The sequence below is a fragment of the Balaenoptera acutorostrata genome, chromosome 20, assembly GCF_949987535.1.
Source record: "Balaenoptera acutorostrata chromosome 20, mBalAcu1.1, whole genome shotgun sequence".
Classification (NCBI taxonomy): Eukaryota; Metazoa; Chordata; class Mammalia; order Artiodactyla; family Balaenopteridae; genus Balaenoptera; species Balaenoptera acutorostrata.
This window is the reverse complement of record NC_080083.1, coordinates 15,226,611-15,355,417: the sequence shown is the minus strand read 5'-3', so window position 1 is coordinate 15,355,417 and position 128,807 is coordinate 15,226,611. Positions and strand designations below refer to the sequence as shown.

The following is a 128,807-nucleotide window of genomic DNA, read 5'->3' as shown; positions in this document are numbered from 1 at the left end:
AGTTTCTGGCTGCAAATAGATAAAGACAGTCCTCCCCATCATTTAAACTGAACACTCAAAGTATATTTTATATAAACTATAGGTGTGACTTAAAAAGGAAGAGAGCATAGGAAAGAGATGAAGAGGCCACCCTTTGTGAGGCACCCCTAGCTCCTTAGCTGTAGACTTTTTCACTCTTCCTGGAGCCCAGCTCTGAGAAACCTTTGGGCAGATTCTAGCTGCCTCCAGCTGTGTCCAGTCCGTCTGTGCCTTGCCTTTCTGCATTCCCATCATGCCTCTGCAAGTCCCACTGAGCCTTAAATGTCACTGCTGCTCACCATTCATTCTTCTTGCCACTCCCCAGCAACTCCTGAGGCTAATCCATTTGTGTTCTGCAACAGTGGGCAGGCAGGGTCACCTCTCATCCACGCTGGAAGAGCCAGAGAGAAGAGCGTGGAGGTTACACATACCAGTGTGACTGGTGTCTCTGTCCCCACATGCCTCAGGGCTGCCGTGCCTTCATGTCACTGCTGTGGGCCAGGGTACAGGGAAGTCAGCTCAACTCCCTGAGATGTCAAACATGGGGTAGAAATCCGAGCCCTTTCGGACTTTAAACCTATGGCCTGTTATAAAGTAGTAAGGAGCCAGGACCTTCCAGCTAACTTCATTCTTCTGGGCTTGAACTTTGTTTCTGCTTAGCTCAAATCACATTATACCTTTCTAGGAAAAGATGTCCAGGGATACTGCTACTGCTATTCATAACTGCAAAGATCTGATACTAATCCTCCAAATCCAACAGTAGGAGGCTGGCTAGGAACTGGTAGCTCATAAAAAATGTGAGTGTATGTCTCCTACCCTGGTGGGGCTTTCGATGACTACAACTTAACTATCCACGTGTGGAAATGTGAGGACAAAAATGTAGTGAGTGAAAAATTAGAACACAAAGTATGTAGATTCACACTGGTGACTATGCACATAAATATTGGCAAGGATCAGAAATGAACACGGGATGCAACTAATTAGAGTTTCATGTTTACTGGGTAGTTTCTTTCTGTAAATTAGAAAATAAACATTTTAAAGGGATTGATTGATGCCAATCCCTTTAAATTGATGCCAAAAATATCACAGCAACAAGAGAGAAACATCTCTATGTAGCGAGGGTGTGTGTGCGCGTGTGTTAACGGGGTGGGGTAGGTGTCCTTGGTTCCACCCTGTCTAACTGGCCCCCTCCCCCGACCCTATCCCGGGTTCAAGGAGGCAAACATGACCCATAGAAGGATATGAATTTCTGACAGAGTGATCTAGATAAAAACCTGTTCTGCTTATCTTTATGCTGCTGTCCAGCCTTCCCTGCCCCCACCTGTTCCCTGAGACCTCAACTAGACTTGGTGGACTTTTTAAATAACCACACATCCTCTCATCCACCATAAGGTGCCATTTACTAGGCTAAGGGATTTTTATTTTAAGGTGTTTCTGTTTTTGTTTTTGAGAGAGATGAGTTGTCAATATATTTAAATACACAGCTAAATTAAACCTGAACTTGGCAGTCTCTGGTTGTGTTGTTTGAAGAAGGCCTCTGTACCTCCCTCCAGCCTATATCAATGGCATGTTTTCCACATTAAACAGTGAAGAACTTGCAGACCAGATGGCAGAAATAGAGCTTTACCACATGTGGATGTCAGACGGCACCCAGCTGACAGACCCTGCCTGTGACCGAGGGCCCCCTTCCCTGGTCTTTCTTTTTCCACCTTCAAAATTTTACCCAAAATTTTCTGTAGGAACATCTTCCCATCTTTAATACTGCAACTTTCCTCTCATTTAAATTGAAGCTCAAAGAGCAACTGTATCACTCACCCCTTCTCTGGCATGTCCACCACAGTCTCTAGAAGGGAAACATCACCCATCTCTGAAGAACACCTTGGCGGGGGAATAAACGTTTAGCCATACAGTGGCTCCGTCACCCTCCTGCTGCAAGAGTCGTGTGAATTTTTCTAGATTTCATTTACTTCCTCCCTTGGGGCACTCTGCAGGAAGTTGGAAAATGTGTGTGGGCTGGTGAACTTTGGTTGGGCAATGTATGTTCTTCAGGGTTCTCAGGGGTTCAGCCCCCAAGGTATTTGATCTTGATTTCTCGGCAATTGTTATAAGCAACTCCTAGAAGAATAATACACCAGACTATTTTTGCTGAGCATTACAAAAGGTCTTGTTTTCTAAAATATCCCTCAGCATTAAAAAAAAAAAAAAAAATTCATCAACAGCTGAAATAGCCCAAGTCATAAGAAAACCTGTTCAGAGGGTCCTTTAGCCCAATCATGACTTCAGGTTGCCTCTCCCCTGAGGCTGGTCTCTCTCCATCCAGCTGTGCTTTCTGGGGTTCTCTTATTGGGCTCCTGCCCCAATCATAGAACCCAGGGTACAAATAGATAAGTTACAGCCACACGAAGCCACCGAACAGGCAGGAGATGCACATCTCCTTTTCTTCAAATCACTCCTCTGCCTTTTAGAAGAAAGCTCCTCCCAAAGACTAATCTGTCATCCAGGAGCAGATGGCCGGGCCTGGGTTCCCTTCTGCCTGCAGGATGCTGCCTGTGGATCCAGACTCCTTTCCCATTTTCCTGATTCTACAGAGCACTGACCAGCTTTTCCTACTGAGACCAGCAGATAGCAATAGTTGAGAGCAAGCTGGCCCAGGAATATAGAAGGAAGAGATGTTAAGAAGGTTGCTTTCTAAGAATGTTGTCTTGAAAGCTTTCTTTTTTAAAAGGTATTTTTATCCTGCTGGGTAGAGAGACTGCAAATGAGTCCAACATTACAGCTGTGTCCTCTTCCATGCAGACTTGAGTTTCTCTGTGGCCAGAAACAGCCCCAGAAGCCTTCCTGTGCACCTTGAATGTATGCCATTTTCCCGGGCTGAGCAGGTGACCAGCTGTGGGTGGGGCCATGCACATCACCCAGCTCCATGGTAGGATGACAGCTTGACACACAGGAGCCTCATCCCCCAGGGGTCCGCACACGAGGGGCCGAGCAGTGATGCACTTGACAGAATGCTCGTATTAGCCCAGGGAGTGGGCTAATTCACTCCATCTCCCCCCACCCCCCAGTAAAAAGGATTGTTTCTACTTAAACTTCTCCTGATCAAATCTCCATTCCTCTTTCCACAAACTTGGTCTCTGTAGCCAGGGGAACCGGTATCTGAACAAGCATGTAATTACAGTGATTAGTCATGAAACCACCCAGCCCTTTGGAAATGCCTGTGACCCTCTTGTCTGTTTGATGCCTCAGCACATCCTAAGCAGAAACACTATAGACATTTTGTACTTTGACTTCATGTGTCCAGATCAAAGTGAGTTCATTTCTCAGGACACTCAATTTTCATTTTCAAAAAAAACCCCACAAAAACCAAAAAAGAAAACCCCCCCCCAAACCAACATGAATTATGGGTTTACCACTGAGATAAGATTAATTATAGGTCATATACCCAAGTGGTAATTGGCACTCTCTATTCAGAGGGAGTCTAAAGTTCCCAAGACACCAAGGATGATAGGAGTTACAGAGTCCTGGTGCCTGTAATGCAGTAAACACTGAACCTGGCCCTCTGCCACGGATTGGCACTAATTCAGCAGACACATACTGTCTGCCTACTATGTGCTAGGCTCTTGCAGACAAGGCAGGCTCAGTCCTGCCTTCATGAAGTTTATGGTACAAGGCCAAAATATGACTGGGAGGAAAACACCAGCATGCAGAACAAGGGAGAGGCTGGTGCTGCTTCCAAGTGCTGCCACACAACCTGTTGTAAACCAAGATTTCCGCTGACTTGACGCAGCATGTTCAGATACCTTGCATTTTTAGCTTCCAAGTTGCCCTTGGGTTTTAAAGGTCTTCCTTTTGTGGCTATTGCACAGCTTCTGTCACAGGACCCTGGATTTTCGCTGCTTCTGGCTCATGTCTTCACAGTGCAAAAATGGTGGCTTGTATTTGTACCTGTTGAAGGGACCATTGAGTTCTCTGAGGGTCATAAGCCATGGGACTCCTACTCGCCTTTCAAACAAAATAGAGACTTCATGATCTGAACAGAGAGAGTAGAGAAAATCTCCTTGTTTTTTGGATGTAAGGGATAGAATTGAACTCCACTATCACAGCCATCTCCTTATCCAAAGAGTGCCTTGTATGAGACAGTTTAATTTTTTGGAGAGGAATTAAATAGGCTATAATCCTCAGGGCCATTTGGGCCAGTTACCATGAGAAAGGAAAAGGGTCTCCATCCAGAACTTTCCCTGGAGGAGGATAGCTTCGAGCTTCTCACCACACAAGGTGTAAAATTTAGAGGATTAGCCATTTGTGCTGGGGTTGAGATCACTCCAGAGGCTGGGCAAAAGTACAATGGATTATTTATTTTGACTTTAATAAAAAGAAGTGGATCTGGCATAGATAGGCATAAATAGCCCTGCTGTAGTGAACACGAACAGGAAAGCCTAGACTAACTACCTTCCTGAGGCATCATTTTCAACAGTCCTTGTGTGTCCACAATCCATGGCTCTCCTGTTGCACAGATCTGCACTGGAATCCCAGACCCATCACTTACTGGCTGTGTGACTTTGGGCAGGTTGCTTAACCTCTCTGAGCTTCCCTTTCCCCATGTGTGAAAGCAGACCCTTAAAATTCCTGCTTCCTAAAGGTTGTTGTGGAAATTAAATAAACGTATGACAAACACTTAACTCATTGTCTAGCACATGGAAAGCATCAATAAATGACAGTGAGTTGATGGCCACTAAGCCACCACATATATGCAACCCATTCTGCTTTTCTACTCCTCACCCCAGTCCGAGAAACTGGGGCCCACAAGGCTAAGTGATTCGTAGCCCACAGCACAAGTGAGTCACTTGAGCCAGAAGCTACAGCCTCCATCCCCTTCCATGGGCCCTCACTGGTTCTTGCTTGTTCCTCTCAATCAGTGGCTTGGAGTCACTGGGAAACTTGCAAACAGCAGATTCCTGGGCTGCTCTCTCAGAGATTCTAATAAAGAGATCCATGTGGGTGCTGCATTGTTAACAAGTACCCCAGGTTACTAGGGGCAGGTGGGCCACTGAACATGCCCAGTGCATCCCCACCCTGCCCCTTCTCTCCCTCTAATCATCCTGCATCCTCCAGGCATGGCTTACGTTTCTATCCACCCCCGCCATGTAGCTTTCTCTCACCACCCCAGCCCAAGATGATCTCTCTCTACTCATTTGTCATTCCTCACTGATTTTCAAATATCATTAGTTATCCTTTTATGTCTAGTTGATTTGCATCCCCCTGGAAGCAGGGGCCATGGCTCATACATTCTGTACTCAAATACTTGCTGACCGGTGTGTGCACTGCACAGCTCCCAGCACAGAGGGTCTATTTCAGGTTTCCTGGGCACGGGACCCAGGGAACCACAGCTGCCATGCTGGCAGGTGTAAGCCTCAGGTGAGGCTCTACTCTTTCTTCCCGGGGTCCCAATCTCAGGGGGCTGCCCCTCCTCCCTCCTCACCCATTAGGAAGATCTGCTGTGCATCTTGGGGGCCGAGGGAGGACTGTCACAACAATAATTTTAATGAACTCTGGATTGGAAAAGACTGACATGTCTAGGATTAAAGTAGAGCCCAGGTTGTGATTTTAGACTTTGAAACAAGTACCAGCAGGCATGCCTGTCAAAGGTCTGTGTTCCAAACATTCATTTGTGAGTTGTTTGTTTGGAACTTGCAATATATTTTCTACCTACAGAAAGAAATGTTGTAAATGGTGGTTAACTTCCTAACCTAGTTTACAAAATCCTAGTTTTACCATAAAATACAAAAACACCTAACATGCAAGCTGTAGAACACAGCATTGTTAAGTACTACAAAAGGCGGTGGGAGGTGACAATTAAACTGATTAGAAGTTGTTTATTTTAACATTCTTCTTGGTTCCTGAGGAAAACTAAATTTAAGGAGAGAAGGATAAGGAGGTAGAGAGGCTTGTGTATAGAATCTGTGGAGGTGCCTTTAGCAGTTGAGGACACAGATCCCTTATTACATTTAACTACACAATTTACAACTTTTTGCAGAAAACAAAACTGCCTTCACTCTGTTTCAACATGGACAAGGCCAGGAAATAGGCTTGGGAAACTCGAACAGGTGATGTGTTAGATTAGGCAGAATGAGGAGTACCGGGCTTCCCTGGTGGTGCAGTGGTTAAGAATCCGCCTGCCAATGCAGGGGACAAGGGTTTGAAACCTGGTCTGGGAAGATACCACATGCCGTGGAGCAACTAAGTCCGTGCACCACAACTACTGAGCCTGCGCTCTAGAGCCGCGAGCCACAACTACTGAGCCCATGTGCCACAACTACTGAAGCCCGTGTGCCTAGAGCCTGTGCTCTGCAACAGGAGAAGCCACCGCAATGAGAAGCCCGCGCACCGCAACGAAGAGTAGAGTTGCCCCTGCTCCCCACAACTAGAGAAAGCCTGCACAGCAACGAAGACCCAACGCAGCCAAAAAATAAATTAAAAAAAAAATCATTAAAAAAAAGTTAGTTTCCTTTAAAAAAAGAAAGAAAAAAAAGAACGAGGAGTATCACTTACACCTTCTAAATACTCTTTTATTGTTATAATGCAATTTATGCAATAAATAGAAATCAAGATTTAAAAAAACATGGGAGCATTTCTAAACACAGATTTTTCTTTTCCTTAACACAGGTATATTACTAAGACTACTTCTGTGTGAAACAGACATGATTAGACCCACAACGGAAGCCAAGAGAGGGAGAGACGGGAGAGAGAGAAAACCAGCCCCAGGGAGAGGGTGTTATGAAATGAGGGCAGATTTACCAGTGGCAGCTGGTGGAAGAGAGAAGGGGAGGAGAAAGGGACTCCAAGTGGAATTAAATACAATGTGAGTGAAGAGGAAAGGAAGGGGGAACCAGGCCCATTTCTCTGGGTGGGGCAGGGAGGGGGAGAACTAAATGAGGGGAGAGATGGGGTCCAGCAGCGGAGTAGGGCGGGGGATGGGGGCCACCTCTGCAGCCACGAGCTGTTTGTGACTTGGGTAACGTTGCTCAAAGGTGCCTATGCTCTTAGGTCAAGTTCTGAAATGTGCTTTACAATGTGTCACACCCACATGGTTCAGGAACATTCATGAAAAATCAGTTCATCATTACACAGAATTGATCTAGTTCTCAGATGCACTGACATGAGGGCACGAGGTAACTTCCCATCCCTAGGATCTGATGGTCTCAAAACGTAACCCTCTGAGCTAAAACGGACATCACTGAGATAGTGAGGGAAATCTGAATATGGGCTGTATATTTTATAAAATATTTTATCAATGTTAAGTTTTCCAAATGTGATAATTATGGGGCTCTGGTCATGTAGGAGGATGTCCCTGTTCTTAGGAGACACGAGCTAAAGTATCCAGGGGTGAAGTATTTGGATATCTGCAAATTCTCACAGGTTCAACAACAAAATTATATATATGTACATATATATAGTATCATTATTACATTAGTTAAATCATATTATACATAATGTATCAAGTTATAGATATGTTAACATGTGTAAAAATTAGATATGTGTCTAATTAGAGAGAAAGCTCAGGCCCAAATGTGGCAAAATGTTAACAACTGGTGAAGCTTCGCTGGGCCACTTCGCCAACTTTTCAGTTGAAATATTTCAAAATTAAAAACTGGGGGGGAAAAAAACACACAAAAAAACCCCAAAAAAAACAAAACCAACCAAACAAACAAAAACCTGGGGGGAGATGGGATCAGGCATGTTCAGGGTGGTATGGTCGAGGGGTGGGATAGGGAGGGTGGGAGGGAGATGCAAGAGGGAGGGGATATGGGGTTATATGTATATATATAGCGATTCACATTGTTACACAGCAGAAACTAATACAACACTGTAAAGCAATTATACTCCAATAAAGATGTTATTAAAAAAAACAAAAACTTATGATTACCAGGGGGTAAAGGAGGGAGGGATAAATTGGGAGATTGGGATTGACATATACACACTACTATATATAAAAGAGATAACTAATAAGGACCTAAGGTAGAGCGCAGGGAACTCTACTCAATACTCTGTAATGGCCTACATGGGAAAAGAATCTAAAAACAAAAGACTGGATATATGTGTATGTATAACTGACTCACTTTGCTGTACACCTGAAACTAACACAACATTGTAAGTCAACTATACTCCAATAAAAATTTTTTTTAAATCATAAAATAAAAATTGGGGGGAGAAAAATAATTCTAGCCCTTGGACGAGCTGGGAAACCCCTCCAGTCAGTCAAACCTCCCTGCTGCCTGGAATAGCATATCTCCTCTCTCCCCCTCTCTTCCCTCCCCTTTCCTTCCTGCCCCAGCTCCTCTCCTCTGAAACAAGGAAAAGAACCAGCTAATTTAGCATTTAAAACAACACACCCAGCGGAGAGAAAAAAACAGATGCGCAGGAGACTCAAGTTCGAGGCCTGGCCTGGAACTCGGGGCCGTGGGCGAACTTCAACAAGCCACGGAGGACTCGGAGCAGCTCCCCAGAGAGGCCCCTTCCAGCTCTGCCCTTCCCTAATTCTAGGGAATCCCTAGAGGGAAAAAAATCAGTTTATCTTATTTTCGTGCAGCAGCTCCATAGCAAAGGAAATACCATCTTCTTTTTCCTTGAATATGCCCCGAAAGACCACACGATAACACGAGAAGGCAAAGGCCCGCTGACTGGCTGCCTGTCACTGAGCCCACCTACCAGGCTCCGGCTCTGGATTCGCCCAGGGCACACAGGTGGCTCTCCCACGTCTCCCACCGGCCTCGTCACAGCCCCTACCTCTTCCCTTCCTACCTCAAATAATGACACGAAGAACTGGACCCCAGGATTCCAGGAGACCTTCCCCATGCCACTTGCCAGTGCCTGGGGACCCTGGCAGTCGAGCTGGCCCTGGGACACCACCTCCGTGTCTCCACGTCGCTGGGGTTCATCCCTCACTCTGCAGTCCAGGAGTTTTGGGGATTAATGGAGAGCTATCCTGTCCTGGCTTTTAGAAAGCCTAGGGCTTACATACCCACTATCAAGTGCCCTTGGTCCCGGGCTGGGGTGGCAGCAAGGGAGCTGCTGCCAGGTTCCAGGGGAGCCAAAGGAAAGAGGAAAATAAGGCAGCCGGACTTCCTCTGCTCGCACAGGCCTTATCTCCACTCGTTTCGTCACCCCATTAGACACCCGGCTGGGAAAACACGTGGTTTACAAAAATGTTGATGTTCAGTAAGTGAGCCTTCATCTTCCCAGGTGCTGACAGCTGACAAAGGTCAGGCAGGAGGAAGTGCCCCCTGCACAGAGCCTTTACTCAGAGATCATTTCTGCATGTGGACCCACGTCAGTTCGCTGAGCTCTGCCTAGAATTGGGGGGCTGTGCTGGCCGACGTTGGGCCTCGTGCCCACCCTAGAAAAGCAGGTCACCCTCTGACCAGGGTAAGTCATTTATGCCAGGGTTCTTTAAAATGCTACGTTTCATCTATTTTCCACCTGGGTCTGTTTTCCATCTTTCCCTCCTAGAAAGATGGCAGTTCCCTTTCCTTAGGGTGCTATTTGGCCCGGTTAAGCCCAGAAATGGGATTCCCCACAGGAGCAGGTGAGTCGGCATCACTTGCCTGAGGAACGGAGAAACGGGACGCTTTATCAGACCTTTGACTCCACTCCCAAGCCTGTCCCGTGGAACACCACCAACCTCAGTGGAGTGCAGCCCACTGGCAACAGCTCAGTGACTGCAAAGAAAACCAGCCCAGCCCAAATCTCTACAGTCTGGGGGCTGCTTCTCCTGCCCCACACCCCGGGCAGTTTGCAAAGGGGATTCGAGGAGTCTAGGAACTCAGGCTCCTGTCAGCTGGACAGGGTTGAGGTGCAGGACTTAACTTGTGCATGTCAGTGCACAAAGCCTCTGCCTTAGAGGGAAAGCCGGGGGTCCCCAGAGGACCCTAATCTGACAGAAACATCTGGGTAGAGAGTCCTGGCCCCCAGGCATTTTGCACCATCATTTCAACTCGTGTTTGCTTAAAGCAGAGAGGCTAGGCTCACAGTCACAGAGTGAGTGGAGGGGACGCGGACATCATGTTAGGCAGGGCCCCCCCCACCCCTCGCTTAGAGCTGAGGACCTCGAGACCCAGAGGAGCTGATCTGTGACGGGGAATAATTAAGGTCTGAGGTACCTTCTTAAACTGACAGAAACATGACTGCATAATTTTCCCTCTGGCCATCCAGGCATCTTTATTTAAAAAGTCAAGTCATGACCATATCCTGTTGATTCATTAAGCCAAATGAAAATAAAACTTCTTCAGGCAACCCTGCCTTTGTTCTCCCAAATTATACCATTCGAGGAGTATGAAGGAGAAGAACTGCCATTTACTGGCTTAATGTCTGGAATTACCTGCATTTCTCTTTGGAGGGGGACACATCCAGGATGTTTCTGCAAGCCTGCCATAAGAGACAACCCCCTCCAGCCAAGCACCCCATTCCACGGTCACCTCACCCATTTGTGACCCTTTGACGTGCCTCTCCGAGTTTCATCAAAATGCTCAGACAACTCTAAGAATTCCCCAGAGAGGAATTTCTGAGGTTTTGCTGATTCCATTAAAACTGCAATGTTATCCCGTCCCCACCGCCCACCCCTAGTATAAATATTTTTAAGCAAGGAGACTAAAAGAGATGGGTTTGAACATCTGTGCTGGTGTCACATCTCTGAAATGTCCTAGATGGATCACCCGAGTGTTGAGGGGACTTTTGATTAATTGTGAAGCAGTTGCAACCTGCTCTTACTCAGGTTCAGTGAAAAAAAAAAGGAGAACCCGTGCCCAAAACAGCTTGCACAAACCCCATAAGAACCTGCATCTCATCCATGCTGGAAGCGGCCACCCCAACCCGAGTCTGCAGTAGGAAAATCTGAACCTTTGAGCACCAGTGGCTTCACACAAAAGCAAGCAACGGGACAGAGTCAAAGCTGTGTGTTTCCCTCCACTCCCAAAACCCAAACAGCCATGTGCCATGGTGCCCTCCACTTCATTAAACACAAATCCCAATGTTGCTTTCTTAGACATTTTTCCTATGTAACTGAAGGCAAAACACATTAAATATTTGATCTTGTCTTACTCTGATGAGAGCTAGCAGGCTCATAAATAATCCATTGACCTGGTTCATTTTTCTGGACAAAATTGATCATAAAAATACATACACACAAGCCTTTGTAATGTCTGACTCTTAGAAATTCCACCCCTCTGAAATTCTTTAGAACCCCAACTGAAAAAGAAATTCATTATGCAGAAGACCCAGGGCAAAAAGAAATGTGCTTCTTAGTGTTCTTTAGCTCCAGAGAGCCTTTTCAAAAGCAAATTTGAATGTACACATTTTTCAAGCAACTGATGGTTACACACTTCAACCATGTAAAACAGCTCGCTGGAGTTTTGGGTTTCACATAAATTCTGAATGACTGAGCATGCATCGGCTCTGCCAGGGAAAACTACCCAAGCGCACGGAGACTCGTCCCACTTAGGTGTCATTCAGAGATTGCTCTAGGTATTTGGGCATTTGCGTCCACCAGGACTCTCCCCCCAGAGACGCCTGCACACAGCCCCCTGCACGCGATGGCCGTCAGTGAAGAGCAAACAGAAGCCATGGGCTGAAAGTAAAGCAACTTTTCCTCCCGACCGCAGGACCGTCCTGAAGGGCTTTCCTGGGCTACTGGGCCACCCGGGCAGCGGGGACGAAGGACCGCTCCAAGCCGGTCGCCCGCCCGCGTCCCCTTGTCCCCGCGGCCGATTCCGCGCGCGCCCACCCTGCCCAGAGCCCCCGCGCCGGTGCCCGGAGAGGCCGGGCGGGATGAAGTTCGGGAGAGAAGTGGGCATTAGAAGCCGTAAGGAAAGCGGACCCACCTGCTGGGAGTTCGCGGAGGCCGGTCCGGGGCTTCCGAGGCGGGCGACCCTCGCGCCCTCGAGGCACCGGGGCGCCGCTGCCTGTGCCGGCGCCCGCGCGGCCGTATTTGTACTCTCGGCCCCTCACATGGTCTGATCTCTAGATATCCGCCGCCAAAGAGCTCTTAAAGAATTTGTGCGTCACTTTTGAGCCGCAGAAACTTTACGTTTCTCCGCGGCTGCGGCTCTGCGTTCCTCCTGGGGAGGGGGAAGGATGGGGGATGGGGGTGTGGGCGCGCTCACCGGGGAGGGGCCGCTGGGGGTGGGAGTGGAGGGGGAGCCGGGGCCCGGGGAGGGGAAGGACCCCTTCGCCCCAACACACACACTGACACACACACACACACACACACACACACACACACACACACGCGCGCACTCACACACTCGCTCCCCGGAAGGGGCAGCGCCCTGGGAAGAGAGGGAGCCGGGAGCGGTGAGGGGCGGGCAGCAGGCCGAGAGGAGCTAAGAATCCTGACCCTCGTGCTCGTTAAGCTTGCGGGGGAGGAGCTGCTCCACAACCCACAGGTGTAGTTCCTCCCCCAGCAAATTGCTCCCAAAATTTTATTTAGTTTTCGGCTCAATGTCACTTTCTCAGAAGGATCTCTCTTGACCACTGACACCTCCCCCCCATCACCCTCACCCCACATCCTGCCCTATTTTCCTTGCTGGGACTTAGCCCCCGGCTCTCCGTCCGGCTCTACCGCTGGGAGGTGAGCTCAGCCAGAAGGGACCTTGTTTAATTCCTCGCCCTCCCCGGTGCCTCCAATAAAGCCCAGCCTAATGGCTCACAGTAAATACTTGCAGAAGGAATGAATGAATGAAGTATTCTTTCCCGTTTTGTTAACCAGCTACAGTTAAAAGCAGTTATCAAAACAGTGGGTGGTGATCTGGAAAACGTAGTATATGCCTGTGGTGCTGCGCGAGTGGGTGAATTGTTAACAATATTTTAATTATCTGAAGAGGGTCAACAGGAGCCTATTGTGTTGAACCATGTGAATACATTGCTTCGATAATTTTTTTAAAATTAAGTTTAAAAGTGAACTTAATGTTATTATATTTTCAGTAAAATTATTTTTTACATTTGAAAAGAACAGATGCAGTACTTGCTCTGGGATGTCCCTGAAGCTGAGATGGGAGGGTGAGGGCTGACCCACCTACTTCTCCCTAGAGGAGGGCAGGGTCCCAGCCAAGTAGAAGGCAGAACAGAAACAACAATTGCAAGTTTGCAGCCCCCTGTACTTGGACGGAACGGAACCCAGAAAGCTGAGCTGGCAGCCAGCTGAGTTGAGCTGTAGTCTGCAGGGACTGAGTTGGAACGACTCCGTTCCCGGGCGTGGGCGGTGCCCCAACCTGGGAGGAATCAGTTTGAGGTTTTGGCGCCACCTAGATGTCAGGGTGGCGATTGCAAGGAAAGCGGGACGGGCTTCAGAGAGCGCCGGGCTGCTCTGGTGAGCTGGCTGGCGATTCCCGGTCAATCTTGCGCATTTCATCCCGTGGCCAAATCCCGGGGTGACAGGGTCCACATTAGGCAGCGCCTCCCTTCAGATGAACACAATGTGTGAGCACTGTGTGAACAGGGACTACACAAGTGTAAGGTGTGGTTCTGAGGAGGGGACTGGGGGCAGTGGGTGACTCCAGCCCTTGGCTAAGGCTCTTGTCTCTCCACCCAGTCTGTCCTCCACGTTGGGTCAACGTGACTTTTTTTTTTAGATTTTTTTTTTGATGTGGACCATTTTTAAAGTCTTTATTGAATTTGTTACAATATTGCTTCTGTTTTACGTTTTGGTTTTTCGGCCATGCAGCATGTGGGATCTTAGCTCCCCGACCAGGGATCGAACCCGCACCCCCTGCAGCGGAAGGCGAAGCCTTAACCACTGGACCGCCAGGGAAGTCCCCTCAACATGACTTTTTAACACCATTCCAGAGTCTCATGAACCTGTTGAACACTCCTGGCCTTCTTTCGAGGACCTAATACCCATTCCTGCCCAGCCACCCCGGCCCCTCTCAGAACTGCTGTTTTGGGGGGGCGGGTGCTGGCCTAGAGAGTGGGACTCCCGCGGACCTGGGTTAAATCCCAGCTCTGCCCCTGTGCTGTCCGTGGGGGTTTGTTCCCACACAAGGTGAATCCCTTCATCTCAGCCAATGCGGCCTTCAGCTCCTTCGTGTGTAAAATAGGGATCACAAGGATGGCGGGCACCGCCCAGCTGCAGGGAGGGAAGGGGCTGGTGTGTGCAGTAACCTCAGGGCCCTCTCCACCCGAGGGAGACCCCACCCACCCTCCCTCCTCGGCCTTGGGCCGCCCCAGGCCAGTCTTCTCCCCACTCGCTCCCTGGCTGAGGGGTGCTATCAGAAAAAGACATGGGGCTTACCCAGACTGGACCTTTCCCTGTTGCTCACCACCTCCCTGGCGCAGTCCACACAGATCTATTGCACACGGTCCATCCTCTCTACACACGTGCTTTCGCTTCTTCTTGTCCCTGTGGGTGTCATCCCACAGAGACCAGTTGGCCTCAGCTGCCCGCCTTCCCCTCAACAAATCCAGCCTCTCTCCTCCCAAAGCGAAGTCTTCCCTGTCTTGCTTCCCATGCTCGTGGCCACATCTGCCCTGTCTTTCTCCAGCATCCGGACTCCCTCCCTGGTGGAGCTCCTTAGTTCCGGCACCTGGTCCCACTGCCGGGGGGTGGGGGCTGCCTTGACCGCCCTTCCTCGCCTCCCGATCGGGGTGAGTGGACAGACATCATCCACCGCCCAAGAGAGGGCAGCCCTGTACCCTTCCCAGCTGTCCGCTTCCATCAAAGCTCCTTCACGACTGAGCACCTGCTCCACGCCAAGTCCTGAGGAGGACACACCCTCTGCCCTTGGGGGTCAGGGAGAAGGGCTGTGCTGAGCATGGAAGGCATTTGGGAGCCCTGAGTGGGAGAGGCGTTGACGAAAGCAATGTTCCCGGGGAGGACTGACATGGCCTAGAGGAAGCAGACGGGTTCCTTAGACCGTGAGTGCAGGTGTGAAGCAGGTGTGAGGCAGGCAGGCCCCAGCACACACAGGGAAGAGACGGGAGTCAGACACCAAAGCAGAACCTGTGGGGCTCGGCGGCTGGTGTCTGGGGAAAACGGTGCATCTGTCAATGATGCCGTGAACCTGGGCGATCATGGTTCAGCAGTACTTTCTCTTTGTTCCACTAGCTCTAGATCAGAAATAGCGGGGCCTCCAGTCTGCTATGAGGCTGCAGAATAAACACAGTCTCGCTTTGACAGGTAAAGAGCACGTTTAAGTATTTCCATCCTCTCCCCAGCTCTCTCTCCCTCACCACACACAGACACCGCCACCAAGGAGACCCACTTCCTGCGCGTCTCAAGGCCCAGCAACTGTTCCCCTGTGGAGCCAGGCTGGGACACACGGTGTAAATCACAATAATGGAAGACAAGGCCCACCCACCCCTTCTTGTGGGCTCTTTCTCAGTACTCCAGTCTTTAGAGTGTCTCACAGGACCCCCTTGTTTCTCCTGGGACGTGGCATAGTTTTGGTGATGGGGTCCACGGTCAACCATGCGAGGGGTACAGCACCTCCAGGGAAGGATTCGCTGCCACTGTGAACCCTGGGCTCATGCCCACAGAGATCTACGTAGGAGCCCCCCGTGGGAGGCTGTCTCTGATCCAGATGAAGCAAGGCCAAGGGGAGGAGATGAAAAGCCCTTTCAGGAGTGCCAGGAACATGACATGCAGGGGGTGTGGGAGAGGAATTGCCCCGAGGAAGGCAGAAAACATTTGGAAGTAGATGACTTGTGTCTTTGGTCACCTTTTCCTGGCCCCCCCTCTCCCATTCCTTATGAGCCTACTGCCTTTGCTAAACAAACCCTGTTCCCCCAGATTTTACAGGTATTGTGACTTCCCCATGCTCTTTCTATGATATATTTTTTTTTTTTTTTTTTTTTTTTATTTATGACTGTGTTGGGTCTCTTAGTTTTCGTGTGAGGGCTTTCTCTAGTTGCGGCAAGTGGGGGCCACTCTTCATCGCGGTGCGGGGGCCGCTCTTCATCGCGGTGCGCGGGCCTTTCACTATCGCGGCCCCTCCCGTTGCGGGGCACAGGCTCCAGACGCGCAGGCTCAGTAGTTGTGGCTCACGGGCCCAGTTGCTCCGTGGCATGTGGGATCTTCCCAGACCAGGGCTCGAACCCGTGTCCCCTGCATTGGCAGGCAGATTCTCAGCCACTGCGCCACCAGGGAAGCCCCTCTATGATATTTTTGAACTAAAGTTTTTGGTTTTTACTTCCTTGCTACAGGATTCCCTCCCCTGACTCTAAACACCTTAGCTAGGGCCACATTCTGGAGGGCAGCTGTTTTTACCTTCCACCTTGGCTGAGAAGTCGCAGCTGGGAGAAGCACAGAGTACCAGGGCGGGACCCCAGCCCTGTGCACGCACAGACCTGTGAGAGCCCTCAGATGTCTCCTAAATGCCCACCTCCTCCGCTAGGCTCTGAGTTCCCAAGGGAAGGGGCTCTGCCTCTCTCCACGTCTCAACACCCAGCACTGTGTCTGCACACAGCAGGCCCCATAAACAAGAACTGGCAATGAACAACTAGGAAAATGCCTTTCACTCTTAGCAGACTTAAAGTGTCCTAAGAACCAGTGCCCTTGGGACTGGTGAGTAAACCGTGGCATATCTGACAATGGAGAAACAGCCAGCAGTAAAAGGAGTGAGGCGGTTTTCTCTGCGTATTGAAATCGCTTTAAGTATGTAGAAGAAACTGGGAATCACAAGTGCCTTGGAGGGAAGGGACATTAAAAGTAGAAGGGAACCCTGCTTTTTCACTGTATTCCCTTCTGTACTACTTAATTATTTGCCATGTGTAGGTAATATTTTTATAAAACCTTTTCAGAAAAGCAACATTTTAAAACATTTATAAAAGTTTAAAGAAAAAAAAAAAGGAAGGAAGGAAGAAAGAAAGAAAAAAAGAGAGGGGAAAGAAAGAACACAGGAAGATGTTGTAAGGGCCCCAAGCTTGTGGCAAAGCAAGGGAAAAGCCTGGAAGATTCTCAGCTCCACTTCACGCAGTGCACACATGTTTCCTTCCTAAACGGGGCCAAATTACTCAGGACCACTGTAATTTTCTTTTGTTCCCTTAGGAAGGAGGCAAATATTTTCTCTAATTTTCTAGCAAGGATGCTGTGAGCCAAGAGGTGACATCCAGGGCTTTGCTCAGGATCCGATCAAGAGGGACAGGGCTATTTTTAGAACCCAAGTCCTCTGCTTCCAGCCCCTGAAGTCATTCCTCTCCCCTCCGCCTCACTCCCTGCTTTCTTGGCCTGCTCAAGATTACAAAACACTCACCCTCTCTTTAGCTCTTCTCCTCCAGGAACTTCAAGATAACTTGGGCCTCTGCATACAGGGAGATTTTCCCTTAGTCTCTTCTTGGAAAACTGATCACCCTCATCCTTGATGTCTGTGGTCACTGTGGTCAGAAGTTAGTTTAAAACCGGTCAGCTTTTCTTTTCCTTCTCCAACTTCAAGCCCTTTCCTAACTATTATGATATTTACTGGAAAACTTCAGACAAGTCATCTACTTTTGCAACCGGCTCGTGTATATACATCTTATTTTCCCAACTACATGGCACGTTTCTGGAGAGCAGGGAATTGCTTTAAGCCCCAGAGGGCCTCACACAACGGACACACTGGAGAAGCTCTGTGAGAACTGGTTATTACCAACGGCTCCCACTCACTGAGCCTCTATCTCCCAGGCACATTATCTGCAGCCTCTTTTGTTCTTTTCCTACCACATATGGGTAATATGCAGTCTTTTCAACCCTTTGGCTATATTTTCCTGTAAGTGTTATTTAAAATATAGTTCTCCTTTTCAAGCTGTGACTTTTCCTATTTAATACATTTCAAAATGCTTTTCAATAAAGATGGTATGGAGACTGAGGCTCAGAGAGGTTTGGTGACTTGTCCCTGCTTACACGGCTCCAAGCAGCTCAGCCAAGCCGTCTGCCTGAGTCCAAAGTTGCTGGGATTCTCACTCTGCTGGGCTGATTTGAAGCAAGAAACGTGCAAGCATGAAAAAAGTGGAGTAAACTTTTAAGGGTTTCCCCCTCTCTTCTACTCCCCTTACGCCAGTCACCAGGAAAGCTAGACCTTTCTGTTAATCACTGAAATATGAAGATCCACGGGGGCTTTGTTCTCATTCTAATTGTCCCTACTCAGCAAGTTATCGGGAAGCCCACTTCGGATCTATGTATAAACTTTTTTTTTTTCCTTTGGCTGCGTTGGTTCTTCGTTGCTACACAAGGGTTTTTCTCTAGTTGCGGTGAGCGGGGGCTACTCTTTGTTGCAGTGCGCAGGCTTCTCACTGCGGTGGCTTCTCTTGTTGCAGAGCATGAGCTCTAGGCACACGGGCTTCAGTAGTTGTGGCACACGGTCTCAGTAGTTGTGGCTCACGGGTTGTAGAGCGCAGGCTCAGTAGTTGTGGCGCACAGGCTTAGTTGCTCTGCGGCATGTGGGATCTTCCCGGACCAGGGCTCGAACCCGTGTCCCCTGCGTTGGCAGGCAGATTCTTAACCACTGCACCACCAGGGAAGTCCCTATGTGTAAACTTTTAATTGAGTATAGCTGTCAGAATTTAGGGCATTTTCAATCAGTCAGCCAACTGTATTTACCATGAACCGGGCTTGTGACGGCAGTGGCAAGCAAGACAAAGGCCCTGCCCTTGGGGAGCTGACAGGGAGTATCATCGACTTTGGGGAAAACGGAAGTAAACATATAAATAAACAAGAATTTCAGAAAGTGCTAGAAGTGAAGGAAATAGATCCCACTTACGGTATAGAGAAAGACAGGTATGGAGGTGGTAGACGCAGTGGGGAGGGGGCAGCTGGCTACTTAGATAAGGTGACCAGGATGGCCTTGACCTTCGAGCCATGACCTGAACCATAAGAGGCCAGTCTTTAGGCTGAGGGAGGAGCTTTAGGAAGAGGGAACAGTTAGGAGGTGGGAAGGAGTTTGGTGTGTCTGAGGGACAAAGCGGGTGGAGGGCGGTTGGTTGGAACAGAAGGGAAGGGAGGCAGCTGAGTCTGGAGAGGCGGGTCAGGGCCACAGGGGAGGAGGCTGTGCGCTCCTGTCACTGAATGTGTTCAAGGAGAATTTAAAGGGTTCCTTATCCATCTTGGGGAAGTGTGGACGAGATAACCTATAAGGGCCCTCCCAGGTGAGAGCACACTCTGGTACTTTCCACCGTGTACCTACCCTGCCTCAGCTGCTCCATTCTTCTGCAAAGCAGATAATTTTAAAAACTAAAACAAAAAACTGTCTTAGGATAGCCTGAGAGATGGTTCCAGAGCCCATTCCATCCACTTCAAAAGGAGCTACTAGAGTTTTTCTACAGGAGTAAGCAAGAGAGAGAGAGCAGGGAGCATTCAAACCGTACCAAGAAAGACGAGTGCAGGAGCTTCCCTGGTGGCGCACTGGTTGAGAATCTGCCTGCCAATGCAGGGGACACGGGTTCGAGCCCTGGTCTGGGAAGATCCCACATGCCGCGGAGCAAATGGGCCCGTGAGCCACAATTACTGAGCCTGCGCGTCTGGAGCCTGTGCTCCACAACAAGAGAGGCCGCGATAGTGAGAGGCCCGTGCACCGCGATGAAGAGTGGCCCCCGCTTGCCACAACTAGAGAAAGCCCTCGCACAGAAACGAAGACCCAACACAGCCATAAATAAATAAATAAATAAATAAATAAATAAATAAATAAATAAATAAAAGACGAGTGCAGAAGGGCTTCCCATCTTCACACAATCCTGTTCCCAAGTAACTGCAGCTTCTATGAATCAGACATTCCCTCCCTCTCTTCCTTTCCCTTTGTGGTAATGTGTAAAGGGCTTGGATTTTGAAAAGGAAAACAAAGCAAAACAAAACAACTCTGGCCAACTGATTCCTAGTTTTCAATCAAATTGTGTCACAGACCCCAAGGAAGAATAGTCATCTTCATGAGAAGCAAGACTGGTTCTGAACAAGTTGTCCTAACTATGGGAATGCTCATCTGATATTACTTAAAAGGAAAAATCCAACTTAACCAATGACTATGGCGTAGTCAGCAACAAGGCTCACCCATGCCACACGGCCGGAGAAATGGGAATTAAAGTGCAAGTGCCCTGGCACTGCCAACAGCAAATAAGAATTCAGCTACCCTTTGATGACGAGCCAGAGCACACAGATGGATCCGGAACCACATCCTGGAGAAATGTCTCATTATCAGGTCCTGGCTTCTTGGATGTGTAGGGTCAGCATGACTCTACATGTCTCAAGAGGAATCCTGGGGCTGGCAAGGAACTTCCAGAGGTGAGAGTGTCATTCAAAGAGTTACAGGGGAAGACAATTCATACCTTCTCCTTTCCGAGCTCACCCAAAAGTTAGAAAGTTCTTCCAATTCAGATGTCTGGCTAAAACTCTGGCCCATTTCCTTTCATCTTCAGCAGAGAAGACATACCCGCCATTCTTTGTTTCTCTACATAGGATCCTAATTTTACTTGGAAAATAGCTTTTATTAAATATTTGGTTATGAAGATTATCTTTTTTATATATTGTTGGATTTGGTTAGTAATATTTGATTAGGAATTTTGCATCTGTTTATGGGGGAGATTTGCACGTATTTTTTTCTTTTACTATCTTTGTCAGGGTTATGGCAGCCTCATAAAATAATTCTTTATGCCATAAAATAGTTCTTTACATCTTTCCTCTTAATCTAATCAAGATTCCCCAGAGAACGCTTCCAATCTCCTGCGCACTAGGGTCCTGGGAGCCTAGTGTGACTGAGGACACAGAACCCCTTAAGGTACTTTCATCCTCAACTCAGTTTCTGACCTCTAGGCCATAAGCTATTTTTCTCTATGGAGAATAAATCTTCAATTGGCTGCTGCTGAGAGGGGGAAGGGCAGTCACCTAGCTACCCAAAGCAGGGAGGGAATCTAACAGACATTCAGTAACCCTCTTTTTACTCCCAATTCCCAGAGTAACGCTCTCTGGTGCTACCATATCTGAGCTTTGGGGGGATTATGCAATTATAGATTGGTTTGCTTATCACTAGCTGTCTCCACCACTGGCTCAGGATTCAACTTTTTCAGTTCCGCTAAATCTTTCAATGTCTCAATCTGCTCTTCAGTTCGTTTCTTCTTTCCCTTCTTCCCGGGGTTTGGGGATTTATGTCTTCCAAACAAATCCTTTTACTGTCACTTTTGACAACATTAAGGGTATCTTCTATTTTTCAAATATCTGCAGTATAATAGTATGCTCCTTTCAATTTCTTTTGTGACTGTGTATGTACTTTTTTGGGATCAGTCTTGCCAAATATGTTAATTTGCTTAATTTTTTTTTTAAGAGAACTACTTCTAATATAAAATGGGAAAAAGACAGTCTCTTCAGCAAGTGGTGCTGGGAAAGTTGGACAGCTGCATGTAAATCAATGAAGTTAGAACACACCCTCACACGATGCACAAAAATGAACTCAAAATGGCTTAAAGACTTAACCATAAGACATGACACCATTAAACTCCTAGAAGAGAGCATAGGCAAAACATTCTCTGACAGGGGGCTTCCCTGGTGGCGCAGTGGTTGAGAATCTGCCTGCCAATGGAGGGGACACGGGTTCGAGCCCTGGTATGGGAAGATCCCACATGCCGCGGAGCAACTAGGCCCGTGAGCCACAACTACTGAGCCTGCGCGTCTGGAGCCTGTGCTCCGCAACAAAAGAGGCCACGACAGTGAAAGGCCCGCGCACTGCGATGAAGAGTGGTCCCCGCTCGCCACAACTAGAGAAAGCCCTCGCGCAGAAACGAAGACCTAAGACAGCCAAAAATAAATAAATAAATAAATTTATAAAAAAAAAAAAAAAACACATTCTCTGACATAAATCGTACCAGTGTTTTAAGTCAGTCTCCCAAGGCAATAGAAATAAAAACAAAAATAAACAAATGGGACCTAATCAAGCTTACAAGCTTTTGCACAGCAAAGGAAACCATAAACAAAATGAAAAGACAACCTACAGAATGGGAGAAAACATTTGCAAATGATGCAACCGACAAGGGCTTAATCTCCGAAATATATAAACAGCTCATACAACTCAACAACAACAACAAAACAACCCAATCGAAAAATGGGCAGAAGACATTTCTCTGAAGAAGACATACAGATGGCCCTAGGCACATGAAAAGGTGCTCAACATCACTAATTATTAGAGAAATGAAAATCAAAACTACAATGAGGTACCACTTCACACCAGTCAGAATGGCCATCATTAAAAAGTCTACAAATAACGAATGCTGGAGAGGGTGTGGAGAAAAGGGAACCCTCCTACACTGTTGGTGGAAATGTAAGTTGGTGCAGCCACTACGGAAAACAGTATGGAGGTTCCTCAGAAAACTGAAAATAGAACTACCATATGATCCAGCAATCCCACTCCTGGGCATATACCCGGACAAAACTATATTCAAAAAGATACATGCACCCCTGTGTTCATAGCAGCACTATTCACAATAGCCAAGACATGGAAACAACCTAAATGTCCAACAGATGAATGAATAAAGAAGATGTGGTACATATATACAATGGCATAGTACTCAGCCATAAAAAAGAATGAAACAATGCCATTTGTAGCAACATGGATGCACCTAGAGATTATCATACTAAGTGAAATAAGTCAGAAAGAGAAAGACAAATATCATATGCTATCACTTATATGTGGAATCTAAAATATGGCACAAATGAACCTATCTACAAAACAAAAACAGACTCACATAGAGAACAGACTTGTGGTTGCCAAGGGGGAGGGGAGAGGGGGAGGGATGGACTGGAAGTTCAGGGTTAGTAGATGCAAACTATTACATTTAGAATGGACAAACAGCAACGTCCTACTGTATAGCATTGGGAACTATATCCAATCTCCTGCGATAAAGCATAATGGAAAAGAATATTAAAAAAGAATGTATATATACATATAACTGAGTCACCTTGCTGTACGGCAGAAATCAGCACAACATTGTAAATCAACTATACTTCAATAAAAAAATAAAATGAAAAAAAGAAAGCCAAAAAATTGAAAGAACCACTTATGGGAATGTTGATCCTATGTTTAATTTCTGCACATATCTTTCCTATTTCCTTCTACTTTCTTCAGGTTTTTTTGTACTTCTGATTTCTTGAAATAGATGCTAAACTCAATTTTTAGCCTTCCTTACATTCTAATAAACTTTTAACTCTATAAAATCTAAGTACTATTTTATCTGTATCTCATTTTGATATGTATTTTTATTATTGTTCAGGTTAAATTTCCTTTTAATTAGTTATTAGTTATCATTTTTTAGTTTTTTTTTAAAATTAATTAATTTATTTTTGCTGTGTTGGGTCTTCGTTTCTGTGCGAGGGCTTTCTCTAGTTGTGGCGAGTGGGGGCCACTCTTCATCGCGGTGCGCGATACCTGCCTGATATATCTCTTCTATCCTTTTTTATCCTAGGTACTGATGTCTCTTATAATCAACTTATGGCTGAATTTCTTTTAAAAATCCCATGTGACAATTTGTCTTTTTTCTGAAACATTTAACCCATTTATAGACATTGTAATTATCGACACATTTAGATTTCTATCTTATTGGGATATGGTATTTGTCCTGTGTTTTCTTTTCTTTCCCCCATCTTGTTTTAAAGTTAATCAATATACTTATCTTCCTCCTCAATGACATGAGGACTTCAGAGTATGTTTATTTTATTCCAATCATCTCCCTCATTATCTATTTTCATGTATTTTGGTTTTATCTTTTTTTGAACCCTGTAAGACTACCCACAGTCACTTCTTGTTTAGATGGTGCACGTGTTTATCACTTTGATTCTACATTCTTTTGTTGAATTTCAGACCTTCTATATTAGATCACTATTGTTCTGCTTGGGCAACAGTTTTTGACTGAAAATGTCTTATTTCACCCTTGTTTCCCCTTTCCCCACCCTTGTTCTTGAAAGACAGTTTCACTCAGTATAGAATTCTAGGTTCATGGTTAATTTCTAATTGTACTTTGAAGGTACCTTTCACTGTCCGCTGTCATATATAGTTGCTGATGAGAAGTTAGCTGTCAATCTAACTGTCTTTTCTTTGGAGGCAATCTGTATTTTCTTCCTGGATGCTTTTAAGATCTGTTCTGGGGTTTCATCATGATATGTCTAGAAATGGATTTATCCTGCTTGCAACAGGATTATTAGAATATTGTAAACACTGATTAATGCTTGAGCCTTTAACTAATGTTATCTTGGAAAGTGCTATGACAAACAATATTCCATGCTAGAACTGAGAAGGTTCTTGGAGAGCCCGAAAGGTAGGGACTCAGGCACTGATGGAAATGTTGATTAGGGTGCTGTATTTATTTGCTTTCAATGAAAGAAAGGCCCAGTCTTAGTAAAATACATACTCTTCAGCCCATTCTAAGGCTGGACCTAGCAGAGCCTTACTTCCCACCCTTGTAGAGACCCTGGATCTTGGTGAAAGAATGGTTAAGTGGCAGGGGCACAAGCCCTCCTAAATATGGTGCCTGGAAGCCTCTGCAGAAGCCAGTGAAGATCAGCACAGGCTGGGAAGGATCATACATCCCACAGAGAAGCTAAAGCAAGGCAGCCCTGAACCATCTTGCTGTTTTTTCACTGTCAAGAACACAAGTCACCTGGTTGCTTTCCTTCGTAGCTAAACAAACACACACTTCTTAGATCAAATAAGCCAACATACTCTCATTTAGCAAAGTGTTTTATTCAAAAGCGTCTCAGCACCATCTAGTTGTCAGAAAGAATGGATATCCCCTTTTTATGCCCACCCAACTACCAAACCCAGAGGCAGAAGTTAAACCATTTGGCGAGAGCTCCCTCTAATGATTATAATTCAGATCATGATAAGGTTTTGGTTGTTCTCTCACCTACTTTCTCCAACCCTCTACTTAACCATGACTCAAGTAGAGCTGTGTTCCCCCACAGTTCAGAACACCAGGAAGGAATCATGTCAGTTTTGATCAACCTCCCAATCCTGGGCTATTAGAGGCACATGAAATTACCTTGAAAAATCCGAATTCAGTGACTGCCACCTAGGAGGGACAGTGTTACTGTCAGGCAGCATGCAGCTTTGAGAGCTCGAGTATCAGGGCGCCCTCCCCCCGCTCTACTCTAGGAACAAGGAGCACTAAGTCCGCTTTCTCTCCACACACCTCAACTGCTCATCCTCTCCTGCCTCATAAAACAGACACTGAACCAGACTGGTGAGACAGACTGAAGACAAACAATTACATCTGATTAAAATGCTAAGAGATCCTGAGCTGCTGGAGATGAGGAGAGTCGATAGTACGAGCTGATCTTTCCCTTTTTTTTCTTTATAGAGAGTATTTTGTTTCAGCATAAAGCACACTTTCCCAAAGAGGTTCCTGGAGGAGAAATCCAAGTCTGACTGTGTCCCGTGGGAACACACAGTCACCTGTGTAACTCTGGCTTCAGTCCCTGGATCTGTCCTTTGCAGCTACTTCAGGTCCCACGGGAGGAGGAAAAGCTGGAGGCAACGTCACTCGGCCAAAGCACCCATGGGGTCCCAGGCTGGCAGGACAATGGGCTCCTGCTCCAGCACAGCCAGCACCCCTTCAGGGATGTGCTTCCTGTCTACCACCACTTCGTAGACGTATTCAGAGAACCACTCATCCGTCATGCACAGGTAGCCTGGAGGAAAGAAGAGAAGCCTCATGAGTCCGGACGGTGAGGGGCAAAGAGCAGAAGCCTTACTGGCACTCTAAGAAAGTCTCTTACAAAACTAACATTTGTACATGTTTTTCAGCTTTCCCATCTATAACCTCACTTAATCTGATTAAGTCTTATTAGCAACCCTGTGAAGCAGACAGGACAGGATGGCTATATTTTTACCAATTAGAAAACTGGGGCTCAGAGTAACTAAGTGATGTACCCAGGTCAGAAGTTCAGGGCTGGGCCTTGGACCTAGGGCTGCTACCAGATCCTGCTATTCCACTGCCCAGGCTGCCTTCCTGAAGGTGAGTCAATGACCCTAAAGGTAGGTGGAAATGTTTCTTGCTCATACAGCCATACATACATAGGGGGTTAATCTCTAGGGTGAGAAGGGCAAGCATACCAGTTCGATTCTTACCCTACCCACCTTCTCAGCATCCGTGGCTGCTGTCTCTCCTTCCTCTCTACCATAAATTCCTACAACAACCAGCTAAGCCATTAGGGGAGTCCTGATGGGGCCTGATCATCATTCCCAGGTAGCCACTTATTTCCAGATGATACTGGGTGAGTTGCTGCTTTCTTAGGAGGATATCTGTGGTGAGGATCAGGCAGAACTGAAGACGAGACAGTTGCTCGATGTATATTCCTCACAAAGGCCCTGGGATTTATGGATCTCTCCAGTGGCAGGACTGTAGAGGGGCTCAGCTGTACTAACACCCCAGGCTGAGAGCTTAGCTGAGAAAAAGTGTGGTGTCATCAGGTACCTATCCTAGACACCTGCCTCTTCCCCTCAGGGAGATTGTATCTCAGGCTCCACTAGGACAACACAAATTCCTCTTCAGGATCACACGGCCAACAAACTGAAACAGGGGGGAAAATGCTTCACCTGAGCCACTGCTAATACAAAGAGCAAAATTAAAGCAAGAGATGAAAGAGTGTGTATTTAAAACAAGGATGGGCCAGGGAAAGAGCACAGAGGACAAAACTGTGTACCTACACAGGGGTACTGTGTGCACCTACACACGCAAGGACTCACAGGAACTAGCAATCTTCCTCTTCATCATCATCATCATCATCATCATCTTATCATATCTGGCACCTGCTGTATACTAGACACTTGAGCAATTTTTCTCTGAAAGTGTCTGTGCAAATCTAGGTCTATGCTATATCATTTCCCACTACACAGGACCAAGAGGAAGGGAGAGGAGGTAAGTATTTCTCCTAAGGTGATCTTCTAGTACGTTAGTTCTCAAAATTCCTGGCCCCAGGATCAAGACTGTACACTTAAAACTATTGAGGACCCTAACAAGTTGTTTATGTGGGTTATACTTACTGATATTTACCATAGTAAAAATTAAAACAGAAAGTTAAAAATATTGGTGCATTTAAAAATAAGAATTAGGGCTTCCCTGGTGGCGCAGTGGTTGAGAATCTGCCTGCCAATGCAGAAGACACGGGTTCGAGCCCTGGTCTGGGAAGATCCCACATGCCGCGGAGCAACTGGGCCCGTGAGCCACAACTACTGAGCCTGCGCGTCTGGAGCCTGTGCTCCTCAACAAGAGAGGCCACGACAGTGAGAGGCCTGCGCACTGCGATGAAGAGTGGCCCCTGCTTGCCGCAACTAGAGAAAGCCCTCGCACAGAAACGAAGACCCAACACAGCCAATAAATAAATAAATAAATAAAATAAATTTAAAAATGTGAGAATATGAGAAAACAAATCATTCTAAAAAAAAAATAAGAATTAAAAAACGTGAATATTAATAATATATTTTTAGGAAAAATAATTATATATTTCAAAACAAAATAAACTTTAGTTAGGAAAGTGGCATTACTTTACAATTCAGAAGATAGCTGAATTCTTGTACCTGCTTCTGTGTGCAATCTGTTGTTTTGGATGAAGTAGATGAAGCAAATCTGGCCTCACACAGATACGCTGTCGGAGAAGGAAGACCTTGTAGATGCCCTAAAAGGGTCCCAGGGACCCGGCAGGGGTCCTCAGACCACACTCTGAGAACTGCTGCTCTAAAAGCAAGACTGATTTAAATAATTAAAAGGCATCATGACGGTTAAGTCTAATTTTGTAAGCTAAATGGTGTGACAGAGGACATTATTTAACTTGAAAACACAGCTGCTCTGGGGAGCTCATCTACGCCCAATCCTGCTCCTGCGGCAGCAGTCAGACAGCTCGTCCTGATGCGGCACTGCACGTTTACCCTCAGCAGAAAATGTCCGGGCAAGTGTGCGAGGGCTCTCATCCCCTCACGATCCAGTGTTCCTTTCTCAACAGGAGACTGAGGGAAGAAGAGCACAGACAAACGCTGTAGCCCGTGCCATTCCAAAGTCCCTGGCCCCTACCATCACCTACATTACTGCCACTAAGTTCTAGCAGCCAAAGCTTGGTCGGCCGAAGGGCCAACCAGTACCATTCCTTGCTGCAAGAAATGTAAGTAAGTGCTTCCTGAGAAAGTCAGCATCTGCCTTGTCTAAGAGTTCTCGTGGGCAGGAGACCAGGCTACTAAACGCTACACCATTTGAGACATTAGGCATCCTTCCCCTCACCCTAATGCACGCTGAATAAATCCTTAGAGGAGCTCGGGGCAGTGAGGCAGGTGAAGGATAGAGGCAGATTCATGTAATAAAGTTCTGTATCCTTATGACAACACTATCATCACACAATCAAATGAGTCTTCAAAGAATGCCCAGAGAAAATGGACAATAAGTACATCTACACCATCTTGTTCCAAAAGCAGGAGATAAGAGTAAGTCCTTACAAATTAAAACTCCTATCAATTGCAATCCACCCTTTCAGTGTCCCTGCCAAGAGGGCCTGCCTTGATTAGTCTCTCTCTTCAGGATATGAGTTCTTTGGGAGCCCACAGAAACCGCACAGTCTAGGTGGCTGTCGAGTACCTGCGCCCTGCGTAGGTAATGAACTTGTGGCCGCTGTAGCTGTTGATACTGCGTGTCTTGGAGTTTGAATGAGAAGATTAGGATCAGTGTGTCTAAAACCCAAGTGAGGGCTGTGCAGAGGAGCAGTAAGGCAGGATGAAAGAGGCCATTTTGAATTGAGGAGAGTTGCAGCTTCTAGCCCTTATGTACTCTGGCCATTAGAAACTGGTGTTCCTCAAAGGAAAAAGGAAAAAAGAAAAAAAAGGAAAACAAAAAATCTGCTCCAAGGATCTCGAGGTTCAGGGAACAAGGCATTCAGGGAAACAGATAAATGGATAAAGAAAGTCAGCTTTAGGAACTAAATTAAATTTTGTTCAAACTTTAATGTCTTGTTTACATGCTATGAGGAAGAAATAAAATAAGTGAACAGTCCCTCAAAGACACTGGCAATGTTTCTGTATTTGTTAAGAGAAAGGGCAGTATCGGCCTGTAAGGGGAAAAAGTGTCTCTGGATACAGCTCTAGGCCGGTTAGGCCAAATTCACTCAGACACAGAAGAGTTTCGGATGGGTTCGTTTAAGGGAAAGAAGAACTTTACCCTAAGAAAACAGTTTTCTGAAATCCTGCTAAAGATCTAAGATTTAAACCTCTCAAACTAAATTAAAGTGATAAATATATTATCATTTACAAATTAGATATATTTTTTGCTTTGTTCTATGAAGTATTTCACCTCACTAACAAACTATTTGTGGTTAAAAAAAAATATATATATATATATATATATTTTTTTTGCTATTTTAAAAAAAGGTATGACAAAATCAAGTTATCAGCTCTGCTGTGATGGATCTGTCTGGCAGCACAGACCTAAGGAAGCCAGACGACTGAAGCCTCATTAAGTCACTGCCAATCTTTCACCTGATGCTGATAACTCAAGGCTGAACAAAGGCTCCCAGAAAGGAAAGCAAAGGCTTTACTGACACTTGTCTCGTATTTCAAACTTCCTAATAAATAGTGAGAAACCACTTCACCCAACATTAATCAGTCATTTAAGATGAAGTTGCAAAGACTACATAGTAACATGTATATAAAACACGGGTATAAAAACAAGTATATAAAAATGGCATATCCTATATAACTATGATTAAAAATCCAGATACACAGGGGGAGAAAACATGAAAAAAAAAAAAGCAAAATGATAGTTTTATATCACTGGGTAGGTGATTTTCCCCTCAAAATTCTGAAATGTTATATTAGTTTTTGATTCCTTAAAGATTACCCATATAATTAATGCCCATTATAAAAAATTCTGGAAACACAGGAGGAGGAGGAAGATGAGAAAAAAGAAGGAAGAGGGGCAGAAGGAAGAGGTGGATGGTAAGAAGATGAATATAAATTTTAAAACTGCCTACAACCCCACCACCTTGGGATAAGCCCTATTCAGATTTATCATCCTCTGATAAAAGTTTCTACATATACTCTGTACATTTAATAAAAATGAGACATCATCGTGCTCTATTACTAGAGTACCACACATGCTGTTTTCCAATATTGCTCTTTTCACATTGATAAAAAAAGACACCTATCTACGTCTTAATTTTTAAGCTGAATTTGTATGAATAAAACCAAAATGTACTTAATCAATCCCCTACTGTTGGAATCTGGATTGTTTTTTTAGGCTTAGAAACAACACTGCTATAAACATTTTTGTAATTAAACCTTTGTGTACATCCTTAATTATCTATCTAATTTCCTTATATCCTCATCAATACTTGGTATATATAATTACAACTTTCTTTTTGGGTCCAATTTGAACTTTTGCCTGTGCGTGCTTGCTATTCACAGTTTTCTTTTATAAAGAGTCTGTTTCAGACCTCTGCCTAATTTTAACTGGTGTGTTTGTCATTTTCACAGTGATCAGTAATAGTGCTCTCTATATTAATATATTATAATGATTGCAAACTTTTTTTTCCTATTATGCAATTTGCCTTCTAATTTAGTTGATGTGTTTTCTAGTATACTAAAATTTTTTTTATTTTATGAAGTCAAATTTATCAATCGTTTCCTTTATGACTTCTAACTTTTTTGTTATGCTTACAAACATTTTCCTGCTACTATATTAAAAAAATAAATAAATAAGAGAGAAAAGTAGGGTTAGTGGTAAGAAAACATAAGAAACACAATCTCAGTGAAAAATCCACCACTCAGTAAGGCCTTGGCACAGTCTAGTCCCCAGCTATGAACATACACAATTTTAACAGGTAATTAAGTAGTGACAATCTGTCAACCACTTCTGTTGGTTGCCCACTGTGTAAACCATGCCTTACATTTGTACAGAGTATGCTGCAAATGTACAAAAAAACACAATCCCTATGGAATGGAATTTGGCAACCTAGAAAAAATTCAAATGCATTTACCCTCTTCACTAAGCAATGCCATTTCTGGAACTTCATCCTACAGACAAAACAGTACTTACATGCAGACAATACATGTTTATTCAGGCACAATAATAGTTAATATTTATTCAGCTCTTACTATTGTCAGGCACTGTTCTAATCATTGTATGATATTAACTCACTGCAATATAGTTTGTAATAGCAAAAGCCTGGAAATGACCCAAGTTCCATTAGTAAGGGAACTGGCTAAATAAAGTATGGTACATCCAGACAATGGAAGATAATGAAGCTGTACTGATGTGAAAACGTACTGACAGGCCTCAAAGACATGCTGTTAAGTGAAGTGAGAGCAAGATGCAGAGTGGGGCATAAGGTATGCTACCTTTGCTGCACTAAAATACACTGGAAGGATACAACAGAAATGGGAAACTGAAAGAAGGGGAGGTGAAAGGAGTAGAGAGTGACAGAGATGGAAACAAGATTCCCCTTTATATACTTTTTTGTATTTTGATTTTGGAACAATGTAATTTTATTATTTATTAAAAGAATTATACCTTAGAAAGCAAAATAAAACAAAACACACACAGGGATCTGTAGGGAGCTTAGACTTCAAAATGCAATTTTACATCCACTATCCTTGTTTTGATTTTAATCCTCACAGCAACACTACGAGGCAGGCGGGGTTGGTATGAGCTGTTTAAAGTCACATAGCCAGTAAGTAAGTAAAGCCCAAACTCAAATCCAGGTCTTAACTTCAAATTCGGTCTTTTCCACGGGGCTCAGCTTCCGCACTCAGGGGGGCAAAGAGAGTGGCAGGCAGTTATGACCTTGGTCAACAGGTAACTGCTTTATCTAGCTCCTCATCTAGGCACTGTGTAGAACCGGGTTCCATCCGCTCACACACCCCACATCCAAAGCCATGAGCCCAGGTTTTGCAGGGTCCATTTATGAGGTATTTTGTATCTTTAAATCAAAGAGATGTCATGTGTTCTAAGTGCATTTATTTAGAAGGCTGGAGAACAGGATGGGCTGGACGTTTTTCAAAAAGAAACAATCCCACTACTTATGAGACAGATATCTGGACACTGATCTGAGGAGAAGCTTCTTTTTCCTCCAGAGTAAAACACAAACGTCTGGTCTGTGGTTCAGGTTCCTGAACCTTTTGCTGATAAGAGAAAGGATACTCTTACAGCTGGATATTACCTGTAGCCTCTTTCAGAAACAAAGGCTACAGAAGATTGTGTTTCCCTGGTAAGAAGGCAGAGTGGAAAATGTGGTTGGGAAAGAGGGTTGTTTTGGATTGTGGGTTGCATTTTTTTAAACCATCAAACCACAACAAAGTTCAGTCTGCAGAAGTGCACACTTCCTGAGGAAGTCCCTCTGCTAAGGAGTCCAGAAGAAGCCTGTTCACCTCTGGGCTGAGGAGAGAAGGCAGCACACCAACCAGTCTGATTTTTTTGTTTCCCTGGACGTAAGCATGATCCAGGCAAGCCCAAGATCACACAAAATCCTGCCAGGATCTCTGATGTTGGACAAGAGGAGGAAACACAACTTTAGGTGTCATCCAAGGGTTTGTTTCCTCACCAAAACTCAATGACTTCTCTCTAACCCCAAACATCATTACTCCTATTTGTTTCAGGCAAAGCCTGCTTTCTGATCATTCCTCAAAAGCTCCACTGATGGCAGGCCACATTATTTCTTGGCCCCAGGCCTCGGACTGGCCTGAAGCATGCTTCACAGGTCAAGAGCTACGCTTCTCAGCTCCCCTTTTCTTGGCCTTCCACTTCGCTTCCCAAAAGAGCCACAACCCTAACGTCTTTCCTAAAACTCTGCTCACCTTTTTTTTTTTTTTAAATATTATTTTTTTGTTTTTGTTTTTTTTAAAGACAGTGAATAGAGAGAAAGTCTTTATTTATTTATTTATTTATTTATGGCTGTGTTGGGTCTTCGTTTCTGTGCGAGGGCTTTCTCCAGTTGTGGCAAGTGGGGGCCACTCTTCATCGCAGTGGGCGGGCCTCTCACTCTCGCGGCCTCTCTTGTTGCGGAGCACAGGCTCTAGAGCACAGGCTCAGTAGTTGTGGCTCACGGGCCCAGTTGCTCCGTGGCATGTGGGATCTTCCCAGACCAGGGCTCGAACCTGCGTCCCCTGCATTGGCAGGCAGATTCTCAACCACTGCGCCACCAGGGAAGCCCTCTGCTCACCTTTGAAGAATCACTAAGGAGCCTTCCCTGTTCCAATCACTCACCATCTCTCTTGTAGTTTACCCCCTTTATTATTTTGCACTTATAATTATAAAAGCAATTTTTTTTGTTGTTTTTTTTTAAAGGGTCTTTAAAAAAAATATTTATTTATTTATTTATTTATTTTTGGTAAAGCAATTTGTTTTTATAATAAATTGCTCTTATAATAAATTGCAAACACCATACAGAACAAGATTTACAGCCTCAATGGTCCCAGCTCAATTCCTGGCCTCCCCACTCCCTGTACCTAGCATTTGAAAGAATCAAGTACAAAATGTTCCTGATGTGGCATTAATAGCACAGTTGGGCTTCTACCCTCACCCCTCCTAAAGTTTCCAAAACCTGCCCTAAAGTCCAATCCCGAAGCCTCTCCCACTGACTCATTTTCTGGCTGCCCTGCTGCAGCACTATTTACCACCAAGTTCTCCCTGACATCACCTAGTTCCATGACTTCTCCCTAACCCCTCACCCATTTCAATAACTTCAGCTTCAATGTCTTTCTATTGTCGCCCCACTGAGGGGGCTCTGCCCGGTTCCTCCACTTCTGCTGTCATCTGCCTTCCTGGAGAAATCATCCCTTCTCCTGCTTTTCTTGGTCTACTTATCCTATATCTTACAGTCTGAGGAGCACACCATGAATGCCACTTTTGTCCCATCACAGCCCTCTTCAAATCCCCTTCCATGTCCCAGGTGAATAAGTATAAATTCCTCTGAGGGTCAGAGACATTCGTTCCACCATGGTCTGCGCACGGTTCCCTGCATCCCATCAATAAATGTGAGGTGATGCTATTGCTAATGGGTTTTTCTGGGCACTAGGTTTATTCGCCTCCACTGCTTTCCTTCATGCAACTAAGCCCGCATGACGAGTCATCCATCCAGTAAACTGGTATGTAGTCCAGTGGTCACACGAGGGTCTTGAATTCTTAGAGACCTGACGCTAGAACCATGGGCAAGTTAAGACAGCCCTCTCCCAGAGGGAAGGATTAAGGAGCCTTATGTTCTCGCTCTCCTGCTCTCACCTGTCTACAGATAACATTAACAACAGTAACAACAATAGCTAATATTTTCATGCACTTCTTATATGCCTGGCACAGTTCTCACAACAACCCTATGAGGTAGGTACAATTATTAACCCCATTTTACAGATCAGAAAACTAAGGCTTATAAAGGTTAAATACCATGACCAAGGCTACACAGCCAATAGGAAGGACTGCCAGGATGTGTTCCCAGGCATCTGGTGCCAGGTTCTGTGCTTAACCTCTATCCTCCTCAAAGCAACGCAAACACACCTGGGACACAATCTGGTGAAAATGACAGATCCTCTCTAGAGGAGAAAGCAAATACACACACACCAATCTATATTAAATGTGAAGAGATTTCTCCCTGAAACCAATGCCTGCTTGCAGGTTAGGAGGAGCCTCTGTTCCATAGCTTGTCCCCCTCTCACAAATGGTAGCCCTCTGCTAGTCACACACTTTGATAAGGAAGCAACGGTCAGTCTTCCTCTGTTCCACTCACATGAACTATTTTTTAGCTTGAGTCATGCAGGCTCATTGGTTAATGAAGATGGAGGATGAGGAGTCCCTCTGAAAGAACTCAGATACCCGAATTTGATAGTAGCAGTGCTTTTCCCAAGCCTGGAGAGACATGAAAACCCCGAGGTGACAAAACAAATTTGTATCTTGCTCTTTTACAGGAAATCAGAAGCATCCACTTTTAGCTCATATAATTTTCTCTTATTTCTGCAAGTTCAGCTCAATATTGTCTATAATTTATATTATCTGTGCTAGAAATCCACTAAATCTCAAACTGATCTGCAAGTAACTGGTTATCTTTCATAGGTAATATACATTTTCAGGGAAGCTGCCTGTGTCACATTAAGAAATCTGAATTCCAATTCTCTCTCTGACACTGTGCAACCTGAACAAGTCAAAACCTCTCAGCATGTTTTCATTTTTTCACATCAAACATGGGTGTTCATATCCTGAGTTACTCTACATGATGCCGTGGGGGAAAAAAATACAAATACATTAGCAAATGTTGAATTCTTATGAAGCAAGATGTTATGAACTCTATGTCCTGAGTACCTCTGACAGAAATATAGACTATTCATTGAACTTTTTAGAGTTATATAACAGTATACAGTTTGATGTCTATATATAAACTATAGGACCTCATAAGGAAGTAGTCATTATCCGTTGTTACTGATAGAGAAATGTGAAACCATAAGGAGACAAATTACTGCCCAGGATCTATAATCAAGAAAGTAGTAACTGTCTCTCTTGGTTCCACCATATAACATTATATGAAGGATATGATGAATTTTGTGCCTAGCTTTGGACATACTGTTTCCAAAATCACATGGTGAGGCAATTTAAAGGCTATACTTTTGGTTTTTAGAAAGCAGCAGAAGTCCAGATGTAATGTGAATCAGCCACATAAATTTCTTTCCAGATTAATCTCTAACATGCCAAAGCCTCTTTAACTGAAATCATTAAGAGACTCCCTTTTATAAGGAAGTCTGGAAATTTTACTAAAATGAAATCAGGAACAGAAAGGCTTATTTGTAAGGAAAGATGAAGAATGTGAGTTAAAAACAACTTCAAAGTTGAAGCTGACAGGCACAAAAGCAATTTGAAAAATGAAAACTAATCTTGGTTCAAAATGAAAATGTAGAGAAACAAATTTTTAAAAGATAAAGATTTTCCTTCAATGACCATTGCAGAGTTAGAAAATAATATTCCTCCTAACCTTACTAAAAAGTTGTATTATTTAGCATATTAAGAAACTAGACTATAAGCATTAAGAACTATGTTATGATAATTCTACCTTCAGAGCTCTGATGTATCAGACTTTAGAACTGGAATATCATCTCATGACTAAGTGAACCAATCATAAAAAGAAGTTCCATAATAAGACTGGTTCATTAGGGAGACCATCCAAGAGTTTAATTTATTGAGTATCAACACTTTTGTTATATGCATGGCAGAATGTTGATCACTATTGAAGCTGGGTTATGGGCACATGGGGACTTCTTAATACTATTCTGTTTATATATGCTTGAAATTGTCCATGATAAAAAGTTAAAAAAAAACAGAAACAAAAACAAAGACCATGTTATAAAGCGGCATGGACAAAATAATCCTGGGAAATTTTTGGTGGTTACATACAGTTTTTCACTTGCCCAACTCACAATGTGCTAACTCTGGACACAAACCACTCACGAGTTGCTCCATCCTCCCCTCCTTATTCAGATTCCCAGACATAAACAGTGCTCTAAGAGCCCTTTCTCCTGACAGCAGACATTTACTCGTCTCCAGATACTTTATACAAGTTTTATGTCCCCGTAGCCACTAGTTTCTGGTCACCAAGATCATAAATTGATCTGGTATGTCCATGAGTAGACTAGATGTTACTAGAACAGAGAAGCTTGGAGGAAGCACAGTTTAGTGGTTAAGAAAACAGGCTCTAATGTCAGACTGAATTATAATTCTGGCTCTACCACTTTTTAGTGAGATGACCTGTAGGTCACTTTGGCTTAAAGATTATGCTCTTCTCAGACGAATTTCTGACCAAGAGTAAGAAGCACCAAAGGTTATCACCCCTATTTTAAATTCTTAAACATTTTATAAACTACTTGATTCTAACAAGCCTATCAGCTTTTCAAAATGAAAGACAATGTAACAAGTCCCAAGGTCTGTTCCCTCATTCAACTATGAAATCCATTTCTAATACGATCCATAAACACACAGTCAAGTACTTCAAGAAGCAGGGGAGAAAAGAAAGCCACGTTGGTTGTACACCATCTTAGATATGTATCCAATTTTCAGTCCATCTGACTAAGAATACCAGAATTCTAGAATACTAGAATACCTCACCAATATGAAGTAACCCAATGGCTTCAATAAGATAAGAATTAATTTCTCCCTTTATGTGTCTCCCTTTATGTGTCTAATATTTGTCCCCTTTGGGAAACAGTCAGGTTATCTGATTTAATTAGTAGTCTCATGACCAATGGGAAAGACCAAAGCCAGAACTGGGCAGAGGGAAAAGGCAGCCTGCCCAGGTATCTCTGCTCTGTTCACCTCCAGCTTGTAGTATTATCAACATTGCTTTTTGAGAAACCATCAATCTTAACAAGCAGAAACCCCACAGAGAACAGTAACAAACTGTTAACAATGTTATCTACAGAAACAAAATCCTAGCAATGCTGTTTAAGGTTGTCCTGTCTCCTGAAAGAGCACAAAAGAGGTTCTGTCTCACACATGGCAGCCAATGCCCACCAGGATGACAGACGGGAGGGCCCTGCTGGGGTAAACACACATCGCCAGCATAATAGCACACTACGTATTCTCCTAAGGTCAGGCCAAGTGTGCCAATTAAATTAGATCATGTTTTCTTTCCTTCCTTCCTGTTAAGTCAGAAAGAACATTACCAAGAAACACATGAGAATAATTTATTTTGGCTTTGAATGAACTATTCGCTACCCCCACTCAGTTCAATTTATCTTTTGGCTCTCTACTGAAATGCTTTACTCTGTATAATCTCAGGCATTTCAGTTATTCGAGAACAACAAAAAAGTTAGTTTAGTCTTAACTAGACAGCTGCAGGTTTCGCTAGGAAGGATTATAGGCAGACCACAGGGATCAAGACCCCAGCTCTTGGGACGAAGTGGGAGTGGCATGGACATCTATACACTACCAAATGCAAAACAGCTAGCTAGTGGGAAGCAGCCGCATAGCACAGGGAGATCAGTTCAGGGCTTTGTGACCACCTAGAGGGGTGGGATAAGGAGGGTGGGAGGGAGACACAAGAGGGAGGAGATATGGGGATATATGTATATGTACAGCTGATTCACTTTGTTATAAAGCAGAAACTAACACACCATTGTAAAGCAATGATACTCCAATAAAAATGTTAAAAAAAAAAAAAAAACCAAGAAGGGAGTATCACTGTCATTAAAGTAAATTTTAAGAAGTAAAATGGTGATATAATGCAAATGTAAAATAAACACGTGTTAAAGATTTTATTCAACTCACTACAAGAGTGAACCAGTAAGATAACACAATCAGTTCAAAGAGCCAAAGGACATTTGAAAATGTGTGTGTGTGATATAATTATGTGTGCTTTACAACATAAATTATAAAATTCATATAATTATGTAAATAATTAAATGTTAGACTTCTGGGTTGGAAGCAAAACTGGTTAATGTGTTATAGTACAATAAGCTATAACCTTTGAACTTAAAAAAAAAAAAGACCCCAGCTCTCTCAACATAATAATAGAATGAATAAGTCAGCAGAAGCAAAACTTTTATTGAGTTAGGAGTAAAGAGGTACAGTTGAATGGAAAAAAATAAATTAGCAAAGTGGCCTAGAATCCTCTTCAAGAGTAGGTATTTAGGTTCAAAGTAAGAAAGACAATAACTCACACTACACAGAACACAGAGCTTTTGCCTGACTTTACAAGTGTTTATCCTCTCTTAAATGGGTATCACTACTATCTACAAACTCAGTGACTGTTATAGATAGAAAAATATCTCAGAAACAAGCCAAGGGGTCCAGGCTGGTCTAAACAAACCATAAATTTAGTCCTTTTCCTAGACACTAATCTTTACAATAACAAACCATTTACGCGGACCAAATAAGACCAAAAATGAAACAGAAGCTACAGAGTTTCATCTGAAACAATAGCTTATGTTTTAAAATGTTACAAATACCAAATCCTTCCAATTCAAGACAAGCTTTTCCTTTGTATCCACTTCTTAACCACCATCAACTTAAGGGATATAACTGAAATCTGAGTTGTTTGTTTTTAATCTTTTTGCTAGTTTCCTTATACCCACCTCTACCTGATCCCAATGTTTTTGTGTCTTAAAATGAATTTATCTTATAAGAAATCACCAATTAAAAAACATGTTGCACTTTAATTCATAATAGTTAATTTAGCAAGTGCCCCCTAATCACAGAACAATAACAGAAATCACAGATGGGGGACATGCAACTACCTGATGATGAGCAGATACGTACCAACAGCACTGATATTCGTTTACATATAATCACTGAGCTGCTGAGTTTCACAGCAGATCCCAGGGATAGTTAGCCAAAATCCACCAATGATCATTTCATGGGGAGATGAAAAGACTTGGAATGACACATTAAATGGCCTCTAGGTGTTGGCCATCACCTACTAGCCTGTGCCACTCAACTGCAGCATACTCAAGTCTTGTCAAGGCTCTTCTAAGACAGTAGTTTTCAAATATAAATGACTGAAGCCCCATCTGCTCACTTCCAAACCTCCACCTTTTACCCTTGGAAATCTTAGAGCTCTAAAGAACTTAGCTGGAAAATCACTTAAACAAAGAGGGAAGCAACAGGTAAAGAGTTGCTGAGATCGCTATTTTCTTTTTCTTTTTTTTTCTTTCATTTTGTTTTACTTTTTTTAAAGAAAATTTCTGGCTGATTGCTGCTTGGGTGAGATAGCTGAAGTTTGATTCCAAGTGTCTGGGTAATCTCACTGGATTCCCTACCTATTTCCTTCCAGTCTTCTAACTAGTCTAGAGAGCTGTGGTTAATGTGTCCTTCCTAGCCAGAATCTACTGGCTAAAAGTAAGAAATACGGACTCTGGGAAACAGCTGCTACAAGATGTGACCAGCACATAACACACACGCAAATACATGCTGACATGCATAATATTCTCTGGTAGTTGCCACTTTTTGGTCTGAAACTCTAAAAATTAAAGCATAACAACACCTTAAAAGGCTTTTATCTACTAAATCTACTATGAAAAACAGTCTTAGGAAATATGGTCTCTAAGATTTGCAAGAATATACCCTAAACAGTTAATCAATGGTGATCGCTGGGTAGCAGGATTATTAGAGATTTTTTCCCCCTCTTTTGGCTTATCTGTAGTTTTTATTTTTCTACAATTCATATATTACCTGTGGTTTTTCTTTAAGCCTAATTACTATAATTTACTTATGACTTCTGCCTGCGTTTAGATTGTCAGAATAAAACCGTCTAAATGGTAACCATGGCATTCTTTTCCTCTTTAGACTTCACAACTTCTCATGAGTCTCCAATACATGCCTAAAGTTTCTTGCCAATCCCATTCTCCCACGAGAAAGCTTCTGATTTTCTAGAGAGTTAGTGCAGTAAACGAAAATGCACCAAACTCCATACAGCAAGTGTCCTGGCAAAGGGCAAACTTCTTACTGGCCAAGTGGTTCTGGTACAAAGAGGTCTACTAGGGTCAGCACGGTTTGGAACAAATGCCAGCACATACTGATCTCAGAGCCAACCAGGGAGTTCAGGCCTACCATGCTGGTCGTAGGGATCCTGGGGGCAAACTAGATCCTCAGATTTTTCTCCAGAATAGTTTAGCTAATAATCTAGCTAATGGGACCAATTACTGAAAAATAAAAATGATCCACACTAGGGCAGCTTTTTCTTCCCATTAGGAGGCAGAGAGTAGAGCAGACCTAGTCACTCTGAGTTAGTATTACCAGATTAAGCTTACCTTTGTGGCCGTGGTCCTCACCCCACGAATTTTCCACTCTCCATTTCACGAAAGCACCCTCCTGATCATCCTGCAAAAGAGTGTATGACAGTGTGTAGTCTGCAACTAGATCCGTCCTGATGAGGTGTCATGTAATTTTAGCTCTTATTCAGCCACTCAGAAGAAAGAGCCTTCGCTATACAGCAATGATATACATGACCAGGGCCGTGTATCTTCCACTATAACCAAAGGGATACTCTAATAGAAGTGGAGTTTGAATCTCTTGGGGTGAAAATGCAATAAACCCAGCAAAGCGATAAATACTATTTTCTCCTTTACATTCTATTGTATACAGAAAATAAGCACATTAAAATGCCTCTTGGCTAAGGAAAACAAAATATTAAATTACTGAAAGCAGTGAACACCATCTGAAGCCAGAGACTCTTGCTTTTAATTAGTCAGCATTCATTGCAAAGGTACCCCACTGTATTTATTTTAGAAATGATTCTAAGACCTAGTCAAGAGTTTAAAAAAGAAAACAAACACATTCTCATCAATACAGCCTACTTTTCTTTCTTAGGGGAACCGAGTAATGACACTCTCCAATGTGTTCTTTTACTGATCCAGTTACACAAATATTGAATTTAATACAATAGAGATTGAATGGCAAACCAAACACTATTTTCACAAAACAAAACCCAGGCAGTTCCGTTCTCCTTCTATCTTCATTAATAAAATAAGCTCAATTTTCATCTTCTTAAAGGGACAACGATACTCATCCTGATAACCTTCATTTACAGTCTTTCTTACAGTGACGCAGAGAGGGATAAGAAGGCTGCACTTGGGAAAAAGACTGTTCTCTCTCATGTTTACCCAGGGCATTAGCTGATGTCAAAACAACTTAAATCTCTGTAGCATGAGAAGAGAGCTGGCTCCTGAATTATCTCCTAATGATTTCATCTGTCAACTCCCACCTGCATAAAACTGCATGAGTCTCATCTACATGGGATTTGATTTTACTCCTGACAGTTTTCTTGAATCTCAGTAATTTTCAGTCTCAGAAATAGCCAACAATCAAACCCACAAGTTTCAAACACCCTTATCTGTACTACCTACCCCTTAATCTTAGCCCCAGGTACCTTTAAAACCACATCAATAAACTATACATTCTGGGGCTAGCTTATTAAATGTTTTGGTTTTCTACTCCCTGCATTATAGTCCATCTTTACTTTCCTTTTAAATATAACTGTTAGAATCTATATCACCTAAAGTCATTTATTATAGTAAGTTTGAAAATGTTTCCTCTTCTTTCCTTTGCCAATGAATTCCTGCATGACCTAGATCAAGCCATGTCATCTACAAATATAGAATAATATCTGGACCTCCCTCAGAGGGATTCCAAGAAACCAGAAACAAGAAAGAATATCCCAGAATACTTACTAGCATTTATCTCTGCATTATCATTCAAATGCAGTGCAAACTAGTTTTGCAGTGGTCAAAAACTCAAAGTGGAAGGAAGAGAAAAATCTCAATATAAAATTCCAGTTATGATAGTATCGATTCTGCTTTATAATATTTACAGGTAATGTAGCTCCATTTCCCAGAGGGGAAAGAAAAGCATATTAATAAACCATGCCAGTGAAAGAATGGAAGTTCCAGAGAAAACGACATGGAGTATGTATGATTTTTATTTCTGAAAAACAGGAATACTCTATAATAGAGATGGAAAATGATAAAACCCAAAACTCTCTTGGAAATTACAAGGTTTTTAGTTTGTTTTCCTTTTTAATAATCCTCTGAATAGTTTAAAAGTTTAACTTTAAGGAGCTTTAGTAATAAATCCACTGAATTTTACAATATAGGAGGTCTAAACATAAATATGAATAACTTAATATTTTATTCTAAGTATTTTATTTTATTTTATTTTTTAAAAATATTTATTTATTTATTTATTTATTTATTTATTTATTTATTTATGGCTGTGTTGGGTCTTCGTTTCTGTGCGAGGGCTTTCTCTAGTTGTGGCAAGCGGGGTCCACTCTTCATCGCGGTGCGCGGGCCTCTCACTATCGTGGCCTCTCTTGTTGCGGAGCACAGGCTCCAGATGCGCAGGCTCAGTAATTGTGGCTCACGGGCCTAGTTGCTCCGTGGCATGTGGGATCCTCCCAGACCAGGGCTCGAACCCGTGTCCCCTGCATTGGCAGGCGGATTCTCAACCACTGCGCCACCAGGGAAGCCCTCTAAGTATTTTAGTAGTATTTTATTCTAGTTTATTTACTATAGAATTTTATTTCATTACTTACAGTATTTTACAAGAAGTTCCTTCTAATATTTTGCTTCTAAGGTCAAGGTAGTTATTCTGTGACTTTCTTTCCAATTAGGCTAGGAAAAGAACACTTTTGCTTGCAGTGGTAAAGAACTAAAGTATTCTGAAGTCTTCTCTTCTTTATGACCCCTGAGCACAGGAGTAAATATCTATTCTACAGCCTAGAAATAAGGAGGCTTATTTGTGAAATAAAACTGCAGTTGTTGTTTCCAACACTGTGTCTTAGAAACAGTGATATTACTAGTCAGAGTATTTCATAGGAAATTCAACATACTTTTTACATTCAATTTCCTGCAGCTCTGCATAAATCCAGCAATGGGCATGGAGTCTACAAATTATTGTTATTGACATTTTACTGCAGAAGAATCTGAATGACAAATGAAAGGAAGGTGAGTCTGAACATAAGTCATCAAGATATGAACACTTTCAGGGCACATTTTAATTCCTTATTAAACTGAAGTTATCCTCTCCCAAGTTCCCTTCCTGACCTCTTTTCACACCAAGAATTTCCAAAGTTACAGAAAAGCAGTTACTTCCTTACTCCCTGCTGACACAAATTCTGCTCCTCATGGAAAGTTTCTATTTTTATTACTTCTGAGCATCCAGCCAAACCCCAAGTGAGGCAGGTACAATGTCTTGCTAACTTTTAACAGAAATCATATACACTATGAAGAAGCTCTGCTGGATTAAATGGTCTGCAGGAGCATGTAGATTCATCTATGCAAACACTGGAGTGGGCACGCTGAGGGTCATACCTTTTCTGAAACAGCAGTGAAGGTCATGGCGTGGGTCATAAGTGACTCACCAAAAGTCAGCCTCTCAGCTTTATTCATGTTCTTCATGGAGACACCAAACACTAACTCATGGTCATAGCTGTAAAAGAGAACAATAGCACAGAATATAGAGAGTACAATCATGGGGGATAATTGGCTTCTGGGTGTAAAAGGATCATAGAAGAACCTGAAGGGGCTTTGCAGCTCCAGATATATCTGGGCTGTAGCTCTTTAGAGAACGTGGTACGTGCAAAATTTAGTCTCTCAATGGGATTCCATTCTCTCTGTGTCACAAGAGTACTCAGAAAAATACAAAGTTATTAAACATAAATTCCCCAAATCAAAAAGCTGACAAGATAAGCTTGCACTGTCATTTTGGCAAGAAAACTTAAAAGTTTCTGAAGTAATTTCTTTCAAAAATGGTCTCTTTTGAGCTGGCAGAAACACTCAGTTTCTGAATTCATTTAGACCACTGCTAACTGTGAAATTTAAATAAATAGTGTCAAAATATTGGAGAATATTTTCAAAGTTTAAAAAACTTCATGAATTCTTTTAGCAGATTTCCTTTCTCCTGTTGTTAACTGTCAAGATATTTTACTCAATTTCCTACAAGCAATAATTACTTACAAGTAATGCTAAAGTGATATATTTTAAGTCAAGGAATTTGAATGATTCAGTTCACAAATGAATCTTCATTGTCATAAACAACCAGGAGGAATGCTTTAAAGTGTGTATGCATATTAGTCCTAGTTGTCATAAAGACAAAATACATAAGGTATCAAAGTAATAGAAGTAGTTAAGAAGGCTCAAATAGCAAACAAGAGATCTGGAAAACCTTTCATTATATCCCCAAACGCACTGAGCAGATTTACACAGTAATCAATTACTATCATTTTTATAACTTTCGTAATCCAACTTTCTTTTTTTTTTTGGCTGCGCTGGGTTTTCATTGCTGCGTGCAGGCTTTGTCTAGTTGCGGCGAGCTGGGGGCTACTCTTCATTGTGGTGCGCGGGCTTTTCATTGCAGTGGCTTCTCGTTGCGGAGCACGGGCTCTAGGCACGTGGGCTTCAGCAGTTGTGGTGCACGGGCTTAGTTGCTCTGTGGCATGTGGGATCTTCCCGGACCAGGGATCGAACCTGTGTACCTGGCATTGGCAGGCAGATTCTTAACCACTGTGCCACTAGGGAAGTCCCAGTAATCCAACTTTTAAGTTGCCTTTTTTTAAAAAAATATTTATTTATTTATTTGGCTGCACCGGGTCTTAGTTGCGGCACACAGGATCTTCATTGCCGCATGCAGGATCTTTAGTTGCAGCATGTGGGATCTTTTAGTTGCATCATGTGAACTCTTAGCTGCAGCATGTGGGATCTAGTTCCCTGACCAGGGATTGAACCCGGGCCCCCTGCATTGGGAGCATGGAGTCTTAGCCACTGGACCACCCATGGAAGTCCCTTAAGTTGTCTTTTAAAAAGTAATTATTGTACAAAAAAAAAAGACAAAAAGTATGTGGTATCTTTGATAAATACTTGGTATGAAATACTTGGCATCACATTGATTATATCTTTTACAATACTACTTTGAGTGTTACATTGTTGTTTTTTTTTTAAATCAAAAAAAATTTTTTTCTAAGTGTCTTTCTCATGTAGGATGACTTTTTAGGAACGTCCAACAATTTCAACTCAGATATGAAGTATGATCTTGACTTCCCAGGTTAGAGCATATAAGTATGTGGAGTTTCTGCTATGAATCCTCAAATTCTACAAAATAGAAAGAAAGAGACCCACCCTCAGGCCAGCCTTAATCTCTGAGTGAACCTGAGCTGAGTCACTTCGTACCAAGAGTGCACTCCAACAGTCACAACCCACAAATGATTTTCTATTTTAAATTTCTTGCACTCACACATTCATGTCACTGAGGCCCAACTTGCCATTGAAGTGCTTTCCAACATCACAGCCAAACCATACAGCCTAGAAATAGAGGAAAGAAGATGAAAGAAGTCAACATAAGTTCTTCCTATTACACCAAAGAAGTGGGAAGAAAAGGTTTTAACCCCTATGCAGAAGACAAAGAAACAATACCAACCTCTCCATCTTTGATGGAGGCAGCAACCACCTTTTTCAATAAGTCAATGGGCTGGTTGTTATATAGAGTTTTCCTCCCTCCAACCATGTTGCTTAAGTAGTCCACCGTGTAAAGTCTGCTGTACTTATGGTGGGGCCGAGGGTCATTCACTAAACAAATCTATTGAGATCAAGAACATGTTGATTAGAACATAAAACCAGGAGTGTCAAGCAAAATACAGACCTCTCCTTTAAGTTCATATATTTGTATCAAGCTTAGCACCTCTGCCTACAAGAACAAGCATTACACATTGTTAAATAACTGAGAAACAAAAGGTGGCAAGGTCATGTGAGAGAGGTCCCTGTATATCCTAATTAGTATAAGGGACACATTTGGGAGTTGCATCAACCTGTTTTTCCTACTGGCGGGAATCACCCCAAAACTAATTCTGCAGAATTGTGTGCACTGAGTATGGCAAGATGGCGATTCACGAGTCCATCACTACAAGACCTCTGCTCTCTAGTTACCAGAAAGGCTCAACATCTGGCAGTACCACAACTGAGTTGGGACTCCATCATAAAAAAACGCCATGTGCTTTTAAGATGGTCAAGATGCCAATGAAGAAGGGGCGCTAGTCATCTTGCTAGGCAGGTGGAGAAGCCCTGAAGTGAGCGGGAAAAACTAGGATGGGACACTGCTCCCTTCCGCAAGAGAGTCCCAAGAGGGGCCCACAGCAGAGTGATGCTCTGAACCCAGGGTAAGAAACACCCAATATACCTTTATTGTCTTCGCACCTGAGAATGACTCAGGGCCCAAATCAGGGGAGCATATGGGAATTAAACTGACTGCTGGCCCATAGTTAGAAAAGTCTCTGAAGAGGAGCACTGGGGATCCTAATATGACCAACTGAATTGGTACATAAAATACCTCAGAGGAAGGAGGAAAAATTTTGTTTAGTGTCTAGTTTGATGAGCATGCATGGTAACCCAGGAATCGTGTATTCTTTCTTGTAGTCAACAGGCATTTGAAAGTAAACAGCCAGTGGCTGCCAGTGCCAGTCTCCAACCTTATCTTCCATATTGAAGAGTGGCTTGACATGTTCCTTGTAAAACTTCAAGGGTGTTATGGGGCCAATCTTCTGATAGTTTTTATCTTTGTCTCGATACTCCCAGGTAAACGTCTCTGGTGGATTACCCAAACAGATACACACCACTCTGAATATCTGGAAAAAAGGAGGACAGATAAGCGATGGCTAGGGGGAAGCAGTATTTTTTACCTCTTCATTTTCTTCTAGCTTGGGAAACACAAGGAATCAGTGGCTAAATTCAAGCCAGAAATTTCACAGGAAATCTAATATTGCTCCAAAAATTGGAAGGTTGATGTCCAGGATTTGATATCAGCCAACTTCTGAGTTCTTAAATAAACACTGTGAACAATACAATTCTGAAATGTTAATATTTAGTGCTTAGTATTTGCCCTGCAAGTTAAACTTCCTTAGCCAAGAAATCACTCACCACTGATACACAACAAGACCTGGGTTGCTGCTCTGCTGATTACATTTCAAGTGACAAATAATTACATACATTTTATAAATGGATTTCCTTCCCTTTATGCTTCTAGGTTTGGCTTTGATTGTGACAGGGGTCTCTACTCACAGAAAAGTAATTAACTTTTTGGTGGAGCTTAGATGACAATGTCTATTAAAATTATTATTAGAACAAGACTAAATTTAGTAGTAAGGTACCATTTTTTGGGTTGTGAGACCTTAACATACTTTCCAATGATGTCATAAAACCTTCAATTAGCATTATTACAATCCAAGGATATTTCAATATTTTATATTATTTTCATCTTATAGAAAGACAAAAATAGAAGTATAGAGACATACCTTCCTCTTCTGTATCAAATTTGTTTTATCTTTTAAAAAATACACACTACAATCCGCTTCTTCTTTCTCCACCCCAGGCACCACCCTAATCCAATCTTATTACCTGTATTATTTGCTCCATACATTTGTATTGATATACTCCAATACAGTCAAAAGAAATGGACCCTGTATTTATTAAGTGTGACTATTTTGTGCTAGATACTATATATCTGCTAGGTTAACTTAATTCTCACAGAACTCTCTCAAGGCACAATTTCCCCTCCTTTTTCTTTTTTTCCCCCCCAAAGAGATTGAGACTCAAAGAAAATAAGTAACCTACTTAAGATCACATAGCTAGTAACTGGCAGAACCATGGTCTAAACTGATGTCACACGCTGTCCAAAAAAAAAAAAAAAGTATTGCTCCATTGGTACAGGGTTTAAAACAAAAAAGGGAACATTTATTGACTGTTTTCTGTGCTGTACTACAATCTTTAAATATCATATCTCTCAATCGTCTCAAAAAAAAATGGTAGGTATTATTCACATTTTACAGATAAGGAAACCAAGGTTCAGGGAAATAAATAGCTTGAATGAAGTCTTAAAGCCAATAAATCACAAAATTAGGATTTGAACCCAGGTCTGACCTCAGCACTATTTCTATAACACCATGAATTAAGCATTTATCGTTTACTGTAACTTTCTGGGTTTCCTATAACCTGTCTCTTACAAAAGGTCATAAACTTCTCAAGGATAAGGACCAGGTCATGGATATTTTGTATCTCCTATAGCATCTAGCACTATATCTGACCTAGATATGATAACTAATGTGAACACTATTCCACTCTCCACCACAGGATGAATAATTTCAGAAGTACCACCCTTTCTTCAAGTCACTTCCTTGTTGAAGATTCAATAATGCTTTCCTATTACCTCCCATAACAAATCTAAACCCCATGACCTGATCTATTTGTCTTCTTTTTTTACTTCGGCATAACACACATTCAAAAGGTATGCAAAGTGGGGGGCTTCCCTGGTGGCGCAGTGGTTGAGAATCTGCCTGCTAATGCAGGGGACACGGGTTCGAGCCCTGGTCTGGGAAGATCCCACATGCCGCGGAGCAGCTGGGCCCGTGACCCACAATTGCTGAGCCTGCGCGTCTGGAGCCTGTGCCCCGCGACGGGAGGGGCCGCGATAGAGAAAGGCCCGCGCACCGCGATGAAGAGCGGTCCCCGCACCGCGATGAAGAGTGGCCCCCGCTTGCCGCAACTGGAGAAAGCCCTCGCACGAACCGAAGACCCAACACAGCCAAAAATAAATAAATAAATAAGAAAATCCAAAAAAAAAAAAAAAAAAAAAAGAAGAAAAGGAATGGCACCCAGTTAGAAAAAAAAAAAAAAAGAAAAGGAATGGCACCCAGTTAGAAAAAAAAAAAAAAAGGGTATGCAAAGTGCACTAATCTTACATATACAGCTCGGTTCAATTTTTTACATAGGTATACACCCATGTAACCACCATTCAAATAAATATACAGAATATTTCCAGGGTTCCAAAGGTTCCCTAGCTCCCTTCCAGTCAATAACCACACCTTCCCCAAGGTAAGCATCATTTTGACTTATATAACCACTGATTAGTTTTGCCTGTTCTTTAATTTCATATAAATGGAATCACACAGCATATACTCTGCTGTGTAGGGCAACCTTTGTTGACATAATGCCTGTAAGATTCACTCATGGTGCTGTGGGTATCACTAATTTGTCTTTACTGCTGTGTAAATATATTATAATTTATTCACTCGTGTTGGTGGACATGTGAGTTGTTTTCAGTGTAGGGTTATTTATAAAGCAGCTAAGGATATTTTTATCCAGACCGTTTTCCAGGGGCTTGAAGGAATTTACATACTCTCCAGCAAAGGAAGAGAGTTCCAGTTGTTCTAACAATACATTCTTGCCAAACCTGGCACTGTATTTTTAATTTTAGCCGTTTTGGTGGGTAAGTAATGGTATCCCCAGTGTGGTTTTAGCTTGCATGTCTCTGATGGACACGGCTGGATTTTAAAGGCTCTCTGTAACCTCACCCAACCTTATTTCCCATCATGGAGGCTGCTCACCCATCAGGCCTGTCTCTGTCTCTCCTTACTGTCCACTCAACGCACTCAGCTCGTTGTCACCTTCATAACTTTACTGTCTCTTCTGTTCCTCAAAACCCAATCCTACTCCCATGCTATAAAACTCAGTGCAGGGAATCCCCTGGCGGTTCAGTGGTTAAGACTCCACACTTTCACTGCCGAGGGCCCGAGTTCAATCCCTGGTCAGAGGACTAAGACCCCGCAAGCCATGTGGCACAGCCAAAAAACTAAAATTAAAAAAAAAACCCAAAACTCAGTGCAGGATGACCCTTTTCCAGAAAGTTTTCACTAATTAAATTTTTATGTCAGAAGTATTCAGAGAAGGGAGAAGTTACTGTGAGCTAGAAAAATTAACATTTGATTCCATAGTGTAAGTTATGTTTCTCTACTGTCTCCCCTGCTAGACTTAATCTACCAGGGACAGAAACTAGACCTTAGACGTATTCCAACAAACACTAGAAGAACCCCATTAAAAACAGTTTTCTTAAATTCAAAGTTCTTCTCCAGTGACTGGTGTAAAACTTAAATTTAGGAGTTCAAACTGGGCAGACCCTAAATGCAGAACAAAAGGGAAGGCTTAGAGAATAAAACAAAGCTATAGCCTCTAAGAAATAAACCTTCCTTCCCCTCCTCTCCTTGGACCCCAACTCTGGAGAACTCTGTTGTCCTTAACCTGATAGACCCCACCCTCTTCCCTCACTTTACCCTACACTCCCTTCAGAAATGTCGGCTCCTGCCTCTGCTCTAGAAAGAATCACCAGAGAATGATCTATGACAGCCTGATTTCTTAATACGCCCAACCCCACCACTTCCAGCCAGAAAGACCACTTAAGGAGCTTAGTTTTTGATACTCCTTAGCTGTACATTAGTAGTTGTTTTGAGCAGCCAGGACTTCTCCAGACTGACCTTTAGGTAAATTCATTAGATACCCCAGTCCCTATCTGGCTTTAGGGAACACACGTCCAAGATCCCCCAATTCTAAGTCGGCATCCATATGTCATCATCAGCCGCTGAAATTGTATTTATTTCTCTTCATCATCTCCAGTGCATTCATTCTAGGCCTCAAAAAGCCCTGAGACAGACTGGAACCTGATACCAAGGCTCAAACTTATTCTCTGAACCAAAGCTAGAAAACTAGACATAGGCCTGCCTATGACATTAGGCCTATAATTAAGGATAAAAAGACTCTTAATTCATGTGTTATTTTGGAAGACAGAGCCTGACTCTACCATCTTAACAGAAACAGATTAACCTACAGATGAAGTTATGTTTGCCTTTCATTTTATATTTTGTTTCCCAAGAGAGAATCTTCCTTTACTAGGATTTACTTTGTGTTTCACGAGCCTGAACAGCTGCTCCTTAAACCACCTCTCCTTTAATGTTGTATCATTCTCAGGTTGGTTTCTAGTACAGAAAAGCAGCAGCAGGGCATCACATCAGCAACTGTAATTGAGCTGATCTAGCCATGGATTAATGAGCTACGTTTGGGATTCATAAGGACCAGAGAGTCATTCTGTATTTGCTCAGCACCAAGGCCACAAACGGCACCTTTCATCACGAGGACACTGCCACTGGTAACTAAAGACAATGACAATGAAAGTATATAATCAGAACACGTTTAAATAAGGAAGGTTTTATAGACTTAAATGATGTGTATTTTTAACTAGTAATCGTTGTCACATGTGTATGAACATTTTATATGGGGTCATTCTGATTACTTCTCAGTCATCCAAGGGTGGTTTATCCAGTTCAGTTAGGCTCTGGCCAAAAAAAATGAGGCTAGGGCTAGGCCTAATGAAGATTTACGACAACTAAGTGAATTTCTGTTTACTTTTAAACACATTCTAAATATAAATGAGTGTTTTACACTATAATTTACATATACCTCATTATGCATTTGACTCCCTATCTAAAGTAAAAAGTGTTAAATCATTCCTTCCTTCTCCCCCAAAATGCATTAAAGGAAACCTACATTTTAGTTATCTAAATGAATTCTATGATTAATCTTTTTGGAATACAAATACTTATGCCCTACTGCATATGATTTATAAATCTAAATTTTTATCAAAGATACACATAAGGCATGAATGAGGATAAGGGTGACATCTCTTTCTCTTGGATTTTAGTAGAACTGTAATTTGAGACATGTTGCTTTGTTTACTATGACTATAATTATCCAAAGCCATTCAGATTCAAGTCAGTTTATAACACTTTGGAAGGAATATTTGGCTGCAAGTCAACTAACAATAGTTAAACAAGCTCTAATTTTTTAAAACTCTCCAAAGTATAGTCTCCAGGGCCCCTGACACTACATTTCTTGATAAGAGACTCTGCTGTTCTGAAATAATATTCCCGGTTCCCAAAGTATAAAGCTGGCAGTGAGCTGTGGATATCTGAGTCTGCTCTCTGGTGAGCAACTTGGGAGTGTCACCTGCTTCTCACAAGATGCACTTGGTATTCAGGACAAAAAAAGATACTGGACACTGAACACAAGTCATTATGCGGCACTGAATACTGGTGAATAACAGAACCAGGAAAGGGAATGGAAAAAAGAAAAAGGACACAGAAAGCATGAAATACAGGACATAGGGAAAGAATGTGGGGACCCCAATTTAAAGACAAATGATGTGGGATGGAGTCAACTCCTATACCCATGGCTAAACTGGGAGACAGACATCAAGTGAGAGGAGGAAGGCAGGATGCAATAGTTGAGCGTCAGTCATGAATACTTAGAAGGGTGAGAGTTGAAAGCCAGCTACAGGCAGACGCAGAATGGAGGAAACTGTAATAATTAGAAATGTTAGAATGGGAAGGTAGTGCAATGGTAACAACCAAGCTACTTGTAATGGAGCAAAACTGGTAAAGCTAAAAGATTTCAGTGCTTGGAACCACTGCAGAAGTGACAGAATATTAGAATCTTCATTTGTATTTGCAATACTGTATTGCCTAGTAAAGTCTAAACCACTGTAGAAATATTACTTCTACTGTTATAAAAACGCAAAGCTACAGTGCCATTAAGAAATCACCTACTCTGACTTTTTAGTTTCACTGATGGAGAAATTAGGCTCATAGGTAAAATGACCTATTGATCACAGAGTAGAATGACCGCAAGGACACAAAAGTGGTCAAAGAATATAGCTGAACTTTGAAGAAAGTTCAGTGCTAAGGGTAAATGAACCAGTTACAAGAGGGAAGGAGCAGAGACCTTAGTGACTGCTGATAATGCAGAGAAAGGAGAGAGAAGACAGCTCTCTACTGCTTTCTGGTGGGGAATGAAAGAAAGGCAAGGATCTGTTTTAAAAACAAAAATCTTACCTGTGCCTGCAAAAGCAGGCAGAGGAGATACTTTCTGGGGGCACCAAATATATTTTCAGGCAGGGAAAGACATAAAAAGGTACACTTAAAGGGCATGTGCCCTTCTGTGATGCTAAGGGAAATGAGGTCATACAGATGATAAATAAGAGTCAAATGATCATCTTGAGACTCCTTCTAGAGTGGTGGTTGAATCAAAGAAATAGTTAGAAATTCGGACTCTCCAGTCCCACCCAGACCTACTGAATCAATCTGCACTTTAACAAGATCCCCAGGGGATTTGACTGTACATTAAAGTTTGAAAGCACTACTTTAGAGCACATTTATTCTTTCTCTCCTCCAAAACCTTGCTTCTTCAATTATTGCTTCTCTCATTCGCATCTGCTATCCCTTACCACACACAGGTTTCCTCATCACTGCCGAAAAGCCCTCTCTCCTACTTGTAACCTCTCCCACTTCAGATACCATACATCACTCCAATTCTTCCCTCTTCCTTGTCCTCCACATCAGCAAGTCCTGACAGCTTCACTTCCAAGACACACCCCCAAATGTATTCATTTCTCTTAACCCTCACTCTCATCAATCTGGTCGGAACCACTATGATAACTCATCTACACAACCACAAGAGCCTCCTAACTGGTCTCCCTACTTCCTCTCCCACTGTTTTACCATCCATTCTCAAAACAGCCAGAGTGGCATATTTTTAAAACAAAAATTAAACCATGTCACTCCTCACCTTAAATTCCCCAGTGCCTAGCTCACTTAGAATAAAATGCAATATCCTTACCATGGCTCACAGGCGCTATATTAGCCGGTTCTCATTTCCTCTGAGATCTATTCCAGCCATTCCCACTCTCTTCCCAAGCTCGAGTCACACTGCCTTCTTTCTGTTCCTCAAAAATACCAAGCTTCCTCCTGTCTTAGGGCTTTTGCACCCACTGTCTCCTCAGCCTGCTATGCTCTATGTCCAGATCTCTGAATGGATGGATTCTTCCTGCTATTCATATCTCAGCTCATATTTGACCTCAGAAAGGCCTTTTTTTTTTTTTTTTTGGCTGTGCCACAGCTTGCAGGATCTTAGTTCCCTGACCAGAGATTGAACCCCGGGGCCACAGCTGTAAAAGCCAAGCCCTAACACTGGACTGCCAGGGAACTCCCTGGAAAGGCCTTTCTTAACCACCCTATCAATCACCGCATTCTATGTTCCTCAGAGTACATATCACATCAGATTGTTTATTTACTTGTGTATCGTCTGTCTCCCTCCACTAGTATGTAAAATCCATGTGAGCAGGGACCAGGTCTGTTTCAGTCATCACTGCACCCACAGTGCTTAGAACATGCTTAATATTTAGTAGTATTCAATAAATACTTATGGAATAAATGCATATCAACTTCTCTCCTCTGCACTGCCGAGCTTCTTGAAACTCCCTTTCTCTCCGTGCCATGGTCTGACTCCTCTCCACCTAGCTCCTTCCCTTCTCCATTCCACACACCCCTACTCAGGAATCGGCAGCCTTTCCTCAGTCCTCAGAGTCTCTGGCCTGTCTGCAGCATCTGACACTGATGACCAGTACCTACATCACACAGTTCTGGCACTCACTTTTACAGAAATAGAAGTTTTATGGAAACATTATTTCCAGAATTCTTTACTCAGACCTATTCTATCCTTCCATTCTCCCTCAGGAATTTCAATAATTCGCAAGGCTTCAGCCACCTGTACTAGCATCACTATCACTTTTCTAGATCATTCTCTTTCCTGAACTTTGGAATGATTTCCATATGCTTGAAACCTATTTCCAACTGGACAGTGCCTTGGGACTAGGCACTCTGAAGTCAATATTTCTCCTCTTCACGGTGGCCTCTGAAAAGAGCTTCTCTTACTGACGTGTGTGACCCATAGCAGCATTCTCCCAGTTGCCAGGCTTAAAACCTTAAAGTTATTTGTAATGATGAATCCTTGGCAGATAAGTTGCCAAGTGCTACAGATTTTTCCTCTGAGATATCTCACATTTCTCTCATTTCCATTTCTATCATCACTATCCTCGTTCAGGCCAAATTAGTACCACCTGGACTGCTGCAGCTTCTAACTGGTCTTCCTACCTCTCTTCCTTCCAGTTTCACCTATTTAACTAACTTAATCTCCTGAAGTGCAGCTTTACTTCAAAAGGGAAATGCAATTTGTGAACATAATCTATTTCCTTCAAGAACCTCAAGGGAAAGGTTAGTCCCCTCTTCAGTGTCAGAAATGTCCTCTACGACTATCAAAATAATAATTCCTTTCCTCTTCCAGAATCCAAAAGAGAAGACCATATTAGAAAATGTTACTTCTTAGCAGCAGTGGCTCTTAAACGAGAATCACCTGAGAAGCTTTTAATGGTATAGATGCCACAACTCAACAAATGCCAAAACAAAATTCACCACGAAAACAATAAGAGAACAATGAGCTGGGGCTAACTCTACAAACACTAAAACACTATAAATAGCTTCAGTAACTAAAATACAGAGTTACTGGCAGATGAATAAACACACTAAAAGAACAGAATTGCATGCCTGGAGACTTTAGAACTGATAGATGGCATCTCAAATTAAGGGGTAGGGAGAGGATGGACTATTTGAAAAGATGTGGGTCAACTGGGCAGCCTTGAGAGGAAAAAAGTTAGATCCATATCTCATACCCTATGCCAGGATAAATTCTAAATGGATCAGAGATTCAAACACAAAAATCAAAACTCTGTAAGTACTGGAAGAAAAATGGAAGAATTCTTTTATAATTCGAGAAAAGCTTTTCTAATTAAAAACCACAAAAAATTTCAAATTTGACTATATATAAGTAAAAAATTCTGCATAGCAAAAAAAAAAAAAGCATATCACAGATAAGCAACAAACTAAGAAAAAAATTTTGCATCTCATATCACAATGGGCTAATTTCTGTAACATGTAAGGAATACCTAGAAATTGATAAAAGACCAAGAAAAAAAACAAGGAAAGGATAAGAATAGACAGTTCACAGAAAAGATGCTTAGCCCCACTCAAAGTAAGAAAATATAAATTAAAACTACAATGAGATAGTTTAACTATCAGACTGTTTACCTGTCAACTGTGTACCTTATCAGATCGGTAAGGATCCGATTGTTTGATAAATGCACTGCCTTGATAAATCTAAAGGGAAACAGGTTCTGTCAGATATTGCTGATGAGAGCGTAAATTGATAGACCCTCCAAAGAGGTTAATTTGGCATTATATATCAAAATTACAAATGTATATTCTCCCTGACTCAAAAATCCTATTTCTATTATGTTTTTTAAAAAAAAATCTCTGGAAGGATGACTAACAGCTAAAACTAATAACAAAAACTAATAAAACTAATTTGGGGGTACATGGTAATTGGAAGGATGGAGAATAGGGTGAGAAGACTTCTCACTGTATATCTTCTTCTATTTTTGATATTTATGCTAAGTGAAATGTCAGACAGAAAAATACTGTATGATATCACTTACATGTGGAATCTAAAAGAAACAACAAACTAGTGAATATAACAAAAAAGAAACAGACTCACAGATACAGAGAACAAACAAGTGGTTACCAGTGTGAAGGGGGAGGGGCAATATAGGGACGGGGGAGTGGGAGGTACAAACTAATGGGTATAAGACAAGCTCAAGGATGTATTGTACAACATGGGGGATATAGCCAATATCTTATAAAAACTGTAAATGGAAAGTAACCTTTAAAAACTGTATTAAAAGAAACTATAGGTTTTAGAGAAAGACAAAGAAAATGAAAAAACCAAGTTATAAAACAGTGTATAGGATCCCTTTTTAAAGCTATTTTTATATGATCTTAAATGAAAAAAATATGGAAGAAAATGCACCAGAGTGTCAGCAGTGATAACCTTTGGCTCACAAGGACTTTCTATGTCATCCTTCCCTGTGTTAGTTAGTATGTAATTTCTCATATTTATAAAGTTTAAAAGCACAAGCATTATTCATGTTCCTGGTGTAACACTCAAAAGCCTCTAATGTGCAACAGGGTAGAATGATTAGCAAATGTAATTCAAATATGTTGTATGTTTCAAACTAAGAAGTTAATTGTTCAGTTGAAAAAATAAAATAAATGGGTATACCTCCCAAAGAAAGATAACTAGGCCCTAATCTCAAGGAAAATGACCTTGACCTTAGGTCTGAAGCAAGCCTAAGCCCATATATTGTTTTTAAGACCTGAGAGCCACTGCTATAGAATTTCCTGAGTAAATCATAATGACTCCCTGTCTCTTCCTATGGCGCTGATAAATATTGTTTCTGGTCTTTGTTTTATGTTTTGTTTTTTAACAGACAGAGTTTTGGTAGAGAATACATTTAATAATCCTAAGGGAATCTGGAGGCTAAAAGAGAGTAGACACACTAAGAAAACACTACAACAGAAGTGACTACACGGTTCCAGATCTGCCTTGTCTGTCATCACAACAAACAAGCTGCCTTTCTCTTCTCTTAGAAAGAATGCCTTTAGCATAAATACATTTCGTTCAAAGCTATCTGAGCTTCATGGCTGATAAGTCATCATTTTGATGTGCCTACAAGGCTAGGCAAAACATAGGTACTAATTTGTGGCTTTAAAACCACAGCTAGACTCTTCATTACATAAGAGTCAGGTTAAATAAAGAGTTATCTAGGGGATTGTAAAAATCTAAAGACCTGTACCACACAGAATTCTGTAGTCAACAGCTTACCTAGAATCATTAAGTAAACAACCCTATTTATAAAACATCCATACTCAGGACTTGGTAAAGTGGCGTTGTACTATTTTTCCAAGGTTAGGAACAGGAGAGAAAAGATATGCGAAACATACCTGCCCTAATTCTTTTTTTTTTTTTTCTTTTGGCCGCACCACACCACATGTGGGATCCTAGTTCCCCAACAAGGGATCGAACCCACGCCCCCTGCACTGGAAGCACAGAGTCTTAACCACTGGACCGCCAGGGAAGTGAACCTGCCCTAATTCTTATCAGCTAATCCCAGAGTCAAAACATGGATTTTAGACATATCATTTAAAAGATCATTAAAGCAAACATCTTAAGCCAACAGAATGCTTGTGATTTGCAATAAGTATTATCTGAGCCCGTTTCCATAACTCTTTATAGAACCTTCATCCTTACTACACCCCACCATCTTACTAAAATCATAAATAAAGGCAAATTATGCAGGAGATATGGCCTCAACAGGAGAGATCATTCCAAGGAGGAAGGGAAGAAAACTAACATTTATTGGACCACTGCTATGTACCAGGCACTATGCCTTATACTCTTATACTTAATTCCTTATTTGATCCCCACAAAAATCCAATGAGAAATATATTTTAAACCCCAAACAGAATCTCAGACAGGTTAAGTATTTTATCCAAGATCACAGAGCTGTTAAGTGATAGAGCCGGAACTGAAACCCATGTCCTACTCCAAAACCTATTTTCTTCTACTACAATCAGATACCTCTCTTAACAAAGAACACTTAAGGAGTAAACAAAGAGGTAAATATGAGATAATTTAAATGTATCTAGCAAAATGAAACCTCTGTGTTCATCCACTGAACAATATTTAAGAAATGAATATTGTATCAAGCTAGACATGTTACACTTGAACAAACTTGAGACTTCAGAGCTTCAGGAACCTGTCTCAGGTCACATGGCTGTTAAATGAGAAGATTAGATAGCCTGACTCCAGAGACCATGCTCTCGACCACACTATGCTGCCTCTCTAAAATTCAAAGGAAAACACGAGTAAAGCATTAATGTTGTGCACTGCAGTGAAAAAATTTAGGCCATCTTAATTCCATACAAACAGTCTTGAAAGGACTGTTAGTTGAGTGATTCCTAGTAATGGGCCCACTAGATGAAAAAGGGAAATGTTTGTACTTTTCTCCAAGTGATTTCACAGTTTTATACATATTCATCTGGATTATGAATAGTATTTAGTAATAAAGATTTTTAACTGCCTTGATAATAAATATTACTGCCTTATATTTGTTTAATGCTTTTTAAGTTTTCCAAAATGTTTTCACATACATTATTTTAACTGTTATAACCAACGATAGCTTCTCATCTTTATTCCTACAGAATAAAACCAAAAGACCTGGCATCTACCTAAGATCCCTCACAGCTCTGCCTTTCTAGCTTAATTTACTACCAAACACAATCACAAAATGTTATGTTTCAGCTACCCTGTTCTCTGAAGATTCCACCTTTGTTCATGCCACTGTACATGCGATTCCTGTTGTCTGGAATGGTTTTCCCAGTTACCCATCTGGTACATCTTTACTGCTCTTTCAAGAGCTGGTTCCAATATCTTCCCCATGAAACCTTCAGTTCACTGAATTAGTCACTCCCTCCTCTATGACCACCAAATCCTTTATAACACATCTCTAGCATAGGATTTATTATAATTATTCATGTGTTTCTTTTACCAAGAGATTGAGCTCCTTGAAAATAGAGACCATGTCTTTCTCATCTTTGTATTCCCAGTGGCAAACTCATAGCACGTATTCAATATTTATGAAATGAATAAAAGAGTGAATTATAGAATAATAAATTGGGAAATAGAAGATATAAGTACAAGTCCCATACTAAACTGCAAAGTTTATACCTCAGCTTTTTCAGCTGTAAAATAAGTAATTTTCTTTCTTTTATTTTTTAAAGATTCTATACTTTATTTTTTATTTATTTATTTTTGGCTGCATTGGGTCTTCGTTGCTGCACGCGAGCTTTCTCTAGTTGGGGCAAGCGGGGGCTACTCTCTGTTGCAGTGCATGGGCTTCTCATTGCGGTGGCTTCTCTTGTTGCGGAGCATGGGCTCTAGGCACGCGGGCTTCAGTAGTTGTGGCTTGCAGGCTCTAGAGCACAGGCTCAGTAGTTGTGGCACACGGGCTTAGCTGCTCCGCGGCATGTGGGATCTTCCCGGACTAGGGCTCAAACCCGTGTCCCCTGCATTGGCAGGCAGGTTCTTAACCACTGCGCCACCAGGGAAGCCTTTTTTTTAAAAAAAATATTTATTTATTTATTTATTTTGGCTGCACCAGGTCTTAGTTGTGGCATACAGGATATCTAGTTGCGGCATGCAGACTACTTAGTTGTGGCATGCATCTGGGATCTAGTTCCCTGACCAGGGCTTGAACCCAGGTCCCCTACATTGGGAGCTCAGGGTCTTACCCACTGGACCACCAGGGCAAGTCCCTAAAATAAGTAATTTTCAATTCAATTCAACATTAACTACAATGACCACGTTTCCCAATCAATGTAACAGATAGGAATATTCTGAGAGTTCTTTAGAAGGGTCACAAAAATTCCAAATAATTGTTATTACCTCCTCCATCATGGCATCCTGTGTGGCTGAGATTTCTCCTTTGGTTGCGCCGCTGTGTACCAGGTTCCTTAGTCGTAGACAGAATTCTCTCATCTATGACAGAAACTTATTCAGTTACCCAAATTCAACTATAAATGAGCCTAATAGACCAGTGCTAGCTCTATTTTGAAGTATAACTCAGCCAAGACCCCGGGCAAAGTTCATAAAAGCAAATGCATTTTTCCCCAACCAGTCCACTTAAGCACAGAGCTAAAAACCCTCTCCATAAGGAGAAAAGACATGGATCATTCCCCAAAAATACTAGATGGAACTGCTCCTGCTCTGCAACTGATGGGACCCTCTGTGATACATGTCTGGGGATGGGGAAAACATGTAATTCCATAATGCCATCACCCTCGGAAAAAGCAAGAGACAAGCTGATTATGCCACTAAGTCACTCTAATATATTTTAATTTATAATTTTACTGGTTGTCCATTTCTTCTCTGTAAAATCATTATGAACATGGCTATGCCAACCCCCAATATACTTTTCATTTTTGTTTTCAATTTTGAGAGATGCCAAAGATAAAGGTGAGTCATAAACCTAACCACTGTGCTAAAGAGAATCTTGCTCCCACCTGAAATGGAATCCAGTGCTATACTATTAATGACCTTTTAGCCTGTGGATAATATTCCCCAGTTTCCTGGGTGGAAAATAACCTACTTCTAATATTGAGGAAACACATTTACAGTTTATTTTAAAATGTAGTCTTTCTCCCAGGGATGACAAATCCAATTTTAGCCTCATAGATCAAGACAGCAGATTCTGGCAACTCCCAGTTCTTAAAAAAGATGTCTGGCTGGCAGAGCAGCATCCCTGTAGGATTCACAATCCTCCTTGGGAAAATGGGTTATGCAGAGAAGAGAGGATGATTCATTAAGACAACTGAGGCAATAAAAAGCAGTTCAGTGACTACATCAAACGTTAAGTGAATGGATAAACTACACTGATATAGTTTGGAGAAGCCGCAGAGCTCTGCATACTCTTTGAGGAAGTCTTCCGAAGAGTTCTTTTTGGTTTTACTAAAACATAATGCTGCCCCAGTCCACCTCCACTAGAACCAAGTTAGCATGCTGGTGGCTGAGAATGGGACTTTCTTTCCTCAGTACCCATAAGAAAATATTAAAATCAACGGAAATAAAAGTGGGAGACTTTTAAAGAGAAGGAAAAAAAACACCCTAATCTCAATTATTTTTAAAGTTAATATGAGGCTACATTGCCTTGGATAGACACTGAGTAGCTATCTTGTACACAGACTGTGTATACTGAAATGCCCAGGAATGTCCCTGGAAAATCAGTTAGGAGTTTTAAGGTAAGTATATGACATGCAATCCCACCCTGCTCCATATGCTGTACCTTGTGATTCAGAATATCATTCATCCTTTTGGTTGCCTCTGTTGTATAAGATTCAGGGAAGCACTTCTTAGGGATAACACCATATTTTTCTAAAAGAAAACAAATTTTAATGTTCAATAAAGTAAACGTATACTCCAGTGTCAGGAACCCTGGCAAAAATAGCTATTGCTTTTAAAAATAGGCCATATTTTGCTAGTCTAACTCAGAAAACTTAATGACCTTACAATATTATTAAACAGGTCATTTAATCTGCCTATTTATCCATCTATCTTGAATTAATTCTGTTCTTTTTAATCTATCACACTTTGTAAAGTATTCAGCATGATGAAGTTTCTCCAAAAGACAATTTTTTGAATGAGGACATTTTCAAACAGCTGCAGTTTCAATGCGTTTCTTGATTACATCAATGGATAAGAGAGAAACTTTTTCATAGAAAGTTAGTTCTACTTAATACAACCTTTTCTCCTCTAACTCAACCTTCACAGTACCTATCTCCTTACCTCTAATTTAAGAAAGGTACTTAATAGGTAAGAGTGTGAGATAAAGGTTCCTGGAGCTAACTGTATACCCCTCTGGGGACCAATTCTACTCTGTACTTAACCACCAAAGAAATGGCCTATGCCTAACTACAGAGCCTTGCTTGATCATGCTGGGTTTCAGTTTCATTAGAGGAAGGCTCTTACCAACAATATTGACAAGCATATCCCATTGTCCTCCATCATTTGCAGGATTCGTAAGCAAATACTGCACCAGCCTACCATCCTCAGGCTCCTTTTTCTGGGCTGTGTCCACAAAAGCATTTAAGAAGAAATAACAGCGTTCAACCTAAAGTAAGAGAAATTAAATAAAATTAAAGGAGAAGAGAGCTAATATCTTTATTGGCATTATCAACAGAATATGAGTCCTGGAACTACTGCAGACCCAACAGAGTAGGTATTTTTAAACTAAAGTTGGTAATTACATAGCAGTATCTCTGGGGCTTCCCTGGGGGTCCAGTGGTTAAGACTCCACACTTCCACTGCAGGGAGCACGGGTTCGATCCCTGGTCGGGGAACTAAGATCCCACATGTCACGTGGTGTGGGGGGGAAAAAAAAAAAAAGCAGTATCTGGCTTCATGAGAATGTCTGAAGTGTTTTCCTTTATCTGTGTGTACACATTGTAATAGTTTATCCAAAACAAGGCACTGCTTTATTTTGAAACAGAAAAATCTGATATTTAGAGCCTTCAATCAATAAAGATCTAATGGACACATATAACATACACTTTAAAGATAAAAAACTGGAATAAAATTATTTACTCTTTTTCAGACAAGTATTACCCGGAGAAAGGGAATTAGGTCCTAGAAATACAAATAATCTACATAAAGATGCTAAAAGGGGAAATCACTGAAAACAAAATAAAAAATTTTAAATAAGAAAGAAACAAGGAAGTAGTAAGGTGAGTCATCAGACTTATTATTTCATTGCAAAAAGTAGCCACCTACCAACCAAAAGTAGTTCTGCCTTTGAAAAGAGTCAACTTTTGATTCTTTGGAAATCAGAATAAATGCTGTCCCATCTATAATGGAAGGCAGACTATAACTAGAAAAGCAAGAAACGAAGAGATAGTCCCTACCAAGGTTGATATTGAAACAAAAAGAGTATTTCAAGATCAGTCCCATACCTTGTCCCAGAAAAAGAGGTAAGATTGACTAAATTCGAATTCTTCAATATTTAATTTTCTCATGAATGGAAGTCTCATAACATTCAGACAAGAAAAGATCCAGCATCGCCCTGAAAAAAGAAAGCAAATCAAGAAATTATGATGAATGTTCACATAGAGTACATTGTTCCAACTGTATTTCCCAACAGTGAGTCCACGACAAGATCTTGGACAATTTAAGACCAAATCAGAAAGAGCAGAAAGATACAAAAACAAAAATAAGAAAGGTAGTACTTACTATCTGCAATATATATGCAAAGGTTTATATCCTTAACATATAAAAAAAATCTCTTTACGTATCACATAAAGAATCAATTATAAATCACCTAAGAAAATTACATTAGAAAAAGAAATACTGGTAGAGAAACATGAGCAAAGATCACGAACAGCTAATTTAATAGTCAAAAAAGATACAAATAGCAAGAAACATTTTTTTAAAGTTCATCATAAGACACCTGTTAAATGGAGAAACATTATTTTTCAATTAATAATGCCCAATATTGGCAAGGAAGTGGGGAAACAGCATTATTATACACCCTGGATAGGAATCTAAACAGGTAAAAAAATATCTGAAGGCAATCTGGCAATATATGGCAAAACCTTTAAAAAGTCTCTACCCTTTAATGTGGAATATATAGTATATGCTTCAATATAAGATGACTCTAACATAAGTCAATCCCCATGCCCCCAACGAGAATTTTTTTTTAAGTTATTTAGTTAACTGGATTATATAAACACTTAAAAAATAGATGAAATAGTAACTGTCTGCCTATAATATTTAATTTAGTAGCTTTAATATTTAGATATTTAAAATCATATTAATATAACAAATTGATGTAGAAGCATTGTTTTTTCCACTTTCACATGTCATTTTCACACTGATCCACACTTTTCACGTGCATCTTGGATCAGTGCCTTTACCATTATTAGATCCACTCTTTCAAACAGAACACATCATCTTTCTTCCATCTACTGTGTTTGAGTCACAGCAATGCTTTGAATCCATGCATAATGCTGTCCCTAAAAAATGTTATGCCAGCACTCAACCATATAATCATATTTGTCATTTGTCCTGTAAGTGGATAATCACAAACTCCACAATGTCACCACCTTCTGTACTTCTGTACTTCATCTTAAGTGATCTTTAGAGGTCTATTTACAAGGATATCCAACATTTCCACGTGAGGTCATGTCCTAGAAAAATACTGCATTCAAATTTTCTCTTTTTAAAAAAACTGATTCAATCAAATGATCTCCATAAGCATCCCAAACTAGCATGGATCAAGGTCATTTCAGCGTAATTAATGTCTTTGCCAAAATGTACTTTACTTCAAATTAAATTAACTGAGAATGCTCATTATCAAAGTCTTTGTAAAGCCTCACACATAGGGTAACTCTTTTCTAAGGAAGATTCAGAGGGGAAAAACCTTGACTTTTATCTGGGCATAACTTTTTTACTAATATGAAAATACGTTCACAATATATTGGTAAGTGAAAAAGGTAGGTAGGTTACCTAACAATATGTAAGGTATCACCCATATTAAACACACACACACACAGAATAAAGACCTGACAGAATACTTACTCATCGGTATTTTGCAAATATTCTACATTGAACAACAGTAATCTTACAAGAAAAAATAATTAAAAATAAGTAACTACACACAGTGTTTTTCAAAAGTCACTAATGGGGCTTCCCTGGTGGCACAGTGGTTAAGAATCCACCTGCCAATGCAGGGGACACGGGTTCAAGCCCTGGTCCAGGAAGATCCCAAATGCCTCGGGGCAACTAAGCCCGTGCACCACAACTACTGAGCCTGCGCTCTACAGCCTGCGAGTCACAACTACTGAGCCCGAGTACCACAACTACTGAAGCCCGCACGCATACAGTCCGTGCTCCGCAACAAGAGAAGCCACCGCAATGAAAAGCCTGCGCACCACAATGAAGAGTAGCCCCCATTCACCTCAATTAGAGAACAGCCCGCGCACAGCAATGAAGACCCAGCGCAGCCAAAAATAAATAAAATAAATAAAAATTTTAAAAAAAGTCACTAATGACTTAGTATAGCTCATCTTTACCTTGGTTTTATCTGTATGCCACCTCTCTCATATGCACACTATTATTTTCTAGTGAGGAAATCTGGATGAACTGTTAATGTGAAAACTGCAGGAAAATAACCTACATAGCTCATGTGCTATTTGTACCTTTTGCAAATAAAAGTGACACTACAGGATATATAAGACATGACCTGTTCCAGATGAACATTTCCAGGCTTTTCCCTAAAAGGGCACTGCAATCTAAACCATGTAGGACCCCTAATAACATTACTAACTGGATCTAACTGGATAATTTGTAGCCTGACAGGCCACACCACCCCAAGCACTTTCTACTGTGGCAAAACATTAATTATTGCAAGATCATAATTTTTTCTTAAAATTTACAAATGAACTTTACTGAGGTATAATTTACATACAATAAAATACATCCATGTTATAAATGTACACTTTGAGTTCTGACTGGCTTTAAGCAAGCACTGATCTGCTTTCTGCCAAAATAAATAGACTGGAAGTAGTTTTAAAATGGATAGACTTTAAAAAGTCCTTTTAGTACAATTCTGCCACGAGAATGTCCTTATTTAGATTCCTGGATAACTCATCTTTCACTGTAGCTGTTTTTCTGTTTTCTAGTGGTGCTAGATAGCAGATAGCAAAGCAAGAGCTCTTGACCAGCAAGGCATGAGAAATGAGTATTTTTCTGTATTACAAACTAGTCTACTGGTGGTAACTTCGCCCATTAGCACATGTGTTCAAATTGCAACCAAAAGGTACACTTAAAAATAACATTTGATGACATTTTGATGCAATTACATTGTGTCTTTTCCATCCCATACATTTGTACATGGCCTTCAGGGCAACGTGGAGGTGTCCTCTAGGGCATGAACCTTTTTACATGATTTGTTTCGTACCAAGAATATATATCTCCAAGACATGGGGCTGCAGTCACATAACTTCAGGACAGAATATCGTGAATTACATTCAAACAGATGACCATGGGTTAGTCAGTCACTTTAGTGCTCAAATCAAATATACTAACGAACCACAGAGCACCAAAACAAGTCACAAAGTAACCTTCTTGGACCTGCCTGTACTTGGCACCTGTTCTCTAAAAATTTACTACAACTTCCTTCTATCCAAACGTCTTCTCCCCTAAGGCCTTTCTTAGGTAAGACACCACAATGGGACGCTGTCAAGAAAGTCAAGGGAAGTGTGCAAGAAGTTTGAAGACCTCACCTGAGCTCTTCTGGCTGGTGACGGGCTTGCCTTCAGGATGCACGGTGTGCTGGAACACATGCTGAACACCCTGGACCGTGGCCCTCTTCAGACAGATGTCCAGGAGGTCGTGGGTGGTGCCGACATTCTGGGCCAGTACGAACTGAGGATCGGAATTCAGTTTCTGAAGCAGAGCAGCTACCTTCTCCGAATTCAGTCCTGCTAAAAGACCAAACAGGATTGATTATAACATCAAAAAGAGGCTGAGAAGGGCTGATCCGGGACTCCCACACTCGGGCTCTAACTTGGTAAGAGCATCACGAGGTGACCATAGCAGCGGAGAAGCCCTTCACCGGCGTCCTCGCCCACGATGCTGCCTCCCTCCGGGCCGCTCCAGCCCACCCAGAAAGCTCCACCCTCACCATCGCCCCGGGTCCCGGCTCCGGCCCTTCCCCGCAGCCGGGCCTCCGAGGCGCAGCTGAGTCCCCAGAGGCCACCCGCGCCCCCCGGCTTACCCTTGGCGGGTAAGAGCGGCGCCTCACCCGCGTCGTTCATGGCGCCCACGCTGCCCGGCGGGGGAACGGTAGTTTCGGGGTCCTCAGGCAAGACCCGGGGCTGCACAGCCGTTCGCTGCCTAAGCTGCCCAACCTGCCTCTCGCACCCCGACCGCCGGAAAAAGGAAGCCGGCTCAGCGGGGGCGGAGGACTGAGAGAAACGGGGTCCGCGGAGGGACAAACCTCCCCACACGCGTTGCTGAGTCAGCGGCATCGGGGCTGGCCCCGCCCGTGGGAGGGCCGAGGGGGCGGGTCGCTGACGCGCTGCAGCCGCCCGCGCCCCCGCCCCGGACGGGTCCCCCTCGGCTCAGGCCCACGCTCACCATCCGCGCTGCCCGGCGTCCGCCCACGCGGCGCCGGCGTCTACAGCCAGCCGTGATTACGCTTCCTGACCACCGGGGAGCCCTCCTGGGATAAGGTCAGCCCAGAGCGTGGAACTCGAGGGGTTCCATGCTGGCCCCGGAGACCGAATACCCTAGCATTGTGAAATTGGCCCCATGAAGCCTTTTCAGAGGCCAAAAGGGGGCTCCAAGGCGGTAGGATGGGCTCAGGGACCGCATAATTAAGCACTGGGCTTCGGATGGGTTGCCTCGTTTCAGAAATTAACCCAGAGGCTCTTCCAATAGGCATCCTTCGCTGACCAGTCACTGCACTTTCAATAGCAGTGTTTTTGTGTTGAGGGGAAATTGGAATCAAGCTCTTTCCTACCCACTCAGTTGCTACCAGGGTTCTACAAACATACAATTGCTGGGACTTCCCTGGTGGCGCAGTGGTTAAGAATCTGCCTACCCATGCAGGAGACATAGGTTCGATCCCTGGTCCGGGAAGATCCCACATGACGCAGAGCAACTAAGCCCATGCGAGTCACAAGTACTGAGCCCGCATGCTGCAACTACTGAAGCCTGCGTGCCTAGAGCCCGTGGTCCACAACAAGAGAAGCCACCACAATGAGAAGCCCATGCACTGTGTGGAAGAGTAGCCCCCGCTCGCGACAACTAGGGAAAGCCTGCGCACAGCCAAAAAACCCAAAGCAGCCAAAAAAACCCAACAACATAAAAAACATACAATTGCTCATTTCGAAGAAACTACCCATTCTGGGCTTCATGGAGTCAGTGAGTATCTCCTACCTAGCTAAGGAAAGTGACAGAAGTCAGTCTGATACATCGATACTGCTTGTCCAGCCCTCTACAAAACCTTCAAATGAGCGGGCCCTCCTCCCCAGGCTTTCAGGATAACTGAGAGGTTTAACAAGGTTTTGAGATAGTGAAGCCTTTTTATGTTGTTTTTCGTGCTCTAAAATCTCAAACTTTAGTGAGATGTTGGGATGGGACCCAAAGGTGATGAAACAAATCCAGATAGATCTGTCTACCACTGAAAAGCCTGACTCTGCTACTCAGAGCAGTCAGAGTCTTCTGTGGAACCTAGCATCTAGGTCCTAGATTGAAAATAATCTCTGATTCTAAGGAACTCTAATATCTGGGGAAAAACCATACTCAGACACCGATCAGTCATTTGAGAAATCACAGTCTCTGTGTCCCTAGAGAGACCTAGCCAAAGTTTGGGGATATGACATAGCAACTGTCTCCAACAGGGCCCATCAGCTGTCCCATTCTGAGAGTCTTCTGATGTCTGAAGAAAAGGAACAGGTTGAAAATTATGCTGAAAGAAATCATTGGTCCTTTCACAAAATGATGTTCAAGCATCCTGCCCAATTCAACTCAAAAAATTTTATTCAATATCTACCATGTACAGTCACTGGACAAACTGCTGATGATATGGAGACCAACAAGCTTAAACTTGCCCTTAAGAAACACACAATGTAGTGAAAAAGATGCAAAATAACTTTTGGAGAATCTGTATTAACATAACAATAGAGATGTAAAAGCAGTGAGGAAGGAGCTGTTAATTGGACCAGTGGTGCCTGAAAAAAGGGGTCACAGTGAGCATAGTCTTAAAGAGTGGATGATGGGGTTTCACAAGGCAAAACACAGAGGAAGGGCATGCAAGGCACCAGCAAAGGCACTGGGGCATTAAAGCATGTGGCAAAATTATGTTCAAGAAACTGTGCATCATAGTCTGATGTGGTTAAGATCAGGGAAGGTGTTAAGATCAGGGTCAAAGTGTAGGACTGGAAAGGTAGATTTGGGCCAGAATATGAAGGCTTTTGTATGCCATGCCTGAGTATCTGGACTTTATTTTATGGTTAACTAGAAGCCAACGTAGGTTTTTGAACAAAGGAACAATATGCTCATTTCTATGTAAAGAAAGAAATGTAAGAGCAGTGGGGAGAGTGATTTGGAGGGGAGAGATTCTGGACCTAGGGAAACTAGTTAGAAGGCTAATCCAGCAGTGCACTTGGGGGATGATAGAAGCTTTAAACTGTGGAAAAGGAGGAAGCACAGATAATCTGGAAGTTTTCACTTGATGAGTGAATGCATGGTGGTGTCATTAACTTAGAGAAGGAATACAGAAAAATGGATATGTTTGGGAATATGCAAGTGAGTGGATAATGAAATTAGTTTGGGCCTTGGCAAGTTTGGGATGCCCAGAGGACACCCAGGAAAAGAAGTCCAGGAGGATGATTAAAAGATGTCTAGAATTACATAGGTCTTCAAACCATGAAAGTCAACAAGGTTGCACAGGGAAAGAGAATAAAGCAAAAAAAGATGAGTACCAAGAATTGTACCCTGGGCAGCTGCATGCTGTTGTGCAGGGTGTTAATGGCACAAGGGTACCAGGCTGAGTGGGGTGAATGGGACCTGAAGCCACACGCCCTGGCCCAGGGCTGTGCCCAATCAGATTATGGTACACCTTTTAATGCTTGTTACAAGGATGCCATAAGTGGGTACCATTAACTCTGGAAATAGTGACATTAAAGAATGGGTGAAGACAGAGAAGCCAGCAGTGAATCACAGAAAGAGCAGTGAGAGAGGGAGAAGACCCATAGAGTTATGCCCTGGAATCCCAGGAAGGCAAGGAGAAGATGGTGAATAGGCCTGAAAGCTCCAGAAAAGTTTAGTAACTACATCAGAGGCGACCTTAGAGAGGACAGCTTCAATGAATGTTGGGGTGGGCAGAAGCCACCACATTGCAGTAAGTTGAGAGGGAAGGAAATACCAGGGAAAGTCTTTTGGGGGAAAAGGAAAACTGATGTCTACCTGGAGGGTGAAAGACAGGAACCAGTACAGATGAGAGATTAAATATGTGGCAGAGAAGGTACAATTACTAGAATATAAGCACTGGAAAAGAGGAGGGATGGAATCACTGGAGAAGGTGGAAGGGCCAGTTTTACAGCTACTGCTACCCTTTTCATGCCAATGACTACATTTCCCCACCCCATGCCCAGAAATTCCTATCATCATCACTTTGCCAGGTCTCCTGCTCTGCCCTCATTGCCAGGGTGTCACCCTTAGTATCAGTTTCCCACCCAGCAACTCACACCCATACACTCAGCCCCCGTTTGGGCACGGAGAAGAAGAGCAGAGGAAAGCTGGTTTTCCAATGGGTCTGCCCCAGATGACCGAGCCAGGAAGACGTTTCCCTAAGAGTAGGATTGTTCAGAACTACCCTCTAACTCCATCCGGAAAAGATACTGTTGAGCCCTGTGACATCTCATGGAACAAAGCTACAAGAAGCAGAATTCTAGCATGAATCCACAATTTTAGAAAAGAAAATCCATATAAATTCAGTGAGTGGCATCACCTGCCGTTGCAGATATGCCTTCTGCTTATTGCTTCTATGGGGCTTCCCTAGATAAACAGATCCAGTGTCAAGGCAAATTAAAAAATAATACTAAAAATATGTAGAGAACTCCTAAGCATCAGTAGGAAAAAGACAAAAAAACCAATAAAAAATGGAAAAAAGACCTAAACAGGCATTTCACATGAAAGGAAGAATGAATGGCAACAGTAATGTTGGAAATGCACAATAAAATTTTAATAAGATGCCACGTTATCTCTTGATAGGCAAAAATTTTAAAGGCAGGTATTAAAAAGTAATATTGGCAATTCTTACATACTGCTTGAGGAGATATAAATAATATTACCAAGTTGGAAAACATTTGTCAATATTTGAAAAGTTGAAGATGCAAGTACCCTATAGCCCAGAAACTTTATTCCTGGGTTTGTATTCGAAAACTACACTGTCCAGTATGGTAGCCACTAGCCACTTGTGGCTATTTAAATTTATTCATTAAGATTAAAGTTAAAAATCTACTTTCTCAATAGTAGTAGTCACATTCCAAGTGCTCAGGCTACTATATTGGAGAGCATAGATACAGAACTCTTTCATCATCACAGTAAGTTCCATTGGACAGCCCTGCCCTGGAGAAATTCTTGCATATGTGCCCTAGGCGTCACAGTCATGACTGTTTATGTGAGCATTGCTGGTGATTGCATAGAACCTGGAAAAAACCCAATAGTTCATCAACAGGAGTGTGTGTGAATTGTGAATTGTGACATATTCATACACTGGACTATTACAGAGAAGATGAAAATCAACGTGGGTGAATTTCAGAAACAATGTTGAGTGCACAGAGCAAATTGCAAAGCAAATGACACAACCACTTTTTAAAAGTTCAACAAGAAACAAAATTACATAATGTATTGTTTAGACATACAGACATACATGGTAAAAGAATTTGTTTTTAAAACAAGGGAATATACAAGCAGCTCATGCAGCTCAACATCAAAAAAACAAACAACCCAATCCAAAAATGGGCAGAAGACCTAAATAGATATTTCTCTAAAGAAACTATACAGACTGCCAACAAACACATGAAAGGAGGCTCAACATCACTAATCATTAGAGAAATGCAAATCAAAACTACAATGAGGGCTTCCCTGGTGGCGCAGTGGTTGAGAATCTGCCTGCCAATGCAGGGGACACGGGTTCGAGCCCTGGTCTGGGAAGATCCCACATGCCGGGGAGCGACTAGGCCCGTGATCCACAGTTGCTGAGCCTGCACGTCTGGAGCCTGTTCTCCGCAACAAGAGAGCCCGCGATAGTGAGAGGCCCGCACACCGCGATGAAGAGTGGCCCCCCCTTGCCGCAACTAGAGAAAGCCCTCGCACAGAAACAAAGACCCAACACAGCCATAAATAAAAAAAAAAAAAAAAAAAAAAACTACAATGAGGTATCACCTCACACCGGTCAGAATGGCCATCATCAAAAAATCTACAAACAATAAATGATGGAGAGGGTGTGAAGAAAAGGGAACCCTCTTGCACTGTTGGTGGGAGTGTAAGTTGATACAGCCACTATGGAGAACAGTATGGAGGTTAAAAAACTAAAAATAGGGCTTCCCTGGTGGCGCAGTGGTTGGGAGTCTGCCTACCAATGTGGGGGACACGGGTTCGAGCCCTGGTCTGGGAGGATCCCACATGCCGCGGAGCGACTGGGACCGTGAGCCACAACTACTGAGCCTGCGCGTCTGGAGCGTGTGCTCCGCAACAAGAGAGGCCGCGATAGTGAGAGGCCTGCGCACCGCGATGAAGAGTGGCCCCAGCTTGCCACAACTAGAGAGAGCCCTTGCAGAGAAACGAAGACCCAACACAGCCATAAATAAATAAATAAATAAATAAATAAAATTAAAAAAAAAAACAAAACTAAAAATAGAACTACCATATGACTCAGCAATCCCACTACTGGGCATATACCCTGAGAAAACCATAATTCAAAAAGAGTCATGTACCACAATGTTCATTGCAGCTCTATTTACAATAGCCAGGACCTGGAAGCAACCTAAAGTGTCCATCGACAGATGAATGGATAAAGAAGATGTGGCACATATATACAATGGAATATTACTCAGCCATAAAAAGAAACGAAATTGAGTTATTTGTAGTGAGGTGGATGGACCTAGAGTCTGTCATACAGAGTGAAGTAAGTCAGAAAGAGAAAAACAAATACCGTATGCTAACACATATGTATGGAATCTAAAAAAAAAAAAGTTCTGAAGAACCTAAGGGCAGGACAGGAATAAAGATGCAGATGTAGAGAATGGACTTGAGGACATGAGGAGGGGGAAGGGTAAGCTGGGAAGAAGTGAGAGAGTGGCATGGACATATATACACTATCAAATGTAAAATAGATAGCTAGTGGGAAGCAGCTGCATAGCACAGGGAGATCAGCTCGGAGCTTTGTGACCACCTAGAGGGGTGGGATAGGGAGGGTGGGAGGGAGATGCAAGAGAGAGGAGATATGGGGATATACGTATATGTATAGCTGATTCACTTTGTTATACAGCAGCAACTAACACAACAATGTAAAGCAATTATAATCCAATGAAGATGTTAAAAAAAGAAAACAAGGGAATATTAAACAAATTTAAGGTAGTGTTTGCCTTTGGGAAAGAGACACAGCCAGCTTCAAAGGTATTGGCAATATTGTGTTTCGTAAACTGGTGGTGGGTACATGGGTTTCATCTTATTTATTACACCTGATTTCATACGTTATCTATATTTTTGTGTATATGAAATATTTCTTCTTAAAAAGGTCACTCTAGCTGCAGTGTAAATGAGAGACTGAAGGGAGATGGGAATGTAGGCCGGAGACCTGTTAGGAGACTATAATTGTCCAGGCAAAAGGTGGCTGGTGACCGAGATCAAGAGGGCAGCAGTGGAGATGAAAGGAAGTGGATGAAAATGGGATATGTTTTGGAGGTGAATCACCCTAACCCCAATCCTAACCCTAACCATTATGCTCTGGTAGAGGTTTGCATGGTGTACATGAAAGAAGCATGAAAGAAGAATATGTAAGTCAGACCGGGAGCTTTAGGGAGAGCTCCTTGGAAGAGAGGAGAGATGATTTGAATTTGGAACAATTAGGGGTTTGTTAAATGATAATGATTGAGGAAAGGCATTCTATTTGGAGGTAATGGCTTTTAAGAAGAATTTAAGGCAGCAAGTCTCTGTCTGGGAACTGTAGACACTGAGCACAGTTGGAACTGAAGAGCGAGAAGGCAGGGGCCAAACACGGAGAGCCAATTGTGCCCATTGGGGGTTAAAACCGTATTCTGGAAGATGCAGGGAAATTGCCCCTGTTTTTCTTTCCTTTTGCCAGATCCTTGTGAACAACAACAAAATAAGGAACTGATATAACACTGTGAAGATCTAGCCATAAGGAGGCCCTAGCTGGGCTACTCTGAAAATGCTTCTCTTTGAACTAATCATTTTTAGAAAATGGTCACCTGTGATCACCAAAACCTAAATTGTAGAATCACAGAAAGATTGAGATGAGTATGAAAGGAAAAGAAAGGCACATGGAAGAGAAAATGATAGAGATGAAAAAGGAGAAATTGGACTTGAGAGAAAATAATAAACATCATTGGAGACTATAGTTCCCGGTTTCCTTTTAGGAATGCTGTTAGACTGGTTTTCCTTAATGGTGCAATGAACAAAACCAGAGCTTTCTTTATTTCTTCTTTTGTTCATGAACTACATTCTTTGCTATCTTAAGCAAATATTTAAGTGTAATAATTATGACATTCTTGTACTCTTTTCAGAGGTGTTTCTTGAGACAAAGTATAAAAATCTGAGAAATAAAGTTAACACGAAGGAGGTGGTGACTCAAATCCACCTTTCCTAATGCACATTCTTTATATTTTCTCATCAGATTCCCATTTGTGCATCTCATTTTATTTTTCTTTTATTTAATTTTCTTTCTTCCTTGTTCCAAGAATAATTCATCAGATAAAAGTAAAATTGGGGCTTCCCTGGTGGCGTAGTGGTTGAGAATCTGCCTGCCAATGCAGGGGACACGGGTTCGAGCCCTGGTCTGGGAAGATCCCACACGCCGCGGAGCAATTGGGCCCGTGAGCCACAATTACTGAGCCTGCGCGTCTGGAGCCTGTGCTCCGCAACAAGAGAGGCCGCGATAGTGAGACGCCCGCGCACCGCGATGAAGAGCGGCCCGCGCTTGCCACAACTAGAGAAAGCCCTCGCACAGAAACGAAGACCCAACACAGCCATAAATAAATAAATAAATAAATAAATAAATAAATAAATAAATAAAATTTTTTAAAAAATAAAAAAAAAGTAAAACTGAACACATTCACAGGGCAAATGAAAAACTAAAAAAAGATAATATGCATCTCCCCCTGAAAGTAGATGAAAAACTTGTCCTCTCTTTTTAGGACTAAAAAAAGAAAAGAATATGTTCCTTAAAAGCTCTCTGTTAGAAAGCCTGGTTTCTTCTGTTAAATAAGAAAAGCAATGTGGAGTTAAGAGGCCAAGGTTTGAAGTTCATTAGACATTGTTTTTAATTCCCAACTCCTGTTTATAGGTGTAAAAAATCATTTAATCTGAGGCTCAGTTTCCTCTTCTGAAAAGTGGGATAGTAGCTATAATAGCTAAAATTCAGTGAGTGCTTAGTGAGTCTTACAGTGTACATGTCTCATCTCATTTAATCCTCATAGTAACCATAAGTCAGGAGGTAGATTCTATTTCTATCCTCATTTTATAGATGAGGGAATGCAGGAACAGAGAGGTTAGGTAACTTGCCTATCACCACACAGCTAGTAAAGTGGTAGAGCTTGGATATATACCTAGGTAGTCTGATTCCAGAGACTAAGAGTTCAGGCTCCCTAAGCCTAAGGATCAAAAGATACAATGTAAGTGAAAGAATTTTGAAACAAGTACTTGAGACATGTCAGTTTAAATAATAAACTTGCAGATTTATAAATTGCTGAGCGTTGTGTGTCATTTTTCAATTTGCAATGAAGTAACCATTGTGGATATTCCATTTGTGGATGGTTTAGTTTTATGGGTGCTTTTACTCTAGGCTTTGACAAATGGAACATAATCAGGAAGTTTTTCTTCGCCCATACATATGCAGCTGTTAAGTTTTCGCATTGGCCCATTTTAATTGGTCTAATATAGGTAGAAAATCATGATGACCACTCATCATGACAAACAAGGATCAATGATAGAAGCCTTAATAGCTTAATAGATGCTTAATAGCATTGTAGAATCATAAAACACATTATGCCTACATTTAGAGTGATTGAAAGAGGTTGTGCAGAAATCTTAAGCAGAAATATGAAATTGTTAATAAATCGTTAAATATTTTCTTAAAAACAAATATGATCCACATGTCAAATTGGGGCAAAGTCCTTTAGACTGGTGATTTCCAAGTGAGCCAAGTTTGTTATTAAACACTTTTATGAGTACCATAACTATAAAATTCAGGAATTCAAGGCTATGATTCTTTATCGACAGCAAAGTCTATATCCTCTTTAGTGCAATGTTTTAAATGATGCCCTTGAGCTGCCTATAAACTGCCTACAAATGACAGCTGGAGTGAAAAATGACCTGTTTTGGAATGAGAATCTGTTGCAAGAGGAACATACAGTTTGCAGAATGACACACAAGGAGGTAGTAAGACTTCCTAAGTTTTGTTACCATTAAATTTTTTTTTTTTAAATGTCAGTCATATAATAAGAGGGCTCGCAGGATCTTAGAGATTGTCTTTTGGTATAGTCCCTTAGTTCAGAGTCTCTGAAAGATTATGTGACACCCTTGAGCTGAGCAGCTCATTAGCGGCTGAGCCAGGAGGAGAGGCCTGTTTTTCTGTTCGTACATGTGGTAGCTTCATGTACATCTGGTAGCTGAAACTTTTCCATGAGCAATGTTGAATATATGCAGCAGAGTTGCGTTACAGTTATAGGAATCTAGCTACTCCCTTTGACCCGGGTCATGTTCAGTGATACAAGTGGGTTGCAGCTTACTCAGAGAGAAAGTTCCAAAGTCAGGCATAAATAGACTATAGTCAACACTATCCGTGGAAATTCTTTGGGAAAGTATCACTTCAGAGACCCAAACACCTCCTCTTAATAAGCATTGCAGGGCAGGTTTCTATTCCAGTATGGGGAGAGATTGCTCTTTCTTCAGTTGAGAACCAAATGAAGTAGTTGGCAAATCTGTGAGCACTAGATTCATCCTTAGCACATGAGATGCTCACACTTTGAGAGCCAGGAGGGAACTAACTGGGACTGGCCAGGGGAGCTGATTCTCCTCCTCATCTCATGCTCACTTCAGGGCACATGTTCTTTCAGCTGAATGGCAGGTCTCATCGCAGGCACTTTTAAGTTGTTCTTCTTGTCTGTCTGTCTCTGTCTCTCTCCGCACCCCTCCTTTTTTACCCATCCTCTTTTTCCTTCCTATCTCCTAAATCTAATTTCGATTTGAATTCAAATGTTAAATGTGTTGCTTATAGGGATTAAATGAGTTTATATATGTTTGTTCCTGCCATGTAGGAAATACTATATAAGTTAGTTATTAATGTAAGAGGCAATTTTGTATAATGGTTAAAGACCCAGGAGCCATACAACCTTGGTCTAAATTCTTATTCAGCCACTAACAAGCTGTGTGACCCAGGAAGTGTGACTTAAATTCTCTGTGCCTCAGTTTTCCTCCCCTGTAAAATGGGTGTGATAAAAATAGGACCCTTCTTATGTGATTGTTATAAAGATTAAGTAAGTTATATATAAGGTGCTTAGCACAGTACAATATAAGGTAAGTGCTTATCGGAGTATAACTATTGCTATGTGATGTCACTATACTTCAGGTAACTCAGAGAACTCAATTTTGAGAAGTTCTAAAAATTACATGTGTTAGTTTAATTTCTCATCTCCTATCTCAATTCTTACTGGCATACAGTGATTACCCAAAAGGCAAAAGGGCTGAATGATTGTCCTGTACAAAACTGAGAGCAATTATAGTACTCACCTAGAGCCAAAAGTCAGGTGATGGGAAGAGTGACTCTTCATACAAGCTGTGTGACCTTGGACAGATCACTTAACCTTTCTGAACTTTGGTATCTCCAGTTGTACATCATAAGTAATGACATCACTACCTGTCTCACAGAGTGGCTGTGAGGATCAAACAAGACATGTGTAAAATGTTTTATAAACTATAAGGTAACATGAAAATGTAAGAGATTGCTGTTAATACCTATAATTTAAACAGAGGCTGACACTATTGTTACTACCAAGATTGCCCAAAGAAATAAAGACAAATAATTCATGAGTTTCCACAGCAACACTTTAGGAATCTGTTGGCAGGAACCCCAGATCTCCAATTTTTTCTTAATATGTACACAATCCTCTGAGAGCGCAGGTTTTTGGGAATTCACAGTAGTGTCCTTCATGCTTTCCAGTATTACGTACACAAAAACTACCCATGATGTTTGCTATACAACAACCTTGATGTTGCAGAGATAAGCTCTTGAAAAAAGATTATATGAGTGTTAAGGAATTTGTCATTAACTTATAGATTTTATTTTCTATAGTTGCTGGCATGAGATTAAGTATAATTTGTCTTTTTTAATAAAATGAAACAAATGAATTAATTTTTTTTCTAGCTGCACTACTGCTGCCCTATTTCCTTAAAGATGTGTTGTCAATAGATGTAAGTCTATTCAAAAGGAAAGTTATGATTTTACTGCAGGTTATTCAGCATTTTATATGTCCCTGGTGGGAGGGATGGGGATTATTATGAACTTGCCCTTGAAATTAAGCATTATTTCATTAAACTAGATTAAACTTTCCCCTGAATTCTTATTATAATGAAAGTTTTGTGAGTATTTGAATTATGCCAATGAAAATACCTGCGTTAGTCAGGATAGGCTAAGTTATGCTGCAGTAACAAATTAACCCTAAAGAATAGTGGTTTGACACAAGGGTCTATTTCTCACTTACATGTGAGCAGGTAGCTCTGTTCCACAACGTTATTCAGAATCCCAGACTAACAGATGTTCTCCCCAGTTGCCATGTCAGAGGAAGAAAGAAGTGAAAGAATATGCATCCATTCTGCTTTGCTTTGTCTGAAAGTGACACCGTTAATTCTATCCATAGCCCTTTGACTAGAACTAGTCACATGGTCTAGTTAATGGCATGCGAGCAGGGAAATGTGAAGAGCACCAGGATATTCAGTGAATGATGAATATCTCTGCTACAACCCCCAAACTCCTAAAGCAGTAAGATGTTCTCAATCGCTTTCTGGTAGCTTTATCCTAATCCTTAGGCTCCAAGATAGTGCAGTGTAGAGAAAGGAGCATGGACTGTGGGGTCAAACTGCCTTGGGTTCAAATCCCAACTACACTTCCTGCTAGTTGTGTGAGTTTGAGCATGTTATTTTGTTTCTCTAATCCTCAGTTTCCTCATCTGTAAAATGGGGATTCCAACACCTACCTGTTAGGGTTGTTGCAACAACAGGAAATTATGAGAGAGGTGGTTTGTCTTTATTATTCAACTTTTGCCCCTTCTGTGATAGCTTCTCTCCTACTCCAGTCCCCAGGCTTTGGATCAGCTTGGTATGAATTCCAGCTTAGTCACTCTCTATAACTTAGTTAAGCATTCTGAGCCCAAGTGTCCTCGTCATCAAAGTTGGGACAATCATGACTACTTTATAGGGTCATTCACAGGATCAAGTAATGCAGGTAAAGTCCTCAGCACAGCTCAGGCATACTTTGTTTTATTGCACTTTGCTTTATTGAGCGTCACAGATATCGCGATTTTTACAAATTGAAGGTTTGTGGCAACCCTGCATCGAGCAAGTCTATGGGTGCCATTTTCCCAACAGCATTTGCATACTTTGTGTCTCTGTGTCACATTTTGGTAATTCTCACAATATTTCAAACTTTTTCATTATTATTATATTTGTTATGGTGATCTGTTATCAGTGATCTTTGATGTTACTTTTGTAATTGTTTTGGGGTGCCACAAACTGTGCCCATATGAGACAGCAAACAATTGATAAGTGTTGAGTGTGTCCTGACTACTCCATCGACCAGCTGTTCCCCCGTTTTTCTCTCTCCTCAGGCGTCCCTATTCCCCGAGACACAACAGTATTGAAATTAGGCCAATTAATAACCCTACAGTGGCCTCGAAGTATTCAAATGAAGGGAGAGGCGCATGTCTCTTATTTTAAGTTTAACGAGGAAGGCATGTCAAAAGCCAAGATAGGCTGGAAGCTAGCCCTCTTGTGCCAAACAACCAAGCTGTGAGTGCAAAGGAAAAGTTCTTGAAGGGAGTGAAAAGTGCTACTCCAGTGAACACACATATAATAAGAAAGCAAAACAGCCTTATTACTGATAATGGAGAAAGTTTGAGTGGTCTGGATATAAGCTCAAACCAGCCACGACATTCCCTTAAGTCAAAGCCTAATCCAGAGCAAGGCCCTAACTCTCTTCAATTCTATGAAGGCTGAGAGAGGTGAGGAAGCTGCAGAAGAAAAGTTTGAAGCTAGCACAGGTTGGTTCATGAGGTTTAAGGAAAGAAGCCATCTCCGTAACATCAAAGTGCAAGGTGAAGCAACAAGTGCCGATATAGAAGTTGCAGCAAGTTATCCAGGAGATCCAGCTAAGATAATTAATGAAGGGGGCTACACTAAACAATAGATTTTCAATGTTGACAAAACAGTCTTATATTGGAAGGAGATGCCATAGCCAGAGAACAGAAGTCAATGCCTGGCTTCAAAGCTTCAAAGGACAGGCTGACTCTCTTGTTAGGGGCCAATGCAGCTGATGACTTTAAGCTGAAGCCATATGCTCTCTTACCATTCCAAAAATCCTAGGGCCCTTAAGAATTATGCTAAATCATAATCTAAACATAAACTTTAGTTAAAAAATATATATATATATATATATATATATAAATCAGTAGAATACCATATTACAAATGCCCAGAAATACGGAGTAAAGATCAGAAACTGCTTGGAAATATTTCTAACACTTTTGGGGATTATACTCATAATCTAATGAAGATTATGAACTAGCACAATCATTACTGGGGCCAACATTTCAAAATTCGCCTGTCAAAGCTAGCACCAGGAGAGTATTATACACATAGAATTGAGAAGCAGATAATCTTTACTTCAGAAAATCACAGTCCTACAGAGTATTGCTCTCATTATTTAGCTAGTATAAGGGTCAATCTGTCTCACTGAGGCATGTATCTATCTTTGCGCCATTAACATCTTATCTGAAATGCTTTCCAGTTTTTTGGTACCTGTTGAAAACCTGTGCTCTATAAATGGAACAACAAAGCTTGGATGACAGCACATCTGTTTACAACATAGTTTACTGAGTATTCGAAGCCCACTGTTGAGATCTATGGCTCAGAAAAAAAGATTCCTTTCAAAATATTGACAGTGCTCATTGACAATGCACCTGGTCACCAAGAGCTCTAATGGAGATATACAATGAGATTAATGTTGTTTTCATGCCTGCTAACACAACATCCACTCTGCAGCCCATGGATCAAGGAGTAATTTCAACTTTCACATCTTATTATTTAAGAAATACATTTCATAAGGCTATAGCTGCCATCGATAGTAATTCCTCTGATGGATCTGGGCAAAGTCAATTGAAAACCTTCTGGAAAGTAGTCACCATTCTAGATGCCACTAAGAGCATTCATGATTCATGGGAAGAGGTCAAAATATCAACATTAACGGGAATTTGGAAGAAGTTGATTCCAGCCCTCATGGATGACTGAGGGGATCAAGACTTCAGTGGACAAAGTAACGGCAGATGTGGTGGAAATAGCAAGAGAACTAGAATTAGAAGTGGAGCCTGAAGATGTGATGAATTGCTGCAATCTCATGATAAAACTTTCATGGGTGAGGAGTTGCTTCTTATGGATGAGCAAAGAAAGTGGTTTCTTGAGATGGAATCTACTCCTGGTGAAGATGCTGTGAAGACTGTTGAAATGACAAGAAAGGATTTAGAACATTACATAAACTTAGTTGATAAAGCAGCAGCAGGGTTTGAGAGGATTGACTCCAATTTTGAAAGAAGTTCTACTGCAGGTAAAATGCTAGCAAACAGCATTGCCTGCTACAGAGAAGTCATCCGTGAAAGGAAGAATCAATTGATGTGGCACATTTCATTGTTCATTACTGCCTTATTTTAAGAAATGGCTACAGCCACTCCAAACTTTCAGCAGCAACCATCTTGATCAGTCAGCAGCCAAGGACATTGAGGCAGGACCCTTCACCAGCAAAAAGATTACATACAACTCACTGAAGCCTCAGATGATAGTTAGCATTTTTCAGCAATAAAGTTTTGGTTTTTTTTCTCTGCTGCGCCCCGCAGCATGTGGGAATCTTATTTCCCCCAACCAGGGATCGAACGCGCACCCACTGCATTGGCAGCCCGGAGTCGTAACCACTGGACTGCCAGGGAAGTCCCGGCAGTAAAGTATATTTAAATTAAGGTATGTACATCGTTTTTAGACATAATGCTATTGCACATTTAATAGACTACAGTGAAGTGTAAACCTAACTTTTATATGCACCGGGAAACCAAAAAAATTTGTTACCCACTTTTTTGAGATGTTTGCTTTATTGCAATGTATCCGCAATATCTCTGAGGTATTCCTGCAGAACTAACTATCCTCTGATTTGGTTCATCATGATCATGCTTGAGCTTTGGGAGATAGTAGGCTATGAGTGAAAATTACAAGAGCTGTTTCACAAAAATCTCCATGAAACAATGAAAGCCCAAGTCAACACCAGGTTGTAACTTACCTAACAGAGAATGACACATATTGGGGTGAGAAGATTCTTCTACTCCTAGATATACAAGATTTTTTTAAAGTTTTTTTAAATTAGGAGAACTACACATAAAAATCCAGATTTCTGACTTCTCTTACAGAATCAGAAGATCTGTCCCCAGTGGTAACTATTAGCTCCCTTTTAGACATAGATATGCTATTTGCCACAGTCCCCACCACTCCCTATTGTTGTACATCTAGCCTGCTTCACTCATTGATCTGCTTGACCCCTGTAAGAATTTGACTTTATGACCCCTGGCTAATAGGTTCAGGAAAGTAGTCATGATCATGGTGATGACAGGCGTAAAGTTGGTGAACTATTTGGTAATAGTTGTAAGCTATTTTCAATGATTCAAAAAGCCTGATTGCAATGATTATATTGCTAACCTCTAAAAAACTACACAGGTTAACTATAGTACGAGATTTATTTTCTTTTAAATGGAATTACGTCAAGTGGGTAATTGTATTGTCATAAAAGAAACTTAGACTGACAAGTAGGTATCATTGATAAATGTTTTTTAAATTGGGAAAACAGATGACTCTTATTTAATACATAAAATTTGTTTGATAGACCAGTTCTTTCAAAATATGGGGCCCAAGAAGGAGAAAAATAATAATTATGAAAGTTGTCCTTATTGATAGGAAGGTTGAGAAGGGAGCAACTGGATTTCTCTGTCACTTCTCCACTGGTATTTGTAGTCCAAAGGGTCAAAACCAGATGAGGGTATGTTGGAATTCCACGTACCTCACAGTAGGTAGAGAAAACATTGGGGAAAGGTTATGGGGTTTCTTTATTTTTTTAATTTTATTATTTTTTAATTGAAGTATAGTTGATTTACATATGGGGTTTCTTTTGAGTCCTGGAATTTCACATCTTTCTAAGACAGGCTCTAGGCTAACTTCTAATTTTAAATAATAGACATAGTTTAAGTACAGACTCTGTTTCAAAACTGTAAGGCAAAATGAGAGGCAATGACTATTTATAATATGGCTGTGCTCTGTTAAAACTAGTTAAGATTGCTTCTCTGTGCTAACGTACAAGGTCATTGTATTTAAGAAGGGTGAAGAAACTCTTTCCTGATGACCTGTAATTCTCAAGGATATTTATGTGTCCTAGAACAAAGATGATTCATAACTCTGCTAGGTGGGGCAAAGGTATTACATTTACAGTCTTTCTTGCCAACTCCTTTAGACAATTAACTGAACTATGTGGGGATCTTCTGAGGATCACAGAATTTTCACGCTAAAATGAAAATGAATCTTAATCCTCCTCTTAATCCAACCTCCTTATTTTCCAAAGGCCCAAGAGGGGGAAAAGCGCTTGCCCAAGGTAACACAGCCAAGACTGGAACTCAGATCTCCTGTTTCCAAGTCCAATTAAATATGTTAAGTTTTTCTGTTTCCTCTTCCACTTTAAACTATCCCACCCCACCATTTTTTAATTTCTCGTTTCCAGGGTTCCACTTAATTGTCTAACCTTTCAGATTTTCGCAATCCTCCTACCTTATCCTTACAGCATTTTCACAGGGCTTCCAAATTCTAATTTGAGAAACCCTGAATGAGGGACATGATCTGAAGGCTTCCCCACAAAACCTACTAGGGCCTCCAAGAAGACAGAGAAATCTGTGAACCACAGTTTTTAATGGTCTCTCTCCATTTCATGCTGACGTTTCCAAGGAAGCAAAGAGGAGCCTAACAGGAGGATGTGTCTGTCCTTCTTAGAAACAAAAGACTGTTAAGATTTAATACATTCTGCTCATTTCTTCTCTTTGCTTCTACGGCAATAAAGGGATTTTAACCACCTGTCTGACAGCAGCTCTCTCTCTTTCTCTTTCGCTGTGGCACATTTAGCTCCTGCAACATTAGACAAAAAAATTTTTTCTAAGATACAGTGAGAGCACAGCAGAGACAATCAAGGGTGCTTCTGGCCAAGGCTGCCTCTCCCTATAACCCAACCCAGTTGTGTGGGAAACTGAAGCAGAGACTCTTACAGGGAAAAAAATGAAGAAAGAATGGAAGTGGGGAAAGTCAGCGATAAATAATAAGAGAGCTGCAATTTTAAAGTGAGGTATATGAGAAGAGTACAGGCTGATTCATATTATCGCTGGATCTATGCAAATGGCTATGCAAAAAGAACAAAGGATACTAGGAAACAAACATGCTATCCCCTGTCCCCTGACGTTTTCATCTTCATCACCACACAAAACTCACAAAGTTTGTGACTGTCAACCACAATAAGATGAGAAAAATAAGGACATATGTTGTTTTTTATAATACTGAATTTTTTCCATTTAAAGGAATACCTTATATTCTGAGATTATATCCTTCCTTTTTCAGTCCTAGAACATTTCTTTTTTGAAATGGCAGTGAAGGTAGATATAATTGATATTACTTATGTGTTTCCTTGGCAACTTTAGAAATTGATCCCTCTATGTTGCCCCACCCCCCAGTTTTTTTTTGGTAGTGTACTGATTTGTGAAACCCAAATGTCTGTTAATCTCCTACCTAGAAGAATACACACTAAATGTGAATGGTTACCAATCTTTTCAGGACAAATTTCAATTAATTAACATATCCTTCAAGGAGAAGACTTTAAAAATCTTATCTTTCAATCTTTACAGCTTTCTTCCTGAAAGTGTTCTTGCAAGTATATTAAATTAGTCATAACAACTGCTGCTAAGTGCTTAATGAAACACTTCATAACCTCTGACAATTTGACAGGAATGAATTTAATAATAGCAATAAATACAGATGGGACTACATAAATCAAGGAGGTCCTGATGCAAAACTCTTGCTGTATTAGATGTCATCTTGGCTTTTTCATCTGAAATGAATCAAGAAATTAATTATAATGGTGATCACAACACTAAGAAAAAAAATCGAAACAAAATTCATACTCTTGGAAAGAATGCCTCTGTTCTTTTTAGCCACTGCCCACTTCAGGTATGCTGGAGCCAACAGTCTGAAGCAAGCTCCAAAGAGAAGGTGGTATTTAGAATGAGGAATGTGGCTTCTGACCTGGTTGTGAAGGAGAATGCAGCAGTGGCTTCCCCCAGGGTAAGCTCTCTCAGACATTTACATTGTGTGGCAATAAAAGGCAGTTGCACAAGCATTAGCCTGAAATTGCTTAAAGAAAGAGTAGGCTCAAGACCAAAGGTGTTGTCAGTTCTAAGCAACCTTCCAACCTAGCCTCACCTGTCTTCCTCTAAAGTGGAGGCAGATTCTCCTCCACCCTCCATTCTCCCCTGAACCACTTCACCTTCTAGCACCTTCCATCTCAGGAGGAGTTTGCCCAGGATGGGCTTTATGATGCACACCACTGACTGCTACCCATCTGCTTATGGAAAATCATTAACCCCAGCCCAGAGTACTTACAGAGCTGTTCTGCTTGGAAGATCTTTATCCTTTATGCAGAGCTAAAAGCAAACATGACAAGGGCAATGAATTTGCCTGTTTTGCTAAGGCCCATGGATAAACATTTTGAATGCATCAAGGTGGCTCAAGGGACAGGAAACCCACATGTCTGTTAATCGTCTATGTAGAAAAATACATACCAATACAGAGGTGGCTGGGAATACAGCCACCTCTGCACTGGTCTAGGTCTTATTTCTTTGACCACATTAATCATTTTTATTTAACCTAAGAAAATGTAATTCCACACTGGCCTTTCCTTAGAGGCTTTCTGCCACGTTTGCCTGCCTTTGGCACTGGATTAACTGGTGGAGTCAAATGAATAGCATTAACCTATGCATGCAGGTCCTCTGCATCATGCTAACCAACAAGGTTAACCATTCAACAATTCAAACTCCAGTCCACCACAGCCAGGGCATGTGCCTGTACTCCAGAGGTGAGCAGTAAGTGCCATCTTTTTCACACAGATCTCTGAATCCAGAGCAGATGTGCCTCTATATTTATTTATTTACTTATTGTACCAAAGGAACCATAGCAACAATAAAGAGAAATTTAAAAGGAAGAAAAATCAGCACCTACTTCTAACACCACAGCTATTTTCATTCAGGTCTTGTCCATATGAACTTCTATTCTTCTACTCTATTCTTCGTAAAGCTGTACTCATAATAGATGTACAATTTTTATTCCCTTGAGCAACTTCCATTTTAGATCTCATGGTAGAGAGACCAGATTGTTCAAGTATGTTTCCTAATTCTATAGTCACTTATATAGCCAGTTCTCTGCCTTTATTTAGATGACTTTTTAGCTTAGAATACTTAGATACCTTCATTATTCTTTTTCTTCTGGCAATCAGTCCAAATAACATGGTCAGAAAGACCACAATACATGCAGCAATAATGGGTTCTATTGGTACAGATGAAGCTTTATCTGTTGGAAGCATAAAACACAGGAAACGAGAAAGTTAACATTTATATGCTTCTAATTTATGTACTTCTAGTATGTCCCAGCCACGGTGCCTTGCACTTAACATTTTTCCTCTTAATTAAAATTCTCCAAACAATCCCGAAGAGTATTATTATCATTTGTTTTTATAGGCGAGGAACCAGGGGCTTTGAGTTTACTTGTCCAAAGTCACAGAACTAGTAACTAGCAGAGACAGGCTTTGAATCCATTCCTTCTTGGAAGGATAATTTACTGTAATATGAATAACTCCCCAAAGTCAGATCATTTTGTGCTTGATCCATAATTTTTGCCATGCAGAAAGCAGAAGTAGGCTGAAATCAATGTTTTTTCCTGCCATTCGAAAAGCCTGAAAGATGTTGGGAGGTATCCTCGAGGGAGAAAGAGAGGGAGGAAGGTTTTAAGAGCAAGAAGAGAAAAGGTGAGGAAGCTGCTGGACTAAGGAGGGAGGAACAGTGGGACCCTTGTAGCTGTGCTGTGATAGTGCCCCAAGTAGGTGACAAGACATTATACAGGGTGGCTGCTTAGTGCCCCTAGGAAAGTAGAACGCTAAGCATCAGCCTTCCCAACCCTGGCAAAGATTTTCATCTTTCTCTAAATGATATGGAAGAACAGAGAGTCTACTTCTAACTTGGGCTAGGAAGACACCAGCCACCTAGAAGTGAAAGCCCATTCCCTTGTTTTATGAACACCAGGTAAGCTCAGAGCCATTTTGTACTACAGGTGCAGTCCCTGTGCTTGTAAGCTTTCCAAGAGCCTATGAAAATATTTGAGACCGGAAAAAAAAAGTATTGGCTCCAAATATGAAAATAAAGTGGCAAAGTTAATCAAAATTCATAAATGTTTAAGCATCTATAAAATGTAACTTTGTGTCAACTATCACCCAACTGTTAAATAATAATAACAACATTTAAAACTTAAGAACCAAATTAATAACTTATTTATAGAAAAATTCAAAATGTATGCAAGTTTTAAATACCCTTTCAAATTTTTACAGCCAAAAAGTATCCTCAGTACTTCATTTTAATATATTTTATATGGGGTGAAACTTACAAAAGTAATAGTGCTAAGGTCAACAAAGGTATTTAAATGACTCTGTCTAAGCTCCTGGATTCTGATGCCGCCCTAGGAGGGAAAGGGGCTCCAATCATGGCTAAGATAAAATTTTTGGAATTTATAGGAAATAAAGAGTGTGCTATTTATTGTATAATTGAGTTTGTAGAGTGAATGAAATCAATAGATTTTTGCTAAATGACTACTGTGTGTTAGGTGCTGTTCTTAGCCCTGAAAAAATAGGACAGGCATGGAAGGCTCCTGTCTCTGAGGAGCTCATATTCTAGTGGGAGAGACTGACATTAAAAAAAAAAAACTTTTATCTCTTGTAAAAATAAAATACAGTGTGTGTGTGTGAAAAAAAAAAAAAAACTACTGCAGACTGAGATAGTGTTGTAAAGGACAAAGTGTTATGAGATAGTATATGAAAGGTGAAATGAAGAGAGAAGGGGAAGAGAAGACTTTTGATTAATCTAATTTCAAAGCCCAAGCCCTATATGCCTCAAGATTATGAAATGGGGTTTATCCCTCCATAATTGTATGACACACTAACTATTTACCTTTCAACTGTTTTCTTCTCCATTATGTGTCCAGCTCAGGATAATTTTAGGGAGTAGATTAAGCATCCTTTACTTTTGCTCTCTTTTAGCTGTTGCTAAAAATTATTTTCATGAGGGTATGGGTGGCACCAACCCTCTGGAGAAGCTCTGCTCAATGGGATTTCTTTTTTTTTTTTTAATATTTATTTATTTGGCTGCACTGGGTCTTAGTTGCGGCATGCGGGATCTTTAGTTGCAGCATGTGGGATGTAGTTCCCTGACCAGGGATTGAACCCGGGCCCCCTGCATTGACAGTTCAGAGTCTTAGCCACTGGACCACCAGGGAAGTCCCTGGGACTTCTTGTAAACACTGACTCTGTAATAACCAGCCCTGGGACACACCAAAGCGCCTCTTCCTGGGGACCCCATGAACTTACAGTGCCAAGGAAAGATGTCAAAATGAAGAAGAGGCAAAGGTGGTACAGTTGGGGGAAAAAATCAGAACTCAGTCATAGATCAGAATATTTTTACCAAGCTGAATAAAATGAAGCCACATGTGACAGCTTTCACTCCATAAACAAACTGAAATAAACTGCCTGACCCGCTGGCTCACTTTGGATTCCAAGTTTCTGTTGAAAGTGAGTTTGGAAAGTGTAACTGCATCTCTTCCTTTTAGTCTCTTATTTATAACCAGATCTGGTATTTCCCCCCAACCCATCCCAGCCCATATTCATTATGGTAAAATAATCTCAACACGTGGCTAAAATCTTGTGCTCAAGAAGAGATCCGTGTTGTCATTTCTCACTTTGCACGGCCTCATTTAGAAACTACCCCACTGAGCCGTGAAGCTGGGAGAGCTCATGGCAAACCTGGCATTTAGCCTGAGCACCAGCATCGGAGTGCTTATGCTCCTAAGGCAGCCAATAGCCAGGCAAGTAATAACGCAGAAAGAAATGAGAAAAACCAGTTGGTTTGGAAGAGCTCAACCCAAAACAGGATTCTGCCCACCTGAAAGCTAATTTGCCAAGCTGGCATCCTGCTTGCCACACAAGCTGTATTTTTTTTTAATGTTATTTATTTATTTATTTATTTATTTTTGGTTGTGTTGGGTCTTCGTTTCTGTGTGAGGGCTTTCTCTAGTTGTGGCAAGCGGGGGCCACTCTTCATCGCAGTGCACGGGCCTCTCACTATCGCGGCCTCTCTTGTTGCGGAGCACAGGCTCCAGACGCGCAGGCTCAGTAGTTGTGGCTCACGGGCTTAGTTGCTCCGTGGCATGTGGCATCTTCCCAGACCAGGACTCGAACCCGTGTCCCCTGCATTGGCAGGCAGATTCTCAACCACTGCACCACCGGGGAAGCCCAAGCTGTATGCTTAATGTGACATAGAGTAATTATGATTCCTTCTTAACCAAGAGTTTGTGGGTTTGGTTTTTAAAGCAAGTAGCGCCTGGACATACTGTCACTGTTCTGCAGGACAAATTACTGAACGCACCAGAAATCACAGTGATGGGCATTCAACTGGCAGCCCTTCCTACCAACCAGCCACTCTATTGATACCGTAATAAGAAGCCCTATGGTCATATGTCCAACGCTTCTGGCTGGGGTTCAACTGGCTTCCTGAGGACTGGCAAGAAAGGCAATGAGTGGCACAGAGAGGCCAATGACAAAGTGAATGATGTTCTAACAAGATGTAGGAGCCTCAGCTTGTTTGGCTGCTTCTAGCATCCTGGCCCCAGACCAGGAAATGTGTGCGTGAGCATTATCTGCATCTGCCACTCCAGGTATCTCGCCTTCCTCTTTCTATATGAGTGAGAAATAAGAGGAGGGAAAGACACTTGGAGCTTCTTTTGTTCCTTGTTATTGCAGAGATCATAAACCTGGGTAGAAGAAGCATGAAGCCAAGAGAAAGAAGTTGTTTCCCCCATTCTCCCCCACTCCCTTTTCTGATTAGCCTATAGGTTACAATTTCAGAGTTAGGAGTGATTTTATAGATCTATTTTCTTATCTAGTCAGTATATTTTTCCTCTATGTGTTTATGACTTCTCTTCTGTTTGTCACTAAGCTGTTAACTCAAAAGTCCAGTTCCGGATTTCCCGGGTGGCTCAGTGGTTAAGAATCCGCCTGCCCATGCAGGGAACATGGGTTCCAACCCCAGTCCGGGAAGATCCCACATGCCGCGGAGCAACTAAGTCCGTGCGCCACGACTACTGAGCCTGTGCTCTAGAGCCTGCAAGCCACAACTATTGAGTCTGCGTGCCACAACTACTGAAGCCTGCGCGCCTAGGGCCCTTGCTCTGCAACAAGAGAAGCGACCGCAATGAGAAGCCCACGCACCGCAACGAAGAGTAGCCCCCGCTCGCCGCAGCTAGAGAAAGCCCGCGCGCAGCAATGAAGACCCAACGCAGCCAAATAAAAAAAAAAGTCCAGTTCCTACAAACCTTGTTGCCCAGGAAAATTCATGGAAATACTCCTTCATAAAAGCCAACCAGAACTGTCTTCTACTACTTGATTCTAGAAAAGGACCTTTGCTCAAAAAGCAGTATCTTATATGGAATGGGAATAATTCCCCTAAAAGAAATAACTAGAATTCCTTGGATCGAGATAATTCTCCAAAGAAAATCCTAGCTACTAATCATAATTGTCATCATCATTTGTTGTCACAAAAAATATTTACTGAGCATCTCTCTGAGTTTTGTACTATGCTAGATATTACTTAAAAAGAGAGTTACCTCTGTGGATGGACCTCAAAAGTATTAAGCTCTCTGTCGATTTGACAGAGAAAGACAAATACTGTATGTTATCAATTATATGTGCAAAAAAAATAAATGAAGTATAAAACAAAACAGAAACAGACTCACAGATATAGAAAACAAACTAGTGGATACCAGTGAGGAGAGGGAAGGAGGGAAGGGCAAGATAGGGCTATAGGATTATGAGACACAAACTCTGTGTATAAGTAACAAGGATATATTGTACAACACAGGGAAATATAGCCATTGTTTTGTAATAATGTGAAAGGGAGTATAATCTATAAAAATATTAAATCACTATGCTGTACACCTGAAACTAACATAATATGGTAAATCAACTATATTTCAGTAAATAAACAAGAGAGTTACCTTTGACAATAAGGTGAAAGTCCTTGGTCTTCGTTTCCATAAGTGAATTTGCAATACAGCTGTAGGTTCCGTTGTCAGATTTCTTGACTTTGGTGATTGACAGTTGAAGATACTCACTTGTCTGTTGGAGTTGGTGATGGTTTTTCTCTAAATTCAAGACGCCACTGTTTTTGTACCACATCATTTGAGCCTGGGGGTTGGATTTCACATTGCAAACCAACTTCACATCACTGCCTTCCTCAGCTGTTTGGAAGTCGTTGCCACTTAGGAGAGGAGGAACTGCAAGATGCAAGCATTTAAGTTTAATTAGCAGATAAGCAATAGTTTATTGCCAGTGTTCAACATATCCCTTCAGTCTATCTCATGTAATCATTCATTTATTTGACAAAAATTTATTGAGTACCTACTGTATGACAAGCACTGGGCTAGGAACCAGGGATACAATGGTAAATAACATACACCCATTTTCAAACTTAATAGCACTTTTAATGTGGTGGGGAAGACAAACCATGAAACAAATGTATATAATAATGAATCTGTATTAAGTAGACAATTTGTAACACATGGAAGAATACCCATACTTGCCCTGGCCAGAGATTTACCAATGCATATTTGCATTTCCTCAATGATCTTCTAGAAATAATGTCCTTCTCTCAGAAGGCACTCCAATTGTGGCAACTCTGGCATCCATGGAAGAAGAGCATAACCTTGAGTCCCTCTCAACCTTCTGTGTGAGCAACTTCTTATTCCCTTCATGATAAGGACATCTGTAGACCCATTTATCTTCACCAAATAATTCCAACCCTTACTACCACCAGGGCTTTCCAACATCTAGGGGGAGAAATGGTTGAGCTGACTCTCCCCTCTTCTCCATGCTCCTTGCATTTTTTTGGCCAAGGTACAGAAGAGTAATAAAATGCATGAAAAGTGGGCAGTAGGAAAGAGATAGATGCAGAGAAGGAGGGAAAAAAGGAGCTTGTATAATCTGCACACTGAATAATTAGACCCTGAGTAGGCTGTGCTATTAATAGCTCTCTCAGAAGAATGACATTTTATTGCTCTTTGGAATGTGTTTGAATTCTGTATCCATGTCCAACAAGAATGTTATATGGTATTCAGATAGTTGTTCCTTTTTATTTAACTATTTAAAATTAATTTTTAAGCATATCGGCTCTATATGAGCATTCCCTTTTAAAAGTATCAGTACATTTCAGATAAAGTTAAGGTCCTCCTTGACTCCATCCTGGTCACTTCCTGACTCCCCAGAGACACCCAGTGCTATGAGTTTGATGTAAATACTTGCAGATCTTCTTTTTTTAAATAGTATTTTAAAAATACATATGATATACCCATAGGAAATATATTGTATTGTTCTAGGAGTGTGAGAAGTGTTTACATAAAAGACTTCACTCTCTCAACAATTGCATGCTTTGAGATATATTCATGTTGAACCACAGAATTCCAGCTCATTGCTTTTAGAGTGCTATAGTATAATATCTGACTCTTTAATTATTTTATTTTGATGGGCATCAGGTTATTTTCATTTTAAAATGCTAAACAGTGCTTCAATAAACATCCTTGTAAAAAAAAAGAATGGGCTCAGGACAGAACCCTGTGTAGTGGCTATAATCTAAAGACTAAAAGCAAAAGCAAGGAGAAAAATGTGACCAAATATTCAGCAAATATTTGAATAAAATCTAAAAGGAAAAGTCAAAAAAATCCTTGTATATGTCTCTTTATGCATATGTGCATATATTTCTCTAAGGTTAACATCTCAAAGCAGAAACGCTGGGTCATAGGGTAGGCGCACTTTAAATTTTGATAGATATTGCAAAAGAGGTGGTCTCAATTTATACTTTCAGCAACAACGCATAAAAGAAGTTTCTGGGGCTTCCCCGGTGGCGCAGTGGTTGAGAATCCGCCTGCCAATGCAGGGGACACGGGTTCGATCCCTGGTCCGGGAAGATCCCACATGCCGCAGAGCCAGTAAGCCCGTGCGCCACGACTACTGAGCCTGCGCTCTAGAGCCTGCAAGCCACAACTACTGAGTCCGTGTGCCACAACTACTGAAGCCTGCACGCCTAGGGCCCTTGCTCCGCAACAAGAGAAGCCACTGCAATGAGAAGCCCGCGCACCGCAATGAAGAGTAGCCCCCGCTCGCCGCAACTAGAGAAAGCCCGTGCACAGCAACGAAGACCCAACACAGCCAAAAAAATAAATTAAAAAAAAAAAAAAAAGTTTCTGCACACCCTCCTCCAAATAGTGTATTATCAAGCTTCCACTGAGTTCTTGGTCTGCAATTTATAACAATAATCCATAATACTTCTCAAGATTGTACATGATATTCTTGTCACTTTATGACCTTATCTTGATTTATTGATTGATGAGTTTGTGTCAGTTATTGTCACTGTGAATCACTGACCAATTGGTTTTTTTTCTATATATGTGCAACGATGATAATATTAAATGTAGAATCAGGCTGGAAAACTGAAAATCATTTTTTTAAGCCACTGAATCATATTATCGGCATTTCTACTGTGTCTCTCTTAAGAAGGTACAATGGAAAGAGCACTAGATTAGGAGCCTGGGGATTTGTGTTCTGTTCTCAGCTCCAGATGTGATAATTAGGGCCTTCATTCTGGGCCTCAGTTTCCTCGTCTGTCATTTTATAAGGATTACAAAAGCTCCAAGGTATGCTGATAGTCTTGGATTCTAACAAAGTTGCCAAGAGATAGCTTGTTAAAAATCACATTTTATCGATTCATAGGAAATAAAAAACAAAGCTCCTTTGCCCAGAAACATGTAAATGATTCACTCTGGAAGCTCAAGCTGCAGGATGCCGGCAGATTCCAGCACTGGATTCCTTGACATTTTCCCCACCCTTTTATCTCAAGAACAATGGCATCAATTTTTCACAGAAAAGTTTGCTGAGCTCATGGGGTCAAATGGCTTTGACATTTTATTACTAGGTTCCAAGTCCAGAGCTCTTTCTACCAGACCACACAATATTATCACCCTTACTCACATCACCCCTCACCACACTACCCACACCCCCCTCACGTAGAACCAGTTTTCCACCCAAACCACCTACATGATCACCTCCATAGACTCATTCAAAGGATGACTAACCTCAGATAGTTCCACCAATGGGTTACCAGTACCTGGAACCCAAATATCAAAGAGCTTCACCTTTGAGGGTTTAAGGTGATGTTAAAAGATTCCCAATGAATATCTTTCTAAGTAGAACACAAAGGCTAGAAAAACTTGGTAAGAAAGAAAAGATTGGTAATTTTAAATACACAAACATTTAAAATTTCAATATGGCCAAAAAAAGAACTATTTTAAAATGTCAAAAATAAATAGACGAAATACTTATCATTCAAAATGACAAAAGGCTAATTTCCTTAATGTACAAAGCACTTATACAAATCAATAAGAAAAAGGCAAATAACCCAATAGAAAACTGGGTAAAGGACATGAGCAAGCATTTTGCAGACAAGAACCATGAAAAGCTAATGCATTTACGAAAAGGTGAACACCCTCATTCCTGATTTAGAAAATGAAAATAAAATTTCAAGTCAGGCTGGCAGATTCTTAGAGCTTGAGGATACTCAGGCTCATGAGGGTGTGGGAAACAGGCACCCTCATGCGTTGTTGTGGGATCATAAATAGGGCAATTGGGCAGTATCAAGCAAATGTTAAAATACACATACTCTTTAGACCCAGAGTTCATCTACCACTTAGTGTAGTACAGACAACACAAACTAACTAGCAGTTTCTTTCCCCTCACTCACAAGTTACATTCAGCACCACTGAGATGGACGTCGACTGATTCCTCCTCAGCTTGCAGGTAAAGGTGATACCGTCGTCATTTTCACTGATGGAAGTGACACAGACAGAGCTTGAGTTGATTTTGTTTCCAGATTTCAAATCCACTATCCCATCTTCGCGGTACCAGAGAAGTTCTTCTTCTCTGGTATGGTTTTGAACAGCACAGTTCAGAGATTCTTCGAGGCCAGGCTCAGTGTCCAGAATATAGTTTTCAGTTTTACCATTCACAGTTAAAACAGAACCTGGGAGTGCAGGAAGAAACTATTAAGATAGAGTGAACAATCTAAATGACCAGAACAATCTAATTAGACCATAATTAGAGAATTGGTTAAATATATTACATCAGTACAATGAAATGCTCTGCAATGATTAAAAATAGTCATATTGAGCTATGTGATTTTACAAGGAAAAGATCGAAAAGGATTATTAATTTAAAAATGATGGTTACCAAATTTTGCTGCACATTGGAATCATCTGGGGATCTTCAAAAACGTACTGATGCCTGGCTCCCACCCCCAGACGTTCTGACTAATTAATATTAGTGTAACCTGGGCACTGGGGTTTTAAAGAGGCTCCCAGGCGATTCTAGTATGCAGAGAAGTTTGAGAACCACTGGGTTAGAAAACAATATGTATGGAATTACCCCATTTATACACACACACACACACACATATACATATATATACATATATATATGTATACATATATATGTATGGACAAATCTTGGGAAAATCCTATCTATATATTGACTAGGATTGATAAAAATAGAGAAAATGGTGGAGAAATAGTTACCAGATCTAAATTGGTTATTTCAAGTGCTTGGAAATAGCATAGTAAGGGGATGGGAGTGGGGAAATACAAAGGAGAAAGAAAGAGCAAAATGGAAAAATATTTAAGACATAATATTAGGTGAATAGGCAGAATGTAAAGTACATCTCTAACAATTCCTATAAATATATCAAAATTGAATATGCATATGGGCAAAAGCTAATTTGAAAACATTTTTGATTAGATGATGGGATTATAGACAAATTTGGTTCTGTATATCTGATGTTTCACTATTATACTGACAATGTAGTAAAATAAGATGTTTAAACATCTGTGGTTTGTGTGGTAAAGTTGTTGTTGTGGGGTGGATGATCAGGATATATAGCAGTTAATTTTTACCTCTGATTTTTAGAAATCCATTGTAACATACCTAAATTTCAGTTTGTACTTTCCTCATTTAGAAGCAAGTAACAAAGCTAAAAAATGACTTTAGCTGCCACAAACTGGCCCCCTATATATCATTTGTTAATATATTCTGTAAATGCATTAACTTTTCCTTTAAAAAGCATGAACTACTGGTGATTGCTGCCTAGCATTTTTTTAAAACCTGGAAGAATATACATCAAAACATTGAGTGGTTATCTCTTGATGATGGGATTTGGGGGGATTTTTACTTTTCTTTATTCTTTTATATATTTCCTAACTTATATTACAATGCCTGCTTATCACTTTTTAAATCAAGAAGGAAAAAGGTATTTCCAGGTTGGGGTGGGGAGCAAACGCAGAAAAGATTTTCGTGTATGTTGTATGCTAAAGTAAAGAGCAGAGGTTTATTTTAGATATGATTAGTAATGAAATGCATTAAAATGTAGGAAAATTCTGGCTGTGGCTCTGGAGAGAATAAAATACTTCACCCTGTCTTATAATATTAGAACCATAAAAATATTTTTCCACTTAATTTTTCAGTATTTTATCTGACTTCTGTACTCTGAACCATACCAACTGTATAATCATTCCAGTTTGGATTTTGTAATTTCCCGAAGCCCCCAATCATTTTATAATCTGAAATTTTCTTTATTTAAAAAGAGGCCCAAAAGTATTAACTTACTTGTCATCTCATGTGGCAGAAATAAAATCGCTAAGAGAAGAAATCTGTACATTTGCATTAGGCTGCTGGTCTTCCATGCCATGTTTAATGAATTTAAGTCTGATCTGCTGGGGAAAAAGAGCGCATTTGGTTCTGCACTTTGGTCTACACTGAGCTTATGAACCTTCCTCTTGTCTATTATATACTTAAAGTCCCAGATGAGTCATCCCAGTTATAATGGTACTATTTCTAGTTTTTAATTAAACAATCTTGTTCTGACTACTAAGTTCAAAGTACTTCTAGTATTAGGGGTTTTTTAAAAGACAGCAAAACACGAAACCACAAGGAAATAGGCCATAAAATAGAGGGCAGCTACAGAGCAGCCCCCGGGAAGGTGAAACCAGTCTTCCCCAGAGACATTGATAGAATGTCATTTTAACAGTAGGAAAAGTGAAATTTCCTTTCTGCTCAGGTAGCCTCTGCTGAACAAAGTAATTCTTGTCTTGAAAGCCTCTCTTGGGTCATTTTTCATAAAGTTGCTCTCTGTTAATAGAGGGTTTTTGAAACTGTTCCAAATCCCATAGATTCAAATGGTTTGCACCTTAGAAAAGACTCAATTCGAACGTGGCCTCTAGTTTTTTTTTTTTTTTAAGATTTATTTATTATTTATTTATTTAATTTATTTTTGGCTGTGTCGGGTCTTAGTTGCAGCACACGGGATCTTTGTTGTGGTGCGTGGGCTTCTCTCTAGTTGTGGCGCGCAGGCTTAGTTGCCCCGCGACATGTGGGATCTTAGTTCCCTGACCAAGGACTGAACCCGCGTTCCCTGCATTGTAAGGCAGATTCTTTACCACTGGACCACTAGTGAAGTCCCAGCCTCAAGCTTTAAACCACATTAATCTCTGCTTTCCCCCTGCCCTCTACTCCCTCATAACACTCTTCCCCCTTGACCCAGTATGGGTTAAAAAGAATAAATAACAAAGGCCTCTTTTCTCCCTTCTTCTGCGCTTTTCCTGCTGCCATCTCTCTCCCAAAGATATTCCCTGCTTCCATCAGGGAGAAACATGTATTTATTACTTCCTTTCAGGAGTTATCACTATAAATACAGTAGAAACACATATGGAATGTTTTCTAAGCAACAGGCAGTGTGCTAAACCCTTTACATACATTATTTCAATCTCAGTTAAGCCCCTAACAAGCTTCTTGAGGTCATTTGTAAAGGTTTTGAGAGATTATATAATTTGACCAAATGTCAAATTACATAATCTGTAAATGTCAGGGTGACGATTCTAACCCAGGACTCCTAAAGCAACATTCTTCACCATGCTGCTGCCTAGGTGAATATTATCTTCCTTAAAGAAACTGCTGTTAATCCCTTCCTGTCCCTGTCCAATCCAAAGACCTCAGCAACTTGGAGTTTTGTCCTCTTAACACAAATATTAATCTTCAAGAGCTGGAACATAGGGCTTCCCTGGTGGCGCAGTGATTGAGAATCTGCCTGCCAATGCAGGAGACATGGGTTCGAGCCCTGGTCTGGGAAGATCCCACATGCCGCAGAGCGACTAGGCCCGTGAGCCACAACTACTGAGCCTGCGCGTCTGGAGCCTGTGCTCCGCAACAAGAGAGGCTGCGGTAGTGAGAGGCCCGCGCACCGCGATGAAGAGTGGCCCCCACTTGCCTCAACTGGAGAAAGCCCTCGCACAGAAACGAAGACCCAACACAGCCATAAATAAGTAAATAAAATTAAAAAATTAAAAAAAAAAAAAAGAGCTGGAACATACCTATGACTTTTGGGGGTTGGCTCTGCTCCTCCCCATCCCAGGCCTGTCCTGCCAGGAGCAAGTTTCATTCCTGCCAGGCTCACTCTTTCTGGCTGGCAAGTCTTCATCAATCTTTCAGTAAGATGCTATTAGAAATAATATTGATTCTTTTATAATTTAAAAATTTTGTCAATAAGATTTCCAATACAGCACTGTTAACAGTGATGATTTCAGAATTTGGTCATTAATAGAGTTTTCTCAAGCACTATCCACTGTAGGTGCTTAGTAAACAGTGAGAGTGTGGCCTTCTTAGCAGACCTCACCCTACCCTATTAAGGAGGATGATTGCTGTCTCCCTTTCTCTTCCACCCCATTAAGACAACAACTTTTCAAAATGAATTTCTCTCACTTGACTTGTTTTTAATTTTCATGACTCCCTACTTTCTATACAAGACAAAGTCTTACCACTTACCCACTGAGCTCTGAAAGCTGACTTCTGTGGCCAATCGTTCCTCCGTCTGGGAACCCTGAATCCTTTTCCTTTTACCATCTTTATAATACTTGAATTTGAACACTTTATGACAGTAGGGTCAAGTAAATAAGATACATTGGGTTCAAAGTCTGTTTCTCTTTGTGGATTCTTAGAGAAGACAGTAATTGGGAAAGGCATCTTCCTAAGATCCAAGTTTTTCTGTGTACTTAAGTTATAGGGTGGGGCCAGGTATTACTAACAAGGATGTAATTCTTCCAAGAAAGCCTGACCTTGTGCAAAAATTGTAGCACATCTCACTGAGAGTTGTCATGCTCAAGTTAGATGGCTGTGCTTGATAATCTGACAGCCTGAGAATTGTGATGGGGCAAGTCTGAGGGGAGTCTGATTTTCACAGCAGCTGAAACACCGGAAGATTCCACACAACTTAAATAATGCTGGAAAAATATTACTTACCACTGGCAACCCAAGCATAGTATATAAGCTGTGCTAAGACAGGCATGGCAGGGGAAAGTTTATCCCTTTGAGGCTCTCAACTGACTGGGAATCCTTGCTTTACACTTTCAAGAATTAGCAATTTGAAGAAAACAATTTTATTTTTTTATTATTTATTTATTTTTTATACAGCAGTTTCTTATTAGTCATCAATTTTATACACATCAGTGTATACATGCCAATCCCAATCTCCCAATTCATCACCCCCGCAACCCCCGTGGCTTTCCCCCCTTGGTGTCCATACGTTTGTTCTCTACACCTGTGCATCAATTTCTGCCCTGCAAACTGGTTCATCTGTACCATTTTTCTAAGTTCCACATATATGCGTTAATATACGATATTTGTTTTTCTCTTTCAGACTTCCTTCACTCTGTATGACAGTCTCTAGATCCATCCACGTCTCAACAAATGACTCAATTTCCTTCCTTTTTATGGCTGAGTAATATTCCATTGTATATATGTACCACATCTTCTTTATCCATTCATCTGTCGATGGGCATTTAGGTTGCTTCCATGACCTGGCTATTGTAAATAGCGCTGCAATGAACATTAGGGTGCATGTGTCTTTTTGAATTGTGGTTTTCTCTGGGTATATGCCCAGTAGTGGGATTGCTGGGTTATATGATAATTCTATTTTTAGTTTTTTAAGGAACCTCCATACTGTTCTCCATAGTGGCTGTATCAGTTTACATTCCCACCAACAGTTCAAGAGGGTTCCCTTTTCTCCACACCCTCTCCAGCATTTGTTGTTTGTAGATTTTCTGATGAAGCTCATTCTAACTGGTGTGAGGTGATACCTCATTGTACTTTTCATTTGCATTTCTCTTATAATTAGTGATGTTGAGCAGCTTTTCATGTGCTTCTTGGCCATCTGTATGTCTTCTTTGGAGAAATGTCTATTTAGGTCTTCTGCCCATTTTTGGATTGAGTTGTTTGTTTTTTAAATATTGAGCTGCATGAGCTGTTTATATATTTTGGAGATTAATCCTTTGTCCGTTGATTTGTTTGCAAATATTTTCTCCCATTCTGAGGGTTGTCTTCTCATCTTGTTTATGGTTTCCTTTGCTGTGCAAATGCTTTTAAGTTTAATTAGGTCCCATTTGTTTATTTTTGTTTTTATTTCCATTACTCTAGGAGGTGGATCAAAAAAGAGCTTGCTGTGATTTATGTCAAAGAGTGTTCTTGCTATGTTTTCCTCTAAGAGTTCTATAGTGTCCGGTCTTACATTTAGGTCTCTAATCCACTTTGAGTTTATGGTGTTAGGGAGTGTTCTAATTTCATTCTTTTACATGTAGCCGTCCAGTTTTCCCAGCACCACTTATTGAAGAGACTGTCTTTTCTCCATTGTATATCTTTGCCTCCTTTGTCATAGATTAGTTGACCATAGGTGTGTGGATTTACCTCTGGGCTTTCTATCTTGTTCCATTGATCTATGTTTCTGCTTTTGTGCCAGTACCATATTGTCTTGATTACTGTGGCTTTGTAGTATAGTCTGAAGTCAAGGAGTCTGATTCCTCCAGCTCCATTTTTATCCCTCAAGACTGCTTTGGTTATTTGGGGTCTTTTGTGTCTCCATACAAATTTTAAGATTTTTTGTTCTAGTTCTGTAAAAAATGCCATTGGTAATTTGATAGGGATTGCACTGAATCTGTAGATTGCTTTGGGTAGTATAGCCATTTTCACAATATTGATTCTTCCAATCCAAGAACATGGTATATCTCTCCATCTGTTGGTATCATCTTTAATTTCTTTCATCAGTGTCTTATAGTTTTCTGCATACAGGTCTTTTGTCTTAAGTAGGTTAATCCTAGGTATTTTATTCTTTTTGTTGCAATGATAAATGGGAGTGTTTCCTTAATTTCTTCTTCAGATTTTTCATCATTAGTGTATAGGAATGCAAGAGATTTCTGTGCATTAATTTTGTATCCTGCAACTTTACCAAATTCATTGATTAGCTCTAGTAGTTTTTCTGGTGGCATCTTTAGGATTCTCTATGTATAGTATCATGTCATCTGCAAACAGTGACAGTTTTACTTCTTCTTTTCCAATTTGTATTCCTTTTATTTCTTTTTCTTCTCTGATTGCCGTGGCTACAACTTCCAAAACTATGTTGAATAATGAAGATAACATTTTTAATTGGTTAAAAATACATATGTTTATGATATCACTTATATATGGAATCTAAAATATGACACAAATGAACTTATCTACGAAACAGAAACAAACTCACAGAGATAGAGAAGAGACTGTGGTTGCCAAGCGGGAGGAGAGAGGCAGAGGGATGGACTGGGAGTTTGGGGTTAGTAGATGTAATTATATATAGAATGGATAAACAACACAGTCATACTGTATAGCACAGGGAACTATGTACAATATCCTGTGATAAACCATAATGGAAAAGAATATGAAAAAGAATGTATATATATGTATAACTGAATCACTTTGCTGTATAGCAGAAATTAACACATTGTAAGTCAACTACACTTCGATAAAAGAAATTTTTAAAAATATATGTTTATGGTGTTGTTGCAACATGAATTTTATCTGTCAAGTACTATTGTTCCCATTCATACAAGAGTAGAATAAAAAATATTTATGGTCATCTGTACATTTTAATACATTGGTTAAGAACACCAGAGATCTGCTGCTTGCTAGCTGTATGACTTCATAAAGTTATTTTACTTCTAGGGTCCTTAGGTTCTTCATCAATACAATGGGAATAATAATAGTGCCCTCCCTACAAGGTCACTTGAGGATTAGATGAAATAAAGCATGTGAAGCAGCCACACAGTAAGCTCTTATTAAGCAGTAGCTATTATTATTATTAATATAGGCTGGGCAGGGCATAATAAATAAACACAGCCTAACTATAGCATTGTTCCAGTAAGAATCATAACTAAGAGCATTTCCTGTTGACTGGGTTGCAAGCACCATCTAAGCAAGTTTTGAGTTTGCTTCTGTATGGATCTAAGGGCACTGTGTTTTGCTATCATTTAAAAAATTTTTACATTTATTTATTTATTTTATTTATGTATTTTTGGCTGTGTTGGGTCTTCGTTGCTGCACGTGGGCTTTCTCTAGTTGTAGCGAGCGGGGGCTACTCTTCGTTGCGCTGCGTGGGCTTCTCATTGAGGTGGCCTCTCTTGTTGTGGAGCACGGGCTCTAGACACGCAGGCTTCAGTAGTTGTGGCACACGGGCTCAGTAGTTGTGGCTCGCGGGCTCTAGAGCGCAGGCTCAGTAGTTGTGATGCACGGGCTTAGTTGCTCCGCGGCATGTGGGATCTTCCCGGACCAGGGCTCGAACCCGTGTCCCTTGCATTGGCAGGTGGATTCTTAACCACTGTGCCACCAGGGAAGCCCTTGCTCTCATTTTAAAATGAACTTAGCAGAGGATTGATGTCTTGGTTCTGGGTCCCTCCAAAGCAGACCTGAAGATAAAACTTTGCATGCAAGTAGTTTATTTAAAGGTGATCTCAGGAAGCACAGTAAGGAAGTGAGATAGGGAAGGAAGGAAAGCTAATAAAGGATGTGTTAATGAACAGGTTACTATGGGCGACTGTTGCTGTGGACCCTTTGGCAAGCTCTGTGGAACACACCTCAGAATCAACTCATGTGGGGGAAGGAAGCTTGAGTATCTATCTACCAACTTCCCTCCATCATTGGGTAAGGGACACTCTTGGGGTGTTGACTCCCCAGCACTTCCAGCCCACCCTGTGAAGGCAGAGTGCACTCTCTTGGTCTGGCTGTGAATGTCCAGGCAGACACTCAGGAAGTCATTGGCTATACAGGAATTGTTTGCGGGTGACCTCTAGGCAGGCCAAGGGGGTGTGAGTAGGGCACCAACATCAACTTCTACAAGTGGGTGTTAGGTGGTTAGGAAATAACGGTTAATTACTCTTAGGTGTGATAATGGTATTGTTGTTATATAGGAGAATGCCCTCATTCTTAAGAGATGCCTGCTGAAATATTTAAGTGTCACAATGATTGCAATTAACTTTCAAATGATTCAGCAAAAATAAATAAACACACTCACAAAGCAAATACAGCAAAATGTTAACATTTACTGAATCTACAGTCTAGGTAGTGATCTATAGACATTCATTGTACTATTCTTTCAACTCTTCTGTATGTTTGACATTTTCATAAATAAAATGTTGAGGAAAAGTGTTTAGTATTTATTGAGTGTCTGCTATGTGCTGAGTACTCTAAGCAATGGGATTGCCAGTCCCATCCAAACCAAGATGGTATCTTCGTCATGAATTAGTAAGACTTGGCTTTTCAAGTCACTCTCCTGCCATCTGTGGAGAACTGTTTTAATAACTATACAATGGATGATGTCTATAAAACGAATGGTGCTCCCTTAACTCCACAACATTAGGTTGGTACCCTGGGGGATACAAAGATGAGCAAAACAAAGCTCCCGGTCTTCAAGCGTCTTACATTCTAGAGGGGTAACAATGATTAGGAGCCAGTTAGGGTGCATTTTCAGATTAAAAAACGTTATCATGGCGCCCCTTCTGGAGAGTCAAAGAAGTGACGTGATTTGTCCAAGACCATATAAGTTGTCCCTGGAACATTCCTCTTTCCTAGGACCGACAGAGAGAGGAAACCATTTCGCCATAAGTAGTTAAGCCCAGTAGTTAACCATTAAGCCTGAGTAGTTTGGCTGGTTGGAGTATTAACAGAGTCCAACACTCCACGTCCTCCACAAGTGGCTCAGGCCCAGAGGGAGAGAAGACAGGCAGCCTCAAATGTAGAAATTCCTGGGAGTAGAAACAGTCTGCTTCACATCAGGCCCATGTACTTCTGGGCAGAGGAGGGGGTGCAAGAACTGGCAGCCATGGCCATCTGATTTAAGTGAGCCCAAGAAGCACCTGGGGAGTCTCTGGGCACATTTCTTACATCAGGAATCTCATCTTTAACAAACTCCCAGGTGACTGACATGGTGGTTCAGGGGTCTCATTTTGAGAACCGTGGACTATGGGACTAAGTATTGATGAGGGTGATGAAGGTAGAAGCCCCTCAGCTCAGGGTAAGTGCCTAGCACAGTGCCTAGTGCATGGTGGGTACTCAAGAAACAGTAGTGAAAGGAAGGAAGGAGGGAAGGAAGGAAGGAAAAAAGGAAGGGAGGGAGGGGGGGAAAGATGGGGAGGATGGCTACTCGGAGGTAAATTGGGTGCTCTGCCCCGGAAGAGAATGTGTACCCAGGGCTGCCCCGTGGGAAAATGACTCTGCTGGTGCACAGACCTCACAGTACTTCCTGCTGTGTGAGAATAAAGAACAGGGAGGGAAACACAACCAGGAGGAAAGACCCGATGGGCAGCACAGCTGACTGCTGACAAGTGCCATCCCCAAAGGCCTTTGAGCTGCAGCCTTCACATCTGCTGTCACCAAGCTTGATGTGACAGAGGCAGCAGCTCAGCAAATGGGTGGAGGGTCACAGGCCATCAGGGTCATCTGGCCAGGTCACTGGAAATACAACTGAGGGTTTTCATGTAAAAGAAAAATTAGAAATCTGGTAGTCACAGCCTTGCAAAGACAGAGTGGTTCTTTGAGCAATGCAGGGACCCAGTGTGGTGCCTTTCCATCTAGAATCCGACACAGCATCAACTAAACTGCTTAAAATTGGTCATGGAACTTCAGAATTTCCAGCTTGTAAACAGTAATTAATGATCCTCTAACTTCCCATCCTCCATTAGGATTCCTTCATCCCCAAAAATCCTAGACCTTAAATCAAGACCTGAAAGGCCACCTGTCTAGGGTTGCCAGATTTAGCAAATAAAAATACAAGACACCCTTTAACTGTGAATTTCAGATAAGTAACACATAATTTTTTAGTATAACTATGTCCTGTGCGCCCACTATCTGTTAATTTATGACAAAGCCAATATTTGGAATATACTTATACTAAAAAAAACCTATATTTATGTGAAATTCAGATTTAACTAGGTGTTCTGTCTTTTATCTGGCAACTCTACTTCTGTCTAATCCTCCTGTTTTTTTATAGGTAAGGAAGTGAAGTTCAGAGACCTAAAGCGACTTGTTCAAAGTGACACAGGGTTAGAATCCATTCAGGATTCCTCGCTGCCACACTGTAACCTTTTCCAAATGCCTTACTTCAGAGTTTCTTAACTTGGCTTCTTGAACCACTAGGGATGAATTTTAGAGTGTCAGTAAAATCCCTGCATTTTAGGCAAAAACGTGTGCGTGTGCGTGTGCGAGCACGTGTGGGTATTTTTCTGGGGAGGTTGTCTCTGCTTTTTCAATTAGCTTCTCAAGAGTCAAGATTTTAATAAAATATTAAACATTAAAGTCCTCTTTCAGGGACTTCCCTGCTTCCCTGGACATCCCTGGCGCAGTGCTTAAGAATCCACCTGCCATTGCAGGGGATATGGGTTTGATCCCTGGTCGGGGAAGCCCACATGCCGCGGAGCAACTAAGCCCGCGAGCCACAACTGCTGAGCCTGCGTGCTGCAACTTCTGAAGTCCACGCGCCTAGAGCCCGTGCTCCGCTGCAAGAGAAGCCACCGCAATGAGAAGCCCTTGCAGTGCAACGAAGAGCAGCCCCCGCTCGGCGCAACTAGAAAGCCCGCGTGCAGCAACAAAGACCCAACGAAGCCAAAAAACTTTTTAAAAATAAAATAAAAAAATAAAACATACTCTTTCACAGTACTACGTTCTGCTTTCAAAATGCAGAACATCTATTACTTTGGGCTGAAATCACATTTCTGCTTCCTCTATATCCCTTCATTCCCTGGCACAGCACTGGGTCCAATCATGCTAAGAGATGAGTAGATTTTGAGTGCAAGTATACGGAAAAACATCCACTATATCTTCTACATGCCATGCAGTGGAAGCCATCTTACCCTCCACAACCTACCTATGTCAAAATGCAAAATTCCAAAAAAAAAAAAAAATGCAAAATTCCTCTTATCTATCCTATATTTTCCTTCCTCCACTTCTTAGACTGGCAACCCAGAGCTGACAGGTCAGAACACCTTTCAGAGGATAGGTAGAAGGTTGCAGTGATGTGACCTCTGAGATTGACCACTAGAGGTCCCTTCTTATCCACAGTGATTCTGAAGTTAGACTTTGCTGGGGGTTAGAGAAGATATTTCCTTGGACAAATGGGGCAGATCTCTGCCTGTTACAGGCGTAACTGGCGTATTCTGTATCAAGCAGTGGGGAAGGAGCCATGTGATACAGCAGGAATGATGCAGAATGAAATGGCTTCCTAAGAAGAAACTGGATAATGTCTTCCAGTGTCAGGCTCGAAGGCAGAGTTTTAAACAGAAGCAGGGGTCTGGAGCTTCCCCCTCAAACAAAAGGAAAAAAAAAAGCAGGACATTCCACCACTCACCAACACCTGGCAAACATCCAATTTCCTTCTGCGTGTAGTCTGGCTCCAGGGGCATATTTACTGGAAGCTAATGATGCTTCTGCTGGAGACCCTCATTTGCACAGGCTCATCCTAAGGGCCCTGACCTCAGTAGCTTTATTTTTGTAATTATATTTGTAATTCTTTTCCTTAAAGAAGACCCCTGAGTATATAAACATTAGGCCCCGTAGGGCTTGGATCTAGCTCTGGCTGGCTCCAGGATACAGGATTTCAGGGAGGAAGGAGGTGGGGGAGAGTTTCAGAGTTCCTGGAGACTAACCAGAGTTTTCTGTGGGATGAGGAAGAGATTCATACGTGTGCCAATGAACCAGACAGCAACTTAATTTCCAAAGAATTGTAACTGTGAGGGCACCAGAAGCGAGGGGCTCCCTCTTGCCTGCTCAGAGCTTTCCTTGACCAGTCGAAGTTTGCCAAATCTTTAGGTGAACTAACAAGCCTGTAGCATCCTGTTGGCTGCTTTCTGAATAAACAAATGGTCTTGCCAACCATTGTGTAGATTTCGGAGGAAAAAACCAACCAAACAAAACTCTGGTTCCAGGATTCCTGTGAGCCGGGATAAGCCATGAAGTTTACAAAGGATTAAATAATCAACCAGGGTTGAATGAACAATTCTGTTTGGGACTTATGGATTGGATTTTGGAATAAAAGTTGAAGCAATATCCACAAATTTAGAAGCAGATGAGTGTAAGGAGTTGTTTCTGTTTCTGAAAGAGAATGGTGCTGGAAACCTGCAGCCAGCAACGTGGTGGAACTGCTAGTACCGACCAGTAAGAGCTGCCTCTGCGCTTTTCTTCTCAACTCTGCATTCAGTGACTTAACTTTGTACATTGAAATTGGCCTCATTGGGAGCATTTACACCATTGAAATTGGCAACCGTTACAAATCAGGGATCTCCTCTCCAGGAGGGGCTGTTAGACCTTTACCAGCACATTGCTGCCTGCACCCCACCCCCAACCTACTCTCCCCCTCCTGCCCCACCCCACCCACTGACACATCACAGAACCTGCAGGCACATCCCCCTGCGTATTTGTATATGTGTAGACACACAGAGGACCATATATGTACACTTTCCCCTTTACGGCCAGCTTGGATGTCAGCACTCCTCCTTGCTCGGTCGTGCCGACATCTTTAGTGTTTTTCTACTAATTACATCCTGGTCTCACACAGTGATCTCTCTCTCTCTCTCTCTCTCATTCTCATTCACAATTGTTCTCTCCCTTACATCATGAGGCCCTCAGTGCCTCAGGGCTTAAAGTAGCCAATTGTAAAAGTTCGGAGGCAATAATACTGGTCAGGATAGTGGATTTACCTTAGCTATCCATAAGTGAGCAGTAAACATGACACGAATATCTGCACAGTATCATCCAAATGGAAACCATGTTAATACTTGGTCAGTGTTCTTTCACAATGCTCAGTTTTCACCAGTGTACATCCCGTTCTTGTAGCACTCAGAGAAATTTGAGATGAGCAGCTTTGTGTCAGATGGACAGAAGCAGGCGAAGAAAAGTCATGTGACTTGCTCAGGCCAGTCAAACCCAAGAACGGATGTCACTTCTCAGCCTGAAGACCTCGAGCTACAAAATATTGCATTGGAGGCAGAGGGGAGGGACTGACATTTTTATGCCTACTTTATGCCAGGTACTCCTGTAATAAATAGTCATTATTCCCAATTTCTGGACAAAAGAACAGAGGCCTAGGGGATTTAATCTATTCAAGGATATATAGCTAGTAGGTAGTAGAATATTTTCTTGATAATTTAAAAATTTTTATATCTAAGAAAGTGTGTGTATATACATATCCTAAATCCACTCCCCAAAGGAACTCTTTTCAGACTTTTACCGTTTCTTCTGGTAGTCATCTTAATGTCTCCATCTTTAACCAATAGGCTTATTAGTAGAATAATGGGTACAGTGGCATTTTTTAGTTTAGTATTTTATGTTTGAATCCTTGATACCTAGAACAGTGGTTCGCACATCATAAACATGTGTTGAAAAAATATCATTATTTCTTTTTTAAAATTCTTTTCCGCTGCAGTTTATTATAAGATATTGAATATAGTACCCTGTGCTATATGGTAGGATCTTATTGTTTGTCTATTTTATACACAGTAGCTTGCATCTGCCAATCCCAAACTCCTAATTTATCCTACCTCCCCCCTTTCCCCTTTGGTAACCATAAGTTACTTTTCTATGTCTGTGAGTCTGTTTCTGTTTTGTAAATAAGTTCATTTGTATCATATGTTAGATTCCACATATAAGTGATATCATATGATATTTGTCTTTCTCTATTTGACTTACTTCACTTAGTATGATAATCTCTAGGTCCATCCATGTTGCTGCAAATGGCACTATTTCATTCTTTTTTATGGCTGAGTAATATTCCACTATATATATATATATATATATATACACACACACACCATATATATATATATACTGTATATATATATACCATATATATATACATACATATATATATACACACCATATATATATACATATATATGCACACACACATATATATACCACATCTTCTTTATCCATTCATCTGTCAATGGACATCTATGTCGCTTCCATGTCTTGGCTATTGTAAAGAGTGCTGCTGTAAACACTAGGCTGCATGTATCTTTTTAAATTAGAGTTTTCTCTGGATATAAGCCCAGGAGTGGGATTCCAGGATCATATGATAACTTGATTTTTAGTTTTTTAAGGAGCCTTCATACTGCTTTCCATAGTGGCCACACCAATTTTCATTTCCACCAACAGTGCAGGAATATCATTTCTTGATTTATCAATTGACCTCCTGCTGTGAGAGAAAAGGCTCTAGTGCACTAACAGCATCTCCCTTTCATCTCCCAAACTGCTTCCCGGTAAGGTTTTATCAATATTTTTAGTTCTTCAGCTGGTCATCTTGTAACTCTAAGTAATGGATGTACTCCTTCATTTCTTGTTCCACAACTACAGATAGTATCTTTGGACTCCAGTGTGAGAGTCTTGATCTCAGTGCAGGTCTGCCTGACTTGAGGACCCAAACACTTTGTATTCCACACTGAGCCTCCCACACTGACCCCTTCTGGGCCAGTGAAGGTCCCTTTGCCTGATTTTGGGAAATGTATTTTAAAATAATTGGCGCTGGTAATGGATTTTGAACAAGAGGCATTCTTGGGCCAGTGTATACCAAGATAGAACAGTCTGAAGATAATGGAGTAAGTTTATCAAACTAAAGTTAAATTTAGTCCAGAAGCATTCAGAAAAATGTGCATGGTCCAGAATTTTGACAGTAGGTTATAAATTTGCTGAAACTCTCCTGTTCCTTAAGGTGAATTCCTGCTCTTTCCACAAGGCTGGACTTGCATTTTACAATAGGAATACTTTGAGCCTAAGCAACTGGTGGATACCTTGGATTCTCCACTGCTCTCATCGGCACAAAATGCCCCAGAAACATCCCCTGTGTGTGCCCTGAGACAAGTTATTTCTTGGTATGCCGTGAAAAGGAGAGTGGGAGCTGAGCATAGCCCTGGCATAAGCCTGGGTGTGGGTTTCACTAGAGAAGGTCATTGATACCGTAGAGCAGAGGCCGTGAAAGGAAAACAGACATGGCCTTTGTTTCCCAGGGCCCTCTGGCTGGCATCGCAAACACTGTGCACGTTGGTGCTTGATATGGGTTTTTTGTTTGTGTCTATTCCCTGCCTACTTTCAGAAGACAGCTTTGCTTATCTTTTATCTGTACTTCCTTGTCCCTGGCAACTCCCACCCCTTGTTCTTAAAGGTACCTGCTGGCTCTGCATATCTGAGTTAGACAGGGACTTGACCTACAGATCGTAAACCTGTCAGGCCTTTGGACTTAGGCAGCACCCATGGCAGATTGCAGGAGAGCTCAGGGTCCCACAACCTCCTGCTAGTCCTGCTACCCGAAGAGAACCCCAAGGACTAGCCCCTGGCCTGATGTAGCCCCACCCCTGTGGTTCAACAGGTACATCTCACTGCAGATTGCCCCATAATCTGGATACAGCCAGTCAGCCCATCCTAGGTCCTCACCCATTACCAGTGGGAACCTGGCAATGTTTGCTATAACTTTTTGCCCTATACTTAGAAACAATACCTGCCCACTAGAAGAGAAGTAAGAAGTAGTGGGGCAGCTCAGGTCATAGCAAGACTAGATGTGAATTGCATACATTTAGGATCTGCACTGGGACAAAGCCACATCTGTAGTTAGAATTAGATTCAGTTCAGAGTAACAGAAAAATCAAGACATGGCTCAAACAAAAATGCAACTTTATTTCTCTTTCACATATAAGAAATCCAAAGATAGTCATCCCAGGATTGATGTGGTCTGCCAGTGTCCTTCTTTCATGTTGTTTCATCCTGCATACCTTCTACTCCCAAGGTTAACTCAATATGACTGTTAGAGTTTCAGTCATTACATGCATATTCTAGCTAACATAAAGGAAAAAGGCTATAGAAGGGTATACTGCTTTCCTGTAGGGCCACTTCCTCAAAATTGCTCACACCATCTACTTATATTGCTTATACCAACTATACTTATATTTCATTGGCCAGAACACAGTCACATGACCACATCTGACTGCAAGAAAACTGACCATTGTTGTCCTTTCTCCTGGCAACCATGTGCCCAGCTAATAATTGAGATTTTGTTACTAAGGACAAAGAGGAAAATGGAGACTGGAGGATGACCAACAGTCACTCATCCCTGGTAAAGCAGATCAATAAAAGACTCACTGCCCTAATTCAAGCCACTCTTATTTGGGTTGACTGGCGGAAACAAAAAATGCCTAAAGTTTGAAAGCCTACTCCCAATCCATAACGATGGAGAATCCTCTCAGGTCAAACCCACTCTATTGCTGTTTCAGTCAGGTCAGACCAATTCTATCTGAGGAACTAGGATGAATCCATTTCTCAATGTATCCCAGCTGAAATGGCATGCTAACTGAAGACAACCTTTATCCCTGCCATGGGAAGGAAGAACAATAGGTTTAGACCTCTCCCACCAAACAGCCATGCCAGCTGAAGGGGGCGGGGGAATACCCACCAGCTCTATAATACACGTGTACCCACAGACACTGGACTTCTAAATGAGGTTTTGATTTAGACCTTACACCCATCTTCAGCAACTGACATGGCTGGTCAAGTTTTGGCCTCCTGGATCACAGAACACTGAGAATTCAGCCCATGCCAAATGGAGGAGTAGAGAGCTTCACTGACCAAGACCTGGTGAATTGTGTGACACCTGGTCCAAGTAAAACCACACACACGAAGTATATGGATACTGTGGCAGGCAGCCTCTGAGAGGGCCCTCATGATCCCTACCTCCTGGTCTCCATACCTGTGTGTAATCTCCTCTCCTTATGCATGGGCAGGACCTACTGACTCATTTCTAACAAATAGATTAGGGCAGAAGGGATGGATGTCACTTCTGAGATTAGGTTACAAAAAGACTGTGGCTTCCGTCTTGCTGGCCTTCTCTTACTCTCTTACTTACTCTGAGGGAAGCCAGCTGCCATGTTGTGAGATGGCCTCGGGGTGGGTGGAGGGGCACGTGGCAGTGGACGAACTGCCATCTCCAGCCAACGGCCAGGGATGACTGAGTCCTGCCAACAGCCGCCCAAGTGAGCTTGGAAATGGATCCTTCTCCAGTCGAGCCTTGAGACAACTGCAGCTCCAGCCAATAGCTTGACCACTGCCTTGCAAGGAACCCTGAGCCAGAGGCACCCAGCTAACCTGCACCCAGATTCTTGCCCCACAGAAACTGTGAGATCATAAGTGTTTGTTGTTTTATACTGCTGAGTTTGGGGATAAGTTGTTATGTAGCAATAAATAATTAATTCAGCTTGTTTATATCTTCTTAAGAAATTCTGCTGGTTTATTTTCAACTTAAAACTTGTTGCTATATCCATCTTGAAGTGACAGGTTCAGGCCATGCAAGACTGTGAACACAGAGCCGAGATAATCTACTTGAAAATAGAGAAATGTCTCTGCAGGCATTATGAGTGTCACAAAAAAATACCAAAAATCCCTTCCTTTATTTAAAAAAATGTGTGGGAGTGACTTTCTTCAGCAGACAACATGTCTCCACTTAGAAAATCAGTATCTTGTTTCTTCTCACTAAAAAGACATTCACTCAGTGGTTGTGACCTGAGCATATTTGCGATCTTCACTCTTTCCTTCATCCTTGATTCAAGGTCAGGGTGCATGTTGTCTGCTAATCATTCTCTAGGAATGAAGCAGAAGATTGGCATTCAAGTGCAACCTTTCTTTGCTAAACATATGGCCAGGTTTCCATCAGTACCGACTCCAACATATATTTTCTCAGAAAATAATTTTTGTAGATGAAAAATTTCTTCTCCCATAGCATGCATCTGTAGTGATAAATAGAATTAAATGTCATGGAGCATTTTCCCCTCATATATGTAGCACACGTATGCAAGGGCTGATTTGTACATAGCATATCAGCCACTTCCTTCCTATGCAATGGGAAATATCTTCCAGGATGCACACATGATAGTAATTGCTCTTTCACATTGTATGCCATTGAATTTTTGCAATTGCCTAGACTTTATAAAGGACTTTTGTTCACTATCTCTTCAAGCATAAAATGTGTCATTAGCGTCGTAATTGGATTTATACCTATTTGGCAATAGAATGATTTACAGCCTTATTTTGCTGAAGAAGGGTAGATTTCATTACTATGGCAATGATGTTGCTATAGTTTTGATATTTTCTGTCTGCCTTTAGAAACAAAATTCTTCAATTTGGAAAGTATTATTTTGTTCTTTTTTTTTTTTTAAACGAAGATGCTTCACGCTCCTCTTATTTTTTTTAAATTAATTAATTAATTAATTAAGTTTTGGCTGTGTTGGGTCTTCGTTTCTGTACGAGGGCTTTCTCTAGTTGCGGCAAGCGGGGGCCACTCTTCATCGCGGTGCGCGGGCCTCTCACTGTCGCGGCCTCTCTTGTTGCGGAGCACAAGCTCCAGACACGCAGGCTCAGTAATTGTGGCTCACGGGCTTAGTTGCTCCGCGGCATGTGGGATCTTCCCAGACCAAGGCTCGAACCCGTGTCCCCTGCATTGGCAGGCAGACTCTCAACCACTGCGCCACCAGGGAAGCCCTATTGTTGTGTTCTTATTCTAGAAAAATATTATTTCTTTACTAGGCAGGTCACTTTTGTTTGAAAATTACAATAAAAAATCAAGGGTAGCTTTATGCTCATATATGAACAAGTTCATAATAAATAATACACTGAGGAATAGAGATGAATAACTTGCTAGCCCAGTAATATCCAATTTTCAGATACTCATCATCCCTTTTACTGTTTGCACTGTTATCTTTTGCTTACTTGTGCAATTTAATCATATTTTCAGATGCTTATTCTATAACACACAGAATCATACTCTATATTTTCACTAGAGTCCTGTTCACTATTTGACTTTATAATGCTATTCTGATTTATGGTATCACATTGCCATACTAATGATTTGTTTAAAAAAACTTTAATAATAGGTTTATTGATATATAGTTCACATAAAATTTGCCCTTTTAAAGTGTGCAATTCAGTGGTTTTCAGAATATTCATAGTGTTGTGCGACCATCACTATCTAATTTTAGGATATTTTCATCACTCCAAAAAAAACCCTGTGCCTCTTAGTAGTCACTGCCTATTTCCCCCTTCCCTCCAGTCCCTGAAAACCACTAATCTACATTCTGTCTCTATGGATTTGCTTATTCTGGACATTTCTTATAAATGTAATCACACAATATGTGGTCTTCTGTGTCTGACCTCTTTTACTTAGCATGATGGTTTCAAAATTCATCTGTGGTGTAGCATGTATCAGGACTTCATTTCTTTTGATGGTCAAATATTATTCCATTGTATGGATATACCACATTTTGCTTATTCATTCATCAGTTCATGCACAATTAGATTGTTTCCACTTTTTAGCTATTGTGAATAATGCTTCTATGAATATTCACGCACAGGTTTTTGTGTGGACTATGTTTCCATTTCTCTTGGGTATATACCGAGGAGGGGAATTGCTGCGTCATATGGTAACTCTATGTTTAACACTTTGAGGAACTTTCAAAGTGACTGCATCATTTTATGAACCCACCAGCCACGTATGAGTGTTGCAATGTTTTGACATACTTGTCATCGTTTGTTATTGTCTGTCTTTTCTATTTTAGTCATCCTAGTAGGTGTAAAGTGGCATCTCATTGTGGGTTTTCGGTGATGGCTTTATTAAGATATAATTCACCTGCATACAATTCACCCATTTAAAGTGTACAATTCCATGGGTTTTAGTACATTCAGGGTTGTGCAACCATCACTGCAATCAGTTTTGGAACATTTTCATCATCTCCAAAAGAAACTCAGTACCTTTTAGCAATTTCATTGTGGTTTTCATTTGCATTGCCCTAATGAGTAATAATACTGAGCATATTTTCATGTTCTTATTGGCCATTTGCACTTGTTCTTTGAAAAAATGTCTATTCAAGTCTTTTGCCAAATTTTCACTGAGTTATTTTTCTTCTTATTTTTGAGTTGTTAGATTCTTTATATATCTTAAATACAAATCCCTTATCAGATATATGATTTGCAAATATTTTACGGGTTGTCTTTTCACTTTCTTATTTATTCATTTATTTTTATTTATTTATTTATATTTTTTCTGTTTCTTTTTTCCCCCGTGTCCTGGCTCTTGAGGATAGAACCGGCAGACTAGAAGTCGCCGGTACCGAAGACATGATGCCAAGGGGGCCAGAGCCTTACCTCTTTCCCTCTACTCCCTGCATTACGGGGACCAGGACCGCAAGCCCCATCCCTGCCAAGAAATGAAGGGTGCCTTTTCACTTTCTTGATACTGTCCTTTGAAGCACAAATTTTAAAAATTTTGAATAAGTCTAATTTACCTATTTTTTTCTTGTGTCATAGGAATGCAAGAGATTTCTGTGCATTAATTTTGTATCCTGCAACTTTACCAAATTCATTGATTAGCTCTAGTAGTTTTCTGGTGACATCTTTAGGATTCTCTATGTATAGTATCATGTCATCTGCAAACAGTGACAGTATTACTTCTTCTTTTCCAATTTGTATTCCTTTTATTTCTTTTTCTTCTCTGATTGCCATGGCTAGGACTTCCAAAACTATGTTGAATAATAGTGGTGAGAGGGGACATCCTTGTCTTTTTCCTGATCTTAGGGGAAATGCTTTCAGTTTTTCACCATTGAGAATGATGTTTGCTGTGGGTTTGTCATATATGGCTTTTATTATGTTGAGGTAGGTTCCCTCTATGCCCACTTTCTGGAGAGTTTTTATCATAAATAGGTGTTGAATTTTGTCAAAAGCTTTTTCTGCATCTATTGAGATGATCATATGGTTTTTATTCTTCAGTTTGTTAATATGGTGTGTCACACTGATTGATTTGTGTATATTGAAGAATCCTTGCATCCCTGGGATAAATCCCACTTGATCATGGTGTATGATCCTTTTAATGTGTTGTTGGATTCTGTTTGCTAGTATTTTGTGGAGGATTTTTGCATCTATATTCATCAGTGATATTGGTCTGTAATTTTCTTTTTTTGTAGTATCTTTGTCTGGTTTTGATATCAAGGTGATGGTGGCCTCATAGAATGAGTTTGGGAGTGTTCCTTCCTCTGCAATTGTTTGGAAGAGTTTGAGAAGGATGGGTGTTAGCTCTTCTCTAAATTTTTGATAGAATTCACCTGTGAAGCCAGCTGGTCCTGGACTTTTGTTTGTTGGAAGATTTTTAATCACAGTTTCATTTTCATTACTTGTGATTGGTTTGTTCACATTTTCTATTTCTTCCTGGTTCAGTCTTGGAAGGTTATACCTCTCTAAGAATTTGTCCATTTCTTCCAGGTTGTCCATTTCATTGGCATAGAGTTGCTTGTAGTAGTCTCTTAGGATGCTTTGTATTTCTGCAGGTTCTGTTGTAACTTCTTTTTCATTTCTAATTTTATTGAATTGAGTCCTCTCCCTCTTTTTCTTTTTTTTTTTTTTTTATTTTTTTATTTTTTTATTTTTTTCCACACACACACACACTGTATTTTATTTTTACAAGAGATAGATAGACTGACACCAAGCATTGTACATGGATGACCACAACAAAAGCAACAATGATTGCAATTACCAAACATGAAACACACTTATACTATGTCATAACATTGACATTCAGTCCAGTAATCCTCCACTGTAACAGCTCCTTTACTTTGCAGTGAAAATTGATTTGTATATTCTTTTCCTCTGAGTCCTTGTGGGATTTTTTTTTTTTTAATTCAGACAGAAAGTCACAAAAATTATACTCATCCTCATCAGTTCACTCAGTCCCATGTAATTAATTTCTTTTTTTTTCATCTTGATCTTTTGTTAGCACTTTTATGAGTTCATCAGTTTTTCATTAGAGTTCTGAAAATGCTTATTCATTCAGTTCAGCAGTACAGTCAGTTACCAGAAACCTGTACTTGTCAGAGTCTTTTCCATGAATTTCTTGAAGATGAAACTCTTTTATAGGAACATATTTGCAAAATCATCAGAGTACACCCAGAACTGTCTGTAAATGACAAAAGACTTAAAAATGACCATGGTTAAAGATTTGATGAAAGTTCATAATAATGCAGTTGACAAGAAAAGTAGTTATTTCTGAGATATACATTTTAAAGTAATAACTAGGATTATTACTTATAACATTATACCAGAACATATAAGATTTTTAGACGTTTCCTGTAATGTCTGAAACATTTATATTAACATATTTCCATACATATTTCCATACAAATACATATATAAGATTTTTAGAAATTTCATGTAATGTCTGAAACATTTATATTAACATATTTCCATACATATTTCCATACAAATACAAATATAAGATTTTTAGAAATTTCATGTAATGTCTGAAACATTTATATTAACATATTTCCATACATATTTCCATACAAATACAAATATAAGATTTTTAGAAATTTCATGTAATGTCTGAAACATTTATATTAACATATTTCCATACATATTTCCATACACATACAAATATAAGATTTTTAGAAATTTCATGTACTGTCTGAAACATTTATATTAACATATTTCCATACATATTTCCATACAAATACAAATATAAGATTTTTAGAAATTTCATGTAATGTCTGAAACATTTATATTAACATATTTCCATACAAATAACCCAATGAAAGTTTAGTATTAGTTGTTTTGTTTGTTTTTTTATACTGCAGGTTCTTATTAGGCATCAGTTTTATACACATCAGTGTATACATGTCAATCCCAATCGCCCAATTCAGCACATCACCATCCCCACCTCATCGCAGTTTTCCCCCCTTGGTGTCCATATGTCCATTCTCTACATCTGTGTCTCAACTTCTGCCCTGCAAACTGGCTCATCTGTACCATTTTTCTAGGTTCCACATACATGCATTAACATACGATATTTGTTTTTCTCTTTCTGACTTACTTCACTCTGTATGACAGTCTCTAGATCCATCCACTTCTCAACAAATGACTCAATTTCGTTCCTTTTTATGGCTGAATAATATTCCATCGTATATATGTACCACAACTTCTTTATCCATTCGTCTGTTGATGGGCATTTAGGTTGCTTCCATGACCTGGCTATTGTAAATAGTGCTGCAATGAACATTCGGGTGCACGTGTCTTTTTGAATTACGGTTTTCTCTGGGTATATGCCCAGTAGTGGGATTGCTGGGTCATATGGTAATTCTATTTTTAGTTTTTTAAGGAACCTCCATATTGTTCTCCATAGTGGCTGTATCAATTTACATTCCCACCAACAGTGCAAGAGGGTTCCCTTTTCTCCACACCCTCTCCAGCATTTGTTGTTTGTAGATTTTCTGATGATGCCCATTCTAACAGGAGTGAGGTGATACCTCATTGTAGTTTTGATTTGCATTTCTCTAATAATTAGTGATGTTGAGCATCTTTTCATGTGCTTCGTGGCCGTCTGTATGTCTTCTTTGGAGAAATGTCTATTTAGGTCTTCTGCCCATTTTTGGATTGGGGTGTTTGTTTCTTTGATATTGAGCTGAATGAGCTGTTTATATATTTTGGAGATTAATCCTTTGTCCGTTGATTCATTTGCAAATATTTTCTCCCATTCTGAGGGTTGTCTTTTTGTCTTGTTTATGGTTTCCTTTGCTGTGCAAAAGCTTTGAAGTTTCATTAGGTCCCACTTGTTTATTTTTGTTTTTATTTCCATTACTCTAGGAGGTGGATCGAAAAAGATCTTGCTGTGATTTATGTCAAAGAGTGTTCTTCCTATGTTTTCCTCTAAGAGTTTTATAGTGTCCAGTCTTATATTTAGGTCTCTAATCCATTTTGAGTTTATTTTTGTGTATGGTGTTAGGGAGTATTCTAATTTCATTCTTTTACATGTGGCTGTCCAGTTTTCCCAGCACCACTTATTGAAGAGACTGTCTTTTCTCCATTGTATATCTTTGCCTCCTTTGTCATAGATTAGTTGACCATAGGTGCGTGGGTTAATCTCTGGGCTTTCTATCTTGTTCCATTGATCTATGTTTCTGTTTTTGTGCCAGTACCATATTGTCTTGATTACTGTAGCTTTGTAGTAGAGTCTGAAGTCAGGGAGTCTGATTCCTCCAGCTCCATTTTTTTGCCTCAAGACTGCTTTGGCTATTCGGGGTCTTTTGTGTCTCCATACAAATTTTAAGATGATTTGTTCTAGCTCCGTAAAAAATGCCATTGGTAATTTGATAGGGATTGCATTGAATCTGTAGATTGCTTTGGGTAGTATACTCATTTTCACAATGTTGATTCTTCCAATCCAAGAACATGGTATATCTCTCCATCTGTTGGTATCATCTTTAATTTCTTTCATCAGTGTCTTATAGTTTTCTGCATACAGGTCTTTTGTCTCCCTAGGTAGGTTTATTCCTAGGTATTTTATTCTTTTTGTTGCAATGGTAAATGGGAGTGTTTCCATAATTTCTCTTTCAGATTTTTCATCATTAGTGTATAGGAATGCAAGAGATTTCTGTGCATTAATTTTGTAACCTGCAACTTTACCATATTCATTAATTAGCTCTAGCAGTTTTCTGGTGGCAGTTTTAGGATTCTCTATGTATAATATCATGTCATCCGCAAACAGTGACAGTTTTACTTCTTCTTTTCCAATTTGTATTCCTTTTATTTCTTTTTCTTCTCTGATTGCTGTGGCTAGGACTTCCAGAACTATGTTGAATAATAGTGGTGAGAGTGGACATCCTTGTCTCGTTCCTGATCTTAGAGGAAATGCTTTCAGTTTTTCACCATTGAGAATGATGTTTGCTGTGGGTTTGTCATATATGGCCTTTATTATGTTGAGGTAGGTTCCCTCTATGCCCACTTTCTGGAGAGTTTTTATCATAAATGGGTGTTGAATTTTGTCAAAAGCTTTTTCTGCATCTATTGAGATGATCATATGGTTTTTATTCTTCAATTTGTTAATATGGTGTATCACATTGATTGATTTGCGTATATTGAAGAATCCTTGCATCCCTGGGATAAATCCCACTTGATCGTGGTGTATGATCCTTTTAATGTGTTGTTGGATTCTGTTTGCTAGTATTTTGTTGAGGATTTTTGCATCTATATTCATCAGTGATATTGGTCTGTAATTTTCTTTTTTTGTAGTGTCTTTGTCTGGTTTTGGTATCAGGGTGATGGTGGCCTCATAGAATGAGTTTGGGAGAGTTCCTTCCTCTGCAATTTTTTGGAAGAGTTTGAGAAGGATGGGTGTTAGCTCTTCTATAAATGTTTGATAGAATTCACCTGTGAAGCCATCTGGTCCTGGACTTTTGTTTGTTGGAAGATTTTTAATCACAGTTTCAATTTCATTACTTGTGATTGGTCTGTTGATATTTTCTGTTTCTTCCTGGTTCAGTCTTGGAAGGTTATACCTTTCTAAGAATTTGTCCATTTCTTCCAGGTTGTCCATTTTATTGGCATAAAGTTGCTTGTAGTAGTCTCTTAGGATGTTTTGTATTTCTGCGGTGTCTGTTGTAACTTCTCCTTTTTCATTTCTGATTTTATTGATTTGAGTCCTCTCCCTCTTTTTCTTGATGAGTCTGGCTAATGGCTTATCAATTTTGTTTATCTTCTCAAAGAACCAACTTTTAGTTTTATTGATCTTTGCTATTGTTTTCTTTGTTTCTATTTCATTTATTTCTGCTCTGATCTTTATGATTTCTTTCCTTCTGCTAACTTTGGGTTTTGTTTGTTCTTCTTTCTCTAGTTTCTTTAGGTGTAAAGTTAGATTGTTTACTTGAGATTTTTCTTGTTTCTTTAGGTAGGCTTGTATAGCTATAAACTTCCCTCTTAGAACCGCTTTTGCTGCATCCCATAGGTTTTGGGTCGTCGTGTTTTCATTGTCATTTGTCTCTAGGTATTTTTTTATTTCCTGTTTGATGTCTTCAGTGATCTCTTGGTTATTTAGTAACGTATTGTTTAGCCTCCATGTGTTTGTCTTTTTTACGTTTTTTTCCCTGTAATTCATTTCTAATCTCATAGCGTTGTGGTCAGAAAAGATGCTTGATATGATTTCAATTTTCTTAAATTTACTGAGGCTTGATTTGTGACCCAAGATGTGATCTATCCTGGAGAATGTTCCGTGTGCACTTGAGAAGAACGTGTAATCTGCCGTTTTTGGATGGAATGTCCTATATATATCAATTAAATCTATCTGGTCTATTGTGTCATTTAAAGCTTCTGTTTCCTTATTTATTTTCATTTTGGATGATCTGTCCATTGGTGTAAGTGAGGTGTTAAAGTCCCCCACTATTATTGTGTTACTGTCAATTTCCTCTTTTATAGCTGTTAGCAGTTGCCTTATGTATTGAGGTGCTCCTATGTTGGGTGCATATATATTTATAATTGTTATATCTTCTTCTTGGATTGATCCCTGGATCATTATGTAGTGTTCTTCCTTGTCTCTTGTAACATTCTTTATTTTAAAGTCTATTTTATCTGATATGAGTATAGCTACTCCAGCTTTCTTTTGATTTCCATTTGCATGGAATATCTTTTTCCATCCCCTCACTTTCAGTCTGTATGTGTCCCTAGGTCTGAAGTGGGTCTCTTGTAGACAGCATATATATGGGTCTTGTTTTTGTATCCATTCAGCCAGTCTATGTCTTTTGGTTGGGGCATTTAATCCATTCACGTTTAAGGTAATTATCGATATGTATGTTCCTATGACCATTTTCTTAATTGTTTTGGGTTTGTTTTTGTAGGTCCTTTTCTTCTCTTGTGTTTCCCACTTAGAGAAGTTCCTTTAGCATTTGTTGTAGAGCTGGTTTGGTGGTGCTGAATTCTCTTAGCTTTTGCTTGTCTGTAAAGCTTTTGATTTCTCCATCAAATCTAAATGAGATCCTTGCTGGGTAGAGTAATCTTGGTTGTAGGTTCTTCCCTTTCATCACTTTAAGTATTTCATGCCACTCCCTTCTGGCTTGCAGAGTTTCTGCTGAGAAATCAGCTGTTAACCTTTTGGGGGTTCCCTTGTATGTTATTTGTCGTTTTTCCCTTGCTGCTTTCAATAATTTTTCTTTGTCTTTAATTTTTGCCACTTTGATTACTATGTGTCTCGGCGTGTTTCTCCTTGGGTTTATTCTGTATGGGACTCTCTGCGCTTCCTGGACTTGGGTGGCTATTTCCTTTCCCATGTTAGGGAAGTTTTCGATTATAATCTCTTCAAATATTTTCTCTGGTCCTTTCTCTCTCTCTTCTCCTTCTGGGACCCCTATAATGCGAATGTTGTTGCGTTTAATGTTGTCCCAGAGGTCTCTTAGGCTGTCTTCATTTCTTTTTATTCTTTTTTCTTTAGTCTGTTCCGCAGCAGTGAATTCCACCATTCTGTCTTCCAGGTCACTTATCCGTTCTTCTGCCTCAGTTATTCTGCTATTGATTCCTTCTAGTGTAGTTTTCATTTCAGTTATTGTATTGGTCATCTCTGTTTGTTTGTTCTTTAATTCTTCTAGGTCTTTGTTAATCATTTCTTGCATCTTCTCAATCTTTGCCTCCATTCTTATTCCGAGGTCCTGGATCATCTTCACTATCATTATTCTGAATTCTTTTTCTGGAAGGTTGCCTATCTCCACTTCATTTAGTTGTTTTTCTGGGGTTTTTTCTTGTTCCTTCATCTGGTACATAGCCCTCTGCCTTTTCATCTTCTCTGTCTTTCTGTAACTGTGGTTTTTGGTCCACAGGCTGCAGGATTGTAGTTTTTCTTGCTTCTGTTGTCTGCCCTCTGGTGGTTGAGGCTATCTAAGAGGCTTGATGGGAGGCTCTGGTGGTGGGTAGAGCTGACTGTTCTCCCTCTTTTTCTTGATGAGTCTGACTAATGGTTTATCAATTTTGTTTATCTTCTCAAAGAACCAGCTTTTAGTTTTATTGATCTTTGCTATTGTTTTCTTTGTTTCTATTTCATTTATTTCTGCTCTGATCTTTATGATTTCTTTCCTTCTGCTAACTTTGGGTTTTGTTTGTTCTTTCTCTAGTTCCTTTAGGTGTAAGGTTAGATTGTTTATTTGAGATTTTTCTTGTTTCTTGAGTTAGGCTTGTATAGCTATAAACTTCCCTCTTAGAACTGCTTTTGCTGCATCCCATAGGTTTTGGATCGTCGTGTTTTCATTGTCATTTGTCTCTAGGTATTTTTTGATTTCCTCTTTGATTTCTTCAGTGATCTCTTGGTTATTTAGTAACGTATTGTTTAGCCTCCATGTGTTTGTGTTTTTTATGTTTTTTTCCCTGTAATTGATTTCTAATCTCATAACGTTGTGGTCAGAAAAGATGCTTGATATGATTTCAATTTTCTTAAATTTACTGAGGCTTGATTTGTGACCCAAGATGTGATCTATCTTGGAGAATTTTCTGTGTGCACTTGAGAAGAAAGTGTAATCTGTGGTTTTTGGATGGAATGTCTTATAAATATCAATTAAATCTATCTGGTCTATTGTGTCATTTAAAGGTTGTGTTTCCTTATTAATATACTGTTTGGATGATCTGTCCATTGGTGTAAGTGAGATATTAAAATCCCCCACTATTATTGTGTTCCTGTTGATTTCCTCTTTTATAGCTGTTAGCAGTTGCCTTATGTATTGAGGTGCTCCTATGTTGGGTGCATATATATTTATAATTGTTATATCTTCTTCTTGGATTGATCCTTTGATCATTATGTAGTGTCCTTCCTTGTCTCTTGTAACATTCTTTATTTTAAAGTCTATTTTTTTCTGATATGAGTATCGCTACTCCAGCTTCCTTTGATTTCCATTTGCATGGAATATCTTTTTCCATCCCCTCACTTTCAGCCTGTATGTGTCCCTAGGTCTGAAGTGGGTCTCTTGTAGACAGCATATATATGGGTCTTGTTTTTGTATCCATTCAGTGAGCCTGTGTCTTTTGGTTGGAGCCTTTAATCCATTCACGTTTAAGGTAATTGTCGATATGTATGTTCCTATGACCATTTTCTTAATTGTTTTGGGTTTGGTTTTGTAGGTCCTTTTCTTCTCTTGTGTTTCCCACTTAGAGAAGTTCCTTTAGCATTTGTTGTAGAGCTGGTTTGAATTCTCTTAGCCTTTGCTTGTCTGTAAAGCTTTTGATTTCTCCATCGAATCTGAATGAGATCCTTGCCAGGTGGAGTAATCTTGGTTGTAGATTCTTCCCTTTCATCACTTTAAGTATATCATGCCACTCTCTCTGGCTTGTAGAGTTTCTGCTGAGAAATCAGCTGTTAACCTTATGGGAGTTCCCTTGTATGTTATTTGTCATTTTTCCCTTGCTGCTTTCAATAATTTTTCTTTGTCTTTAATTTTTGCCAATTTGATTACTATGTGTCTTGGCATGTTTCTCCTTAGGTTTATCCTGTATGGGACTCTCTGTGCTTCCTGGACTTGGGTGGCTATTTCCTTTCCCATGTTAGGGAATTTTTTTTTACTATACTCTCTCCAAATATTTTCTCGGGTCCTTTCTCTCCCTCTTCTCCTCCTGGGACCCCTATAATGTGAATGTTGTTATATTTAATGTTGTCTCAGAGGTCTCTTAGGCTGTCTTCATTTCTTTTTATTCTTTTTTCTTTATTCTGTTCCGCAGCAGTGAATTCCACCATTCTGTCTTCCAGGTCACTAATCTGTTCTTCTTTTTTTTTTTTTTTAATTTTTTTTTTTTTAAATTTATTTTATTTATGGCTGTGTTGGGTCTTCGTTTCTGTGCGAGGGCTTTCTCCAGTTGTGGCAAGCGGGGGCCACTCTTCATCGCGGTGCGCGGGCCTCTCGCTATCGCGGCCTCTCTTGTTGCGGAGCACAGGCTCCAGACGCGCAGGCTCAGCAACTGTGGCTCACGGGCCCAGCCGCTCTGCGGCATGTGGGATCTTCCCAGACCAGGGCTCGAACCCGTGTCCCCTGCACTGGCAGGCGGATTCTCAACCACTGAGCCACCAGGGAAGCCCTAATCTGTTCTTCTGCCTCAGTTATTCTGCTATTGATTCCTTCTAGTGTATTTTTCATTTCAGTTATTGTATCGTTCATCTCTGTTTGTTTGTTCTTTAATTCTTCTAGATCTTTATTGAACATTTCTTGCATCCTTTCGATCTTTGCCTCCATTCTTTTTCTGAGGTCCTGGATCATCTTCACTATCATTATTCTGAATTCTTTTTCTGGAAGGTTGCCTATCTCCACTTCATTTAGTTGTTTTTCTGGGTTTTATCTTGTTCCTTCATCTGGTACATAGCCCTCTGCCTTTTCATCTTGTCTATCTTTCTGTGAATGTGGTTTTTGTTCCACAGGCTGCAGGACTGTAGTTCTTGCTTCTGCTGTCTGCCCTTTGGTGGATGAGACTATCTAAGAAGCTTGTGCAAGTTTCCTGATGGGTGGGACTGGTGGTGGGTAGAGCTGGCTGTTGCTCTGGTGGGCAGAGTTCAGTAAAACTTTAATCCGCTTGTCTGCTGATGGGTGGGGCTGGGTTCCCTCCCTGTTGGTTGTTTGGCCTGAGATGACCCAACACTGGAGCCTACCCGGGCTCTTTGGTGGGGCTAATGGCAGACTCTGGGAGGGCTCACGCCAAGGAGTACTTCCCCGTTCTTCTGCTGCCAGTGTCCTTGTCCTCACCGTGAGACAGAGCCACGCCCTGCCTCTGCAGGAGACCCTCCAACATTAGCAGGTAGGTCTGGTTCAGTCTCCTGTGGGGTCACTGCTCCTTCCCCTGGGTCCCGATGTGCACAGTACTTTGTGTGTGCCCTCCAAGAGTGGAGTCTCTGTTTCCCCCAGTCCCGTTGAAGTTCTGCAATCACATCCCGCTAGCCTTCAAAGTCTGATTCTCTAGGAATTCCTCCTCCGGTGGCCGGACCCCCAGGTTGGGAAGCCTGATGTGGGGCTCAGAACTTTCACTCCAGTGGGTGGACTTCTGTGGTATAAGTGTTCTCCAGTTTGTGAGTCACCCACCCAGCAGTTATGGGATTTGATTTTATTGTGATTGTGCCCCTCCTACCATCTCATTGTGGCTTCTCCTTTGTCTTTGGATGTGGGGTATCTTTTTTGGTGAGTTCCAGTGTCTTCCTGTCGATGATTGTTCAGCAGTTAGTTGTGATTCTGGTGTTCTCGCAAGAGGGAGTGAGAGCACGTCCTTCTACTCTGCCATCTTGAGCCAATCTACTACTAATCCTTTTTTAAATTTTGGAAATATGGTGCACTGTGAGTTGAGGTATTTGAGGTGGCTTTGGGCAAACTAATAGAAATTATGGAGAGACAGTGGTTGGAGCACTCCTCCACACCAAACCATCCTTTAGCATACGTAATTCAGACTTACCTAGGTTCAAATCCTGGCTGAGCCACTTAGTTTAGCCATGGGGCTTAGGAAAATGGCTTCGTTTTTCTAAGCCTCAGTTTCTTTGTCTAGAAATTGAAGGCATAACAGTACCTTCTTTACAGGGCCACTGTAAGAGTTAAAGGGACAATGAACATAAGGAGAATAAGACAGTGTTTGGGACATAGTAAGCATGAACAACTGGTGGCTATTGTTCGTATTTCTCTGTCACCCTATTCCTTGGCAACCAGATCCTTTTCCTTGGACTCAACCACAGTCTCTGTTTTTCACTCTAGCTTTTGAACCATTTCTGGCTCCCAGTCTTTTTTCATATTTCAACCCCCAACCAGTGCCAGTGTTTCTGAACTTGAGTATCTGATCCACTCAGAAACAATACCACCTCATATTGAACTTGGGATTGGCCATGTTATTGGCTGAAAGCTGTCTGACTTAGCAATGCCTCTCCACCCCTGTTACAATTAGCCATGACAAGTTGGCATGAGACAGGGCAGAACAATGAAGTGCTATAAGCACAGGCTCTGGAGTTAAACTGCCTAGACTCCAACCCACCCAACTCTACCATTTACTAGTCAGTGACTTTGGGGAAGTTGTATAATCGCTGCATCTCAGTTTTATCTTCTGTAAAATGGGGATAATAATATTATTTTAGAGATTACGAGGATTAAATAAATGTATGTAAAGAATGCAGAACAATACTAGGCAAGGAGTAAGCTCTGTAGTATTTGCTATTATTGTTGTTGTTATTACTTTATCTATTTACCTATCTGTCTATCTATCTATCATCTATTTATTTTAAATCCGGGACTCAAACCCAAGCATTGACGAATAAGGACAGGAGGCGAGAAAACCATAACTGGCAACTAAGTTGCTAAGGTCAGACTGTGCCCAGTAGAAAGACTGGCTCAGGCCAAACAGTGCGTTGCTGACGTTGGCCTCCTGGCAGGAGAGGGACAGGGTCAGAGCAATGTTTTACTACAGTGGCCTCCAAAGGGGGTACCTGTGCTCTTTCCTGAGTGTACATTAGATGCTGCCTTAGGATACAGAAAAAATATT

General features: G+C 41.1%; 2 protein-coding genes and 2 non-coding genes across 7 annotated transcripts; all 4 read right to left on the bottom strand.

The window, feature by feature from the left end:
- Positions 1-24,670: 24,670 nt before the first annotated feature.
- Positions 24,671-67,593, bottom strand: BLMH (bleomycin hydrolase). Of its 4 annotated transcripts, none has more exons than XM_007183836.2 (12): positions 67,375-67,593; positions 66,881-67,081; positions 63,551-63,660; positions 62,571-62,712; positions 61,888-61,976; positions 60,492-60,584; positions 46,907-47,062; positions 45,862-46,020; positions 45,679-45,746; positions 43,761-43,878; positions 40,701-40,770; positions 24,671-25,636 (listed from the first exon to the last, which is right to left on the bottom strand). In XM_007183836.2, exons 1-12 carry the CDS (start codon positions 67,412-67,414, stop codon positions 25,485-25,487), a joined length of 1,398 nt encoding a protein of 465 aa, XP_007183898.1. In that variant the 5' UTR covers positions 67,415-67,593; the 3' UTR covers positions 24,671-25,484. The 4 variants fall into 4 exon arrangements, with proteins under 4 accessions (XP_007183898.1, XP_028022754.1, XP_007183899.1 ...); XM_028166953.2 differs by having other exon boundaries at positions 66,881-67,078; XM_007183837.2 differs by having other exon boundaries at positions 67,402-67,593.
- An 18,109-nt stretch (positions 67,594-85,702) lies between these two features.
- TMIGD1 (transmembrane and immunoglobulin domain containing 1) lies at positions 85,703-97,893 on the bottom strand. The gene is made up of 6 exons (XM_007183835.2): positions 97,758-97,893; positions 95,845-96,123; positions 92,051-92,329; positions 87,204-87,307; positions 86,345-86,385; positions 85,703-85,793 (listed from the first exon to the last, which is right to left on the bottom strand). Exons 1-6 carry the CDS (start codon positions 97,837-97,839, stop codon positions 85,790-85,792), a joined length of 789 nt encoding a protein of 262 aa, XP_007183897.1. The 5' UTR covers positions 97,840-97,893; the 3' UTR covers positions 85,703-85,789.
- TRNAD-GUC (transfer RNA aspartic acid (anticodon GUC)) lies at positions 89,206-89,278 on the bottom strand. Its single transcript has one exon. It is a non-coding gene; the product is annotated as a tRNA-Asp (tRNA).
- An 18,688-nt stretch (positions 97,894-116,581) lies between the features above and the next one.
- LOC130706036 (small nucleolar RNA SNORA57) lies at positions 116,582-116,735 on the bottom strand. The gene has a single exon (XR_009006456.1). It is a non-coding gene; the product is annotated as a small nucleolar RNA SNORA57 (small nucleolar RNA).
- Positions 116,736-128,807: the final 12,072 nt, after the last annotated feature.

What these genes read in the sequence shown, in the direction of transcription:
- BLMH (XM_007183836.2), bottom strand. Translation starts at nt 67,414, where the DNA reads ATGAACGACGCGGGTGAGGCGCCGCTCTTACCCGCCAAGG. An exon ending in ACCTCTTTTTCTGGGACAAG is followed by an intron (nt 62,713 to 63,550) that starts GTATGGGACTGA and finishes CTCTTACTTTAG; the next exon opens with GTTGAACGCTGTTATTTCTT. An exon ending in TATGCTTGTCAATATTGTTG is followed by an intron (nt 61,977 to 62,570) that starts GTAAGAGCCTTC and finishes GTTTTCTTTTAG; the next exon opens with AAAAATATGGTGTTATCCCT.
- TMIGD1 (XM_007183835.2), bottom strand. Translation starts at nt 97,839, where the DNA reads ATGGCATGGAAGACCAGCAGCCTAATGCAAATGTACAGATTTCTTCTC. An exon ending in TCTGCCACATGAGATGACAA is followed by an intron (nt 96,124 to 97,757) that starts GTAAGTTAATAC and finishes CTGCACTCCCAG; the next exon opens with GTTCTGTTTTAACTGTGAAT. An exon ending in GAAGAAAAAGAATAATGAAG is followed by an intron (nt 86,386 to 87,203) that starts GTATCTAAGTAT and finishes GTTTGCTTTTAG; the next exon opens with CTCTGCATAAAGGATAAAGA.